The following is a 142,062-nucleotide window of genomic DNA, read 5'->3' on the forward strand; positions in this document are numbered from 1 at the left end:
CAGCTTTCATAACCCCACCTGGATGTTGGCCACGTTTCCCCTCCCAGCTCTGTCTTTGGCATCAAGCCACTCACTCTCTGATCCTCCCTTTTCTCACCCCTAACAAGGGGGAGAATGGAGTTTTGATGAAGAATAACAAAACCATCCATGTGTTAAGAGCAAAGACTTTGGAGCTGTAACATCAGGTGTTCCACGTTGGCTTTGCTAATTTGCTGCACAAGCATGACAAGTCATGTTCTCTGGGCTTCAGCTTTTTTTTTTTTTTAATTTTTAAAAAAAATTATTCATGAGAGACACAGAGAGAGAGAGAGAGAATGAGAGAGAGGCAGAGGGAGAAGCAGGCTCCATGCAGGGAGCCCGATATGGGACTTGATCCTGGGTCTCCAGGATCACGCCCTGGGCTGAAGGCGGCGCTAAACCGCTGAGCCACTGGGGCTGCCCTTTTCTTTTTTCTTTTTTTGCCCTTTTCTGATGAAGGGATTGAAGTAGCGAAGTCCCCTTCAAGTACTAAAATTATGATTCCTTAAGAAGTGAAAGTATGGGGCAACAGAACAGCTGTATAAGGATATGACTGTAGCTGCCTCCTTCCCATCATCCCCAGGGTTGCCCATTCAGCTAGGGGCCAAGGGCCTCCAGGAAGCCCTGTACTTCACACAGCCTCATCTCCTCCATCCAGCACGAGACCAACCCCAAAATGATTTTTTTAGGATCTTATTTTTTTAAGTAATCTGTAGAGAATACAGCTAATGTGGGGCTCAAACTCAACCCGGAGATCAAGAGTTATATGCTTTACTGAGCCAGTCAGGTGCCCCCAGCCCCATAGGATTTAATCTGAAGCATGTGACAGCAGCTATTCTCTTGGCCCTGCCTCTCCTCTCTTCTTTCCAGTCTGGGCCCAACTCTCAGGCACAGTCCCCTAGCCCCACCGGCTGACTCTATATAAGGATTTCTCCTGAGCTGTAAACCCTGTAGCAGAACTAACTTCTAAATGATGACCTCTCAGTGAAAACCAAACTTAATGAAGAATTAAACCAAAGTTGTGTTTTAAGTACCTTGTGAACCAGTTCAAACCTAAATACTCATTATCACACTATTGTATAGTGGATGTTCATGATTCTAAACTGTTAAAGATAGTTAAGTAATGCTGTTTTCTTCTACATTTCTGAAATTTCAAAATCTTCCTTAATGAATAGGTCTTATTATAAACCCCTTGATACTTCAATGTATATTTCCTAAGAAAAAGGATATTGTCTTACATAACTACAGTAATCAAATTCAGGAGATTAACACTCATATAGTACTTTTCATCTATAGTCCACATTCCAGTTCCTTTGTCTTGCTGATGATATATTAAGAGTAGGGGCAGATGCCCTGGTCTCTGAGAAATTCCACTATGTGTGCACATTCTTCTGAAGATGCTGAATCACTTATAGGGATCTTGTAGAGTCCAAGGGAGCTCTTTTATCCATCCTCAACTGTGGCTGTGCTGGGTTGACCAGTCAAAACTTGTATGTGTTGGGGGAAGGGTAGAATTGCTAGATGGGTGCCTTCCCGATGACTTTGAGCTGTTGGTTATCCCTGAAAGCACAAGGGTTGGTGGTCAATCCACCCGTCTTAGCAGTACCAGCAACTGTTCTCTCCTTTTTTTTTTCTCTCCCTTGAGTGAGGAATGACCTGCATTTACGTTGGCTTTGAACCAAAAAGACTTGTCTTTGAGTTCCAGATTTTGTCACTTAGTAGCTTATGAAGTTGGTTGGGCAGGTATAAAACAATATCTTATTGTTTTTCTAAGGATTTTTTTAAAAAGATTTTATTTATTCATGAGAGACACAGGTAGAGGGAGAAGCAGGCTCCATGCAGAGAGCCTGATGTGGGATTTGATCTCAGGACTTTAGGAACACGCCCTGGGCAGAAGGCAGGGGCTCAACCACTGAGCCACCCAGGGATCCCTTTTTCTAAGGATCAATGAGATTGATGCATGTGACAAGAGCTCTAGTGTCTGGCAACTATTCAACCAATGTTGGTGATTGTAGTTACTTTACAGATGGGTAGCTCAAAGTCCAGATTGAGACTCCTGCATTCTCCTTGTTCACTCCATCCTTTAGTAGTTTGCCCCCTCTGTTTCTCAAAACTTTAAGGGTAAGCAAGCTGTCCCAGGCACCTCTTACTGTTTGACAAAAATCTCCCCACCAGAAACAAGTTCTTCCACAGCCAGTATCCTTACCTCTAGCACCACCTCGTGGTTGCCAGTGCAAACACCCTGGCTACGTCCAGAGGACCGAGGTTGGTAGTGGCAGAACCATCAGAGCAGCTCTTATCTGACTGCTTGCAAAATGCCAGGCACTGTAACTATGCATTTCACGTACCTCACTGCATTTCATCCTTCACAATCCTTATGGAGTAGGCATTATTACAGGTAGGGAAATTGCTGTTCAGAGGCATTAAAATAAGTTGCCAAAGTATTACTAACAGAGCCAAGATTTCTACCCCAGACATCAGACTTGCTCGCCATGATGCTACCCTGATAGCATTAAGGCTGGAAAAGCTCTTAGGTTCAGACTTCCTTACCCTGACGTGGAAATTGAGGGATAGAAACTTATCTGAAATCACAAGGCCAACTCATATGGAGCCAGAACCAAGGGTGTTTGTCCTAACAGCTGAACTCTTTGACCTGGCTCTTAGCCCCAGAATGAGCCTGCCAGGCAATTTCAGATTATACCTGAAACAGCATTCCCAGACAGGGCTCAGTGTCGATTATCAGAGAACCCTGGAGGTGAAGTATTTACACATGCACCTCTGGTTCCTGTTGTTCAGCCATGTCCTCGGAAACTCTGGCATCCTGTGCTTCTGTACTCCTTGGCTGGTCATTTCCTATGTCCCTGGAGGCAGAGTCCCAACCAGGGTGGGACTTGGCAGGTGGGAGTCCCAGCAGGCGCTCACTCAAATTGGCAACAAGGGAGAAGCTGGCATGAGACTTAAATTCCACCTTGGCACTCAGCCCTGAATCCAGTGTGCCTGTCTGAGAGCGTCACCACATGAGAACTGGAGCCAGAGAACAAAAGATGGCAAGCGCTACGGGCCCAGACAGGCAAACACAACAGCCCACATAGCCAGCACCATTGTGCTGCCTTCCAACTTTTGACTTCAAACAGCACCTAGGGATGTATTAGGAAAAATTATATACCTCCACCAGGCACTGGCATGTCTTCCCCTTCTCAGAGGGTGACTGTGTTTCATCAAGCTCTCATCTAAATTGGGTGAGGAAATGGGCAAAAATATGCTGAAGCAGCATTACTGGTCAATTTTGTGAAATACATTTCCTTAAATATGGAGAGCAAAGCATGCATCACACCTTGCCCTTTTAAACCAGGCCCCCTAAAACACCAGATAGCTCTAAGCACCTTTCTTTAGGAAAAGCAAATGAATTCTCTTCTCTTGACCCAATCTGGAAGGCTTGGCTCTTGGATGAAGTCATTACTCTCCTACCCAGTATACCAAGTAAGGGAGAACAAGGAGGCTTAATTTCTGCTCTTCCATCTGGACCATCCACAGGTAACCAGATGTAGAAAAAGATCGACTGTGGAATTAGGCCTGGGGTAAATTTTGCTTCACTACTGCAGGGCTGCTACTTAAACTTTTTTGGCCTGTTTCATCACTTATAAAATGGGCACACCATCTACCTCCATGAAATCTTGAGTTACAGGGATAATGTAAATTGAAACAGCTTTTTAAAAAAGGGACAGGTTTCCCTTTGGTAGACATGTGGAATCAAGGAAACTACAGACTAGTTTCACCCCAGCAACGTGAACCTTCACCTTCTGATGTTAACTTTGGGATCATGACCTCAGGCATCTTTTGCATATATCCTTCCAAAGGCAAATGCAACGAAGACAACTAGAATCACACCTTGGAGAGCTCACTCATACTCTGTGGTTCAGACCTCGCCAGGGAACAATCCTAAAGAATCTCAAGCACACAAAGTATATTCTTAAATATGGTTTAATACTCTTCTCCATTTCTGTACATCACAACACCAAGATTTCGCTGCTTAGGATCTCTCTGTAGAGGCTATAGAGAATGCAAAGGCTACGGTTTTCACCCCCTCTTATTTATGTGTTTGTATGTGTAAGTGTAATACATATCAGTATATATTGATACACACATCAATATATAATGCAATATATATCACCAAAGAGAACACATTGATTAAAGAAATACAAAAATTTGGCATCATTTCCAAACTTAAATAGTAAAAATAAAAACTACAAAAGGAGCTGCATACCCTAAATGTATCATGTGAAACAACAAGCATATTCAAAAATGTAAATTTACATCCAATTTCTCTGGTCTTGTCATATCACATTAGACCCATTTACAATGGCAAAACCCTAAGGTACTGCTGTGAAGAGAGCATGTTTGCTCGCTCTTGGGTGTTCTGCAAACAAACAGCAGAGCCCAAAGCAAAAGCCTGTTCCGGTGAAGCCTCCCACGTTGGTGAATACCAAAGAATTGACTCTTCTCACTGGGGGTTGAGACATCAGGTTATACATTGAAAGACAGTCATTTGGACCTCAGAGTACAGTGTGAGAACCAGAAGCTTTACATTTAAGACATACTCCCTTCATTCAAGTGAAACAGGATTATTGGAACGATAGGCAGGTCTGCAACCTGGGAACAAGGAGCTGGTTCAGACCAATAAAGCTACGAGTGACTGAGTCAAGTCAGTGAAGAACAGCAGTCAGGCACTAAAGTGTTAAAAGTACCCAATTTGAAAACCAAATGCACCCCACTACCCTATCAGTGTGGGAATGATACCAATTGACTTTTAAAACCTTTGGTCCTTCAAAGTCCATTTGGTATACTTTTTTTCCATTGCTACCACTGGGCACATCCTATACACTTTATTCACTGTCACCACCTTGGGCATGCCATGACCTTGCATGCCAGCTGGGGTCAAGTCCCACTTAGAGCCCAGCTGTGAAGCATAAGCTTCAGGTTTTCAGGCCCACTTTTGGATCCACCATATAGTTAAGTCCTTGGTGCCAGAAGCTGTGTCCCATCCCTTCCCACCCCTGCCCTCCCCACCACCCCCCTCCCATAATTTCTCATATGAGAGGTGCTTGTAAGTCCCATATTTGAAACAGATGCTCCAACCCCACCAGGAGGCCAGGGGTTTATAATTACATGCACAGTCATACATGTCTTGTCAGTCGTTCCTGTGAAAAACCTTGCAGTTCATTTAAAAAAAAAAAATCAAAACATTCACATAATCTCATGCCATCCAACACAAGGAAAACACGACCACCTCCCTTTTACCAAGGACAGACCCAAGCAAAATAAAATATTCTTTAAATTTCTTTGCGTCCACTTAAATTGCATGTTTTATTTCTCCCAATCCCAGCAATAGCACAGAAGCCCCATCATATCCATCCCAAACTGGTTTCTAGTAGGCTAAGATTATGGGAACCCTTGTCAATGCAACTGCAAAACAGATGGAAGCAAACAGTGCACTTGGCCCAAATGCTTCATGTGTCAGTTTTGACTTTGCAATGCAGTTTGCATCCTTGAAACTGACAGTCTGGAGGGGGAGGAGTAGTGTGAGGGAGTGAAGTTGAAATTGCCTCCTATTAGCTCACCCTTTCAACATTAAACAGACCAAGAGAGAAACGGTTCCGACATTTCACCGCGTGTATTTCTTCTTATGCAGTCTAAGCTGAGAATGCCATGTAAATGGGTCACTGCGAAATGCAGCAATTTAATTTTTCTCCAATCAAAATAAGAAACAAACCAGTATGATCTCATTTCTATTAACTTTTGAAGGTTTACAGCAGTTAAAGTATTTTTGATTCTATGTATGAAGGTTAAAAAAATCATTTTTTTTTCATAAAATACAAGAGCAACCAATTTCACCATCGAGTAAAAGTAAAAACTGGGATTCTTTTTTAAATTAGTCCAAAGTGGGATTTTAGGAACTTAGTTGTAGGCTGCTGCGCTGACACCATGACAAACCAAAGTGTAGGGTTGGGTCTCGTTTTGTTTCGGTTTTCTTTTCAATATCCAATGCTCATGGATTAAGTTCTGGAAATGTTCCAATTGTAAGGCAGGGATCTGTTTGGATTCCACCACGGGTATGCTCCTTGGGTTGGATGCTGGAGGGTGAGGCACATTTTGCCGGACCCATGTCGACTACCTAGTAGTCATCAAGGTCAAAAAATTCATCATCTCCTCCTTGGTATTCCATTCCCTGGAAATCTACTCGGTACCGCAAGATACCTGGGGAAGCAAATCAAAGAGTCAATCATCTGTGTCTGTGTTCTTGCGATGGGGAGGGTTTGCTTCGATAAGGAAAGCCCAATTCCCTTGTAGAATTACAGGAAACAAAGAGATGGTAATAAAAAATAGTCCCAACCATAAGGCACCTGCATGGCACAGTCGGTTGGATGCCTGACCCTTGGTTTCGGCTTAGGTTGGGTAGTAATCTCAGGATGGTGGATTGCGCCCCATGTCAGGCTCCACACACTCAGCACAGAGAAGGCTTGAGTTTGTCTCTCCATCTGCCCCTCCGCACCCACCATGCATGCAGACTCCCCCTCCTCTCTAAAATAAATCAATCTTAAGAAAAGGGTCCCAACCAAGGAACCCACGACCATGCCAAGTGTTGCCTCCACCCACCTGCCTTGGTGGGTGATAAGGACACCTTGCCTGAAGTAACTTGATTTTGGGATAGACAGTAAAGCTTTGACCTGAGACCCTGGACTTTAACTTCCTTCCTTGCTACTCACCTCCAATTCCACCAAATCCTTTCACAAACTGGGATCCTTCTTGTGACTTATCTGTGACAATTTCCAATGTAGCTCCAAATTTTTTATAATTGTTAGCAAACCACTCCAGCAGGGGCATACTCTCAATCAGCTCATGTTCTTGTCCTGTCTACAAGGGTGACCATGAGATACAGAAAAAATGGGATCAAGATGTATCAAGACTTAGCGATCCTAGCTTCCCCATCCGCCATCATTCTCATTCTCCCTCTCATTGAGTGGGTATACAACTTTCTATATGAGTTCTGGTTTCTAGTGACATAATTCTGATAGGACAGTTCTTTTTCTTTCTTTTTTTTTTTTTTTTTAAATTTTTTATTTATTTATGATAGTCACAGAGAGAGAGAGAGAGGCAGAGACACAGGCAGAGGGGGAAGCAGGCTCCATGCACCGGGAGCCCGACGTGGGACTCGATCCTGGGTCTCCAGGATCGTGCCCTGGGCCAAAGGCAGGCGCCAAACCGCTGCGCCACCCAGGGATCCCCTTTCTTTTTTTTTTTTTTAAAGATTTTATTTTTTTATTCATAGACACAAAGAGAGAGGGGCACAGACACAGACAGAGGGAGAAGCAGGCTCCATGCAGGGAGCCCGATGTGGGACTCAATCTCGGGTCTCCAGGATCACACCCCAGGCTGCAGGCGGCTCCAAACCGCTGCGCCACTGGGGCTGCCCAGGACAGTTCTATTTCCAATAACATTCCTCCTAAGTCTCTGGTTTAGTGATGAAATGTCAACACACACTTAGTTTTTCAGCTTCTAGTTCCTGTTGTTTCAGAGTCAGACTGTAAAGTGTCTCTAGGCAGTACTCGTTTAACAACCCAGAAGAGACACAACAGAACTGCTTTGGGAATAGCCTTGTAAAAAATAAAGTCCTTCAAGACACAATTTGAGGAAGCTACTACCCCTAAGGGATCTGTGCTGGGCAGACGACACTTTAAGCTATGGTGATGGCATTTAGACCAAACCTATAGAAGCTGTTTCAGTGTAAGAGCTGATAAAGTCAGTGAAGCAAGCAGCAGATTCACAGTGCAAAAGAGATTTGACTAGTCAGTCAAATCTTCCTCTCTACTACTTCAAGAACGAGAATGCTTAACTAGGGATGCCTGGGTGGCTCAGCAGTTGGGAGTCTGCATTCAGTTCAGGGCGTGATCCTGGGGTTCTGGGATTGAGTCCCACATTGGGCTCCTTTGCAGGAAGCCTGCTTCTCCCTCTGCCTGTCTTTGTGTCTCTCAAGAATAAATAAATAAAATCTTAAAAAAAAAAATGCTTAACTACTTTAAAAATCCCAAGCAACAGTAACTATGGCATAGCCTCCTTTCTTAGAATCAGACTGGCATGTTGGAGAAAAAAGGTGACCACGTCCTGTTGCCCACCACTTCCCAAGTGCCAACAGTATGAAGTTCAGTTTCCTAAGGCAGATACTCTACACTGTCAGTGCTCTAACATGGATTTTTTTTTAAAGATTTTATTTATTTATTCATGAAAGACAGAGAGAGAGAGAGGCAGAGACATAGGCAGAGGGAGAGAAGCAGGCTCTCCACGAGAAGCCCGATGTGGGACTCGATCCCAGGACCCTAGGATCATGACCTGAGCCAAAGGCAGATGCTCAACCACTGAGTCACCCAGATGCCCCTCTAACATGGATTTATGTTTCCATGCATGTATCACCAAACTAGGAAAACAACCACATACCTCTTTGTCTGTGAAATGAGATTTATCCTTCTCTTGTTCTGGAGTTAGATAGAGAATTTTCTCTTCTGTAGTATTGGGGAAAAAAAGGTGTTAACCTGGTTCTCATATAGTAACAGATCTAAGTCTCATGAGAAAAGTCAGGTTAGGTGAAAGGGATTCTGAACTCCCATAAACCTTCTTTTCATAAACATTAGTCCACATGCACTGAATGGCTAACAGGTACGCTGCTCCTACTATAAGTAAACACCAAAGACATTCAAGATTCTTGTTCTCAGGAAACCTAAGTCTTAAGCAGACATTTATCACTTCAAGCAAAACAATTTATGAAAAATGAAGCCACCTCTTCCAAATCGCCACCCAAGGTTTCCAGAACACAGAGGTCACTAAGAAATAGCAGTCTTATTTTATTTTCTAATTCACATACCTTCTGTGCCTTGGCAATGAAGAACATATCTCATTATATCCAGATTTTCATAGACTATTAGAATCTCTACAGCTCCCATTTCTAAAGCCTTTAGTGTATCTTCAACTCCAAAACAGTACTTGCCCGTGTCCTGGCTGATTTCATCAAAGTATCGTCCTGTGATTAGGGAGAGGTAAGTACATATGTTAAGGTTTCCTTTGTAGATACAGACTTTCTTGCTCAAAATCCAAGAGAGAGAGAGAGAGGGGAAAAAAAAAAAAAAAAAAAAAAAAAAAAAACCTTAAAAAATGAGTTATGTGCCAAAAGTCAGTGAAAAATTATTACTACTCTAGTCAAGACTCTAGAATTTGACTCAAGAGGTTAAGAGCTGGACCAAAAACACAACTGTTTGTAAAAATATGTGTGCTGTTAAATCAGAAACGAGGCCAAATAATGGCCAGATTAATCTCTAATTAAGGGCCTCTATTTACCACTCTCTTACAAGGGATAATCTGCAAAATAAGACTGAAGTTTGGTTCCTGTTGCCAAAGGGTAGAAATAGTAGAAATGTGAACCCATTTATTAGAACCCATGACTAAAAAAGATGGGTTCCACTGAAGAATTTTTTTTTTTTAAAGATTTTATTTATTCATGAGAGAGAGAGAGGCAAAGACAAAGACAAAGACAAAGGCAGATGGAGAAGCAGGCTCCATGCAGGGAGACTGATATGGGACTCGATCCCGGGTCTCCAGGATCACACCCCAGGCTGAAGGAGGCACTAAACCACTGAGCCACCGGGGCTGCCCTGAAGAACTTTTTAATACAAATGCTAAATCTAACTTTTCCCTTTTCACCATCTTGTTACATACATAAAATCACGTACACACAAATATACAGATAAAAACATTTCAAAGAGGAAGTAAATAAATTGTATTTCACTGATACCTATTAATTTCTTCTCTTGAATGAATTTCACGTTGGAAAGGACTTCAGTAGATAACTCAATAGCTTGGTTGAATCCATTTTCGCCACCATAGGAAATATCAACTAATTTTAAAACTTTTGATTGCAACCTCTGACAAAGATATACATTAAAAAAAAAAAAAAAAAAACAGCATCATTAGTACTTCAAAACTCTTTTACCAAGATCCACCATTTTTTTTTTAAAGATTTTATTTACTTATTCATGAGAGAGAGAGAGGCAGAAACATAGGCAGAGGGAGAAGCAGGCTCCATGCAGGGAGCCTGATGTGGGGACTCGATCCCAGGTCTCTAGGATTACACCCTGGGCTGAAGACTAAGTTTCTTGGTAAGGAAAAAGGAGACTGTTCCTGCCATCTAAGTTGGTAGCGTACACCACCATTTTGGTTGAGACTTCTATCATAATGCTGCTCCCTCTCCAGTAGAGCAACTTGGAAATGTGATTATGTCCCAGCCCATGTCATAAACCAAAGATATTTCTGGATCAAGTCAGCTAATCAGCTCTGTCATATTGCTAAGAGTTTTAATGCTTTATTTACCTCAACAAATAAATCAGAAAAATCAGCCCTTAGTTTCTTTGAAATCATACTTCATTTGGAGGCCAATTATCCACTATACTAGGAGCTGCCATAGGACCAGAATGATTCTATCTAAAATGGCTGGTTTTAAAAGAGAAAAAATACCGAGAAAAGTACAGGAGAATGTTTCTTCACTCCCTGCTCAGGAACATGATGTGGGGCTCGATCCCAGGACCTCAGGATCATGACCTGAGCTAACGGCAGATGCTTAACCGACTAAGCCACCCAGATACCCCTGGGGGAATGTTTTTTTTTTTTTCTTTTAAAAAATATTTTATTATTTATTTTTTCATGAGAGACAGAGAGAGGCAGAGACACAGGCAGAGGGAGAAGCAGGCTCCCAGTGGGGAGCCCAATGTGGGACTCAATCCTATGACCCTGGAATCACGACCTGCGCCGGAGGCATACGCTTAACTACTGAGAGACACTCAGGCGTTCAGGGGGGCGGGGAGGGACGGGGGGTGTTTCTTAATAAACACCTTAATTCTGCCAATTAGAGCTAGGTTCTTTTTTCTTTGTTTTTTAGAGCTAGGTTTTTAAACACGAAATACATCATTTGAAAACCCAAAGAGATGCACGTGTTCCAGTACTCAAAAGACGCACTTACTACCGCCTAGCAATTAAAGCATCTACTTCTCACTTACCTGATCAAACATATCAGATTGACTTAGTTCAGTTTTAAAGTCCGCTGATCCAGCTAAAACAAGACCAGCCACATTCACTTTGTCCCCAGAAATAAACAGCTGTACAGCAGTCTCAGCTACTTTCCGAACATAGTTATGTCGCTTTTCCATTCTTAAACGAGCAAAACGCAAGGCTGATTGACCTCCTCTACCTTTGACACAAAAAGTGGGGGGAGAAAGGGCAATCATTAAAAAGCATAAAATAACTTGCTAAATAAAAACTAAGCAATCATGCTATTACCCAACAAAAGTACAAAGAGAAAAATTACTATTTCCTTAACTAAATGTTTGGCATAAACTGGTAATAGTTACCCGCTTAAAACGTTTAATTATCTTATCAAAAGAAGGAGCCAGAGGCACCAAGGAGTCATGAGTCCTTTCATGATGTTTATCCTATCACCTGGATTTATTAAAAAAATATATATTAAAGTAATCTCTACCCCCAATGTGGGGCTTGAACTCAAAACTTGGAGATCAAGAGTTGCAAACTCAACCAAATGAGCCAGTCAGGTGCCCCTACAGGCTGACCCTTAAATAATAAAGGTTTGAATTAAACTGTGTGGGTTCACTTATATGTGGATTTTTTCAATAAATACAATCTAGTTCTGTAAATATATTTTCTCTTCCATATGATTTTTAAAATATTTTTTCCTACTTTAAAAATATAGTAAAAAAAAAATAGTATAATATAACATTTATAATGTGTTAATTGATGGTTTATGTTAATGCTAAGGCTTCCCAGTAATAGTTTATTAGTAAAGTTTTTGGGTAGCCAAAAGTTACATGCCGATTTTCAACAAAAGCTATGTGTGTGTGGGGTCAGTGCCCCTCACTCCCATGTTGTTCAAGGGTCAACAGTACTATTTGTTTCTTTATTGCTAGACACAGATAAAATGGGCTTGTGTTCTCTTCTTGTGTTACCATGTTTCTTTGGGAGATCCACAGTGAACTTGTGCAAGACTTCTCTTGTGTTTCCTTGGAGTGTGCCAAAAAGTGCACCACTACCATCTATTACAATGAAGCCAAACTTGCTGTCATCTGAAAGTAGTGCTGTAAGAGCCTGAAAAGCAAACATAAGTACCACACAATAAATACCTAAGCTTTGCTAGGGTAAAGACAAAACCCAAAAGCAGGTATACTAGCCCTTTTACCCCACCCAGAATGGTATGAATACTTAGAGAAAAGCCATTTTATGGAATAATCTGGAATTCAGCTATAAATATGTAACCCATATGTACAATTCTGAACCAGCTGCAGGGGAAAAAAACCCAACAATATTGACGTGAAGCCTTTCAACAAACCTGACCTGGACACATGAATACAAACCCAAAAGAGATGGAGGATTCAGGTTCATTCTAGTCTTTGATTTAATTTAGAGTGATGGCAATTCATGAAACATAACAGTTAGAAGTCTAACCTAACAAAATAAGTCTAACCTCCAAAAGCTGACTTTCTGTAAAAGCCCAGCATCAACAGGCAGTATTCATCATAGCAAAGAGTATCTTGTAAATCAACTCTAGAGTAGGAGTATATGAGTAAAAAACCCGGAAACAAAGTCTATAAAAAGATCTAGTTTGGAAATTTTTCATTTAACTCCTATGTCTTGAGCCTCCTTAATGGTATCAGGATATAAAACTCAATCTTCTTTTAAAGGTATTATATAGCTAAATGATTTGGGTTTTATGGGGGAAAACCCTCCTTCTGGGTTAACATATAACTGTATCCCCATGGTTCTGCCTCCTGAAAGAGCAAATATTTAAATAGTCCTGGGCAAGAGTTTTCATGATGGGAGTCTACACCTGATAGATGACTAAATGCTAGATGCCAGGCTTTTCTGGAGCTAAGAAATATCCATTCCATTTTAACTAAGGAAGAAAATTTCTTTTAAGAATTGACCAGAAAGCAGATTAATCATTAAGGGTCAATCTTTATTTTTTTAAATTTAATTTTATTATTTTTTTAAATTTAATTTTATTTTTTTTTAATTTTATTTATGATAGGCACACAGTGAGAGAGAGAGAGAGGCAGAGACACAGGCAGAGGGAGAAGCAGGCTCCATGCACTGGGAGCCTGACGTGGGATTCGATCCTGGGTCTCCAGGATCACGCCCTGGGCCAAAGGCAGGCGCTAAACCGCTGCGCCACCCAGGGATAAGGGTCAATCTTTAACCAAACCATGTCTGATCATTAGCATTAAGACATGAATGTTATACACATTATGTCACAGTGTTTGGTAGCTTAATTTAGGTTTTCAGGAATTCTCATTGGGGAATACTTATCCCTCATAAGAATGTATAATCAGGGCAGCCCGGATGGCTCAGTGGTTTAGCGCCACTTTTCAGCCTAGGGCGTGCACCTGGAGACCCAGGATTGAATCCTACATCGGGCTCCCTGCATGAAGCCTGCTTCTCCCTCTGCCTGTGTCTCTTGTGAATAAATAAAATCTTAAAAAAAAAAATTGTATAATCATCCTGATTACACGGAACATAAATTGTGTTGTGCAGTAGGTCACATTCATATGTACTTATCAATATATCAATTAAAAGCCAAAATAAACAGAGCTAACAAGATTAAACAGTACCTTGTAAGAGTTAAGGTTTAGAAATACTAATGAAGCTAGCTTAATAAGTTAAAGCTAAATAATATGCATACCAGGTAGCATTTAAATTAACAAGACTTAAAATCTGCTTTCATGAAACTAGATACAGGTAAATGGGACTAGATAAGAGCCTTCCCAATGAAGCTTTTCCCAGAAGGAGACTGACAAGATAGCCAAGAGAACAATCTCAACCATCTATGCAACAAACCAAGATTCAACTGGAACTGGACTTCCTGTCAAGTTAGCAGAAATCATCCATTGTAAACTGTGTCGACAAATGTCAGTTCTAATTCCACTGTAGAGGTTTTTCCCTAGGTCGATGAAAAGCAAAAGACTGAACTAGGAGCCAGCTGTGAATTCCTGATTGTTCTACTGTTGACTGATTTAGGTCACTCTAATGAGGCTTCCTTTCCACCCTTAAAATTTTATCTTATGGCAGCTCTGTCACTCAAAAGTTTTATTGGGGTGGGGGGGAAGCTCTTATAGTCCTAAAGATTTTATCATTTGTGAGCTGATAACTAAGGGTGCTAGAAATACAACCAAGTTCATGTGTGTATGTATACATACATACATATATATAAATATAAATATATATATACATATATATATATATATAGAGAGAGAGAGAGAGAGAGAGAGATGGAGATCAGGTGGGCAGTTACATCTTTACCTCTAACTAGTTCTCCAAACCCAATTTAGCACTTTCCTCAAACATGCTAAATGCTTAGGTCATTAAGTGTGTCACAAAGTATTTTTATTTTTTGCTAATAGCCAGCCTTGTGGTACAATGACTTGGAATCAGTCTGACGATTCTCCAAAAGCTTAAACAATTACATTACCCAGAAACTCCATTCCTTTTTTTTTCTTTAAAGATTTTATTTAAAAAAAAAAAAAAAAAAGATTTTATTTATTTATTCATGAGACACACACAGAGAGGAGAGAAAGAGAGAGAGGCAGAGACACAGACAGAGGGAGAACAGGCTCCATGCGGGGAGCCTGCTGTGGGACTGGATCCCAGGTCTCCAGGATCACGCCCGGGGCTGAAGGCGGCGCTAAACTGCTGAGCCACCAGGGCCGCCCAGAAATTCCATTCCTAAGCATACACCTGCCCCTCCTCCATGAAAACACACTGTCATGCAAAAATGTGTACATGTTCAGAGCAGCATTATTCCTAATAGCCAAACAGTGGAAATGACACAAATGCCCATCAAATCATGAACAGATACATAAAATGCAACAAATATCATTTCATAACAAAAAGAGATGAAGTACTGATGCTAAGTTAAAGAAACCAGTCACAAAAAGCTACCCACTGTATGAAATGCCCAACATAAGCGAATCTAGAGACAGTAAAGATCAGTCATAGCCTAGAGGTGAGAGGTCTTGAGAGGGTGGGAAAGAAGTGAGGATTGGTAATGACTTCTAATGGGTATGTGGTTTCTTTCTAGAATGATGAAAATTTTGTTTGAACTTCTTACCTCTGTATGGAATTTGTTGTCACACAAATACAATGACGTATTAATTGGTTTAAAAGGTTCAAAGTCAATGTTGACTTTCTTTTCCTTTCCTTCTTCTGTTACAATTGTACCACAGTAAACAACCAGGCCATTTGGAGGTACTGCAAAAAAACACAATTTCTCTACTTAAACCTGCAGCTAATTTTCCTCAATTAACAGAAAATATTCCAACAGTCTACTGTCCCTGGTCCTTTATTTTCAAATATTTTTTAAAAAATTTATTTTTAGTAATCTCTACACTCAATGCGAGGCTCAAACTTACAACCTGGAGATGAAGAACTGCATGCTCTACTGACTGAGCCAGCCAGATGCCCTATGTCCCTGGCTCCTTTAAAGCTTAATTTATATAAGGCAGAAATATTTGTCATCTTTCCTGCAGAATCCTTTCCCTAATTTTGAAAAATTCTGAAATGTTTTAAAAAGGAGGATTTATGTCTTTAATTAACTACTAAAGAAAAGTAACTTAAAAAAAAAAAAAAAAGGTTAAATTCCAAGGCCGAAGGGACATTGCTGATAGATGTCTGAAAAAAACAAAAACATTAGTAACCAAAGGCATCATGGCAGGATCACAGTGGAAAATATAACCAAGATAAAGTAGAGGAGGAAAATGATTAAGCTCTAGATTACCTTTGTTATAAAGTTTGAGTCTTTGTTGTACAGATGTAATGGCTCCCAGGACTGAAAGGCGGTTTACTCGTGACTTAATGTTAGATGCAGTTCCAAACTCATCTGCTAACATTTTTGCCACTCGTGAAATCTGGTCTTTGGGAGGAATGATCAATGATATCATGCTTGTGCCATTGCTGTGGAAGAAAGAATAACATTAGAGGTTCAAGTACCACATTAGTGAAGAGTTTAAATTCATGTTTATCATTGTTCAGAATATGGTAGGCACTCAATTATTTGTTTTATTTTATTTAAAGATTTTATTTATTTATTCATGAGAGACACGCAGAGAGAGGCAGAAAGGCAGAGGGAGAAGCGGGCTCCATGCAGGAAGTCCGATGTGGGACTTGATCCCAAAGACTCCAGGATCATGCCCTAAGTCAAAGCCAGATGCCCAACCACTGAGCCACCCAGGTGTCCCATGTTTGTTTATTTTTATTTATTTACTTTTAAAGATTTTTAATTTATTTGAGAGAGAGAGAGAGAGAGAGAGAGAGAGGCAGGCAGAGACAAGCAGAGAGAGAAGCAGGCTCCATGCAGGGAGCCCGAAGTGGGACTAGATCCTGGATCTCCAGGATCAGGCCCTGGGCTGCAGCTGGTGTTAAACCGCTGAGCCACCCAGGCTGTCGCCGTTTATTTTTATTTTATTTATTTTTTTTTATTTTTATTTTTTAAAGATTTTATTTATTTATTCATGAGAGACACAGAGAGAGAGAGAGAGAGAGAGGCAGAGACACAGGCAGAGGGAGAAGCAGGCTCCATGCAGGGAGCCCGACGCAGGACTCGATCCCGGGTCTCCAGGATCACACCCTGGGCTGAAGGCGGCGCTAAACCGCTGAGCCACCAGGGCTGCCCCCTGTTTATTTTTAAATAAATATTTTATTTGCTAGAGAGAGAGTGTGTGTGTATACATGTGTGCGGACAAGCAGGGGGGAGGGGCAGAGGAGAAAGACAGGCAGACTCCCTGTTGAACCGGGAGCCTCATGCTGGGCTCAATCCTAGGACCCTGAGACCATGACCTGAACTGAAGTCAGTCGCTTAACCAACTGAGCTCCCCAGATGCCCCCGTACTCAAGTATATGAATGAATTTTAGCTATGTAAAGAAAAAGACAGCCCTCTAAGAGATGCTTGGGAAACACCTCATTCTTCAAGGGTCAAGAGAGAAACATTCATTAGGGGGTGACAACAGGCTGGAATTTGACAGAGTCCATGGCAGAGGCCTAGAATCTTGTGGTTCTTCAGTGGGAGAAGCTGTCACAGGATGATGTAACCAGTTTTTACCAAGCCCAGATGAAATAACAAATGAATATTATCCTGTCTGCCCTTACCCCCTTTAAATTCCAGGCTCACTATGAATTTATAATCACTAATTTAGCACCCTAAGTAATCTGATAATGGGAGTGTCTTGGAATTCACACATATTCCCAATTAAGAAATCACACACATCTATGTGTATCTCTAAATGTGCTTTACATATTAATCACTTAAAAAATATTTTATTTACTTATTCATGGGAGAGACAGAGACACAGGCAGAGGGAGAAGCAGGCCACACATAGGAAGCCCGATGTGGGACTCGATCCTGGGACCCCAGGATCACGCCCTGGGCCAAAGGCAAGTGCTAAACCGCTGAGCCACCTAGGGATCCCCGTATTAATCACTTTTGATTTTGAGAAGATACACGCGCGCGCGTGCACACACACACACCATACACTAAGAAGCTGGTCAATTCTGGGTGCTTAAACAAATTCAAGCTTTTTAAGCTTCCAGAATGAAAAATGAGGACCAAACTCTGAACTATGGAGGACAAACACTATTACCAAGGCCTTGCCACATGGACGGACCCTTAGGAGTAGCCACCCACTTCTAACTGATGCTGATGCCAATGACATCTTTTTTAGCTACGTTATCTGAAGGTACATTAAAAAAGTTTTTTTTAATTTTTTATTAATTCACGTGAGACAGAGAGGGAGGCAGAGACATAGGCAGAGGGAGAAGCAGGCTCCATGCAGGGAGCCAGATGGGAGACTCAATCCCAGGACCCCAGGATCACGCACCGAGCCAAAGGCAGACGCTCAACCACTGAGCCACCGAGACGTCCCTTTTTTAGTTCCACTTTATTTTTTTTTAAAGATTTTACTAAAATTAAAAACTTTTATGCTTTAAAGGACACCATCAGGAGTGCCTGGGTGGCTCAGTGGTTAAGCATCTGTCTTTGGCTTAGGTTGTGAACCCAGGGTCCTGGGATCAAGCTCCCAGGCTGAGCCTGCTTTCTCCTTCTCTCCCTTGCTCGAGCTCTCACTATCTCAATCTCTTGCAAATAAATAAAATCTTAAAAAAAAAAAAAAAAAAAAGATAAAGGACACCATCAAGAAAGTAAAAAGCCAACTCAGAATGGGAGACAATACTTGCTAATCATTTAAGGTTCAACAGTTAACCACATGATACAACCAATCCATCCATACCATCTGAGGTATATGCTCAAGAGAAATGAAAACAAATATGGGTATGGGGAACCTTCTTTCTGGGTTGATAAAAATGTTCTCAAATTAGATAGCGGTGATTGTTGCATAACTCTTAAGAAACCAGTATGCTGTGTCCTTTAAAAGGGGCCTAATTAAGAGGTTGACCAGCTGGCTCAGTCAGAAGAGAGTGCAACTCTTGATTTTGGGGTTGTGGGTTTGAGCCCTGCTGGGTACAGAGATTACTCAAATAAATAAATCTTTAAAACAACAAAAGCAGGAAAACCCCATCCTGCCCCTAAATGATGAGGGGAGTAATTAGAGGTGCCTGGCTGGCTCAGCTGGTGAAGCATGGGACTCTTGATCTCAGAGTTGTGAGTTTGGGCCCCATGTTGGGCACAGAGCTTATTTACTTTAAAAATAGATATTTAAAAAGGGAATAATTTTTACAGTATGTAAAACCGTGTATGAATAAGGCAGTTTATAAAAAAAAAAATCGGCAGCCCCAGTGGCTCAGCGGGGGTGTGATCCTGGAGACCCGGGATCCAGTCCCATGTCTGGCTACCTGCATGGAGCCTGCTTCTCCTTCTGCCTGTGTCTCTGCCTCTCTCTCTCTCATGAATAAATAAATAAAATCTTAAAAAAAAAAAAATCTATAGGAAAGACTCAGAACAGGTTACTCCTTTTAAAATCTCTTGGACTTTTAACCTGACAGCTTACTAGAAAAGCCAAGGTTTCTCTGAGAAATGTTAATTTGTGTTTACTAAATTAACAATAAATTGTTATTTTTGTTAAAAAAACTAGGTCATCAGTATTATTAGGAAGAGTGGCAATATGAACAGAATCAACTCTGTAATACATATATATAGGAAGTTATGAGCCCCATATCTAATAGCTGGCTTTCTTACAATAGCTACCTATAAACTGAACCAATTTATATTATATAATATACATAACTGTATTATATACAGTAAAACGAATTTCACAAATTTATTTTTCCTCAGTATTAGTGATAGAAAGGGACCTCATTTACAGAAGACCCTGCCCTTTCAAAGTTTCCTCCTAGTGGTAAATACCACAGGTTCTCTTGACAGGTTTTCTCTATAAGCAGACAGGCTGCCTATCTAGCCTTTCCAACTATCAAATAGTTACTCTCAGATTATCAGCTTTTTTTCTATCTCTGAAACTGGCACTGTTTCTGCTGAGGTTTCTATTCAAAACCCAGAAGGCATGTTCATAACTTCCGCAATACTTTCCTCAATGAACTACAAGTTGATCAATGACAGTACACAGTAAAGTATGCTATGTGCACTGCTGCCACCCCTCGGGTAGGGGAGCAAATATTCTAGCCAAACCAGACAATCAAGCCGTCTTACAGAAGAGCAGCTTCACTTGGCATTACAAACATAATCAAAATGACCACAAAGCAAAGATGCTTCAAAACAACCCTTTGTGGGCTCCTGGGTGGCCCAATTGCTTAAGCATCTGCATCTGGCTCAGGTTATGATCCCAAGGTCCTGGGATGGAGCCCCACATTGGGCTCCCTGCTTGTGGGGAGGGGCGGGGGGCTTGCTTCTCAGTCATCCCTCCCCCCCCCCGCTTGTGCTTCCCACTCTCAAATAAATAAATAAATAAATAAATAAATAAATAAATAAATAAATAAATAAATAAATATCTTAAGAAACCAAACCAAAACAATCCTTTGCTCATGTGCAAACACACATTAAGTCAGGTTTATCACTCTCTTAAATGTTTTTCATATCAATTTTCTCAGTACAACTACAAAAAGAAACTTTTAAAAAATATTTTATTTATTTAGGGACACCTGGGTGGCTCAGTGGTTTAGTGCCTGCCTTCGATTCAGGGCCTGATCCTGGGGTCCGGGGACTGAGTCTCACATTGGACTTCCTGCATGGAGCCTGCTTCTCCCTCTGCCTGGGTCTTTATTTATTCATGAGAGACAGAGAGAGAGAGAGAGAGGCAGAGACACAGGCATGGGAGCCTGATACGGGACTCGATCCCAGGACTCCAGGATCAGGCCCTGGGCCAAAGGCAGGCACTAAACCACTGAGCCATCCAGGTGTCTCAAGAAACTTTTTCTAAAGGAGGACAAAGTGTCTAGAAATAAAAATTTCTACGTACTGATCTACCTGTGGCCATGTTCCAGTTTCTGAACTAGATGGAAAAAGAATTCCCAAATGAAACAAAATTGGTATCTTGTATTAAAAAAAAAGAAAAAAAAAAGCTTTTACAGTGAATCTGTTGGATCCTATTTTTATTTTTAAAGCAACCAACTGTAACAAACTGCTATTCTTCCAATATTTATCTTGCTAGGTTTCCTTCCCTTTCCTTTCCTTTCTTTCTTTCAAGATTTTATTTATTTATTCATGAGAAACACACACAGAGAGAGAGAGAGAGAGAGAGAGAGAGGCAGAGACACAGGCAGAGGGAGAAACAGGTTGATGCGGGACTCAATCCCGGGTCTCCAGGATCACACTCTGGGCTGGAGGTGGCGCTAAACCGCTGAGCCACCTGGGCTGCCCTCTGGCTAGGTTTCTAAGAAGGAAATTTCCAAAGAGCCTTTCTGATAATTTCTTATGACGTTATGTCAAACTCTACAGATCAAGGAGGAGACGAGGTGTTTCCTCTGGGAGGACGTGGAAACATTAGGCAGGTAAATTTAACTTCAAATATGGCCTCTTATCGTAGCTACCACCTACCTGTCTCTACACAGGAGCCTGTCAATTTATGCACATGCACAATATGAAAATATAGAAGATGGGGAAAAAAGACATATATTTTAATACCGACTTTTACTAGCTTGTGCTAGTTTTTAGATTAATAATTCTCAAGAGAGCATATTTCTCTACCCTATAAGCTCTTGGAAATCTTTACAGACTAAGAGTTATTTCTCAAAAGGGCTCAGTTTTTAAAAGCTTACGTGCTCTGATTTACAGAGTAGTTTCCTAGGAGATGGAACTAGCAAAGAGGCAATCAGTAGGGAATGGAATGAGAAGGGGCTCCAAGGATAGCAGGGGTGAAGCTCACTCAGCTCAGGAAGCAAACAGGCACCAAACCCCAAAGGATGAAAAGTTTGACGCTAAAGAGGATGTTGGGACAAATTCACTGAGTGAACTCAAAATGCCTGAAGGAAATCCTTAAAGCAAGATAATCATGCAGAGGACAAAGCAATGACCTTAAGATAAGCAGCTATTTACTTTCCACTGCAGATAGGTTAAGCAGATAAGCATTCATTAAGCAACTTCACTGTATAGCACCAGAGCTGGACAACCAACTTTACACTTACATCCACGTAACATTCTAGAGAGTACAAAGTAGTGAAGATTCCTGAGGAATAGGTTTCTACTTAACTAATTCAGAAATGTAGCTTGCAAAAAAAAAATCGTCGTATTTCTGCCAAGTTGCTCAATCTCAAGCACCACCTGAAAGTTAGTTTTGGCTTCTTACTCCTTTGGATTTTGATTAACACTCAAAAAAGTACCTTTCACTAGTTTCCGTGAAACTATCCTATGTGGGATGGTGGTGGTGGAAACAAACACCTAAAGTTTTTATTTTATTAATTTTTTTAAAAATTTTATTTATTCATGAGAGACACACACACACTGAGAGAGAGAGAGAGAGAGAGAGAGAGAGAGAGAGAGGGGGGCGCAGAGACACAGGCCTGAGCCGAAGGCAGAGGCAGACGTTCAACCACTGGGGCACCCAGGTGACCCCACCTTTTAAAGTTCCTCTTTATTTAAAGGCTACTTTATAATACCTGGTTTTTTGTTGTTGTTGTTTTTTTTGTATATTGGCTTTAAGAGAAATAAAGTTTTTCCAGTAAAGCTTCCAAACAAAATAAGCACTCATTTACCCCCAAGGCAAGCCAATCAAAGCTGTTAGACCAGTTTGTGTAAACACCAAAATAAAATCAAGGAAGTTGAATATTTTATTTTAAAGCAACCCAAGCAACCCACAGGGAAGAAGGAGAAGTAAACCTTTCACCAAGGAGTTGCTGGACACATCTGCAACATATCCTTTTAAAATTTTAATAGGTTTTCATCTACTGTTCTGCTTTGTCACTATATCCTTTACCAAAAATCAAAAGGCTCTCATTCAAGAGTCAGTGAATTATGCAGCACAGCAATGATTCACATGCAGGTTGTAAAGACTGGGCAAAGCAAGACAAAGCATTTAACAATGTGGTACATAAGGCTTTCTGGGGCCTCTGCTCTTCGATTCCTTCTTGTTCTCACCATATTTGGGGCACTTTCCCTTATCAAAGAAGGGTTTATCAATGCTTCCAGAGGACTAACTTCTGAGCAACAAAATAGCTGGGAGACAGAAGGAAGAAGTAGTTGTAAATAGACTAAATGCAGACAGTAAATAAAGCCAGACAGAACTCCGGAAGGAAGAGAATTTAAATAAAGAGCTGACAGCTCTTCCTTCCTTCAGTCTCACACCGCTGAAGGAAAAGTTTCCCTTCCTGATGTGGGAAGTTACGATAGTGCCACCAGTTATTCATCCAAGGTTTCCTGAACCCTGAGCAATATGGACAGGGCAGCATTGATAAAGTCACTCTATGGGCCAGGTCTGAAATACCTGTAAGGTAGAAAAAGCAAGGTGAGCAGAGCAGAGCCTGTACTCCGGGGTGTGTAGAACTTCAGGTATCACAGAGTTGCAGACTTTGGATTCAAGGTACCTTCTGACAAGACAGGCAAAGACAATCTAGGCACTCTGACTTGTATAAGTTTTATCAAGTTCATCAATGATGCTCAACACTTTAGAAAGGTAGCTGGAAAAAAAAAAAAACTGTGGTTCATGCAAGGCTGTCTACTGAACTATTTGCACTTCAGTGCAAGTTTTCCTTGGGAAAACTTTCTAAAAGAGCAAAACAAAAAAATAATTCTCATACACAAAAAGATCTCCCCTTCCTGGGCAGCCCCAGTGGCGCAGCGGTTTAGTGCCGCCTGCAGCCCAGGGCGTGATCCTGGAGACCCTGGATCAAGTCCCACGTCGGGCTCTCTGCGTGGAGCCTGCTTCTCCCTCTGCCTGTGTCTCTGCCTCTCTCTCTCTCTGTGTCTCTATGAATAAATAAATAAAATCTTAAAAAAAAAAAAAAAGACTGATTCAAATACAATCATATCAATTCTGATGTGTAATAGGGCTGAGAATCACTGGGTCTGGCTTGCTTTCTGCAACTTGAAGCAGAATTTCTTGGCCAGCTGAAGCCAGGGATTCTAGGACTCTGTCCCCAACTAGAGAAGAGAAACTCAGAAAGCCACCAGCTGGAGGTAAGCAGATGTCATTTGGCCTAGCAGCAGTACAACCACAATGAACTGTCCAACTTTTCCCTGACAGAACACCCACTACCCCCAAATGCCCTGCCCACCCATCTCATCACCCCAACTTAACAGAATTACTTTCAGTTTAGGACCAGGTAGTAGACTGCCTAGTATACTCTGTAGTTGGGATTTAGAGTGTGTGTTCCCCAAGGAGCTATCATATCAATGTTTGATGACTGGGATTGTGCCTAGGAGATGAGTAGCCAAAGCTTCCCACCATCCTTTTTTAAGCTCAAAAAAGCTCAACTTAAATCTTATTCAAATCATTTTTGGGAATCGCTAAGCTAGCCACATTATATGGATCATCGGGTATAAAGCAACGAGTTCCTCTCTAATTTCTACTGCCTTTGTCCATATGTTGTTTTTTTAAGATTTTATTTATTTATATGAGAGAGAGCTAGAGCAAGCATGAGCAGGGGGAGGAGGAGAGGGAGAGGAGCAGACTCCTTACTGAGTGCAGAGACCGCAGGTCAGGAGCCAAAGTTAGATGCCTTTTTTTTTTTTTTTTTTTTAATTTTTTTTTTTTTAATTTTTATTTATTTATGATAGTCACAGAGAGAGAGAGAGAGGCAGAGACACAGGCAGAGGGAGAAGCAGGCTCCATGCACCGGGAGCCCGACGTGGGATTCGATCCCGGGTCTCCAGGATCATGCCCTGGGCCAAAGGCAGGCGCCAAACCGCTGCGCCACCCAGGGATCCCCCCTGTCCATATTCTTTATTCACCATGGGATTTCTATTTTTCTTTTACCAAACATGCAAAACTAAGTTTATTATTTATTTTTTTAAGATTTTATTTATTGATTGATGAGAGACACACAGAGAGAGAAAGAGGTAGAAGCAGGCTCCATGCAGGGAGCCTGATGTGGGACTCGATCCCAGGACTCCAGGATCACGCCCCTGGCTGAAGGTGGCGCTAAACCGCTGAACTACTGGGGCTGCCCGCAAAACTAAGTTTAACTTTGAAACTGTAGATATCTTTTTGATATGGGCCTAATACAGAAACAATGTGGGAGGTTGGTTAGGAGTATGGATTTTTGTTTTATTTTTTTATTTTTATTTTTTATTTTTAAAAAATTTTTATTTATGATAGTCACAGAGAGAGAGAGAGAGAGAGGCAGAGACAGGCAGAGGGAGGAGCAGGCTCCATGCACCGGGAGCCCAACGTGGGATTCGATCCCGGGTCTCCAGGATCGCGCCCTGGGCCAAAGGCAGGGGCTAAACCGCTGCGCCACTCAGGGATCCCGTGTTTTATTTTTTTTAGATTTTATTTATTTATTCATGAGAGATACAGAGATAGAGAGAGGCAGAGACACAGGTAGAGGCAGAAGCAGGCTCCATGCAGGGAGCCGACATGGGACTCAATCCCGGGACTCCAGGATCACGCTAAACCGCTGAACCATCCAGGCTGCCTGGATTTTTGTTTTTTTAAATAAGATTTAAAAAATTTTAAGTAATCTCTACACCCAACATGGAGTTCGAACCCATGATCATGACATCAAGAGTCACATGCTCTTCTGACTGAGCCAGCCAGGCACCCCAGGAGCACAGATTTATAAAATCAGATTTGGGTTCATGTCATGTATTATCTACATAACCTACAGCAACTTACATAAATCTCTTTGGGCCTGAGTTTCTACTTTCTTCACAAGGTCATGAGGATTCTGTAATATATGTCAAGTGCTTAGCGTGGATAACAAATATTAAGGGCTCACTAAAAGGTAACTACATGGAATTCTAGCTCCTTGTACCCTATCCCTCTGTTCTTTAATAGTATAGTCAGAAAGAATTAACATCACAGCAGAGGGAGGGGGGAAGCACGTTAGATGGTGTGGTAAGTCTTACTAGAGTCTGAGTAAGTCCAGAGATAAAAGGGGACTTGGTAGTAGGTGGTAATTACCTTTCTTGGATTACAGGTCTTACCAAATCTTCCAATAGAACAAATAACCAAACCAAAAATGCAGTTCAAGATAATATGGCAAGAACACTAGTTACAAAATGGTTTTGTAACTTATCATAAGAAATACAGAAATCCATTTCCCTCTGAAACTTTAAGTAACTTTATCGTACAGCTGTGGCATGGGTTTTCATTATTGTGACATAATCCAGAGTCAGTCACCACTTGTCTGGTTATCAGTCACTTCAAAGATCTGAACCCATTTTCTCTTCCACCAAGTATCAAAAAGTGAAATAACGTGTTGCTTACACTAGGTCTACATAACCTTAAGGGCACAAAAATTTTAGAACATGAATTTGATGAATACAGTTAATTCCTAACATCAGAAATAAGATCTTCTCTACATAGTCTCTTCTAAGCAAACACCAGAGATTTATTCTAAACTACCATACAAAATACCAATTAAAATTTTGCTAGTCTTTGGAGAGGAACTAACACTCCCCAAGAAATGACTGTCTCAGCTTTACCTTTGCCAAACCCCTCAAACCATTGTTAGTCCTTAATATAACAAAACTAATACTTCCAAAGTGTCTTCTTTTGTTCACCCTCAACTTGATGCCCTGCCCCATCATCTCTTATGCTGGTTGGAGGTGGATGGGGCCGTCTTTTATGAAGAGCTTGCAGAATATCAAACTAGGAGGGAGGATTCTGTTACTGTTCAAAAGGCTAGACAGTTACCTGAAATTGATTTATGCAATTGACCTTAGGGGTCAGATGCCATTACCAGATGGGACAAGGTCCAAGATCTGAACATACTGAGACATTAAAGCAGCCTCTGTCATAAAGAGTAACTCACATGTCCCAGCAAAAATTTCCAGCACAAAGTTTACAAAGGTTCATTTTCATACTTTACCTTCAACATTAGGATTAGTCATCCAAAACAAAAATGTATATATCTGGTGTATTACTTTTTCTACAATTTATAGGCATTTACTTGGTCTCAGAAAAACTATAGGGGCACCTGGGTGGCTCAGTCAGTTAAGCATCCAACTCTTGATTTCAGCTCAAGTCATGATCTAAGGGTTGTGAGATCAAGCTCCACATCTGAACTGGGTGTACAGCCTGCCTAAGATTCTTTTTCTCCCTCTGCCCTTTGCTCCAAAAAATTTTTAAAAATACATATAAAAAAATTATAACAACTTCACAAAGCTCACCTAGTGGAATGTTCCACCAGGAAGCAGCAGCTGGAAACTTTCTCTAGCATTCTTTCATCAAGGCAAAGCCTAGAGATATCAATCACAACCAGCATTAGTGATCAGCGTTCTACATGGGACCTTATAAATGAGACAATTTACCTGATATTTATCACAATGCAAGTACTTTTCAAATAAAACAAAAGCCACTGCCTTCCTGTTACTGTTCTTTCTAATACACAAAATGAGCTTCTGGAGAAGGATTTCAAAGCAAGTTATTTCCCTCACCAGTGATGCTCATTAAGAGTATGTTTGGTACCCACGTTCTTCCTTGGGTAGATTTGCAAAAAGCATGCCTGTTTTCCTTTTATCTTTGTTTCTGGGTCTCAGCACACCTGCTCCCTCTAGTAAATGCAAATCTCCTTGGATAAGAGTCCTTTCAGAAGGGAATGGGAGATGTTTTTACTTAGCAGAAAAAACACTAATCAAAGAGCAAGGCAGTATGGTATAACAGGATTACAGGCTCTGAAATCAGAAAAGTAGGAACAGAAAATCTAACATTGCCCCTTATGTAAGGTTATGATATCATGAAAGCTACTTAATCTCTATATTTCAATTTCTTCATCCATGAAATGGTCATAGTTTCCTCAAAAAGCTGTTATGAGTCAAAATGTATGCTATTCAACTCATCTTCAGAAAACTAGTTTTATAACTTCATTAAAACATATCCCAGTCCTGAACCTCTAACCTTGTCTTTCCTGAGGCTGCTCCTTGCTTAAGTGAAGTCATCAAGGCCAGAAGATGCCAGAGAATGGGGTAGCCAAAAAGGGAAGAAAACGCTTTTTCAGTAAAAAGCTAAAGATATCCAGAGGGTAATTGGGTGATGGGCATTAAGGAAGGCCCTTAATCACATCATGATGTGATGAGCATGGGTGTTATACTGCATGTTGGCAAACTGAAGTTAAAAAAAAAAAAAATCCAGAGGTATTAAGGAATTCATGTTTGGGAATCAGCACATTTTCATTACTTGCAAACTAAAGTTTATTTAGGTTGAAAGGCAAACTGTTGGGATTGTCTTCAGCTATGTCATGCCAACTTTATGAACAAGGCACACATGCACAAATGCTCTGCGCTATTTCAATACCCCGACAGCTCACCAACCATCAACCAACACAAAGCTCTTGGATCTAATTTTAGGCTAACTGGCTTTCAATCAAGAATGAATTTCAATTTCAATTTCAAAGCTGCAGATCAGTTACAGCTCCACTCCACCACTGTATCAAAGATACTGTATCAGCCAAATAACACTTCCCTAGGTAACATTCTAAAACGCTACTTGCCACCCCTAGGAAATCTGCCTGAATAGTTATACAATGTCTTGTTTTTTTGACAATGTCCAATACCTTGCTCAAGACCCTATTCATCTGCTTACACCATGTCCCACTTCAACATTTACTGTGTTGTTCTGTATTTACTAACATGGATCTGGAAATGATTCATATCAATCCAGGGTTGTGTGAGACCATGTTCTCATTGTATCACACGTTTCTTCCAAATGTCCTGTGTCCAACTTATGGAAGATATTTGATGAAGCTTCTAAGCTAACTGGTTAGTTGTTAAAATGCATTTATGGGCTTCTTTTTCATATACTTAGATGTGAGTTTGAGGAAAAATCTAATTTAAAGGCCCCAAATACAGCAGGGAAAAGACAATCTTTTGTTTTGACTGGGATCATTCTCCTAAAGGGGACCTTAGAGGATATCAAATAAAATGAGAAAACAAAGGAGCATATGCCCAATATTCCTGAGTTATCTGCATGACAAGAAGTTATCAGGCATCTGAAAATGGAAAGATAGTGACAAAAGACAAAGCATAAACTGGATGAAAACTTCATGTCTGAAAATTACTGTTAAGAGATACAGAACAGGGCAGCCTGGGTAGGTCAGCGGTTTAAGCGCCTGCCTTCCACCCAGGGCGTGATCCTGGAGTCCTGGGATTGAGTCCCACATCAGGCTCCCTGCATGGAGCCTGCTCCTCCCTCTGCCTGTGTCTCTGCCTCTCTCTCTGTGTCTACCATGAATGAATAAATAAAATCTTAAAAAAAAAAAAAAAAGATACAGAACTTGGAGGGTTTAAAAAAAAAAAGAACAATGCAAACTTATAAAGCATCCATTAACATACAAATTAAGTAGATAAAAGAGAAAGGGCTGGATCACAGAAAATGTGATCAGTGTATAATGTATAAGAATGAAATCTGTTTTCATCTTTGCATCTATGAGAATGATAATAAATAAAATCTTAAAAATAAAATAAAAGTTAACAGATAACATCCTCTAGGTGCCTGGGTGGCTCAGTTGGTTAAGTGTCTGCCTTTGGCTGGGGTTGTGGTCCTGAGGTCCTGCAATAGAGCCCCTCATGCTTCCTGCTCAGTGGCGGGGGGGCGGGGGGTCCTGCTTCTTCCTCCCCCTCTGCCCCTCCTCCCCACTTGTGTTCTCAAAAACAAACAAAACAAAACAAAACCTGTCTGTTCAGAAAGTGACAAAAATATGAAAAAATGGATGTTTCCATCTTAACAGACAGCAGACAGGGTTTAAAGTGTGTCCAGTGGTATAAGATAAAGCTGCTATCAAAGGGAACCTTCATGTTCTTTGAGGAAAGTACCCACAAGAAACCTTTTTTTTTTAAAGATTTTATTTATTCATCACACACACACACACACACACACACACACACACACAGGCAGAGGGAGAAGCAGGCTCCATGGAGGGAACCTGACGTGGGACTGGATCCTCTGTCTCCAGGATCACACCCCAGGCTGAAGGCGGGGCTAAACCACGGAGCCACCCGGGCTGCCCAAGAAACCTAATTTCCAACCTGTTGGAAAGGAGAGGAGAGCCTTGAACCCCTATAATCACTTCTCCTCCTCATTAAGAAAGAGACATCTATAGAATGTAGCCTATGAGAAGGTTTTATTCTGAGATTGCTAGAGAATTCATTGGACTCTGAAGAAATTTCTGCTCTTCACCTTCTCAGTTAGACAGTTCCAGCAGTGGGTCTAAGGAAAAGAGGCACATTTCTCCTGAATCTTCAAATACGATTTAAGGCCATTCAGCCCTGCTGCCAAACTTATTTAAGTTTTCTCACAACAGAGGCAGAGACAGGTAGAGGGAGAAGCAGGCTTCACGCAGGGAGCCCGACATGGGACTCGATCCCGGGTTTCCAGGATCACGCCCTGGGCTGAAAGTGGCGCAAAACCACTGAGCCACCTGGGCTGCCCAGGTGAATGTTCTATTAAACAATAATTTTGGGATCCCTGGGTGGCTCAGCGCCTGCCTTTGGCCTGGGGTGTGATCCTGGAGTCTCTGGATTGAGTCCCGTGTTGGGCTCCCTGCATGGAGCCTGCTTCTTCCTCTGCCTGTGTCTCTGCCTCTCTCTCTCTCTCTCTAATGAATAAATAAAAAAATCTTAAAAAAAAAAAAAAATCAACAATAATTTTCACTTGGAGTAGGTATTCAAACACATTTAATATAAAACCATATTAATAGCCTGTCCATCTTATTTGTCTCTATGGTTAAAATAAGCCCATTCATCTCACAAAATTACTTTTTTAAAAATTAGACTCAACACCAGGGCATGGAGCCTTATAAAAGGGCTTGAACTCATGACCCTTAGATTAAGAGTTGGATGCTTAACCAACTGAGCCACCCAGGAGCCTCTCACAAAATTACTTTTAATCCAACACAATGTGAAAAATTCTGTATAGATTTTAAAAAATGGCTATGTGCTATAAGAAATGTATTTGGTCTTTGTCCACAGCTTTTTTTTTTTTTAAGGTTTTATTTATTTATTCATGAGAGACACACACAGAGAGAGGAAGAGACAGGCAGAGGGGGAAGCAGGCCCCATGCAGGGAGCCTGATGTGGGACTTGATCACGGGTCCCAGGACCATGTCCTGGACTGAAGGCAGGCGCCAAACCGTTGAGCCACCCAGGGATCCCCTGTCCATAGCTTTTGACAAAGCTTCTAAAGCCCTTAAAATGTTCTGGGTGATGGGTTTTGCTATTCATAAGGAATATCTATGGAGTACACCTGAGTTTATGATAACAAAGTGACTTAAGGGTGGGGCCACTGGGATCACCAGGAAGACCACCTAACTGAGGGCTGGAACTTTCAGCTCCATCCACAGATCTCTGAGAAAGGTCTGGTGTGGAAGGAGAGTCTGCAGATTAAGTTTTACAAACTCGTAAGTAAGATTTAGTGAACTTCTAGGTTGGTAAACCCAGGCAGTATGCCCCAGTTCCACAGCAACAGAAGTTCTTGTACTCAGATGCTTCTGACCCTCACCCTATATAATCTTCATTTGTATTCTTTATAAAACCAGTCAATGTGGGGGCACCTGGATGGGTCAGTGATTGAGCCTCTGCCTTTGGCTCAAGTCGTGATCCCAGGGTCCTGGGATTGAGTCCTGCACCAGACTCCCCACAGGGAGCCTGCTTCTCCCTCTGCTTATGTCTCTGTCTCTCATGAATAAATAAAATCTTAAAACAAAACAAACAACCCTCCCCCCAGTCAACGTAATAAAGTGTTTCCCTAAGTTCTGTGAGCCACTCTAGCAAATTATTAAATCCCCAATTTAATGCCCATAGGTCAGAAATAGGGGAGGCCCAGACTTACCATAAAAGGGGGCAGTCTTGTGGGACTGAGCACTTAACGGGACAGATGCTAACTTTATGTAGTGCCAGAATTAAACTGGAGGACACCCAGCTGTTATCCGCTAAGAACTGGAAAAATGCTTAATGTGGGGGAACCCCCTTTGCCCCATCTGTTATCAGAACTACTTAGAGGAGAAAAGAAGCTATGTATTTCAGGAGAGGAAAAGCAGTCAGTAAGCTAGGTTGTTTCTATTTCCTTCAAAGTCAAAGTACCTACAAATTGCTTCTAACTAAACAGTAAGATTTTAAAATGCCCAAGACCACCACAGAAGACCCAAATAAAGTCTACAAACTGGGCAGATCTTAAAACATGGGTTATCTGACTAAGATTATTTCTGAAATATACAAGGTTCCTTGGTCAAGTTAAGTAAAAAAACATTCGAACACTCACAGATGCAACTTAGCCCAAATTATCCTTGTCTGTCACATTTACCACTGCTCTTAACTAGAACAGGCTCTGGCAATGATTTTATTACATGAAAATTATAAATCTCCCAGCCTTATATTTGGAGCTACTTCTTGCTGGTTCAGAAAACATTAGCAGGAAAAAAAACACCAAAATTTCCCACCCATCTTTCTTTTAAGATATATTCACCTGCTTTAGTTCCTTATCCAAAATATCCACAACCACAGTTCCATTCACGTGGCTCTAGTTCCAGTTCTGGCTTATGTACACATTTGTCCTCATTCAGCCAACGGTGAAGAATGTACCAGGAGCAATCACACACCAGGAAGAACTTCCACTAAACCTTAAGTGGGATTTATGTATACCAAAAGTAGTGGCAGGTTATTTTATTAACATACAACCTAACATTCTATTAGACTCACATGAGACTAAATAGGTATGTTCCACAAACTGAAATTTAAGTTATACGTGTAATACTTCTTTCAACTCAGAAAATTAAGTATGACGAGGGCTACAAAAGCCTCCACCAAGTTCCCTATTTTAGCCATTTTGGCTCTTACGAATGCTCTTCCAAAGACATGACAACATTACGATAGTCTGTTATACGCGCCTGGGTGGCTCAGTTGGCTGAGCACCAGACTTGTGGTTTCTGCTCAGGTCCTGATCTCAGGGTTGAGATCTAGCTGAGCCCATTGTGGACTCTGCTCAGTGGGGAGTTTGCTTCTCTCTCTCTCTGCCACCTCCTCCCCCAACCCATGCTCTCTTTCTAAATAAATACAATCTTTAAAATAAAATAGTCGGGATCCCTGGGTGGCGCAGCGGGTTAGCGCCTGCCTTTGGCCCAGGTCCTGATCCTGGAGACCCGGGATCGAATCCCACATCGGGCTCTCGGTGCATGGAGCCTGCTTCTCCCTCTGCCTGTGTCTCTGCCTCTCTCTCTCTGTGACTATCATAAATAAATAATAAAAAAAAAAAAAATAAAATAAAATAAAATAGTCTATTATAGCTTAGATTACAATTTGAGTGAACCCAGCCTTGTGTTTTTGGGAAAAAAAAAATATATTCAATGCATTGTGTAACACAATGCTTCAAGTCCTGAGCTCTGCTACACTTCAGACACCAAGTTATTTCCCTCTCAGCCTCAGTTGCCTTGGCTATCAAAAGGTGGCAATACTTCTTGTGAGGATTAAATGAAATAGTGTCTTAGCAGTGTCTATAATATACTACACACTTAATAATTATTGTGCTTAGCAACTTCATTCTGTTCAGATGTACTTAATTACTGGGTCCATTTTGCAGTGGTTCCCTTTCAAAGCTACATTTGGGTGATATTATCAAGAGATAGTCATAAACCGACTCTGAATTTCAAAATTACTCTTATCCCAGCATTTCTTATAGTTACTGTTAAAAACAAACCAATCTGGTTTTCGTGCCCAGAATTCTATACTGCTGGGAGAGTTAAAAAAGAAAACAACAAACAAAAACCCCACAAAACTTTATTTCAAAAACAATTCTATAAATCCAACACTAAGTTTTACTAGTGCTAATAACCATGCTTGAAGACCTCAGTTTTCTCCTTCAGCCCAAAGGCTACCTGCAAACACCAGCACACAGATTGTCATCCAGTTTTTTAAAGGTCATGACATTTCTCCTTAAAATATTTTAGCATTAGGTAAAGAAAACATTTCTCATCATACAGTATGATGATCTGAGTCTGATTTTAATACAATATAGCCATGAACATGCAATCTTCCTATTTCTGAAAAGAAACTGATATGTACTGGGAAACTTCAGAGCCAAACTGAATACAGTTGTGGCTCCTTACTGATACCCAGAGATGGCAAAGATTTAAAATTTTCATGGGATCAAAATGCAATCAAACCCTGAATAAAGGCAAAGCAGGACATGATTATCAACCACATTATTTGTTTAAATGAAGACTACTCCCAGATAGTTTAGACAGCTTAATCCTTATCTAAAATGTTCAAACTAACTCCATCACTTAGAAGAAAAGTTATGCATAAGAATTTCATTTTAAGTGTGCTTAAAACTTTACTAATCAAAGGGATAAAGCCTCTAAAAGCCTTGAAGAGGAGCTTAAAAGTTTCAGGTAGCTAGGTAACATGGCTAGGGACAAATATGAGAATGAGCTTCCTTAAGCAGAAGGGAATACTGTTACTACACAGTGTTATTTTTTAACGTCACTACACTCAGACAACCGGGAAACTACCGTCGTAAATGTACACTTTAGACTTCTGCAGAGAATATCAGGTATGCAGATTCTAATGCCCCCAAAGTAAAGTAATAAGAGAACAAATATACAGGTCATATCCAACTTTAAACACTGCAACAACAATCCATAAAAGCCATACTCAATTGAAAGTAACACAACAGAAGATCCTAGTGAAATAAAAGAATCTAATTCTTGGTAGTGCATCATACATAATGGGTCATGACCTGTACTACCTACCCCCCCTTGTAAAATATGCTCACACTTGGGGACTAATTATTCAATCTAACATATATGGCAGAGAACCACTTGTGTTCAAGTTCCTGTAAGATTATTAAATAGGTCTGAGTATTTTATTAAATTCAAAGAAACAAACTTAAGAAGTAAAAAATAAGCTGCTACTTTCAATTTGTACTAGGGAAAGGGTTAGCAAAAGCCCAAGTCGCTAAACTGAGAGCCAAACTTTCAGGAGCTTCATCTCAAGCAGGACTGTCACTAATTTAGTAAGTACAAAACACAAGGCAAAACCAATCTATTAGCTCAGGGCCGTCCATGTAACTAAGTACACCTTATTTCATATAGTAACAATTAAAAGCTTGATTAATTCTATCACTGCAAACCAACCAATCAAGAACAGCCCTGGGATGGAAACCAGAATGTCCAATTCCTGCCTTGAAAACAAACTTTCAACATAGCCTGGAGCAAGGCACTCTGCTATTCTAAGAATGCTCACACATACAAATATGTAATGTTCCAAACGCCTTTTTTTTTTTTTTTTTTTTTTGGGCCACTTCCTGTAAGCAAAAAGTTCCTATAACCAGGAAAGGAACAAAATAAGTAAACTAAAAAAATGGGAATACCTCTGACATACATTCCCAAAACAAGTAATTCTTTTTTAATCTAAAAAAAAAAAAGCACATACAGCCAGTTTCAATGTAATCTTCCCCTGGGCCCACCCAGAAAACTTACAAAAGGAGACCAAAAGCCCACCTAATTCAGTTCTAAATTTCAACAAGCATTAGTACATCAGGCACCTCTATCCCTGGAAGTTCCAGAGAAAGGCCGAAGAGGACCCTGTAGTTAACAGTTCACTTCAACGGCCTCACAATCCAATTTCTCCTGAATATACAGATACGCATTCGTCAACCAAAATCTTCTCTCTATCCCCCCCTTCCCCCCGCACACGTTGGCATTTTCATTTCATAGGTGGATACTGTAACAGCTAACACCAGGAAACTCCGGGATAATTAGAGGATTTGGGGGAAGTCATCTTGGGAGTGTTGGAAGACCCAGAGATATCAGGAAGAGTCATAAAGAGGTTGTCCCTCACCACCTCTCCTTCCTGTCCCATCCAAACTTCACCCATACCGGTATTAGAAGACCGGGAGGGGGAGGCCATTTTAATGAGACCTGGCTAAGAAACGTGAAGGAAGAGAGGAGGAAATCAGGGAAGGGCGTTCGGAAAGGAAGGCCGAGCCCTTTTCCCCAACAGCACCCGGGCAGGGTGGCAGCACCTGGAGCTAGAAGAGAGAGGTGCTGGATTCAAGGGTCTGGGAGAGATTCAAAAGTATCAATGGCCTTCCACGAGGGGGTCAAGTGGTCCGAGCCCCGGGAGCGGGGCCCCTTACCCCGAAGCAGGGGAAGGACCCCCTTCTCCCGCCAACCGCGCAGACCCTCGCCCCTGGGTTGGGGGCTACTACCCAGAGATCCAGAAGGCGGGAGTTGACTAGTGCCTGGTTCTCATCCGGCCATGCGGCGCGGGGGCGGCCATCCTGAGGGGTCCGGGAACCAAGAGGGCACGGGGGGGCCGGACGCGGCGCTCACCCGCGGGCCGCCTCCAAGCTCTTGATGAGCTTCTTGATCTTCCAGATCTCCACGTTCCTGTCGGCAGCACTGGGGTCGTCCGCCATCTTCTCGCCTCCTCCTCCCTAGAGCGGCCCGGCGGGGCCCGGAGACACCAAGACCACAGAGTTAGCGCCGCCGCTGGGGCAGAGCGGCCCCCTTCCTTGCCACCCCCAAGAGGCCCTCTTCTTCCCGCCCTGCGCGGTCCGCCGCGGCGGTCGCTGGCCTTTCCCTCCCTCGGCTTACCTAAGGGCCCAGTCCTGGGCGGCAGCGGCTGCTCCTCCCCGGCGGCGGCTCCGCGGCGGCGGCTCTGACGTAGGACACCGGCTCCCTCTCTCCAGGCAGCTGCATGTGTTGCAATCCGCTCACATGGGGCCTGTGACATCACTTCCTCCGCCAGAGGCTGAGTGGAAGTCAGCGGGCGGAAGGGAGGGGGCCGGTGCGGAAGAGAGGAAGCTCTGAGCGCGCCGCGACTTGCCATTGGCTCTCTGCGCCGCGGCCTACAATAAGCTCTCTGATTGGCCTCAGTGGGGCCGCGCTGCCTTGTGAGGTAGGGCCCGGGGCGGGGAAGTACCGCCTTCCTTCCGGTCCGGCGAGCCGAGCGGAGGCAGCGGGCGGAAGCCGGTGGCTCTCGCGAGGATTCATTCAGCTACCCGCCAGCCTCCAATGGGGGTGTTTTTTTAAAGGGCGAGGCGCCGGCGTCGTCGTCTTTTCGGTCTGTTTTTGGTGAATGGAATGGGCATCTGGAAGTCTACGACGCACGGCGAGGCGCTCGGGCCGGGACGCACGGTTTGAGTTGCGCCTACGAAGTCTCGAAGAAACGCCTCAAGCTTCGTGGGTTGATAGCTGACGACGTGCTCCGGCCGACGTGCGTCAGTCAGTGTTCGCGGACTTGTGCCAGGCTCCCAGCATGGGTGTCTGGGTCAGGAAACTTTCCCCGGGTGGTCTGGGACCCCGCCACCCGCAGGGGCAAAGGAGGCGCGTTTCGTCTCTCCTCAGGGCTAGGATTGTTCAGTTTGGACCTGGAACCTTGTGGGGGCGGGAGGGGAGAGTGGGGGCTGCGGGAGGTTGGAAACCTTGAGGTACCTGAATAGGTCACCAAGGGTTTAGGTTTAGTCTGAGCTTTTGAGAGTGAAGGTGGGACGGTGTTGAAGCAATATGGGCAGCTGTATAAATTAGAACTTTATCTTTTTGAGTTAGGGTTTTTAGTTGACTGTGTGTGAATTTGTTCAAATATTTGGGCCCAAACTGTATGGCAGACCCGGTTTCTCTGAGGATGCTGAGGTGAACTGTCTATAACGGTGCTTACCTCCGTGGAACTTTCAGTTTCGTTGCGACGGCACTTGTGATTGTATACTTTTGTATAATAAATTAGCTGCATAAAAGCGTAGTTACTGTAGTAAAAGAGGGCCTAATTTTGGAATGAGACCCAAAGAATGAGTAGGGGTTTATCAGGAAGGAGCATAACACGTTTTTAAAAAAAAAAAAAAAAAGTGTGCATAAAAAGCCAGTGTGTTGAACAAGAGCAGGAATGGGTAAAGTGGCTTGAGGAGCAGAGGACAGTCATTTAGGGCCTTGAAAGCCAGGTTTAGGAGTTTGGCCTCTTACTCTTGACCTTGGACAGCTTAAAGGATTTAAGAAGTAGGGAGATGACATGAAGATATGGTTATGTTTTTAAGGAGATGGTTCCGTTTGGATTGGAAAGAGCAAAAGTGGAAGCCTAGGGATCATTTTGGCGGCTGCAGTCATTCATGTGAGATAATTGTAGCTTAGACTAGAGTGAGGATAGTGCAGACAGAGGTCAGTGATACACAGAGGGTTAGAATGGATAGGACTGGATGATGGATTGGGTGTGGAGAAAGCAAGACTGGGGGCAGCCCGGGTGGCTCAGCGGTTTAGCGCTGCCTTCAGCCCAGGATGTGATCCTGGAGACGCGGGATCGAGTCCCACGTCAGGCTCCCTGCATGGAGCCTGCTTCTCCTTCTGCCTGTGTCTCTGCCTCTCTCTCTCTCTCTCTCTGTCTTTCATGAATAAATAAATAAACCATCTTTAAAAAAATTAAAAAAAAAAAAAGAGAGAAAGCAAGACTGTTTCCAGAGTATGAAATGGTTACATTTACTGAGAGGGGAAAGATGAAGAGCAGGTTTTGGGGGATGGTCGAAAGTTTTTTCTTGGGCCTGTCAAGTTTGAGATTGGTGATGTCAGGCAGTTGGATTTGTGTGGACTTTGACTCCTTTTTCCATCTTACCTCTACTTTGCTCACACCTTGGAGATGGGGGTATCCCCATTTAATCGATTGGGAAACTGAGGCAAAGAAAGGTGAAAGGGATTTACTCAGAGTCACACAGCTAGTTTATGGCTTCTAGACTCCACGTTCATTGTCCAGTGCATTTTATCATGCAGCAGCCCCATTACCTCTTTTGCCATAAGGTGAGGATGCATTTTCTACATGGGTAAGTCTCTTCCCCAGCAAATTAATTCCCAGGGTGGAATCTTTTCTTTAGGAACCATTTTGTAATTCATGGCATATGTTCATTTATTACATAATAGTTACTGTACTTCTGTGTGCCATTTTCTGTGCTTAGTAGTGGACTTTCTTAAGGTAAATCATCATAAACACTGTTACTGACTGGGTGTGTACTATGTCCCAAGCTTTTCCCTGCTTTGTTTCCCTTGCCCGAATTCCTACTTTCTTCAGTTGGTTGCCTTGATCTACCTCTCTTCGTTTTTATGTTTATAGGATTTCTTCAGGTCCATGTCTCATGCTTTATAGGCTTTCTAGACCAACTCACAGGCTTGCTTTTATATGTGATTCACCCTGAAGTAAGATGGTGACATCTCAGAATTGCTGTTGGTCAGCCTTTAAATCCTTCAAACTTGGTAATCACTGAGATATGTAGCTTGTTTCTTGGAAACTTTAGTCCCAGGTAGTTTAACTGTAGCTCCGGAAGCTTACTTGCCTAGTTGCTGTAAATTCACCATCTCTGCATTTAGAATTGGAAACCAGTGTCTTAGAGGCAAATCCTGGCATTGAGCTCTAGCAGAAGGGTTTGGAGGATAATAGAATAGGGATGCTGTTTCCTTCATCAAAGAAGAGGGTTTGAAAATGCAACCATGACCATCTGTGTTCAGGAAGAACCTCCTGTGACATAAGAGTGATACAGATTTTATCAAAATGTCATATGATGAGAATAGAGTATATAACCTCTCTAGACAAAGGTGGTCCTTTTCTGAAAAGTGAAGGATTTGTACTTGACCTCAGAACTTCTTCTCCAGGTTTAATGTTAGATAATAAAGTTAAATATTGAGATATAGATAATATTCCTAGTTAGTGGTGCAGGTCAGGGAGGGAAGGAGAAATGGATTGTTTTGATGATGTTGAAAATATCAATAGCAGCTTGAGAACACAATGCCATTAAGTACAGAATGAGATAATTGGTTGCCAGTGTGCAGACCAGTTTTAAGAGTAGCCAAGGTGAAGAAAGCAGAGGAGGAATGGTTGTGGAAAGACTTACTAAAGGCTGTACCCTTTGACTCTTCTGGAAGTCAGTGGGGTTGTTAAAGGAAAGATCTCTGGAGCTAGGAAGCCTTAGGATTGAACCCTGACTTTGCTCCTTACGTTGGGCAAGTCACTTAAATCTTGCAGAATCTGTGTTTTTAAAGATGGGGATGCTGTCTGTTGTGTGCAGTACCTATGTCAATAGTGGATGTTAGTTCTCTTTTTAGTTTCTCCTAATATGTTCTGTCCTGTTCCACTGTTTTCAGTATCCATCTGTTGACCTGTTACACTACTTCTAGCAAAAATTGAAGTTGAGAGCCTAAAGGTAGAGCAGGTCCAAATTACAATTCCTAGGGATTTTTTTCTCCTGGTGAAAAGAGGAACCCAATAAAATGGTCTGTGGGATCTTTTTCCCTGTTTCAGTGGCTGGTGTGTTAATAAGTGTTAGAAATTTGGAACTTTTCACAGCTAGAGGGTAAAATATTGGGGATTTATGTGGGGAGGGTTGTGTGGGTGCCAAGGAACAATTGTGGTGGTTTAGGGCCTAGAAATTGGGCCTTAGGCTGGTCAGCATCTGATAGTTCTTGGATAATGCCTCCTTTATACTTACTGTGGCCATGATATCAATCACAAGTGTCTTGTTGCTTTGTGGCAGGATTTTTATGTGATTTGGAAACTATTCTTGGGCTGCAGCAAACTTTTTGAAGCCTCAACATTGTGTTTGTCTTAGCTATCACAAGGGTCTCTAACTAGATATACTTGTCCCTGTTTGTTCCTTCTCTGTTACTGTTAAACATTGTCAATTTGCCCAGCTTGGAGTTGTCTGTTATATACAAGGGTCCCATGGTTATAGATAGAAAAGCAGGAATTTCCTGATGATGTTTAATATTTAATAGCTTAGGGCAGCCCCGGTGGCTTGGCGGTTTGGCACCGCCTTCAGTCCGGGGCGTGATCCTGGAGACCTGGGATCGAGTCCCATGTTGGGCTCCCTGCATGGAGCCTGCTTCTCCAACTCTGTCTGTGACTCTGTGTCTCTCAATAAATAAATAAAATCTTTAAAAAAATATTTAATAACTTAAGGAGAGAAGGTCTTTTTTTTTTGCTATTGCCTAGGTGAGTAGTCTGAGGAGGGCACAGGTATCATCCAACCCAGGTAAGGTTGGGACTTAGGGAAGATTCCCCTTGGAATATCCTTAATGTTTATTGGCTTCTAACTACTGTGGTGGGTACAATATTAAAATTTGGAGATCTCAAGTTCTATGTTCATGGCTTTTTATTTACCCTAACTAATAAACATCCTGATAACTATTTATAGTATAATGAATTATTTTTTCCTGGGTATCTTCTTAGTTATGTGTTTTCCCTGTCTTTGATCGATCAGAGTTCCATGTAAGATTTATTTAGGGGCTCCTGGGTGCCTCAGTCAGTTAAGTATCTGCTTCAGTTCAGGTTGTGATCCTGGAGTCCTGGGATCCAGCTGCATGTCAGGCTCCCTGCTCAGTGGGGAGCCTGCTTCTCCCTCTGCTGTTCCCCCTACTTGTGCTCTCTTGCACTCTCTCTGTCAAATACTTAAATAAATATCTTTTTTTTTAAATAGGATTTTATTTCAAAAGAAAAAAAATTGCCTAAAAATAGTTAAAAATAATTTCTGAGTTAGGCTATCTGTGAAGTGGGATGTCTGGATGGCTCAGTTGGGATTAAATGTCTGACTCTTGATTTTGGCTCAGGTCATGATCTCAGAGTTGTGAGGTTGAGTGGGGCTCCTCAATTAGTGGAGGGTCTGCTTGTCCCTCTCTCCCTCTGCCCTCCCCCACCTCGTCTTGTGCGTGCACTCTCTCAAATAAGTAAATCTTAAAAAAAAAAAAAAAAGTGTGTAAGTGCTTACCACTTCATGAAGTAGGTGAAGATCAATAAAGAACATGTCTAATCTGCCCTCAAGGGATCCCTGGGTGGCGCAGCGGTTTGGCGCCTGCCTTTGGCCCAGGGCGCGATCCTGGAGACCCTGGATCGAATCCCACGTCAGGCTCCCGGTGCATGGAGCCTGCTTCTCCCTCTGCCTGTGTCTCTGCCTCTCTCTCTCTCTCTGTGACTATCATAAATAAATAAATAAAATTAAAAAAAAAAAATCTGCCCTCAAGTTCTTGGATGTACTTAAGCATGATGAATTTGAAGAATGCAGTTCCATCCCATAGATTCCATCCTTAAATAAATGAAATCTTACAGTAAGTAAAAGCCAATGAAGAAGACATACTGGTGTAATTTAAAGCTCAAAGGTTTGTGTAAATTGGCGTAAGATCCAGTTGCTTAACTGGATTACAGTGTATGAAAGTGACTTGAAATGGTCAAGTATAAAGTACCATTTATACTTGAACACAGGAGGTATAATATAACCCTTTAGTGGGATGGGTGCTACAACTAAGGAAGAACAGTAGTTTCTTTTCTAAATGATCAAACATCTGTATGTGAATTTGTAATCTTGTTTTTGTTTTTTCTTTTTTTTTAAAGATTTTATTTATTTATTTATTCATAGACACAGAGAGAGAGGCAGAGACACAGACAGAGGGAGAAGCAGGCTCCACGCAGGGAGCCCAATGCGGGACTCGATCCCGGGTCTCCAGGATCACACCCCAACTCTAGGAAAAAAATGCACATAGAAAATACTCATTCTTTCTGTTCTGGAATTTTTTTGAGTTCCTGTTGAGGGGCGCCTGGGTGGCTCAGTGGTTGAGCATCCGCCTTTGGCTTGGGTCCTGATCCTGGGGTCCTGGGATTGAGTTCCACCTCGGGCTCCCCGCAGGGAAGCCTGCTTCTCCCTCTGATTGTGTCTCTGCCTCTGTCTCTGTGTGTCTCTTGTGAATAAATAAAATCTTAAAAGAGTCCTGTTGAAAGGAGCACTCACTAGCTGATACACTATCTTCCTATAGCATCAAAGAAAAATTAGCAAGGTGAGATTGAGTCCTGCCCTTTGGATCATCTGGGGAGGAGATAAGTAAGTGTTTAATGTTTCCAGTGGTGCCTTTCTTGACTCAGTAGACATTGGTAGAATAGTGAGACAGATGATAATTTTTAAAAATATTTTATTTACTTGTTCATGAGAGACAGAGAAAGGCAGAGACAAGAGAAGCACGGGCTCCCTATGCAGGGAGCCCAATATGGAACTCAATCCTGGGACCTTGAGCCGAAGGCAGACATACTCAACCACTGAGCCCCCCAGGTGTCCCCAAATGATAATCCTTTAGTTCAATTCCATAAATACTTAGTGGATACCAGTTTTCTCTATAATGTGGTGAAAAACTAGATGTAGCGCAGTCCTTATGGTCTCTTTTAAGGGGAAAAAGAACAAAGGAATATTAAATAGGTAACTGTATGAAAAGAGAAGTAGCTGTTTACAAGACTGAGGCAGAAATGATCAAGATGAGCCCGAAATACCTTTTTATATGTTTAAGAAAAGAAATTATCAAAGACTACTGGGGCCTTTTTATTTTTTCTTCTTTTTTTTTTAGATTTTTATTTATTCATGAAAGACACAGACACAGGCAGAGGAAGAAGCAGACTCTGCGGGGAGCCTGACGTGGGACTCGATCCCGGGTCTCCAGGATCAGGCCCTGGGCTGAAGGCGGCGCTAAACCACTGAGCCACCCTGGCTGCCCCCCTTTTTTTTTTCCTTCTATGTAAGTATTTGTAACATCTTAATAGACTTTGACATATAATTGACATAAAACATTGTATTATTTTAAGATGTACAATATAAAGATTGAATATATATATTGTGAAGATGATCACCATAGTAAGTCTAGTTAACATATATCACTGTACATTGTTTCCATTTTTTTTTCTTGTGGTGAGAACTTTAAGATTTACTCTCAGCAAGTTTATTTTTTATTTTCTAAAAGATTTTATTTATTTGACAGAGAGCATAAGCAGGGGGATGGCAGGCAGACAGAGGGAGAGGGAGAAGCAGGCTTCTTATGGAGTAGGGAGCCAGATGTGGAGCTCAATCCCAAGACCCTGGGATCATGAACTGAGCCAAAGGCAGACTCTGAGCCATCCAGGTGCCCCTCAGCAACTTGCAAATACGCAAAAATTATTTTAACTATAGTCACCATGCTTTTCATCCCTAATATGTAGTTATTTTATAATAGGAAGCTTGTAACCTTTTTCATCCACCCCCACCATGCCCCCCTTTTCCACCCCTGCCTCTGGCAACCAGCAATCTGTCCTCTGTATGTATGAGCTTGTGATTTTTTTTTTTTTTTTTAAAGATTCCACATGTAAGTGAGATCATATATTTGACTTTCTCTTATTTCATTTAGCCTAATGCCTTCAAGGTCTATCCTTATTATTACAAATGGGAAGATTTCATTCTTTTATGACCATAGAGTGTTTTATTATTTATATATATAGTATAGGTGTGTTCTTGCTCATGCATCACAGATCTTCTATATTCACCACCAGTGGATGCCTAGACTTTTTTTCATATTTTGGCTGTTGTCAGTAATGCTGCAGTGAACATGGGATGCACCCCCCCCCCACCACCTTTTTTCAAGAGTGCACATGTGGCACATATGCCAGGCAGGGTGGAGAGGGGCAGAGGGCGAGAGAGAATCTTTTTTTTTTTTTTTAAGGTTTTATTTATTCATTCATGAGGGGCACAGAGAGAGACAGAGACACAGGCAGAGGGAGAAGCAGGCCCCATGCAGGGAGCCCGATGCTGGACTCGATCCTGGTTCTCCAGGATCACGCCCTGGGCCAAAGGCAGGTCCTAAACCGCTAAGCCACCCGGGCTGCCCGGCGAGAGAGAATCTTAAGCAGGTTCCGTGCCAGTGCAGAGCCTGACCCCAGTGCGGCGTTGACTCGGCTCCATCTCATGACCCTGCAATCATAATCTGAGCAAAATCAGAGTTGGACACTTAATTGAGCCACCCAGGTGCTCCTGCAAGTTTTTTGAATTAGTGTTTTCATTTTCTTTGGGTAAATAACCCAAAGTGGAATTCCATGGATTATATGGTATTTTTGTTTTTAACTTGTTGAGGAACCTCCACACTTTTCCATGGTGGCTGCACCAATTTACATTCCCATCAGCAGTGCACAATGTTCCCATTTCTCCATATCCTTGCCAACACTTGATATATCTTGTCCTTTTTTTTTTTTTTCCAAGAAGGGGAGAGAATCTTTTTTTTTTTTTTTTTTTTAAGATTTTATTATTCGGGACACCTGGGTGGCTCAGTGGTTGAGCATCTGCCTTCAGCTCAGGGCATGATCCCAGGGGTCCTGGGATCGAGTCCCACATCAGGCTTCCTGCATGGAATCTGCTTCTCCCTCTGCCTATGTCTCTGCCTCTCTTTCTCTGTGTCTCTCGTGAGTAAATATATAAAATCTTTTAAAAAAAGAAAAACCCTTTTCAGATATTTTACTTATTTTATATTCATTAGATTGCCTTTTTATTTTCTTTGCTGTGCATAAGCTTTTCAGTTTAATGTGGTCCCACTTTTTTCCTGTTGTATTTTTGTTGTTAAATCCAAAAATCACCAAGACAGATGTCAAGGAGCTTAAGGCCTTTATTTTCTTTTGGGAGTTTTATGGTTTCAGCTCTTAGAAGTTTTTAATCCGTTTTGTGTATGGTGTAAGATAGTGGTACAGTTTCATTTTTTTTTTCTTAAAGATTTTATTTACGTATTTATGAGAATACACAGAGAGGAGAGAGAGAGAGGCAGAGACACAGGCAGAGGGAGAAGCAGGCTCCATGCAGGGAGCCCAACCTGGGACTCAATCCTGGGACTCGATCCTGGGGCTCCAGGATCACCCCTGGGCTGAAGGCGGCGCTAAACTGCTGAGCCACCCAGGCTGCCCAGTTTCTTCATTCTTTTGCATGTGGCTATCCAATTTTCCCAACACCATGTTTTTTTTTTTTTTTTTTTAAGATTTATTCAGAGAGAGAGAGAGAGAGAGGCAGAGACACAGGGAGAAGTAGGCTCCATGCAGGGAGCCTGACATGGGACTCGATTCTGGGACTCCAGGATCACACCCTGGGTTGCAGGCGGTGCTAAACAGCTGCGCCACCGGGGCTGCCCTCCCAACATCATTTATTGAAGAGACTTGTTCTTGACTACTGAGGTCCTATCAAAAGAACTTAAGAGTCAACATGAAGAGCTTCCACAGGCCAAAAATAGAACAATTTCAGCATCATTATGAACTACAGTGAATTGAAACACATAAAATCTGTGAGCTCACACTGACACCTAAGAAACCTCATTGGTCTCACCTTTGAATAATACAAAACCAACTCATTCTTAAAACCAATACATAAAGAATCCTGTATGAACTGTACCTCAGGGTAACTAAGTACTTCTTATGAGGGCAAGTTTCTCACTACAGACGTATCCCAACTAAAAAGTGAAGATAGGATAGTCCTACTTTTTAAGATTTTATTTAGAGAGCACGCCCACGAGAGCTGGGAGAGAGGGAAAGGGAGAGATCAAGATCATAACCTGAGGCAAAACGAAGAGTCAGACACTTAAACAACTGAGACACTCTTGTGCTCCAGGCTACATTACTTTTAATGAAATTAGAGATCTAGGTTAATAGTCATCAGTGGCTAACATCACGTAAGAACCAACCAGAATTATGTACCCTCTGATGGAAATATGCAGCACCTATTCTTGTCAGGAAGCTTGAATCAGTTCACAGTTGGGGATGGAAGAACATGTTAAATGTCATCACAGGGATGCAATCAGTAAAATGTACTATGTGGGATATTATAGGACAGGTGGGCCAGTTTCTTAACTAAATTGCGGGTCATGAGATTGAGCCCTGTGTCTGGCTCTTTGCTCAATGGGGAGGCTGTTTGAGATGCTCTCCGTCTCTAGAATATTATAGAGTAATCCCTCCCTCTTTAGAATATTATTTTAAAACAATAAATTTTTATAAATAAATAGCAAAGTTGCGGGGGGAAAGGAAGCAAGGAAACGTATAGTCTGAAAGTCTTCAGGAACCTATCAACCAATATAGGATGTAGCCTTTATTTGGTTTCTGGTTTAACATTTCAAAAAGCTGTGAACCAGGCGTCCAGCTGGTTTAGTAGGTACAGCATGTGAATCTTGATCTCAGGGTTTGAGCCCCACATTGGGTGTAGAAATTACTTAAAATAAGCTCTTAAAGTTGTGAAATGGGTAAATTTGGACATTTGGTTGCTATTAAAGAGTTGCTCACGTTTTTTTATGTGATCATGATTTTTTTTTATAATAATCCTTTTAGAAATATTAGAGTAAAATTATGAGTACACAGCCAGTGTGGTTAAGGCTTAATGAAGATGGATAAGGATGCTTAAGAAATACAAAAGCAAAATTGATGAACTGGCAAATGCAAGGGGGACATGGACCAGAGGAGTAGGTCTCGAATTTATTAAGCTAGACCAGTAAAGGTGGAATGAGTTCCCATCGAGGAAAGCAATGGTCTTAACCCATTTTGGTCAGGTTCCCAAGAAATCAGTAAAAGCAACAGACCATTTCTTCAGAAATATATTGAATTCTAGAATTAGTGTTTTATGGACTCCCAGAAGTCACTCATGTGGACTCCCTGTTTCCCTATTACTTCAAACCTCCACCTGTTGGGTCAGGAGTACAAGAACGAACCTGTTTAAGAACCTGTGATTTAAAAAAAAAAAAAAAAAGAACCTGTGATTTAGGTTGAACTTTTTCTCATTTTTAACTAGGCTCCACACCCAGTGTGGGGCTCAAACTCATGACCCCTAGATCATGGTTGTATGCTTTGCCACTGAGCCAGCCCATTTGTCCTAGGTAGCAATGTTCCTTTCCTGTTGCCTGATCTCAAACTTGAAGCTCATAATTATTAAAGGCTGATTCAGCTGCCAGTTCTCTTTAGAGTCAAAATTTCTGCTTCTTGGAGCACCTGGGTGGCCATCAGTCAAGCATCCAACTCTGATTTCAGCTAAGATCCCAGGGTCATGAGCTCAAGGCCAGCATTGGGTTCTGTGTTTGAGCCTGCTTAAGACTCTTCTCCACCCTTCCCCCCAAATTTCAGCTTCCTGACTGTGCTGCAGCAGAAATGGGTTTGAGGATGGTACATTGTATTAGGCTTAACCATATCAAATTGTTGATATTCAGTGTTTTTTAACCTATGGAAATGGCTGTTTCAGTGGTTCTGTAATTGCTAAATTACCTCCATGCTGTACAGATTAATGTAGGTCACCCTATAGTTCCTCTATCTAAAGCTTTCACCCGTTTCGTTGTTCTGATACTAGAGGAGACATAGCTCTTACAAAGCAGTCACGGTGGTATCTGAGTTTCCAAAATCTGGCTCGTCCCTTCATTCTATCTCATGTGCCATCTATAAGAATTCACTTTTATTCTTAAAGTTTCTTCTTGCTATGGAATCTCTAGTGTAAATGTTATACTGAAAATCAAGCCACCGTAAAAACTTATTAAAAGTAGTTTCATAACGAACAGGCGTGGAGCATAGCAGTTTATCCTCCCTGGTAATGAATATATCGATACACCTAACGCCTATGTGGTATTTCTACCAATACTACGTACAGGACTCCGAACTCAAGGAAATCATCAGGTGAATACAAAGGGCCATTCTATAAATGAAATGGCCTATACTCAAAAATCAGTGTCCTAAAAAAGTAAAGAAACTATTATTACCTAAAAGGACAGATGCCACATGGTTTTTAAAAGATTTGACAGGGGGCGGCCCCGGTGGCACAGCGGTTTAGCGCCGCCTGCAGCCCAGGGTGTGATCCTGGAGACCCTGAATCGAGTCCCACATCAGGCTCCTTGCATGGAGCCTGCTTCTCCATCTGCCTGTCTCTCTCTCTCTGTGTCTCTCATGGATAAATGAATAAAATTAAAAAAAAAAATAAAATATTTGACAGGGTGTGCATGTGTGTAAGGGGAGATGGTAGGCAGAGGTAGGGGATCTCATGCAGACTTCCCACTGAGCAGAGCCTACTGGGCTTAGGGTTTGATCCTACAACCCTGAAATCATGACCTGAGCCTTAAGTGACACTCAGGCACCTGGAAATGCCACGTATTACTTTTGATTTGAGGACTACAGTGGGAAATCACCAGTGGCAAGGGTGTGACTTTATTTTTTAAAAAGACTTTATTTATTCATGAGAGACAGAGAGGCAGAAGCAGGCTCCATGCAGGGAGCCTGACATGGGACCAGATCCCGGGTGTCCAGGATCATGCCATGGGCCAAAGGCGGTGCTAAACTGAGCCACCCAGGCTGCCCCAAGGGTGTGATTTTAAATGGGGAAAACTACTAACCAGTAAATTACACTCAGTGGTAGGAGGATGGTTCTGGGTGTACTTGGGGCAATGACTAAGATTTGACGACTTTGTTTAGGCATCTATAAGCAGCTTATTTAACTGGGAAGACCTCTTAGCAAGGTAAAGAAGTCCTTTGGTGCCCAAGCAAGCAGTTGTCACTACAGAAGGGACAATGGATCTGAAAAATAAAAAAACTTTGTCTTTCAAGGTTGTCTGGACCACTATCATTTTTACTGGTAGGTAACTGAAATACTGTCCCATGTGTTCACTACACATGGGGTAGCTTGAGATGTTATTTGAGTACCTTTCCAAGCAGCAGTTTTACCTGATAGCAAGGATGAATCTGTAATAAAAAGGCACTGGTTTATAACTGGGGTGCTTTAGAAGTCCTTGGAGGCGGGGGTGCTTATTATCACAATGATTAGGATACTCTAGAGGCATTCAGTGGGGAAAGGCTGACAAAAGATGCTACAATATGTCAAAAAATAATCTTTTACAAAGAGTTACTGTGCATCCCACAAGGTTCCCAAGTATTCATGTAGCTGAAAATTTGAGCCTAGGATTTATTTTTCATAGGAATCTCCACAAGTGTTTACATGGGTGTTAAGGAACACTTAAAGTTTCCAGGAATGTAATTACTGTGTAAACAATCTCCTTCACATTAAAGCACTAACTATACTGACTTAATTGTACAGCAATTTCTAGATATCACAAAATAAAAGGAGGCATTACATCTAACAGGATCTAAGCCCATGTTCTTGAACAGTAGATTCCTTTGAGCACAGTATATGGCAGTAATCCATGAAAAGGGGGGGGGGGATCTGCTGGAAAACTTTTGGAAAGAATTCTTCACATTTAAATAAATAGGAAAGATATTCACCCTTCTTCTGAAGGTGTCCGCATGTAATTGCAACTACATGACAGGATATGGGACAAGGCAACTCACTCAAGATTAAACAGGAGAAATGTTGGAAGCATCAGTTCCTGATGGACTTGTTCTTGGTAATTAATGCATATTATTTCATCAACCAGCCCTTCCAAATCCTGAATTTGTATTTTCAGCTGATGTTAGAAAATCCTGTATTCCACTCGAATGGCTTTAGGTCAGAGAACTTGGGGAAGTATTCATGTCCTATTCCTGAAGCTAAATCTCAGAGCCTCACTTCTCACAAACAAGAGATCAAGATACTTTTTCAGATTTATTAAAAAAAAAAAAAAAAAAAAAAAAAAAAAACAAAATGATCAAAAAAAGCCATCAACAAGGAAGCCAGACACAGGCCAGAAGGCAGCTAGAAAAATATGCCTTAGGAAAGTCAGGGAGCCCTATTACCTTTAAAAATACAAAGCTGTACGTAACAGCTATTTTTCTGTTGATCTAGCTACTCCTGCCCTACCCTCCAACATGGCACTGCTGGCTTGCCTTGTAAGGCCTCAGTTTCATGAAGAATCCCATGTACACATAGGCTGGTGTAGTAGTTCTTAATTCACTAGAAGATCTCATCCCCATATGGTCTCATTCCAGGTGTGTGGCCGACTACCTTCAGCGTTCTCAGAAATGGTATGGTTTCACCTCTTGAAAATACAGCTACTAAAGCACAAAACATTGTTTTTATAATGATCAACAAATCTTCCCCTCCCTTTACATGCAGATGATAAATGACTACAGAGTACTCTGAATTTTGTACGGTTGAAATTCTCATTAAATGATCATTAGCTTATGGTCACTAAATTTACATATTAAGGAAATTATATATAGAATACTGCAAAAACACAGTAAAAGATTGAAGTTTGCCCATTTCTGCTCAGAAGTCCCTTCACTCCCAAGCATCATATTTCGACTCCAAAGTTTGGCATTACTGTTTTTCCTCCTTTTGATCTTCCTTTTGTTCCCCACTGCCAGAATTTCCAGAGCCTTCTCGCTCAGATGCCATCTGTTAAAATATTTGAGAGCAACTCATTTAATGTTAAGGCTGACAGTTTGCACTTTGATAAACTAAAAAATGGAGGCATATCCTGCCTCTTCCACTCCCTCCCTCCTTGTACACACACTACTTTTGGCTTCTGTGTGTCCTTCCCTTTGGCTGCTATTACCCTCCCTTCCAAAGCAGAGTCAAGAAGGCAGGAAAAGTATTTCCAACTCCAATACTGTTTCATAAATGGCCATATACAGTGCCATCAATGATAATAATCAACAGCAGTTCTGTTGAAATCAAGTTAGGGGCAAATTCATTGCGCAAAATGCCCTTCAGCCCACATACCTTTTTGTATGCCATTTCAAAGAGCTTCAGTGATGCTTGCTGAAGGGAAGATGCTGCCTGCCTTATGTTTTCTCCTGTTTCACTGTCTTTTCGAGCCAAAAGTTCCCTCATTTTGGAAATCTCTTCTTTCAGCTTGTTGCACTTAAAAAAAAAAAAATTTTTTTTTCCCTGGGTTTCTTATCCCATTTTATGTAGCAGTAATACTCAGAAACATTAAAAAACAAATTCCTAGGGCAGCCCAGGTGCCTCAGCGGTTTAGCGCCGCCTTCAGCCCAGGTTGTGATCCTGGAAACCCGGGATGGAGTCCCATGTCTGGCTCCCTGCATGGAGCTGCTTCTCCCTCTGCCTCTCTCTCTCATGCTCTGTGTCTTTCATGAATAAATAAAATCTAAAAAACAAAACAAAAAAAACCAAAAAAACCCCCAAATTCCTATCACTGACAGAACTTGTCCTTAGAATTCTATCTACATTTTCTTATTTTTAAAAAAAGATTTGGGAGTGAGAGCAGGCATGCACGTATGCGCCCACGTCCATGCATGAACAGGGGGGAGGAGCATAGGGAGAAGCAGACTCCCCGCTGAGCAGAGATCCTGATGTGGAGCTCAATCCCAGGACCCTGGGATCATGACCTGAGCTGAATACAGACACTTACCCAACTAAGCCACCCCAGCGCCCCTCCATTTATTTGTGAAATGGCCCCAAATGAATAAACATTCATGAAATGTGAAAATATGAAAAAGAAATATAAAGCCTCTCAGAAACAAAAACTACTGCCAAATGCCTATCAAGACCCACACAGAAAAACAAACTTCATTGACACTGGTGACACTACCTCTTAACTTCATTTACTATTTTAAAAGAAGACTCACTTCCTCAGCAGGCAATTGGTCCTTGAATTCTTCCATTTTTGTTTCTGTGTCATGAATGATTCCTTCAGCCATATTAACTGCTTCAACCCGTTCCTAAGAGAAATTAGAAATTTAGTATAAAGACTTCCCAAACAACCAGTTGGCTGAATGTCCCCATTGAGCAAGACCACATGCTAAATGATGCATACAGTTACAGAATAAAAACAAATTACTGTGGTCTGAAGTAGTCTAGGATGTCGATAAGGGATTTTAGCTGAGATAGTAGAACATAAGAATTCTGATACGGAAAGACTGAGAGAAGCATTCCACACAAAAGCTTCCAGCAAAGAGGGAAGGAGGATAGATTCCAAGAAAGATTACAAAGATGATCAAGGATACATCTCCAAACTCCCACTTTCACCTCCCAGCTGCAGAGGCAGAAAGTAGTTACCTTCTTTCGCCGGTCTTCCTCAGCATACTTTTCTGCATTTTTAACCATATTTTCAATATCATCTTTGCTTAACCCACCGGAAGACTGAATCACAACTACAGTGAGGGAAAAAAAAGGCATCCTGTTATTTTCCAAGTAAAATCTTCTGCTTCTTACTCTATCGTATTAAGAAAAATGAGTATTTCTGTTCAGAGTAGCCGATTTTGAGGTGTATTATAAAAGACAGGAAAACTTTGTACTCCTACAATAAAAAGAAAATGAAGGGTCTGAAATACACAGACCAAACTGACCTGCCTGCTTACCAAAACTTCAATAATCCAGAAGCCCAGTGTTTGCTTATCTGGGGTAATAAACATCACACTTGTTAATTTGAACCTGCCAATCCAAGAGAAAAGAGGCAAAAAGGACTGACTCCTCTCCCCTAAGGCTGGGGGTAAAGATATGTACAACCTATTAGGTGTAGTTCTCAACCAGAGGAACTCCAAGGTCCCTCGCCTCACTCTAACACTCTGATAAATAAGAGTACTTACTCTGCTGCTCGCGTCCTGTACCCTTATCTTTGGCTGAAACATGTACAATCCCATTGGCATCAATGTCAAATGTAACTTCAATCTGAGGGACTCCACGAGGGGCTGGGGGAATTCCAATCTAAAATAAATACACAGTATTAAGTTTCCCCCCTAAGAGGTCCCGTGTTCTTTTCCATATCTGTACAGTTTTCTGGGTAAACAAGTAACTTGTTCCTGGGAGGAACAAACAACAGTTAAAATAAAATGTACAAAACCACAAGTTTCTAATAAGGGTAGAAGTTTCATTGCTACCTGAAATAAACAGGGCTCAGTAAAAGATTCACCACAGCAAGTAACCATAATGGCTTTATGTACCCAAGGACCTAGTGAATGAAAGGAAAAGTCTCCTAGACTTTTCATCTCCCAAGAACTAATAAACAATGCTGACAAAAGCCAATAGCATATATCTTAAATTAGCAATCAGGAATTTTTCCTGATTAATATTGTTTATGAATATTTTCCTGGCTCTTGTATTTATCATCTTCTTGATGAAGTTCCTAAGACACAGAGAACAAACAAGACTTTCAGGTAAAAATTGAAGCCATGGGTATCCAGCTGCAGAATTCATCTGTACATTGAACTAAGGTAACAGACTAGGTCCTTGTGTTTTAGTGTTTTGGTTATCATTAAGGGTTAAAATATAGTTTAATTGTATAGTAAAAGGAATGAGCAATATATTATCCATGATTCCTCATACCCACCAAAGTAAATTGTCCAAGAAGTTTGTTGTCTCCAGCCATCTCTCTTTCACCCTGACACACTTTAATCTCCACTTGAGTTTGACCATCAGCAGCTGTAGAAAACACCTAGGGAGAAAGAAATTCTCTGGATTGGCAGTCTGATCAGGCTAATTCCCTTATATGAAGTGCAAGCCAAAGAAAGAAATTCACATCTCAACACTTTAGAGTCCAAGGCGCAGGATGTTCCGAACAAAGGCTTATTAAATCTTTGCAGGGAACAGGAGTAGGATTAATTAGCATAGTCAAAGGGTATACAATAGCTACTGTTTCAACTAAGTAAATGCACTATACAAAGCAGGAGCATTCACAAAAAAGGCTTCAAGAGGAGGAGCTAAAAAGATGAAATGTTGAAACATGCTCATCTGAAGAGATAGATCAGAGACCATGTCATTTATTTTATACTCAGTCACAGAAGTCACCACAGTTTTCTTCAGAATGATGTGTTGGCAATATATCACTGAACAAATAGCAATATCCGTTAGATATTAACAGCTTTTCAGAAAAACTTCAAAATTGGGAAAGGCAAGAAATAGTTCTTAATCTAAGACAGAAAAAAAAAAAAGTGAGCCACTGTCCAACTAGCCCTGCTTGGTATCTAAGGAACCCCCGCCATCACTCACCCATAAAACAAGTACACTCCCCTAATCTTGGCCAGTTCCTTCTCTTTACTGCCTTTCAGAACAGTACAGAAGAACACAGGGAATTTAGTCCCAAATGATGAAGTTCCTTCTGTAAAGTTATTTTAATCTGGTGAAGGAGACTACTGATACCCTCCCTACAATCATCACTATTGACAGGTAATAACTTTTTCAGGAACAAAAAAAAAAACCTCCCAAAAAACAAGATTCTTAGCACCCACTCAACTATTATGGGCTCTCAATACAGAACGCAAAGTATTCTAGGAAAAGCTCCACAAGAGGGGGTGCAATCACATCTATCAGAGACCCTAGTATCTCCATGACAATGTAGGAGTAGGTGACTCTTACCTGGCTTTTCTTGGTTGGAATAGTGGTGTTTCTGTTGATAAGTTTGGTAAAAACACCTCCCAGAGTCTCAATACCCAGAGACAGAGGAGTGACATCCAGGAGCAGCACATCTGTGACATCACCAGCTAACACACCTCCCTGAATGGCAGCTCCGATGGCCACAGCCTCATCAGGATTGACAGCTTTGCTTGGGGCTCGGCCAAAGAGATCCTGTACAGTCTGCTGAACCTGAGCCATCAAGAAAAAAGAACCTGTCATTCATTACTAAGTGGCAACTACTCAAGAAAGGAAGAGTACACGTGTCCCAAAAATCACAGCAAAATCTCAGGACAAGCTGCTACAGATCCAAGAATATTCACTCAAGTTACTATTTCATATTTTAGTTTTTCTTAAATGACCTAAATGTGCCAAGTGGGTAACACTCAAATATTTGACTATCATTCATAGCCCTTTTAAGATTTGAAAAGAATTTTTGTTACTAGGTTTCCCACAGAACACATTAAATTAGAAACAGAGGTGAAGGGATGCCTCGGTGGCATAGTACACCAAATGCTGGACTGTTGATTTCAGGTCAGGTCATGACCTCAGGGTCCTGGGATAGGCCATGGAGTCTGACTGTCCCTCTCCCTTCGCTCTTCCCCCAGCTCATGTGCTCACTCTCTCAAATAAAATCTTAAAACCAACTCCTGATCTCAGCTCACTCAGGTCTTGAGCTTCACTCTGGACAGGGAGTCTACTTAACAAACACCAAGAAAAAAGAAACAGGATACAAGACACTAGAATTCAGATATACTCCAACTCCTCTTTGTACAGTTCAACTAAAAACTAACTTAGGGATCCCTGGGTGGCGCAGTGGTTTGGCGCCTGCCTTTGGCCCAGGGCGCGATCCTGGAGATCCGGGATCGAATCCCACGTCGGGCTCCCTGCATGGAGCCTGCTTCTCCCTCTGCCTATGTCTCTGCCTCTCTCTCTCTCACTGTGTGCCTATCATAAATGAATAAAAATTAAAAAAAAAAAAAAAAAAAAAACTAACTTAAAAGCACCAGCGGGGATCCCTGGGTGGCGCAGCGGTTTGGCGCCTGCCTTTGGCCCAGGGCGCGATCCTGGAGACCCGGGATCGAATCCCACATCGGGCTCCCGGTGCATGGAGCCTGCTTCTCCCTCTGCCTGTGTCTCTGCCTCTCTCTCTCTCACTGTGTGCCTATCATAAATAAAAAACAAAAAACAAAATACAAAAAACAAAAAACACCAGTGGTTGGGGCAGCCCGGGTGGCTCAGTGGTTTAGTGCCACCTTCGGCTTGGGGTGGGATCCTGGAGTCCTAGGATGGAGTCCTGCCTCAGGCTCCCTGCGTGGAGCCTGCTTCTCCCTCTGCCTGTGTGTCTCTGCCTCTCTCTGTCTCACATGAATAAATAAAATAATTTTTTAAATTTATTTATTTATTTATTTGAGAGAGACAGACAGACACACGCGCACAGAGACAGGCAGAGGGAGAAGTAGGCTCCATGCAGGGAGCCCATCGGGAGACTCAATCCCGGGACTCCAGGATCACGCCCTGGGCCGAAGGCAGGCGCTTAAACCGCTGAGCCATCCAGGCTGCCCTAAATAAATAAAATTAAAAAAAAAAAAAAAAAAAAAAAAAAAAAAAAAAAAAAAAGCACCAGTGATTAATTTAATAATTCAACACTGGTGCTAATGTGAGGTTTGTTCTTCCCTCCTGCTTATTTTACTAATGCTAGAAAAAAGTGCTATTTAAATAGCTTCTGGGATAATTTGTTAACCCAAAGATATCTTACTGGTCCAAAGCCTCTTATTCTTAGTGTTTATTCTTTGCATATTTTCCTAAGCCCAGAAACCCCAAGAGAAAAACTACTACCAAGGCCCAAGATAATTCTATTCAAGCTATACAAGAATTACATCTTCAACAGGTTCTGTGCTCAGTCATTAGTTTTCCACACACCTATCTTATCAGAATGATGTGTTGATAAATAAAATCCATCATTGCACAAGTTTCTGTTGAAGAGATAGTTAGAAACCCCAAACACCATAGTGCAAAGACACTCATGCCCATAATCGCCTCTACAGGCTAGATAACTACCAGTTTTAAGCTATGTCTGATCTCAAACTTTGTTTCATTCCTAAAAATACTCCAAGAATGAAGGCCAGGATCCTCCATGCTACCACCTCAAAGACATCCTTGCCCTTCCCAATCCTTTTTCTGACACCTTTTAATTAAAGAGAAAAAGAAAAAAAGGCTAAAAAAGAACTGTAGTGAGGGCACAAATTCATCCTTTCAGCTCACTGTGGCAGGAACACCACATACTCATGTCCCTACACAAACCATTTGTCTAGAAAAAACATGTGCTTGCCCTCTCTGCTTTTCCATGCCAAGGATTTTATGGGTCCATACCTTGGGCATCCTAGTCATGCCACCAACAAGAATCACTTCTCCAATGTCACTCTTGCTGACTTCTGCATCTTGCATGGCTTTTTGGCATGGAGCAATGGTTCTCCTGATTAGATCAGTGACAATGCCTTCAAACTGAGCCCGTGTCAGCTTCATATTCAAATGCTTGGGTCCAGAAGCATCCATAGTTAGATATGGCAAATTAATGTCGGTCTGCAAAGGAAGCAGAGAGAGCATGCGTAGTGGTGACGTTTCTATATTACTTCAAATAAAGCAAGACCACAGTCCCACATTAGGAAGACTTTCAAAGTTACTGGGAGAGTGATACCCATTTTGCATGAATGGCCACCAAAGACAATGACTCTTTAAGAGTCATTAAGATTCGAGGTCTTCTATTCCCAAAGGCAAAAATTCTAGAATCTGTTACCAACAATGAAGATTTTGATAGCAAGGAAAATCCCCCTTCAGGACACAAAGAACAGTTCCACTAAACATACTTTAAGAGTCATACCACTGTTTTCTGTAACCATGTTTTCAAAAACTCTGTACACGCACACAATAAAGTCAAAGGCATACTTTGAACCAAATATTCTCCCCACGCCAAGGCTTTTTAGTTTCAAGAATATGGGAAGAAAGCTGTAACTGAAATGCTAAAGGTAACTCCAAGGACTGACTTTACCACCATCGCATTCATGGTAAGCAGTATACCTTGCCACAACCATACCAGGTAACAGCCATTATTTAATAAAACCCAAATCCTAAAAAGGCCTGGATTCAGAATATTTAGACTAAATAAAACTCATCACTAAACATGCCAAAACCTGTCTCAAGGTAGACCCTCAAACAAAATTACTTTCTACCTCCCCTCCAATTTCACATCAAAGCATGGCCAGGGAGAAAGAGAGAGGAACAAATCCTTAACCATCTCTCATCAGGTGAACTACCCTAGCTATTTAAATGCTTAATAAATAGCAAGACTTAAAACACAACCTTCTGTAGAACACTGGTACTGAGTACTGCTTTAAAGAACACCACGGACAATTTCCTTCTTTCTCTTGCAAAATGTTAATAAACCAAATAAACAATTTAATGATCTAAACCAATGCAATCTGGGACTCCTGGGTGGCTCAGTGGTTGAGCGTATGCCTTTTGGCTCAGGGCTTGCCCCAGAGTCCCGGGATCAAGTCCGACATCCCTGAATGGAGCCTACTTTTCCCTCTGCCTGTGTCTCTTATGAATAAATAAAATCTTAAAAAATCAAAAAACCCCACAATGCAACCTAATACAACTTTCTACAATGGTAATTTGTGCTGTTCAATTCAGCAACCACTAGCCACATATAGCTCAGCACTTAAAATATAGGCTGTACAAATGACAAACAGCATTCTAAAACTTAATTTTAAAACCCTCACATGGACACTATTAACGACAGTTCAAACGCTGTACATTAATGACAACCTGAACTCCAGGACTTTCACCTCTTTAAAACCAGTTTGTCACGAACTTTTGTCCCCCCCTCTCAAATTCAACACATTCTATCACACTCTAGTCCCAGTCCTTCCTCTCACCACCAGCTGATCGTGTACCACAACAGCGTCTCAACCTTGTACCACCTCCACCAAGGCTGCCTGTGCCACAGGACCCCTCCCAGAACAAACCTCTATTCCACTTCTAACAGAGCACTGCTCATAATCTCTTATCTGACCATATTACTGCCCCTAAATTAAGTTTTCACCAGGGTGCCTGGCTGGCTAGGTGGCTATGAGTCTTGAACTTGGGGTCAGGAGTTTGAGCCCCATGTGGGGTGTAGGGATTACTAAAAAAAATTTTTCCCCGCTGGTTTATACTCATTCTTCTCAGGATAGACCTAAATCCCATCTATAAAGCATCTAGTCTCATGATGTTCCATTTTCCCTGCCCTTCTGCTCTTCACACACTAGCCCTTTCTCAGGTCACTGCAGGGCCTCATACTTCCTTGACCCTTTTTTTATCTTTTTCTGATCAACTCATCTCTCAGCATCTGTCAATTACAAATCTAACTTTGCTCTTTTACCATATTAATGACACTTTACAGTACTAGTTAAGATACGTCTTAACCACATATCAATTCAGGAATCCTTACAACTCTAAGAGAGAAAGCAGCACCATTATCCTCATTTTAAAAATAAGAAAAAACAAATGCTAAATAATTTATCACAGGCCACACAGCTATTAAGTGATAAAATATGACTTTAATCCCAGCACTCTGTCTACAGGGCCACTCTTTTTTTTTTTTAATTTTTTATTTATTTATGATAGTCAGAGAGAGAGAGAGAGAGAGAGGCAGAGACACAGGCAGAGGGAGAAGCAGGCTCCATGCACCGGGAGCCCGACGTGGGACTCGATCCCGGGTCTCCAGGATCGCGCCCCAGGCCAAAGGCAGGCGCCAAACCGCTGCGCCACCCAGGGATCCCTACAGGGGATCTTAACTTACTGCATTACCTTTGGCTTGACAGTTATTAATATAATGTCCTAATTAGTATCTACCTCTTTGGGGTGCCTGAGTGGCTCAGTTGATTGAACATTCAACTCTTGATTTCAGCTCACAATCTCACAATTGTGGTGGACTTCCACATTGGGCTCTGCACTCAGCAGGGAGTCTGTTTGAGATTCTCTCTTCCCCTCTCTCCTCCCCCACATCCTCTCTAAAGTAAATAAATCTTAAAAAAAAAAAAAAAATCTATCTTTCCAAACCACTCTGTAAACCCCACGAAGGTGAACACTTCTAGGAATTTATTCTATAGATTTATAATCACACATGCACAAACATTAATATTCAAGAATGCTCAACATATTTTGCTTCAACAGCAAAATGGCAGGAAACAATTCAAATGCCCATTAATAAGAATCACGCTAAAAACCACCAACCTCTCCCTTCCAAAGTGTCAAACTCGTGGGAAGAATTTTAAGCGCTCTTGCAGCACTATGAACTATGAACTACGTCACATAGTTCACCTCTAACCCTAACCATCACATGTTGCAGTTCTGCCACTCTGTGTGACAGCAGGGATAAAGTAACACCATCATCCTGGAGGACTATATGACTTTGTTACTCCTCACAGCTACTTTAAAAAACTTTTTTAAATCCAAGTCTCCCCACACTGGATAATCCATGGTCAAAGTAAGAACTAAAGAAGTCACAGGTTCTGCTTTCCTGCTGCTGTGGCCTAAGAACCAAGAAACAAATCTACCTTCCATCTTGTTGCATCTCTGACCCAGACCCAGCAAGCTTTATACAGTTCTATTCCTAGTGGTTAAAGCAAAGTGAAGCTTCACCTCTCAGACTGGAACAACACAGGCTGATACCTTCAACAGATGCCAACAGAGAGAAATGTATGTAAGTGTATACACCCCAGCCTTCAGCCAGGTTTCATAGCCCACTTTCTGGATTGGTGATCCAAATAATCATGAGACAATTAGAGATTCCCACAAAGAGGGATCTTAAGACAGTAGCAGTTCCTAGAAGCTCCTATTATTTCTAGGCTAATGATTCTAATTTTGCACAACACCAGTATAGATCTTAAAAATCAGTATGTTAATTTAAGGCAAATAAAACATATTCAGTGTCATTCAAATCCTAATTATTTTTTGGCTCTGGTATATAGAATCTTACTTGGGTGGTTAACAAATTCTAGCTCATCCTTAAAGAAATACTACTTTGTTTCTGGAAAGCCTTTTACTACTTTATGAAGGTTTTTATACTTTTACCAGAAAAGTCTAAAAAGATTAGATGGACATTACACTAATCAGAACATGCTTTTCAAATAAACTAAGGCTAAAAACATCAAGACTATTAGGATTTGTCCACATCCCACCTGCACAGATGAGGAGAGTTCACACTTAGCCTTCTCAGCAGCTTCTCGAACCCTCTGAAGTGCCATGTTGTCTTTGGTTAAATCAACCCCTGTCTACAAAATAAAAACACACAATACTAATATTAGCAAGGTGATAAATACTATTTCAAGTATAGTGATAACATATAACAACATAAAACAGAACTGTACCTTTATAAACAAGCATGAATCATTTACTACCCTTAAAAATCAGTAAGGAAAAGAAATCTTATTTTGCAAAGCCTATCTGTGCCTGGAGTCAGAAGGCTGAACTAATCATATTTCTTCCCAACCACCGGGTTCTGGCTCAAAAGAGGAGTTCCCAGAATTCCTTTGCGAACATTATACAGAGTACCATATCCTTTTTAATTTGTTTATTCCCAAACTGAAACTACAACAACCACATGTTTCAGTACACCCATGAAAGTGAAAAGCAATTATTTCAGCATTCTAGTCAATGTTCTATTAAGAGCAAAACATAAAGCAAAGATCCATCTGAATAAAGAAATTCTCAACATCCCAATGTCTACATATTAACTATACTGGTAACTAACCTCTCTTTTGAACTCCTTCACAATGTGTCGTAGCAAGGCCTGGTCAAAGTCCTCACCACCTAAGAATGTATCTCCATTGGTGGACTTCACCTCAAACACTCCTTTCTGAATCTCCAGAATAGAAATATCAAAAGTCCCACCACCTAAATCATATACAGCAATGCTAGAAAGAAAAAAGACCGAAAGGAATTAACACCTGCTGCAAGGGTATAAATTTTAATAACCAAATGAACATAAACTTGATGGTTTCCCTGAAGTATAATAATGAAATCCAAGTTTTCTTAGGCAGTAACAAGTATGTTAAAATGTGGGCCTAAGAGCTATTGGTAAATACACAGTTAAAATACATTTTTAAGGGAATCCCTGGGTGGCTCAGCGGTTTAGCGCCTGCCTTTGGCCCAGGGCGTGGTCCAGGAGTCCTGGGATCGAGTCCCGCATCAGGCTCCCTGCATGGAGCCTGCTTCTCCCTCTGCCTGTGTCTCTGCCCCGCCCCCATGAATAAATAAAATTAAAAAAAAAAAAAAAAAAAGCTTTTAAAATATTTTTTTAAAAGCAAAATTGACAGTACTTTTTTTTTTTTTTTAAAGCAGTCTCCACGCCCAACTTAGGTTTGATCTCACCATCCTGAATTAAGAGTCACATACTCAGGGCAGCCCTGGTGGCTTGGCGGTTTAGCGCTGCCTTCCGCCCAGGGCGTGATCCTGGAGACCTGGAATCGAGACCTAAATCAGGCTCCCTACATGGAGCCTGCTTCTCCCTCTGCCTAATAAATAAACTAAAAAAAAAAAAAAAAAAAAAGTCACATACTGTACCGAATGGGCCAGACAAGTTCCATTGACGGAGTCTCACAAACCTAGGTGGAGTTTACTACACAAACTTACATCTTGTCTTCTGATTTATCTAGACCATAGGCCAGCGCAGCAGCTGTGGGTTCATTAATTACTCGAAGCACATTTAGTCCAGATATCTGGCCAGCATCCTTAGTGGCCTAAAGGAAAAGAAAAAAGCATTTTCCACCCTGTGTCCTAAGTACCATTACCTTCCTGAATAAGAACACCAACTGAACTCACCTGTCTCTGAGAGTCATTGAAATAAGCTGGAACAGTGATCACAGCATTTTTTGCTGTATGCCCAAGGTAATTTTCTGGAAAAGAATTAAAAAATGAAATACAATCATGAGACTCTGTCAGATGAAACAGCTAATACAATTACTAATGCAAGCTAACAATCTGTCATCCTCTTGGAGCCACAGACAATACTCATGAGTTTCTTTGTATGTGACCTAATACAGAGAGACCTTTTAGGAAAACACTCAAATTAGATAGTAGTTGAAGACCCAAGATCTCACCTTTAACATTAAGTGAAGGTTCACCAGCTACAATGACCTACTCTTAAGACTTAAAACAGCCACTGGTTTCTCCAAATGAGAAGTTTTATCTAACAGAGCCCAAAGACTATTATGTAGTCTTTCAGCCTTCAATACAGAATACCACCCCTCTATAGTGGAAAAGATAGACAAATCACCATCAGGAAACTCTGAAGATAAACTCAATATGTACGGTAATGTGTAAGCAATAATAGTTTCCCCATTTCTAGGTTTTCTGTACAACACCCACCATAGTCATCAAAGGGACATAGGGTATTTGAGGAACCATCCAGTTCTTTAAACTTTCCCAGATGGGATCTAAACCTTCTCACCTGCAGTCTCTTTCATCTTCATCAACACAAATGCTCCAATCTGACTTGGAGAATAGAGTTTTCCATGAGCTTCAACCCAGGCATCTCCATTGGAGGCACGGACAATTTTAAAGGGCACATTTTTACTGAAAGATATAAAAATTGTATTTGAAAAAATGTGCCCGCACAACCTACCATGACAAGGTGACCATACACCATGAACGTCCATCCTCTATCCCAAGAGATTCATGGCCAACAAATGAAAATTTCAAGAATCCATTTAATGAAAACCTTTAGAAAGCAGTCATTAACACGTAGAAACACCCTGATGAAACCTGAACATTCTTTACTTCCTGCCAAACACAAGATTTGTGCCCCTGCTCTGGAAGTGATTAGAGAATTACCAATGGACCCAGCAAGTCCATTACTAGATATCTAGCAGAGAGAAACAGAGATCCTTACAAAAACTACATAAATGTTTATGCAGTATGCTTTCGAATTTATTTAAGATTTTACTTATTCATGGGGGGGGGGGGGGGCAGAGACACAGAGAAACAGGCTCCATGTGAGGAGCCTGATGCGGGAATCGATCCTGGGACTCCAGGATCACACCCCAGCCATGAAGGCAGGTGCTCAACTGCTGAGCCACCCAGGCGTCCCTCGAGTTTATTTTTAGTAATCTTTACACCCAAAATGGAGTTTGAACACCCACAACCCTGAGAGATCAAGAGTCACAAGTTCTTTTGACTGAGACTGCCAGGCACCTCTGTAGCAGTATTCTTAATAGCTCCCAGATGCCCATTAACTTACAAACCAATAAATAAAATGTAGTATACAGCTAACCCTTACACCATGGGTTCTAAATGCACTGGTCCACTTATATGTGAATATTTTTGGGTAAATACAATACTGTAAAAAGATTTCCTCCTCCTCATGGCTTAACATTTTTTTTTAAATCCTAAGGTAGTTTACTAAAACATGATAAACAATACACAATAAACATTCGAAATGTGGTATCAACTGCCTATGTTATCAGCAAGGTTTCTGTTCAACAGTAGGCTATCAGTACTTTTTGGGTAGTCAAAAAATTATACACAGGTGTTCAAATGCATGAATGGTCAGCCCCACAATGCCCTGTGTGTTTAAGGGTCAAATGTATATGCATACGATGTAAATGTAATCTGGCCATAAAAAAGATACGAAGTACTGATACATATTACAGCACAGACAAATGCTGAAAACATCGCTGAACAGCACATGATGGGGCCTAGGCCTTATATGCCATCAATTTATGTGGTCCCTAAATGACTAGCCAAATCTTCACGTCATGCCAATACATAGTGAAGACCTATTATCTGAAGGCAGGAAAAACGTTTTTGAAGGAGACACCCTTTTGGTAGGGGCAGGACATGCCCGCATGGACAGTATGTAAAACTCCAAAATTCTTAGATGCTCCAAGAATCTTGGTGAAAAGATTCTCCTCATAGCCTCTAGAAGTAACTATGCTTTTCCTATTACTCACATGTCTTTCTGTACTTCAGGGTCATCATATCGCCGGCCAATGAGACGCTTGGTGGCATAGAATGTGTTGTTTGGGTTGGTGACAGCCTGTCTCTTGGCTGGCATGCCAACAAGTCGCTCACCATCTGATGTAAAGGCCACAACTGAAGGGGTGGTTCTTGCACCTTCAGCATTCTCTAGCACCTAAAACTCCCAGAGACAGACAGAAAATGAGGTTCCAGTCACCACTAGTCTTGCTATTGTTTTAAGACACAAAACATCTGTCAAATCACAAAACAAATGTTCAACAATAGTACTAATGGGCATGCTTTTATGCTGTGAAAGCTCCTAAATACCTCCTCTTTGAGGTACATGTTTTAAGTACTTTTCTTTACTTTTTAAAAACAGACTTTATTCATTTAATGTATTTAAGAGAGAGACATACACATGCACACACAGCTGAGTACAGAGCCTGATGGGCTCCATTTCACATCCCTGACACCATGACCTGAGCTGAAATCAATATTTGGGACACCTAACCAACAGAGTTACCCAGGTGCCCCTAAAAGTATTTTTAATTCTTTACTTTTTATAACTAAAAACAAAAACACGAATAAATATCAAATCTTTCACACTAAGATAATGGAACAAGGTACTCTTTCCTTTTGTAGGGAAAATTAAATCTACTTCAATTTTTTTTCATGCTGCTACAAGTTTCAGGCATTTAAAAAAGAAATTGCCAAATAACAATTCAGGAATACCAGGTGCTCTGCATCTTATAAAGAAACCAGTGGGAATAAAGGTTTTATGAACAAACCAAGGAGGTCCTTCAGGAGGAACAGCCTCTATCACAGTAAAAGCTCCTAAGATGCAGCCTACATGTTATGTGGAGATTCACTTGCTTCTAGACTCTTCTTGCACCTTCAGCCATGGTTCATCTGACTTACAAAATGCATGATTCTGATGATAGAAATAATCCACAGAGCAAGTCATCCCAATTGGTCCTAAATGGGAACAGTCCTATCTCTATGCTAGGACACCCTTAAATCCTGGTGTCAAATCCATGCACTTTACAGCATCTTGCAATTAAGTACATAGGTTAGCCTCAAAAGAAACTTAGGAACTTAGAATCAGCTTTTAGAATGTCCCTTATCTAAGCCAAAAGGCACAGAATCCCAGATTGGATACTAACTCCTATTTGAGATCCAGAGCTTCCAAACATGCTCACCTTTGCTTGTTTACCTTCCATAACTGCCACACAGGAGTTGGTAGTACCCAAATCAATACCGACAACTGCTCCCTTGATTGCTTCTGATCTGTAAGACATTTAAAAAAATACTATGGTTATTGTTATCTTAAGTGGTCTCCAGAATGGTTGCAAGAATACACACACACAAAAAAAAGACTACTTGATACCATGGAAATAGTTGTGCCTTAAATAATGTACAAATTAAAACCAATATGTCACTTTTTCCTTGGTGGAAGAGTTAATCACAAGTTTAGAGACCACTACTCTAGAGTTTAGTATTTTATTATTTCTCAAAGAAAGTAAGTTACACTTACGCATAGTCCCGCCTTGAAACAATTCTAAAAGCCTCATGACTAAGGCCATTCCATCCATCCTAAAAAACATCAACAAAGACATGAAAATTTGAGCTGCTTCTCATTATTTTCCTGAAGAACAAAAAAGTGTTAACTTTCATTCTGGTAACCACATATTGAAAAGAAAATCTTATATGAGTTATTGTGGAGACAAACTTATTTGAATAGAATTCCCCAAATAATGAGGGATAAAAATATAAAATTGTGTCGAATGACATTATTACAGAGCTTCTCAACCTTAGCACTACAGATTTTTTTAACCAAATCTTCGTTGTGGGGGGCTGCTCTGTGCATTGTAGGATGTTTAACAGCATCCCCGGCCTCTACTGCTAGAAGCCAGTAGGCCCCCCAAGTTTTTACAAGTTATCTCCAGATATCCCCTTGGAAGGCAGAGCTGTTCTCCCTCGAAAATCACTGCTTACAAAATACTATTCAGATACTTCTCAATTTCATAATCAGCAGCAGGGTACAGTTATCTAAACCCGACTAGGTGTGTTCCAGCTGCAGATCTCAATCATCCAAATGTATTTCCCGATCTAGTCAAGCTAACACCGCAAGGGAACTAGGATCGGCAACAGAGGGGAGTCACTTTATAAAAACACTTTATGAATGGCTTCAAAGCAGGATCAAACCTAATTTCAGAAAACTTTCAAGCCTTCTTTTTTTTTTTAATATCTTATTTATTCACGAGAGAGAGAGAGAGAGAGAGAGAGAGAAGCAGGCTCCATGCAGGGAGCCCGATGCGGGACTCGATCCCGGGTCTCCAGGATCACGCCCTGGGTCGAAGGCAGGCGCTAAACCGCTGAGCCACCCAAAGATCCCTTCTTTTTTTAACCCCACGTTGAGTGCGAAGAGACAGTTCCCGTTCTCCAAAGATATGTTCGGTCTTACACGATAATGACGAAAACTACTACTTGGCCATTTCCCGATCTTATTTTTTCTTTAAAAAAAAAAAAATCTTACACCAAAGATTCTTTTAGAACTACAGGCAAATGTTCCTAAGTAAGAAAATCTGTGCTTGACTTTCACTTTACTAAGATGCTTTTCTTCTTTCTTTCCACAATAACGGGATCTTTGCACAGTATTTTAGAGAAAAGTAGCAGTCACCCTTCGTCTTGTAGACGTAAACGAAACCTACAATATCGGTTCCCTCCCAACTAAAATCGCGTCCCTCGCCCGCACGGCCCAAACCGTACAATCAGCCGCTGAACGTCCGCTATCCGCTACTCCCCAAAGTAAAACTACATGCTCGTAAGGGGTGTGACTCAGCAGAGCCCGAGACACGGAAGCCGAACCCTGAGGTAGGCCCTGCAACGGTAGCACTAGTTACTGAAGGCTGCGTATCTCCTTCCACATCCCACCACTGCCGGCTAATTCTGTCTCTGAAGGGCGAGACCTGCCGCGGGAGGTCAAGGCCGGGAGCTCCTCGGAGAAGGCCCGACAGTTCCTTACCTTGTGGCGGGCGGCTGTGGGGCCCCGGGAGGCTGCCGCGCCGACAAGACGAGCTGCCGCGGCTCGGCTGGCACTTATCATGGCGGCTGGACGGTGGAAGTATCGAGGGCAACACGCGACCGGACGGACAGGAGCTGCGCAGCGAGACGGCGGTAGCGCTTCTGGAAACCTCCAACCACGTGGGGTGGGGGGCGGGGGCTAGTCGCTGAGGCCCGGAGGACCGCTCTTCCGCTGAGACGCCGCCCGCGCTGCCTGACCGGAGACTACCTGACAGCCACTCCCGGAGTTAGGGTACATGGCTGATACACATCGCGGCATGACGGCTGGAAAAAGCGTATCTTTTCGTTCCGGCTACCACAAGCCTGGGCTCGGGGAGTGGCGAGGGGGCTAAGAGAGGTGTACAGGCAGTACGCTGGACAGCCCCGGGCCTCGGCGGCAGGAAAGACTCAAGGTCACACGACTAAATTACGGCCCCGATTACAGTGTCCTTGCGTCAGTTGCGTGAAAGGAGGAGCATGCTGCGCCTGCGCAGCTGGCATCCTGCTGCGTGCCTAAGGCGCATGTGCGCAGGGAGCGGCGGAAACCGGGATGGAGCCTAATCGCATCGCTCATTGGCCGTTCCAGCGCACGTGAGCTGGCCCGCGCGTAGCCCCGGGGAGCCCTAGCCCGTGCGTCACCCGCTCGCCTTGGCGTTCTCCTCGCCCGGGCTTTTGGAGGAGGGCGCGGTCGAGTCCTGGGCCTTCGTCCAATGAAAATCTCTGGCTCAGAACGTTGGTTGCCTGGTGTGTGCTCGTCTTCTGGTGGCCTGTTGCGGGGGTTTGAATTGCGCCTGTTTACCGCAGGGCTCTCTGGTTTCGAACTATGAAAGACGCCTTTCGTTCCTGCGGAGTGTTAGGTTGAGTTAGGCTAATTATCGTGCAGACTCTCGAGAGAAGAAAATACTTGAGGCTCTTAGGCATCCAAGCTCCTCCCCTGCATCTCAAACCGTGTGCTGGTTCCCAGGGGCAGAGCTGGGGGGGGGGGGGGGGGGGGGCTCTACAAAGAGATGGTAGTGGCCCACTGAACTGTGACCACTTCTGTTTGTTTGTTTGTTTTTTAAGATTTTATTTATTCATGAGAAACACAGAGGCAGAGACATAGGCAGAGGGAGAAGCAGGCAGGCTCTGCGGGGAGCGTGATGCAGGACTGGATCCCAGGACCCCCCGCAGGTCAGGACCTGAACTGAAGGCAGGCAGGTACTCAACCACTGAGCCATCCAGGTGCCCCTGGTTTTTTAAAGAGATGTGATTTGCTGATTGAAAAAATATGTACTGGAGTGTCTACCATGTGTCGGACATGATTTTAAGTGGTGGGAATACAGTGGAAGCAAAACGTGAATTCACTGATAAGGTGACAGTGAGATTGTGCTTGATTTTAAAGGTGAAGCAACTTGTCCGTTAAGTCCTATTTCGAAAGAGAAGGATGCTCCCCCCTTAAGTGATCACGACTGTGTGAGGAATTCTGGAGGGACTGTCAAGGCAAATTTGGGAGGGAAAGTAAGTACCCAAAGACTTTTCATTGTAAGGGGATGGGAATAAGAAACAGAAAAGCCAAACACAACATTGTAGGTGAAACCGTCTTTAGAAAAAAGTTACCCCACATTCTTACTTAAGTCTTATCTATTATGTTATTATTCTTACTAGCCTGCTTAATATCTTTTTATTTCTCTTATATTTTAATTCCCTCGGAGGTAGGCATTTATGGGGCCTTCAAACTTACAAGCTAATGACCCCTATTTGTAGACATTTATATGTCTACAATATACCAGGGGTGTCTGGGTGGCTCAGCCCTTTAAGCATCTGCCTTTGGCTGGGGTCTTGATCTCCAGGTCCTGGGATAGAGCCCCGCGTGGGGCTCCCTGCTCCTGGCGAAACCTGCTTCTCCCCCTCCCTCTGCCTGCTGCTTCCCCTGCTTGTACACTCTCTCCCTGCCAAGTGAAAGCAATCTTAAAAAAATTTTTAATTTTCTTTAATTAAAGTAAGACAATATTCTGTTGGAAAATAATGTAGAGAAGAGGGCAGCCCGGGTTGCTCAGTGTTTTAGCACCACCTTCAGCCCAGGGCCTGATCCTGGAGATCCGAAATCGAGTCCGGCGTCGGGCTCCCTGCATGGAGCCTGCTTCTCCCTCTGCCCCACTCCCTGTCCCTCATGAATGAATAAATAAAATCTTTAAAAAAAAATATAGAGTGGGCCGACATATAGTATTAAACATTGAAGAAAAATAGAAATGGGTAACTTTACAACCTTGTGTTGTTTATGACAGGGAGGGAGGAGTTCAAGTGGAATAATTGGAGTACCAAATTCTCAGTTCCTTCTTTTTTTCAACCGGTTCACTTAAGAGTTATTTTTCCCCCCTGTTCCGTATACCTGAAATCCACAAAGTATTAATTAAAAGAGTCCTGGAATCAAATGATGTCGGCTGTGGAGTGTCTGAGATGATTGATTCTGTGGGTACTAGAGGTTCCTGGTTTTCGCTAAGAGCCTGGCGAATACTCTCCATGACCACCAGGGGGATGTGGTGAGCTCTAGATGATTCAAAGCTACAGCTTGAGAAAGGGACTGTGTAGTCTTTGCCAGTGTGAAGGACAGGTTTCTGGACTGCTTTGCAAATTAACATGGCCTACAGCCTGAAGGCTTGAAGAAATGAGCCTGAGTCTAGAAGGAAATAGGGTGCAAATGAATAAGAATGGACAGTTAGATCCACAGCCAGGTGGTGTAATTCTTCACCATACGGCGCAACACTGTATTTCATTTCTCTGTTGTCATCTCAGTGTCACACTGGAAAGTGAAAGGAGCCAGAATATAACTTGCATGTGGGTGAATGTTTACCAGACAGAATAGGCAGCTGTCCAATACCTGTGTGTACTATATTTCAAATTATGTTCTAATTGGTATGTTATTTTAGAATATTTGAAGACTGGAAACTAGTTACAATTTTTAAGTGTTTGACTCCCAGCAATTAATAGGAATTGTTACTAGAGAGTAATCATTAATACTTGTTAAATGTTCACTTAAATGCTGCATACTGTCCTAACGCTTGATATACATTGTGTAATGAGCCCTTACCACAGTGGTTTCAAGTAAAATTCTATCACTATTGCCATTTTGCAGATGGCAAAACTGAGTTTTATTTTATTTTAAGATTTTATTTATTCATGAGAGAGACACAGAGAGAAAGAGAGGCAGAGACACAGGCAGAGGGAGAAGCAGGCTCCATGTAGGGAGCCCGACGTGGGACTCGATCCCAGGCCTCCAGGGATTGACCCCGGGTTGAAGGTGGAGCTAAATCGTTGAGGTACCCAGAGATCCCGAAATTGAGTTTTAGAGTCATTGATGTGTTATATGACTCAGATAAAATTTCTGGTAAAGCCAGAATTTGGAACCACATTGTCTGACTCCAGAACCTATGCTGTGAACCACTAGGCCCAGCTGACAAAATGGGTCTCATCTTTTATCTCCACTTAGGTAGAGAAGTTGAGTTTCATAATACTGGCCTAATCTATTATTAACAGCAGTTATTTTAGGCAGTGGAATAACAGAGTTAGAAATACTTAAAGAAATTTTTATGTAGTTTAGGTTGCAGAACAACTATAAAATTCAATCTGTAATAACACTCATAGAATTAAGTTTATATTTTTATTTGTTATTTTAACTCAATTTGCCAACATAATGAGCCTTCCTTAATGCCTGTCACCCAGTCACCCCATCCAACTCCCCCAAGTTTCTATTTTTAAAACAAAGTGTCTTTAACCTGGTGACTCAGATGACGTTTTATTCACTTTTCCCATAGATGAATATCTTGCTGTGGCACCTTCCATCTTCATGAAATAAAAATGTGACATACTTTTGTCACTTTTGTTCTTCTTGTCACTTTTGTTCTGGGAATTTTTTGTTCACTTTTGTTCTCCTTGGAATTTTTCATGTGCCTGCAGCAGATTTCAGGAGCCAGTTCCCATTTCTCCATGTTGGCATTAGCTACGCTGTATTGCAGTATACTGCGCGGTGTCACTCCACTTAAGTTTGATTCAACAGAGATTGCCCCACTGAAGCGTAGGAAGTGTTATGTCAGGTAATGTCTCTGTCCCCATGGGTGGTGACGATTCACAGGTTTTACTTTATTTCAAATACCTGGGTAGCCACCAACCTGCCCACCTTCCAAAAAGAGAAAAGAGAAATAGAGGATGACCCTGAAAGTGAAGTAAGGCAGCAATAAATAAAAAAAAAAAAGATTAAATAGGACATTTACATTCCATTGATACTGAGGTCTCATTGCACAGGGTAAAAATCAGTCACCTTCACTCTGGATTTTCATTCAGGTTTGGGAGACAATTGGCTTTAGATAGATCAAGGACCAATGTTTGAAGTTCCCTATTTGGAGAGGGAGGAGAGATGACAAAAGCAGAGATTTGCTCTTCGTGAAGATCAATTTAATAGTTAATTTTTAAGGATATAGGAGCATTTTCTGAATTTTCTAGTTGAAAGGGCCAGAATTTTAGTTTATTCTTAATCAGCATGGTATAGTGGAGGGAACCCTGAGCTAGAGGTTGAATCTGAACTTGGGTTCTAGAAACACAGAAAAGACCTTAAGATGCCATTTAAAATCTAACCTTTCATTTAATAGACAAAGAATAGAAAGAATAAATGAGTTGTCTGAGGTCACAGGGACAATGTTAGCTTCTGCTCTAGGGCCTCCATTTTTACTTTTTAAAAATCACCCACATAAGGGGCCCCTGGATGGCTCAGTAGGTTAAACATCCAGCTCTTGATTTCCACTCAGGTCATGATCTCAAGGTGGTGAGATCAGGCTCTGTGCTGGGCATGGAGTCTGCTTAAAATTCTCTCTCTCCCTCTGCTCCCCGTCCCACGCCAGTTACCCACATGATTTCAAATTAAATGTTCAATCAATACAAGCCCCCTTTCAAATGCTCACAGGTAACTCTTACTTGTACATTCTCCTATCTCATCCTATTCCTTGAAGTACGTAATTAGTGAAATTATCTTCCCTATCTTTTTGTTTCGCCTGGATTGACAAGCTACGTGAGGGGCTGTTGGTTTCTAAGGTTTCCAACCCCTGCTCAACAGCCATCACGAGAGGAAGTGCTTAGATTTCCTTAGGTGATGAAGGTTTCACTGAAGCCTAGTTGGGGGAAGTACAGGCATTGTTTCAGCATTCGCAGAGCCAGGGTTCTGAAAGAACAGGGAGGATGACTCTCTTCCTTGGTCAGGCCCCAGTAGGACCTGACCTATAGTGACGACCATTTATTGGTCTTTCCTTCAGGAATAGGCTTCTGATGTTCCGATCTGCACTGATTCTGCCCTTTCCGCAGCTTGGCTTCTTTATCCCTGCTTCTCTAACTCTTTCTTTCTTTCTTTCTTTCTTTCTTTCTTTCTTTCTTTTCTTTCTTTTCTTTCTTTTCTTTCTTTTCTTTCTTTTCTTTCTTTTCTTTCTTTTCTTGATTTTATTTGACAGAGAGAGCAGGCATGTGAGCACAAGCACAGGGAGCAGGAGGCAGAGGGAGAGAGAGAAGCAGGCTCCCTGCATGAGACTCAATCCTTGGGGTCATGACCCAAGCCGAAGGTAGACGCCCAAATGACTGAGCCACCCAAATGCCCCTCCCTAATTTTTCTATTGTGCTAGTTCCCAAACTTCAGTAGGCATCAAACTGGGAAACTTTAAGCATTCCACTCCTAGAGATTCAGGTCCTGTAGGTCTGGGGTGGCTCTGGGAATCTGTGTGTTCAGGTTCCACAGGGAATTCTGATAGGGGTAGGGGGGAGTTTAAGGACCACACCCCAAGCACCATGGTGTCCTCTGGTCTACAAACTTTTTTGTCACACATCCCTATTAAAAGAATATTTGGGGGGTACCTGGGTTACTCAGTGGCTGAAAGTCTGCCTTCAGCTCGGGGTGAGATCTCAGGATCCTGAGTTCGAGTCCCACATCGGGCTCCCTGCATGGAACCTGCTTCTCCCTCTGCCTGTGTCTCTGCCTTGCTCTCTCTGTCTCTCATGAGTAAATACATACATAAATCTTAAAAAAATATTTGAGCACACACCTCCATTATGTATTTATGTCTTTATAACCTGTATCAGTACATAGATATGATACTATTATTGAACATATATTGAATAGAAAATAAAAGTGGAAAAGAAAAAAATACATTTGAATATTTTCTTTCTGTGCCCCAATGTATCCCTGGGGCTGCTTGTACTACCCTGGCTACCTTTCCATGTGGCTGGAACTACACCATTCATAGGGAGGATCTTTATTGTGCAGAGGCACAGAAAAGTGCCAAACTGTCTCAAGGGGCACTGGATGAGTTTGTAGACCTTTGGTTTAGCTGTCAATACCTTGTTTTATTTAACCAGCAGTTGAAGTGGGGTGGAGATGGTGACTGTGCATGTGACACGGTGGGAAACAAGCAGGTTTACCTGAGAGGAGCCCTGAGACTGTTTCTTTAGGGGCAAGGGGGAATCTGTGAGCATGGTAGCTTCTGTGGGTCCCATGAACACCTGTCTTCCACCATGGAGTGAGGAACTCTTTCTGAGCCTGGCAAAGTACAAAGCTAACTCTCAGCTGTGGATGAGGCCACCGTGTGTGTGTGGTGCTTGCCCACTTCTCTCTTATTCCATTTATTGCATGACTCCCTGGCTTGAGCTTGGGAGGCAGCCCTCAGGATTAGAGGTAGTCAGTGGAAGCCCAGTGCCCCGAACCCTGGAGAACAGCACCTGTGTCTGAGTGGTTGCATGTCTACAGGCAGCTTATTTTTTTTTAAAAAGATTGATTGATTGATTGATTGATTGATTGATGATAGAGAGAGAGAGGCAGACACAGGAGGAGGGAGAAGCTCCATGACGGGAGCCCAACGTGGGACTCGATCCCGGGACTCCAGGATCACGCCCTGGGCCAAAGGCAGGTGCCAAACCACTGAGCCACCCAGGGATCCCTACAGGCAGCTTAATGAGAAGTGTTAACTGAGTCTCTGAGCTCCAATGCCGTATTTTGGTGTGCATCTACTCTGCTCTTGGATACACTCCCAATAGCCAAAGAGGCTTCACTTCACCTGATGCATTTGTGGTTCTTTGATACAGGTCTCTCATCCTAGGGCACCATTTTGTGTGAAGAGCATCATTTCCCTGAGTTAGAGCAGCTGCATTGGGACAAGCAGACATAAGTTGTGATTAGAACTGGACAAATCCAGGATCCCTGAGTGGCTCAGCGGTTTAGTACCTGCATTTGGCCCAGGACACGATCCTGGAGTCCTGGGATCAAGTCCCATGTTGGGCTCCTGGAATGGAGCCTGCTTCTCCCTCCTCCTGTGTCTCTGCCTCTCTCTCTCTATGTCTATCATAAATAAATAAATAAATCTTAAAAAAAAAAAGAACTGGACAAATCCCAGATGCATCTCAAAAATTAAGTGACTTAACTATTAAAGTTGGAAATGGGTTCCCCACATTCCTTTTTTTCCAAGTAATTTTCTTACACCTCCTTGGAGACTCTTCACATTTTCAGCTTTCTTCTGTTGCCTTAAGTATTTGATTGCTGGGTGTTTTATACTCTCAGAGGCCTGGAAGTGTGGAACTGTTTAGAGCTCTACGGAGAGAAGAGGGATGGAGTACTTCTTGCATTCAGGGCAGTTAGCAGCATGTATATGTCTCCATTTCCTGATTGATGGGGTTATTTGAAAATACGCTATTTAGAATTTCATTATTTTTCATTTCACTTTATACTATTGAAAATCTCTAGGCTGGAAACACTGTTTTCCCTGTCGCTTTGCCTTTTTCCTGTCAGCAGGTATGCTTACCATTTTTGTATTCTGTTTTTTTTTTTTTTTATGCTTATCTTGTCTAAAGATGTTTGCTTGTCAACCTGGTCCCATATACCTGTCATCTTTAATGGCTGTCTATATAATCTGATTCTTTCTTGAGATTCATAAGTTTATTCCACTGAATCCTCTCTGCTCCCACTTTTTTTGCAGAGTTTGGGGAGAGATCTGCTACATTTCTAAAATATCTCTGAAAACAGGCTGCGTTTCAGAACCTGCACCAACATTGGCTTTTCTTCCCTTTGAGGGTGTTGGCAGGAAGCCACTGGGCACACCGGGGTGTTGAACTGCCTTCTCTGAAGTCCATGTCTGTAGGTCTGGCTAGGCTACTTGATAAGAAATCTAGGAAGAGATCTCAGACACCAAACCGGGGAAGAATTAAGCTAACAGACTACCAGATATTTCCGAAGAGTCATTTAGGCTCCGTCTATTACTACAGTGTTCACAATGTAGACATAGTTCAGTGCTGTGATTAAAGTGACTTTTGGGATCCCTGGGTGGCGCAGCGGTTTGGCGCCTGCCTTTGGCCCAGGGCGCGATCCTGGAGACCCCGGATCGAGTCCCACGTCGGGCTCCCGGTGCATGGAGCCTGCTTCTCCCTCTGCCTGTGTCTCTGCCTCTCTCTCTCTCTCTCTCTCTCTCTCTCTCTCACTATCATAAATAAATAAAAAAATAAAAAAAAGTGACTTTCACCGTTAGCCTCTTTGTTCCTGTACGACAAAGTGGTGAGCTATGGCCGGTTCATCATATGAGGGTGTAATGGTTAGCTAAAGCTATTTTTCTCCAAAGGGCCGGTTATTTTTTTTTAGTTTTTCTTCAAAACTTCAGCTTTAGCAGGAAGGAGCCATAAATTCTGTGACATAGCTGCCTCCTTATCTGTGTCAGGAGTTATAGACGGCACACATAAGACAATTCATGTACCTCTGCATAATGAAGTAAGTTTTATAAATCATAAATCTTCACTTAACATGCAGGTGGTGTTGGGTGCCAGGTTTAGAAAAACTGATGTAGTTGCCAAGTTCATGAATGTCATAAATCATTCATGCTAAGGTAGCCCAGAATCGTGCTGTCCTCTGAGGGAGACTAATTTCAAGGTGGTTGTTAAACACAAAAATGTGAGGATCGGTGATTGTTCTTCAAAATCAAATGCACTTTTTATTTGAAGGGTAAAACCAGATTACCTTTCTTTTTTTGTAGAAGTCAGTTTTCTAAAATCCTACCTTTACTCTAAAAAAAAAAAAAGAAAAAAAAATCTGTCAATAATAATACCCTGTCTTCCGGGATTCCTGAAATCTATCAGAAATACATCGCAATATATTACCTGTTCCTTTGCAATCCAGATCTTTAATGTGCTGAAAATGAGATTCAGATGTTTCAATAAATCTTCAGACGCATTTAAGAAAAAACTCTCTGAAGTTCCTTGGCAGGGGTGGGGGGTGTTCTTGTGCCATGTTTCACATGAAGTTACTGTGGATAGGAGGGAAGCATAGCCTCTTTCACACTGGCTTTGTCTTCAGGGCCAAAGATGGGGAAAGAGTGGGGCCTTAAGCGAACTGACCCTCAATACAGAAGCTTGAAGCTATGTGGTGGGGTGTGCCCCTCTAAGTTCTCAGGCTTTATCCAGACTCTTGGAATATGGGTATTAAACTGTTTTCTTTATAAGTTGTTCATGTGATAGATGAAGAAGGCTATGAGGTTGGGTATTATTGAGGAAGGAAAACATGCTAGCAATTTTGGGGAGAAGTCTTCAGAGAGGGGCACCTGAGTGGCTCAGTTGGTTAAGCATCTGCCTTTGGCTCCAGTCATGATCCCAGGCTCCTGGGATGGAGTTCCACATCGGGATTCCTGCTAAGTGGGAAGCCTGCTTCTCCCTCTCCCTGTGCTGCTCCCCCTGCTTGTGCTATCTCTCTGTCAAATAAATAAATGGACTCTTAAAAACAAAAAACAAAACAAAACAAACAAAAAAAAAAAAAACAGCCTTCAGAGACAAAAATGGAGTTTGGTCTCAGGGTATTAGGTTCTCTACAGGTAGTTAAGTGTCTGTATCCCCTAGTATCCACATGAGGCCATACACCAGATGACATGTAATTCTCTTTGGTATATTTCAGAAGTCCTTTTGGGATGAATATGTTAATGACTACCCCTCCTGAGTTCATCATGTGAGTAGCCTGCCCTTGGTTAAAGATCATAGGGTCCGGTTCTAGGCAGAACAACTTTTTCACAGAATACAATTGAATTTTCTTCTTTGATGTGATAACCCCACTAACTCTGTGAGTCTCCACTCTGAGGCTTAGAAATAGGTCCTAATCTCCTAATGAATTTGCCGAATCATTTATGTGATCTTTGTAATTGAATTAATCTTGTGAGAATACTGGGGGGCTCATTCTTAGGAGTTCTTTTTCATCCCTTCTCATCTGCCCCTACTGCAAGCTCCCTATTTCTTTACGCCTCCATGCCTTGTGTATACTTTTCGGCTTACCTGGAGTGCTTTTCTTTTCCTAATCAAAATGTTGAACTCCGGGCAGCCCAGGTGGCTCAGCAGTTTAAGCGCCTGCCTTTGGCCCAGGGTGTGATCCTGAAGTCCTGGGATCGAGTCCCATGTATGGAGCCTGCTTCTCCCTCTGCCTGTGTCTCTGCCTCTCTCTCTCTCTCTCTCTCTCTCTCTGTCTATCATGAATAAATAAATAAAATCTTAAAAAAAAATGTTGAACTCCTACTCATCCTGTAAAACCCACTTAAATCTCACCTTTGTAAAACCTTCTCTGGCTTCCTGAAACAGAGCTTGTTACTCGATTCCTCTACAGCATTTATCCAGTTCTGCTATGACATGCACAAGGGGCAGTATGCCCATCCTTTCTGCTAGATCATATTGCTGGTACCTACCATATCTACCATTTGACATGAAGTGGAAACTCAGTGACTAAATCTCATATTATTTTTATTACCCAAGCACTAACATACAGCCTTGGGAGAGCACAAAGCTTTTTTTAAGTTGCATTTCATCATAACTTACGGATGCTAAGACTAACTCGTAAAGCATTTGCTTGAGTCCCCTATAGGAATGCCTAAGGGTAGAGAGTGACAGGGGCAAAGAGAAACTTCCTGCATTCTCAATGTGCCCTGGGATTTTCTGGAGATTCTGGGCAGATCAAGTCCTGTTCTTTATTCCTGCATATAATATCTCTAGGACTTTTATGTCTGCCTTTTCATTGCAGTCATTCTAATCTAGGTGTCATCCCTTCACACTTGAGCTATTACGCTTAAACAGGTATGACTCTTAGTTGATAAATTCATGTGTGTGGGGAAGTATCACATTTATTTATAATCTTAAATAAAAATACACTCCAATTATATGCTTCTATCCTATCTGACTGGTGGGAAGTTTAACCTCACCTATTTCTCATCTTCACGTTTGAATTGTAGTTCCAGGGTCTTATATTTTGCCATGAGATTAGAGAGAACTTTGAGTTACTGGTTATCTCTAGACACCCACTGTCCAGTCATTTGGACAGTCCCTTCCGGTCCAGGTACTGAGTGTCCACTCTTCATGCTTGACTCACAAGATTCTTGTGAGGCTCTGAATCCTGCAGCCTAGGGTCCTGTCTCCTAGTTGTGTTACGTTGGCCAGTCTTCTTTAGGATCATATTCCCACCTCAGGTGCTTGCAGGGAGCAAGGCTTAGGCCCCCCTTTTCCAGGTCCTACAAACCCATCTTCATCTGCAACCCAGGGGACTCTAATTCTAGTCTGCTTGGAGCGCTTCCCTGCATCATGCTGCTTTGAGGCCAGTTTCTTCAAGCTCTAGCTTCTAACTTACTCATTTACAGAAATCTCAATGGTCTTATAAATCCCAAATCCCTATCACTGCAACCAAAACTTTTTTTTTTTTTTTTTTTTTAAGATTTTATTTGTTGTGACGCCTGGGTGGCTCAGCGGTTGAGCGTCTGCCTTCAGCTCAGGGCATGATCCTGGAGTTCCTGGATGGAGTCAAACATCGGGCTCCCTGCAGGGAGCCTGCTTTTCCCTCTGCCTGTGTCTCTGCCTCTCTCTCTGTGTCTCTCATAAATAAATAAGTAAAATCTAATAAATAAATAAGTAAAAACAAGATTTTTATTTATTCAAGAGAGAGGGAGCATGAGGGGTTGCGGAGGGGGCAGCGAGTCTGAGAAGCAGACTCCCCACTGAGCAGGGAGCCTGATGTGGGGCCCCCGACTCCAGGATCCTGAGATCATGACCAAAGGCAGATGCTTAGCTGACTGAGCCACCCAGGCACCCTACAATCAAAACTTTTATCTTTTTCTTTAAATTTCAATGGGAGGTTAAGGGAAATGTCTGTAATCCAGTTCTCTTAGGGAAAAAAAAAAAAGAAGAGAAGCTAAAAGTTATCAAATCCTGCCATATGCTGATCTGAAACTGGCTTCCTTGCCTTTTTTCCTCTTCTCCATTCAAATTATTTTGCACATTCCAATCACAAGAGTTATTCTAAAACTCTTGCCTAAAAACTCAGTGGCTTCTCACTATCTGCAGAATAAAATCAAAGCTTTAAGCTCTTTATTCTACCATTAGGGCTTTTCATGATTTTCTTCACCTTTCAAATCTGACTTCCCATTACTCCTTTGTCAGAAGTCCCTGGTCTAACCCTGTCCTTCTACCCCCATGCCTCCCTTCCCTCCCTCAACATACACACCTTTCCCATCTCCTCACCACACCTGACTTTGATGCGACACCCAGATCAGTACCAGCTCCTTCAGAGAGCTTGGGGCTCTCTAGTGATCTGGTTCCACAGTGACCCTACAGTGATCTAGTTTTCCATAATGCCTGGGTTTTTCCTTATGTACCTATGTAGTACTATGTAGAGGTTATGGTTTATCTTCTGGTGCATATTTCTACCTTCCTCCTCTAGGTTTATGAGCCTCTCATGTATAGAGACCTCTGCTTTCCTATACTCTGAGCCACTATGGAGGTCTTCATAGTGTGGAGTGCTTACTAATTGCTGATTAGTGATGATGATGGCAAGGACTTGGGACCCTTCCTGAGCACACCAAGCCATGCCATATAATGAGAAGCAGGAAAATGAAGGAGAAAGGGGGGCCAGGTTTCCCTTCTGCCATAGAAACATGAAGGTTCTGTTGCTTTGTAGCACCCAGGAGTAGCCTCCATGTCCTGTGTCTGGTACAAGAAGAATCATTTGCCCTAACAGTGATGAACAAAGTCCAGAATTAGAGTGATGGGCAGTCTGCCCAGGTGGTGGGCACTCTGGCTTTGCTGTTCTCTGGCTTCTCTCCAGGTTGCTTTGCCTGGCCCTCCTCAATGGATTTCTCTGTCCTGAATGTAAACTAGCCAAACTCTCTTGAACAAACTGCATTCCTGAACCTGCTCAAAGTAATTCTCCACCCACCAAGCTGTGGTTAATAAACGTGAATTGCGGCTTTCCGCTTCACCTTGGCTGATGCTGTGAGGGTGTCTGCACAAAAACAGGCAGGCTGATGAACCTGGCAGCCTGCATACAGAGAAATGGAGCCAAGAACTTTCTTACCTCAGCCCTCAGGGCTCCATGGGTGTTTCACTTGCTCCCTTATACCAGTCGCCTGCAACCCCGTGGTAAGCCCTTTCTGGCCTCCATTGATACTGATCCAGGAGGAGGGAATGGGCAGACAGGATTCTAGCCTCATCTGTTTGGTTGCACTAGATAACCTTTAAATTTCCTTCCAATCCTCCAGATCTTTGATCCTATAATTCTCACTTGCTTTGTTCTGAATCAACATTTAAAATTCCGAGCTTGGTGCTGATTCCTCCAACCTCCTCACCCTGGCCCCATTCCTGCTGCTTCGTAGATGGAGTCCTTCTAGCCACACAGGCCTTCTTTCAGTTCCCTGGATGTGTTGTTTCTGCCTTCCCATTTGCCCTTTCTTCTCACTAGTTCCCTTTTCTCCCCACCAGCCATCTCTCTAATGCTACTTAGCTTTCAGGCCCCCACTTGACATGTTACTGGTATAGGCAAGCCTCTCAAACCCCCACTAGATTAAGTTCCCCAGAGCAGTCCTGTGTATTATCTTCTACTGCATCTCTCACATTTATATTCATTAACCTACTTTTTAGTAAGTATTTGTTTAGCATTTATTTTCTCTGGCATTTTGAAAGCTGCGTGTGTGTGCAAGCCACGTGTCTTTTGTTAAAAATTTTGTTACCAGAACCTAGCCCAATGCCTGACATCTAGTAGCTCTTCAGTAATCACACACTGACTGCCTGTTTTTGCTTCCCATCTCAATCATGCATCTCCCCTGCTGTTCATTCATGGATTCATTTCTGTTATTTACATATTTATGCTTGTCTGTTGAATGTTATCTGTCTCAAGTTGTACTTTCCTGGAGGGCAGAGAATCCATGTATACATTCTCTTTGTATGTGGGTGTATGAGTATGCATCTCGTCCACCCCAGACTGCAGGGGGAGATTGAGAAGATAAATGTTACCATGGAAGAGACTGTGAAACTGTCGAGATGGCTTCTAACCCCGTGTTGTCCCCGAGGATAAGCAGGCTATGGGACGGACTGCAACAGCACAGGGAATTTTAGGACACTGTTAAAAGTATTTTCTCTCAGGAGTGCATGGCTAGCTCAGTCGGTAGGGCATGTGGCTCTTTATCTAAGGGTTGTGAGTTCAAGATCTCAGTTAAAAACAAAAAACAGGGCAGCCCGGTGGCTCAGCGGTTTAGCGCCTGCCTTCGGCCCAGGGCCTGATCTTGGAGACCTGGGATCGTGTCCCATGTCGGGCTCCCTGCATGGAGCCTGTTTCTCCCTCTGCCTGGTTCTCTGCCTCTCTCTCTCTCTCTCTCTCTCTCTCTCTGTCTCTCATGAATAAATAAATAAAACCTTTAAAAAAATAAAAAATAAAAAAAATAAAAACAAAAAACAAAGGAAAGTAGCTTCCCTCAGAACCGTGGTATATAGCGCAGGGTGACAGGAGGGAGTAAGGGATGCTTTGGGAAATCAAGAGGAAATGGACAAGTCGGCAGAGCTTGAATCCACAGGCCTCATTTTCCACAAGGACATTAGTGTGCTGTTAAGCCAAGGAGAACTATTAGGCCTGAGAATAGCTCCTCTTGTTATGATCCCCTTGGTGGTATTTTTATTACCTTTAAAAATAGAGATTGAAGAATAACTTTTACAGTTGTGACTGGAACAATGACAAGCAGGACTCATGATGTGTAACCATAAAAGAAACTTTGTTTTTGGCTCCCACTATTACTTTAAATTGGCTCAGTAGTGGGGCGCCTGGGTGGCTCAGTGGCTGAGCATCTGCTTCGGCTTAGGTCATGATCCTGGGTCCTGGGATTGAGTCCCACATTGGGCTCCCTGCATGAAGCCTGCTTCTCCCTCTGCTTGTATCTCTCTATGTGTCTCATGAATAAATAAATAAAATCCTAAAAAAAACAAAACAAAACAAAAAAAAAAACCTCTGTTCAGTAGTGATGGTTCTAACTGCTCCTGGACAAATGCTTTTCTTGCAGGTTAACCAGGAAGCCCCACAGTGACTATATAGTAAAACATGATCTCAATTAGGTACTTAACATGTTCAGCCCAGGTATTATCAGTGTTTCCAAATTTCTTGAAGATTAGCTATTTGTCCTCCCTGATCTTGGGCTTACAGCAAGTGAAGGGAGGGAGTGTGGTCCTTGTTTCTTTCCTGAAGTTTCTGACCCACCAGGACTAAAGCAAGGAAGTAAGAGGTGGTAGGAAATACTGTACTTGTCTCATGTTGTTGAACCAGGCCTTTTTAGATTTTCAATTTTTAAAAAAAGATTTTATTTATTTATTAGAGAGCACAAGCAGGGGGAACAGCAGAGTGAGAAGCATGCTCCTCTCTGAGCAGGGAACCCTGGCCTAAGCTGAAGGTAGATGTTTAACCAACTGAGCCACCAGGGGCCCCAAAGCTGGCCTTTTTTTGAAACTAGGAGAGGCCAATATTTAAATCTGGCTTTTTCCTGGGGCACTCTTGTGGATTCTTCAGAGATGTAAACTCTCCACACACATGCACCCATACTTGACCTGGGCGAATACATTCTTCTTTGTCAGCTGCTTCCTTCCTCTAGAGCCCCAGGTAATTCAACAGTCCATTTCCAGTTTCTCCATGAGAAATAAGTTCTTTGCTCACAGAAGCCCTAAGACTACGGGCAGATCCCAACACTGCCAAGCAGCTGCCAGCCTATACAGTGTTTTTTCTTGGGCTGGAGTCAGAAATTGGTCCACTTTGTCCTTCTAACTGCAGAAGACACATATCCTGTCCTCTGAGGGATCCCCTCCTTTAAAAAAAAAAAAAAAGATTTTATTCATTTATTTATTTGACATACACAGAGAGAGAGAATATAAGGGGGGGGCAGCAAAGGGAGAGGGAGAGGCAGACTCCCCACTGAGCAGGAACTCTAGAGGGACCACAGGCTTCAGGGAATAGTTAAATAATCTGTAGAAGCAGCATTGTTCATACACAAGGCAAGTAGAGATGAACAGTTTGATAGAAAGAAGAAAAGAAAATGCCCATTTTCATCAGCATTTTACTAAACTCCATTCTAACTCCTCCCCTCCTGCCTCCGTTCAGAGCTGTCTTCTTGCTATATGCAGGTCCCTGTTACAGCCCCAAAGCAATGCTTGCTCACAGCAGGGCCAGCTCCTGTTAGATCAATAATCCTTGACTCTGTGTTTTCCAGCTGTATTTGTGTCTCTGTCTGTGGGTTTAAGTTTGGAAGGGTAGATGTCATCACTTTTGACAAAATGGCTGAATATCTTTACTCTATCATGATGAAAAGACATCTTGGTCTCCTGGTTTAGAGCCAGAGCCTGCCTTGCAGGAAATTCAAAGGCTGGACCCCAGAGCTGCTGTCAAGCCAGCAGATGGAGTTGCAATCCTTTTCTGTTTATCTCTGGGCCTACACGGGCTGGTGAGCTCAGTGATACTGGACCCCGCTCTGTGGCCAGGGGGGACAGGGAAATAAATACAAATGATGGCACCCTATTGCCATAACTGTTTGTCTGCAGAGGAGTTTGGTAACATATGATCCTGGGAAAGTTGTTTTCATGTGTGTCTCTGGAGCTGCTGCAGAAGCAGTTGTCAGGAGTGAGTGCTTGTGTGCCCGAGACAACTGTAGGGCATAAGGGAAGGGAAGATGTAGATATCAGAATGAAGTTCTGGGCAGTGGGGGAATATGGCACAGTCCTCTCATTCTGGGACACCTTGGGGAGAATCCAGGAATACAACCAGTGATTCTTGGTGGGAAAGGGCAGCCTTCAAAGGAGAATTTAAACAATGAAGCTGAGTTATTATCTGCCAAACTCTTCTGGCTGAACTGTGAGCACTGAGGTCCCTCTTACTGAAACCTGGAAATTGCTACAGGTTTTTACTTTGGGGCCAGTAGTGGAATTTGAGTTTCCCTGAGATTAGTTCTTTATATTTTTCTAAGAATCCACCCCACAGCTGTATGTATGGCTGCACTTAATAAATAATGGAGGCATGAATGGTGCTTTCATTGGGAACTCTTTTCTGTGCCCTAGGGCCCCTTCTGTGAAATGGAGAGTCCTCCCCACCTCCTGCCACGGGGCTCCAGAATGGAGGATGGGGCGAGGGTGGATGCCTACTCTCAGGGGCAGGGCCTGTGACCCTCCCTGCTGACTATCTCTATAAAATAATCCAAATTTGGAAGTAGGGGTGGATTGGGGGAACTAAGCAGAATAGCCTCCATAACCCAAGGCTTAATCCTTGCAGACTGCCCAAAAGGAAATCGACTTCCTAGCTGGTTTTTTGCTCAGTCTTAAAGTGACCAGAGTCAGAGGTGCTTGGGTTCTTGGCCACAGAGCAGGTGGCAGTCTGTTCTTCATTGGGAATCCAGAGGTGTCTGGCAAGTGTCTTGGCCACATGCTTCCCTGGAGCCCAGAGCTCTTTAAAGAGAAGAAAAGGTTCTAGGAACAAGAAAACTGCTGCTCTTGATGAGGAAGTCAGAAGGGAAGAAAATGAGACTAACAAGGGCTGAAGAGAACGTTCTGTGACTGAAGAGAATGTAAATGGCTCTGCTTGGGAACTTCAAAGCCTTAGCTGGATAGTGTGGCACACAGATGCCTCTGCTGTCACCTACAAAATACTTAACCAAGGACTGAGGCTTGCAAGCAATCACAGACTGACTTTCCCAGGGCAGGAAGCAGTGCCTGTTGAGACCTGGAAAAGAAGCTGTTGGGAGATCCCAGGCCTGGCTCAGCCCATCAAGGTATAACTTTTTTCTTCTGCATCAGTCCATAGATGGATTTCTGGAAGATCTAAGGTGCAAGTGAAATGGCCCTTCTAGAACAAATCTGGCTTACAGTTGTCTCTTTTCCCTGTTTACAAAATGGTTGTGCTATGGACTGAATTGTGTCCTGTCAAATTCAGATGATAAAAGCCCTAACCCCAATGTGATGGTATTTGGAAGAGGGCCTGTGGGAGGTATTTAGGTTTAGATGAGGTTAGAGGGAAGGCCCCTCATGATGGAATTAGTGCCCTTATAAGACGAGACATCAGAAGACTTACCTTGTGAGCCTTGTGAGCACACAGCAAGAAGGTGGCCATCTGCAAGACAGGAAGAGAGCCTTTATAAGAACTCAGCTACTCTTGTACCCTGACCTCCAGCCTCCAAAACAGTGAGAAAATAAACTTAAGCCCCCCAGTCCATGGTAATTTGTTATATCAGGCAGAGCTGATTAATACAGTAGCCCAAATTCTCTTTACCACATCAGTGTGTCCATGTCTCCGGCTGCTGCATTGGGTTCCAGTAGGTCACAGAAAATTGCTCTTGGTGGATGGGAGACCCCCTCTTGCAACCCACTCTATCTTTCAGCCAAGGGATTATGAAGTCCAGCCCCTTTTACCCCAAAGAAGGACCAATTCCTTGGTGCTCTTCATGCTCCTGAGCTCCCCCATGGGGTCAGGCTGAGGCCAAACACAAAGCTGCAACCACATTCTTCTTTCCTGCCATCTCCTGTTTTCTTCATTCTCTTTCTCCTGAAGGCACACCTCAATAATTAATATGACCTGAATCCTGTCTCAGACTCTGCTTCCAACTTAAGACAGCACCTCTCCCAAGTGGTAGAGTATTGAGTATACAAATGGGTTTGTGAGTATAGTGATGATGATTAATGCCCCATGATTATGGAAACTGGGAACAACACCCCATATTCCTGTGTCCAAAAAGTATAGATGAATAAAGGTCTACCGAGAGAAGATGAGGATGTGTTCTAGCAATCAATAGATGGCTTCTTCAACAGGCATCTGGCAGACAGCATTGTTCTCCTTGCCAACAGGGTTTAAATAGCCTTGTTAGCATAGAACCACAGGCTGAGGTTCCATGGGTTTAACCAATTATGAAAGCATCTTGACTACAGGAACCCTTGAGCCATGAATAGACAGCATAGTGAATTGGGCAGGTCTGTGCTCTTTTTGGGAGTTAGCCAGGCTCCACCTCCCCTGGGCTGCATCCAAAGTTGTCTGAAAGGAGAAAGTCAGCACCTGCCCAGGGAACTGCCAGCTGTAATGGGGGGCTTCAGATGCTCAGGTCCTGGTATGTTTTGCTCAGTCTGTTGCCTTCTTCATGTTGCTATTTTGTGCTTGGGAGATTATTTTTCACTCATTTTGTAATAGTTCCCCTTGGTTTCCCTCTTTCTTCCTTTTCTACTCCCTGCTTTCTTCTCTGAGATCAGGCTTCATCATTAGAACCTATGAGATTTGGAACTGGCTCCATCTTGGGAGGATGAGGGTGGATTCTTACATTCTTGCAAAGAAACTTCTAAAAGACAATTCCTTAACTGTTTCCAGTTACCTCTTGGAGCTTAATTTCCTTTACATTAACAGTGAGGGTAGGGAGGGATGGAGTAGGCAAAAGAGCAGAGAACTCTCTGTCAAATGTCACTGGGTCCTGGCATGCCACTGCCATGTCTTAGCCCATCTATTTTGATAGTGGATGCAGGAAAACATGAGAACACAGTAATTTCTTTTCCAATATTCCCTGCCTCAATGTTGACTCACTATTTTTAGAATGAGAGTGGTTCCTGATTCTTGTTCTCAAGAGATCTGGGATCTTTTAGGTCTGGAGGTGAAAGGGGAATTTTCTCCCAATATATTTTGTGGGAGGTAATAAAACTGAGTTAGTTTAAGGACCTTATATCAGACCAATGAAAGGCAGCTGTTTTATTTCCAGACATCTCCAGTGAAGAGTAGACTTGCTTCAGGAAGAGTAAGTCCATGAGATCAAATGATTCGTCAAGGTGTAGACTACTTCCATCATTTAGCTTTGCTTGCTGCTGCATTGCTTTATTCTTAGGTAGGCTCTCTACATGTGGCAACCAGATGACCCCCAGAAGCCCCAAAACAGTACTATGCTTAGAACTCACCATTCTGGAGGGAGAAAGCATGTATCTTTTCCCACAGCTCCTACAAAAACACAGAGAAGACTGTGACTGGTATGGTTTGAGTCCTGTGTCCTCTGAACCAGTTGCTGCAGAGTAATCTAATGAACTAAGCTTGGGTCGTGTCCTTACTCCTGAGATTGTAGGAAGCATCTTGTGCCTCCAGAACCATGTGGTCTTAGAATAACTAGGGAATGGGAGAAATTGATTCCCTAAGGAAGTGATGTTTGAGGAGGAACCTGTGTCCCTTATATTGTGTTGTCTATTCTCCTCTTTAACTGTAGAGTACATGTAGCTCATACAAATGAAATTTCTTACAAAACAGATGATAGGTTCAGCAGCTAATTGTGAATGGCACTTTCTACACTCAGGTGTGAAGAAAGGCAAGCTCAGCTCAAGAAAGGCTCAAATCAGTCTAGCTCCTTGGAGGAGCCTCTGGTTACAGTGTCTAGGGAATCAGGTGGCGATGTCCGAGAACCACCAGGAAGAGGCAGTCTTGGCATGAATCCAAGGGCTATGCCAGGAGGAGCAGCCTGGCACATGGTGGCACTGAGTTAATACTTGTGGAATGGATGCTCTGAGAATTGTAGGTCAAAGAAAAACCTGGGAGAACCGAGAGCTGAAACAGACTCCTGTGGTAAACCAGAGTTCCACCCTTGACCGTGTTGTGTTCCCATAATTTGCTGGATTGTTTATAGTGGATATTCTAGGATTTTCCCCTACTATGATTAAAGTTGTTTTGTTGTCTTTATTCTAAACAACTGGCAAAGTGTATGACTTAACTCAAGTTGATGGACAAGGCAGGTACCAGGTAGCAATGATAGGTGGATGCTGGTCTCAGGTCCAAAGTCTTCAGAAACAGGCAGTGTTTTCTTAAGAGTGGCTTTTAGGCTTTTTGACATTGTCAGAAGTTGTCACAATTATAGACAAATACCAAAGAAAGATTCCATAATGGGGGCCTTATAAGCAACATTTTCTTGGATATCAGTGGACTTTGGGAGATGTGTGCTGACTTACCCTTCCTTCTGTCTTCCCTCCCGCATCTCCATGCACTATTTTTGTGGCTGGTAGACAGGCAGGCATCTGTGTGTAGCCCAGGGAAACATGTGGGCTCTCAGACCGAGAGTTGGCATTCAGTGACCTGGCTGAGGCACAATGTGGAAATTAAAAGATAAAAACCTGAGATATGTGATGGGGGCTATAGTTTGGAATAAATTGGTTCAGGCCCTCTGCTAAGTCAGCCTAACATTCTGGCAGCTGCTGCATTTAATAGACGACTCCATTAACACCTCCTAGTATGGAGGGAAGGAAAGGGAGGGAATGAGAGAGACTTGAGTGTGTATGTGTTTTGGGAGAAATAGAAGAAGCTTGGGGCTTTCCTCCGAGTCCTTGGGGGAACTTTGTGTGGTCCCCTTAGTCTGTATGCCATCACAGGCTTTGACAGCTGGGGTGGAGCTGGCAAGGGTAGTCATTTGGGTCGGGTAGGATGAGGGCTCACACCACTTGCCTTCATGTCCTCACAGCACAGGGAGGATGAGAAGGAATCTATCCTGCCCACCTGCCTCCACTACAGTGAAGACTTTGTAAGTCCTGGAATTCAGAGGTGAAAAGCATGAGGGGAGTGCCTAGGTGGCTCAGTTAGTTAAGCATCTGCCTTGCCGCTCTCCCTGCTTGTGCTAGTTCTTTCTCTCTCTGTCAAATAAATAAATAAAATTAAAAAAAAAAAAAACACTTAAAAAAACATGAGGGATGTAGGGGTGCCTTCTGAAAGATCCTGTGATAAAGCTGGTAGATGAGGTGAGGGCAAGGATGAGGGCAAAGATGAGGGCAAAGATGAAGTGAGTCCCAGGATTCAGAAGCTGGTACCTGAGTGAGAAGAAAGTGGTTCTTACTGTAGGAGGAGAGGATCTAGAAGGGAAGATCAAGGAGGCAGACAGCCATCTTCTCCCTGAGGGTGCCTAGGCTGGCCTCCAGAAGCTAGAGAACACTAGAAATGCCTTTGACCATGGCTGAGGAGTGAGACTCAGAACCTGTTAGGTATCGAGGTGTCTGAGACTTCCTGAGTCCCTGGCACACAGAACACGGAGATGCGTAATAAGAAACCACTTTTCCACGGAGGGATTTTCAGCCTTGATATCTTCCCACTCCAGCCTTTTAGCTGCTGTCAGACCACATCAGGGCAGAGTATTGAAACCAACCAGATCACCGCTGCTGGAGATCTCCCCAGAGGAGAGCATGCAATAAGAGGGAGCAGAACAGCTCTGATCCAACACTCTGCTTCTGGCACCCGAGTGCCTTCACCCGCTTACCTCATCTCAGAAGTCATTTCCAGGGCCAGAGCTAGGTATTTCAGGGTTCTGCCTACCCACAGACTCACAGAACTGAGTGTGACCCTCAGAGACGACTTCTTGGTCAGATAGAGGCCCTGCTTCTCAAGTATATGAGCCTGACCCAGAGTGCTAGACTGGGATGGAGGCCAGACTGGAGGGTGTAATGAACAGGCCGCTAGCTCAGAGGTCAGAAGTGCTAGGGTCAGGGCCTAATGCTATGTAGCTGTGTGAGCATGGGCTGTTATTTTAGTTCTTCATTATTTTTTGAAGATTTTATTTATGTATTTGAGAGAGAAAGAGAGCACAAGGAGGGGAAGCAGCAGGCTGAGGGAGAGGGAGAAGCAGGCTCCCTGCTGAGCACAGAGCCCAATGGGGATCTTGATCCCAGGACCCTGATCACAACCTGAGCTGAAGATGTTTAACTGACTGAGCCACCCAGGTGCCCCTATTTCAGTTCTTTAGACTTTAGGGTTTTTTGATCTCTAAAAAATGAGAATACCTTCCTCAAAAGGCTATTATCAGAATCAGGTAATATGCATTTTAAAAGCAGCTTGTAAAATTCTGGACTGTTTCCCCATCCCTTCATCTTGCCTTCCAAATCCAATGGCCTCTCCTTGGAATGTGAGATAGCTATTGGGTTCAGGGTAAGCACTGGAGAGGTATATGTGTCCTGGGGGCAAGGAGAAGAATGGGGAGAGGAAAGGGTGCAGTGAAATGGTGTCCCCTGAGTTGTGGAGGATGTGACATGAGCTTCTTACCCATACAGTAAGAGTTTAGAAACACCTATTGAGTTAGTACCTGTGGTATAATAAGAAATACATATTTGATCATTGTCCCTGGTTTCTGACAAAAGCTCCTAAAACCCCTGTAATTTCCTGACTGGTAGGGGATATAGCAGCATCTTTTGTTTCTGACACACAGCTCCTGAATCCTTTGAATTTTCAGGGGGACAGGGGCCTCTTTTGTTCTAATGAGACAACTCTTGGTGGGATTTTAGATAGCTTCAGAATGGGGCTGGTCACCAGAACAACTAAACTTTCACTAGGGGCCTAGAACTTTCATACCCACTCCACTGGAGATTGAGTAAACGATTGATTGTGCCTCTGTGCTGAAACCTCCATAAAATCTCCTAAATGACAATGTTCGGAGAGCTTCCAGTTTGGTAAATACATCCTTGTGCCAGGAGGGTGAGGTACCCGAAATCCAGGGGGCCAGAAGCTCCTGTGCTTGGGACCCTTTTTGACCCTTTATAATGTTCTTTATAAATAAACTAGTGAATGTAAATAAAGTGTTTCCTTCAGTTCTGTGAGCTATTCCAGCAAATTCCTGCATCTGGAGGGGGGAGTTGTAATAGCCTCTAATTTATAACTGGTTGGTCAGAAGTAGAGGTGGCCAGGGATTTGTGATTGGCGTTTGAAGTGGAGGCAGTCTTATGAGACTGGGCCCTTAGCCTGTGAGACCTGAGGCTAACTCCAGGTAGTGTCAAAATTGAATGATGTTGTAGGACACCCCTCTGGGGTCCAGAGAGTTGGAGAATTGGTTGTTGGTGTAAGGAAAAACGCTGCCCATTTGATGTTTGGAATGTTCCATAGGTAGAAACAGATCTTAGTAATAGTACTCCAGCCAGGAAGCCACTGGCTTGAAATACCTGAGGGCCTAATGCTTCTCTGATAAAGGAAGGTCACAGATAGGGACCCAAGAAGATGAGAATCTTGGCCCTCAGAGGGAGGGGCCGATTGTAGACTGGGTCCTTGCTGTGACCCTTCAGGCCCAGCTATCCATCCTGGTTCTTCTGTCTACTGTCCTGTCAGCCTTCATTCCCCTGTTAATTATATAGCCCCACGTTCCATTCCTACTTTCCCAGAGAGAGAATTGGCCCTCCTTACTTCTGTGTACCAGGCCTTGCGAGGTTGCCTCACTTCAGAGCTATGGTTGAAGGGCTTGGGCTCTCATCATAGAATACTTGGTTGCGTTAGATTAAAAAAAAAAAAAAAAAGGCACTGCACACTGAGGGATTACCATGCACTAGCCACAGTGCTATATGCTCTTCAGGGCTTATCTCACTAATATAGTCTTCCAAACAACCCCACTGAAGTCGGTTCTATTTTCCCCATTGTGTAGATAAGGAAACTGAAGCACAGAGAGATTGGATAACTATTAAGTGCTAGTATTTGAATCCAGGCCTACTGGCTTCAGAGCCACAGTTTATAAGCAGCTTCTATGCTGCTTCTGGGGTGGGGCAGGTGAAGTTACTTCTCTAAGCAAGGGTGGTGGGCAGGCAGGCAGTGTGCTCCACACATGCATTCCAGAAACATCACGCTGGAGGCAAGGCAAACAAATTTGACTGTAGCGTCTTCTAGCTATTTTGTGAGTGCTCCATTAGGAGCTGCAAATGGCTATGACATGAAAAGGGTCTACTGCTAATTAAGTTGACAAACACGGGTGGGAGGAGAGGCATGTGGCCCCCTTGAGATACTACAGTAAAGGAACAGCTCTGTCCTTGTTGAATCTGGAGTCTCCCGACATTATCTGAGCAGAGAACTCAGTTGTTTTCTTTGCAAGATGCCTGTAACAAACAGTGGACCACTGTTCTAGGGCTGCTAGTTTACAAAATGCTCTCCTAGACTTTCTCTCTCCCCCCAACCACTGAGCCTCCTGGAAGTAACAGTAGCACTTAGGATGGGGGCTAGGATTTCTGCAGAGAATGAAGTACTCCATGGCCAGTCTGTTCAGACGGCAACCACACGATGCTACCGAACCAAGGCCAGGCAGCTGCTGATGTTCCTAGGCCACACGAGGAAGCCATCCAACAGGGCTAGGTGTTTTATTTCTTGGTTTCATGTCCCCTGTCATGGCCCTGGTCTAGACTCTTTACATGTGAAGTCTGGACTGTCAAAACAGCCTCCTGGCTGGCCTCCTGGCCAGCTGGCTCTCCCCTAAGGTCCATCCTGTACAACTGGCCACATGTGTCTTCCTAAAACTAGCTGCTTTGAGTTTGCCACTCTCCTTTACCAAATGTTTATTTTTTATTTTATTTATTTTTTTAAAAAATATTTTATTTATTTATTCATGAGAGACACAGAGAGAGAGAGGCAGAGAGAGAGCAGGCTCCTCTCAGGGAGCCCGATGTGGGACTCGATCCCAGATTCGGGGATCATGCCCTGAGCTGAAGGCAGACGCTCAACTGCTGAACCACCCAAGTGTCCCTTTCCCAAATGTTTAATTCAGTTTTCAAGACTGTCCTGCATGGCCCCAGCCTACCTTCCTTATTCTTTCCTTATGCCCTACATTCTAAATGAAGCTGAATCAGTCTGGAGCCCCTCTGTGCTCTGTATGTGCTGCTTCCTCCAGCCAGTGCTTAAGAAGCATCCACCTGGCGCCTCGGTAGCTCAGTCGGTTAAGTGTCTGCCTTGGGCTTGGGTCATGATCCCAGGGTCCTAGGGTTGAGTCCTGACTCAGGATCCCTGCTCCCTAGAGTCTGCTTCTCCTTCTGCTCCTCCCTTCATTTATTCTATCTCTATCTCTATCTATCTCTTTTTTTTTTTTTTTTTATGATAGGCACGCAGTGAGAGAGAGAGAGAGAGAGGCAGAGACACAGGCAGAGGGAGAAGCAGGCTCCATGCACCGGGAGCCTGACGTGGGATTCGATCCCGGGTCTCCAGGATCGCGCCCTGGGCCAAAGGCAGGCACCAAACCTCTGCGCCACCCAGGGATCCCTCTCTATCTATCTCTATCTCTTTCTCTCTCTCTCAAATAAATAAATAAAATCTTAGGACACCTGGGTGGCTCAGTTGATTAAGCGTCTGCCTTCAGCACAGGTCATGATCCTAGGATCCTGGGATCAAGTCCCTCATCGGGCTCTGTGCTCAGTTGGGATCCTACTCCTTTTTCTCCCTCTGCCCACCCCCCTGGCTTGTGGTCTCTCAGATAAATAAAATCTTTAAAAATAATAATAAATAATTTTTAAACCTTAAAAAAGCATTTGCCCACCTCCTCTGTTCCCTTCTGTCAGAATCTTGTGTTCTCATTCATTCATTTTTCCATTCAAAAAGCATTTATTTTGTGCCTCCTTTATGCCAGCCCCTATGCTAGTGTAAGACACAGTCCTTGATCTCAGCTAATACAAACAGGTAAATACATGCAGGGTGATATGTGCTGTGGTAGGGTGATGCTCTGGCTTTCATGGGCAGGCCCACCTATTCCTGCCTGGGGCACCTGAGGCAAGTCAAAGTAGGCTTTCTGGAGAAAAGGTGAAGCAATGAAAAGGCGTTGGTCATGTGAGGACATGTGGGTGGCAAGAACTGGCCAAGAATGTGTTGGGTACTGGGCTCTCTGTTCCAGGGCAAACTAGACATGTTCTCCTGAACCTCCCTACCCTCAGGGAGAATCTCAGGCTGATCCTGTTGACCTGGGGAAGACAGGTGATGGGAAGCACTTGTACTCATGTGAGAGTGGGATCTGGGCCTGGAAGGAGGAAAAGAGGACAAAGAAGGTTCTCTGCGCCCTGTGGGTTAGTGACCTCCTCCAGCTCCCGAGTCTCCTCTAAGACACGAATGCCACTGGAGCAGTTGGGTTGCCAGGGACAGCCCCGAAGGCAGCCTCATCCCACTGGCAGTCACTGAAGCCCCTGCCCCAGGCCTCATAGGCTGACTCTGATAGACAGCAGGTGGGTAGCTCCTCTCAGCCATTGCCCTCTGGGAGTGGCGGGAATAGGCTAATACACTCAGGTGGGGGGGGGGGAGGGAAGGGCGGGGAAGGTAGCCCTCGCAGCCCCTCTTCAGGATCCTGAGAGAAGACTCACAAAACCATACGTGGCATTTAATCCCCACAGATACTTAATATGAGTAACATAACCTGTTTTTCTGAGACATGGCCTAATTTATTTGGGGCCTCGGGCTTAGTAACTTGACCTTGCCAACCCGCAGTTCTGATGCGCCTGCATACAGCGCTGAGATTGTGGGAGGGGTGGATTTCTCTTGCTTGGTGTTCCTCCTCTGCTCCCACAAGTCTCTCCTGTTCCTGAGCTAGGACTGGTGACCCGGAAATACATGGCCAATCTAGGGGAGAAGGCAGAGCACAGAGGCTCCTCTGAAGACAGAGAGTGAGAGGCCTGGTGCAACCAACAGTGATTCAGTGTAGCTCGGCCTGGCTGCTTTCCCTGCATCCTGGTGTCCTTCCTGCTTGAATTTCTCCACAGTAAAGCAAGCTGGGACTACTAAACTCAAAGCACCTGGGTTTCAGATTCTGTTCTGTGACTTGGGTAATCATCCTGAGCCTCAGTTTCTTCACCTGTAAAACGGAAATGGTAACACCTGCCCTACCCAGTCACAGGGTTCTTATGTTCAATGAAGTGACTTATTAGAAAGTGTTTTGTAAACTGTAAATAGCAATGGTAAGAATAAGAAGAGGAAGAGAAGGCAGCACCTGCTAGTTATTGAGCATTACTGTACTAATTGCTGGCTCTTTATTCAAATTATCTCCTTTTATTTTTTAAAAGACTTTTCTTTTCCTTCCTTTTTCTTTTTTTTTCTTTTTCTTTTTCTTTTTCTTTCTTTCTCAGAGACAGGGAGAGGGAAAAAGAGAGCACAAGTAGGCAGATCAGCAGGCAGAGGGAGAGGGAGAAGCAGGCTTTGAGCAGAGAGCCCCATGTGGGGCTCCATCCTAGGATCCCGAGATCATGACCTGAGCTGAAGGCAGATGCTTAACTGACTGAGCTATACAGGTGCCCCTTTATCTCCTTTTAATCAAGATACCATTATTTTTATTCATATCTTCTCTCTCTTTTATTTTAAGATTTTATTTAAGATTTTATTTATTTATTCATGAGAGAGAGAGAGGCAGAGACACAGGCAGAGGGAGAAGCAGGCTCCATGCAGGGAGCCCTATGTGGGACTCGATCCAGGACCCCTTGGTCTCCATACCCAATGTGGGGCTCAAAACTCATGACCCCAAGATCAAGAGTCACATGCTCTTCCAACTGAGCCAGCCAGGCACCCCATATTCTCTCTGTCCTTCACTCTCCCATGAGAACTTCCTTGTCAGCTCTTGCTCACGTTGGTTTCTGGCTTCTTTAAACTAGTAAGCACCATCTATGTTAACCTCCCATTATTTCTTATGTTTAAGTTCTCTTTTCCCAGCTGGATTATAAACTCCTTCAGCATAGGTACTACAGACTCTACCTCATTTGCTTTTCCTAAGATATCAAACGAATGGCAGGTACTCTAGAAAACCTGAGATTGAAACTTTATGGCCATGTAACTATTGCATAAGTCGAGAATTCCATACATTTTGCAAAGCAAAGCTTTGGATGGAAAGTTATTCATCTCTGTCTTTGTCACCAGGAAAGGACCCATCTGCTCAATTCAGATTGATAATCATCGTCTTTACAAAGCCTTCCAAACTCCTAGACTGAGAACTCTGATACATGAACTGCTTCTAGAGACACTAATCATGTTAGCCCCCACATCTCCTTCCATACTTTGGTCCTGCTCCACACCTTTCTCCATGCTTATACAAATGTATGCAGCAGATGCAGATGAATTCTATTAATAAAAGAGTAGCCCCCTTGTAAGACTCAGGAGGATGCAAAGAAGACTAGAGTGAGATATCAGGATGGACTTCCCTCTCACCCCCCATGGTGGAAACTCAGGAGCAGGGATATAAGGACACTAAAGAGTCCTTAAAAGGAGACTCTTCCTGCTTCTTAATTCTCTCCAACTTCTCTCCAGTCACTGCCCTCTTGCCCAGTGGGCCCCAAACACATTAGCCTCCTTTCTCAGCATTGGACCCACCAGGTTTATTCTAGCATCGGGGCCTTTGTATTAGCTATTCCAAAATCTTGGAAGCTGCTGCTCTGAGATCTTCGCCTGGCTGCCACCTTTATATCGTTTGAGTCTTAGCCTAAATTATAAGTCTTTCCTGATCTCCCAATTTAAAATCGCTTCCTTGGGGTGAAAATATAGACTATACACATGTATTTGCTTTTTATACGATAAATTTCTCTGGAAGGGTGCACAAGAAATTAACATTTGTTGTTTATAGGGAAAGAAACTGGAGAGCTAGGAACCAGAGCTGGTAGGGAGGCTTCTCTGCATATCCTTTTCTATTTTTTCGTTTAAATTTAGACTCATTGAATATATTATCTATTCAAAAATTAATTTAAAAATACAAAGAGAAAATAAAGTAGGCCCCTGCTGAGTGTTCTTTATTTACTTTATAAATTTTATTTACCAAACTGGAAGTGGGCGATAGTTTGCTGATCCAATCCCTGCTCTATAATATCTTCTTATTTGATATTCATCCTAGCCTGATTATTGGTTGCTTGTGTCTTATCTGCCTTCTCCCACTAGAATGAAAGCACAATGCTTTTCTGTCTTTTACCAGCATATTCCTGCACTGGGAATGGTTTCTGGCTCATAGTAGGTACTCAATAAATACTTGCCAAATAACTGAGTAGTTAATGAATTATGTTTGTCAGGCTGAAGGGAGAAGCACCCCTCCTGGGATGACTTTTAGTAACTTGACCTTGCCAACCCATTTACTGATGGCTCAGTTGGTTAGGTGTTCCATTCTTGATTTCTGCTCAGGTCATGATCTCAGTCATGAGATCTCAGATCCAGTCCTGTATGGGGCTCTGTGCTGGGCACGAAGCCTGCTTAAGATTCTCTCTTTCTTTCCCTCTGCCCCTCTCCGTCCTTAAAAAAAAGAGAGAGAGATAAACTTTTTGGGTACCTGGCTGGCTTAGTCCGTGGGGTGCATAACTCTCAATCTTGAGATTGTGAGTTCAAGCCCCATGTTGAGTGTAGAAATTACCTTTTTTTTTTTTAAGGGTTTTATTTATTTGACAGAGCAAGAGTGCAAGCACAAGCATGGGGAGCAGCAGGCAGAGGGAGAGGGAGAAGCAGACTCCCCATTGGGCAGGTCGCCTGTCGCTGCTGCAGTTGCTGCTGCAGGGCTCAATCCCAGGACCCCAGGTCATGACCTGTGCTGAAGGCAGACACTTAACCAACTGAGCCACCCAGGCACTAGGAAGGAAGGAAGGAAGGGAGGGAGGGAGGGAGGGAGGGAGGAGGAAGGAAGGAAGGAAGGAAGGAAGGAAGGAAGGAAGGAAGGAAGGAAGGAAGGAAGGAAGGAAGGAAGGAAGGTAGGAAGGAAGATAGATAAGGCTGCATCTCCAGGAGGAATAATCTCTAGTTTGGTCATCCTCAACAAAGCCAAATCTGTCGTTCTTGCCTCAAGGATTGCTGCTCATGCCTGCTTCCTGAAAGCAGATGGAAGCTGAGTACCTCTGAGGACCTGTTCCGTAGCTTGTGAAACAAATGGATTCACCACTTGACGGTTCAGGAAGAAGAAACTTTCTCAATCTCTCTCTCTCAGTCTCTCTCTCTCTCTCTCAATCTCTCTCTCTCTCATGCACACACCCCTCCACCTCTGCCCCTGAGGGAGTTGAGGGAACAGGACTCCCACTGCCAGAACCTGGGTCACAGCCAGGACCTGGGGAGGAGGAGGAGCTGGGGAAAGAGGAAGGGGCGGAGGGAGTTTGGCACATTGTAACTTAGGCGGTGCATTGCCCTGAACAAACAGCCTGCATCACCATGTGCTGATTAATTTTTTAAATGTTTCTGAATCAACACATTCCTTGCATGTGCGGAGCTGGGCTTTTTGCAGCCATGCAGCACACTGGCCAAGAAAGTGTGGGGTCCGGAAGAAGAAATAGCTCTAGATGAATCACCCATGCCACAGGATACTACTGCCTACCAGGGTAGCACCCTGATCCAGAGGAGCTGGGCCCATCCTACAATGCTTAGAGGTCAAGTAGAGGGGCAGTAGATCCAGGCTGTACTACTTTTTTTCTTCCTTGGAAAAAGGTCCACAGGCAGGTTCATCTTTTACCTCTCCCAACACTATCTTCACCACCAGACATGGCTTCATGCTTACTCAGAGGCAGATGAGAAGGCTCCCAGTAGAGTACTCTGGAGAAGCAATAAAAAGGGTGAAGGGGGATCCCTGGGTGGCGCAGCGTTTTGGCGCCTGCCTTTGGCCCAGGACGCGATCCTGGAGACCCGGGATCGAATCCCACGTCGGGCTCCCGGTGCATGGAGCCTGCTTCTCCCTCTGCCTGTGTCTCTGCCTCTCTCTCTCTCTCTCTGTGACTATCATAAATAAATTTAAAAAAAAAAAAAAGGGTTAAGGTTTTGGAGTTGCCCAGGTGTGGGGGTAAATACTGGCTCCTTCACTTGCTAGTCATTGAATCTCCAGTGAGTCGTGTAAAATCCCTGAGCCATAAGCTTTCTTTTTTTCTTTTTTTTTTCTTTTCTTTTTTTTAGCCATAGGCTTTCTCACCTTTCTCTACAATAGTACTTTGTAGAGTTATTTAAATTAAAATAAAATAATAGGGTGCCAGGCTGGCTGAGTCAGTAGAGCATCCCGGCTCTTGATCTCAGGTTATGAGTTCAGGCCCCACATTGGGCATAGAAATTACTTAAAAGAATAATAAGCATAAAGTACAAGGAATTGCATAGATGCCTATTAAAGAGGTTTTAGGGAGGCAGAAAGGCAGTGTGCTTGCCCAGCAGTGTCTAGGAAGGAGGACTGACCGTTTTAGACTGACTACTAGCAGCAGAGCTCATAAAGCCTCATTTCAAACAGTTGAGAACGTCCTTTGGACTTTCCTGATCAGGATCTAGCCTGGTAGTGTCGGATCCTCTTTGTTTCAGCCTCAAGTTCAGATGTATCCGCTGGCTTTCATTGTCTGGTTCTTCTGCAGCTTTGAGAGGTACTTAAATCCTCTGTCCTTTGTTCATATAGAGGGGCCTCTCCCTCAGACAGGCTCTGGACTGGAGCTGAACCTGAGGGAAGGTGAGGAGGCCCAGCATGTGGGCTGTAGCTCACACTTCATCCCTCCCCACCTGGGATGTGTGTCTGTGTTTCCAGGGTGTCCTTCTAGAGCCCTGGGAAGGAGCCCATGGGTGCCCTGAGTGGAGACTCCGGAGGAGAAGGTTGAGCAAGTGTTACTGAATGCGTGGCCGTGCTGGCTGAGTTCTAGTCCTGTGGGGGGTGGGAGTGGGCTTGGGGGGCTGGCTCACAGCATTGTGTATGTGCAGATGCTCTGGGTATGTATGAGGTTCTATGTGGGGCTTCTAGGATTTGTCTGTAGCTTATCCCACCCCTCATTCCTGGAGGGGGAGCTGTAACTCAGTCCTCAGGCTACCTACTGCGTTCCCCTTCCCCCAACCCACCAGCCTCTCATTCTGTCACAACAAGGAGGTTTGGCAGAAAGAGAGGCAGCGTGGGTGCTGCAGAGAGAAAAACACCCCAAAGTTTCAGTAAAATGACAAGAGAGATGCCAGCACACAGGGAGAAGGAGCCTTCTGTTTCTCACAGCCTGCACTGCTGGGCTGGGGTACATATACCATGATTTCCTTTCCTTCCTTCCTCTTGCTTTCTCTTCCTTCCCATGTCATATTCAGGAAATGGAGAACTGCGGAGAAGGGAAAAAAGGAACATAGATGCTTTTCCCTGGGATCAACATCTTCTCTAACCATCAGAATAGGCAGTTCTGTGCTTCGCTTGCTCTAGGCCAAGTGGGTTTGTGTGCATGTGTGTGTGTGTGTGTGTGTGAGAGAGAGAGAGAGAGAGAGGGAGGGAAAGAGAATTTGAGTGTGTGAGTATATTAGTACGTGAGTATGTGTGAATGTATGTGTGTATGAGTGTGTGTGAGAGAGTAGTATATCAGTATGCAAGTGTGTGAGTGTGTGTGTGTGTGTGTGTGTGTGTGTGTGTGTGTGTGTTGGGGCAGGGCAGTAAAGATAAAGAGCAGATAAAACAAAAGCAAATATAGGTTGGTGAGATGTTGACCTTGGATAACCTACACATGAATAAATGAAAATTTACTGCATTTGTGCAATAGTTGGGCCATTATCCAATATTTTGCAAGATTACAATAAAGATATATAAAAGGAAAAACCTCAAGTTAGATATTTTTCCTTGTGCTTTTGAAATCAGGGCATTTCATGTGAGCAATAATGGCTCCTTGTTTATAGGGTAAAACCCTCATTTAGTCAAAAGTTTTGGAATATAATTTTGTGATCATTTCACCTAAATAAGAGCTGGAGTTCATCTTAGTGCTATTTGCTTACAAAATATTTGAGTTTGAGGGCAACCTGGGTGGCTCAGTGTTTTAGTGTCACCTTCAGCCCGGGGCGTGATCCTGGAGTCCTGGAATCGAGTCCCATGTCAGGCTCCCCACATGGAGCCTGCTTCTCCCTCTGCCTGTGGCTCTGCCTCTCTCTGTCCCTCTCTGTGTCTCTCATGAATAAATAAATAAATAAAATCTTTACAAAATATATATTTGAGTTTGTAAACAAGATCCCAAGGGGAATGTTTGTCCCACTCAAGAAAACAAGTTACTTTTCGCCTCTTTGAAGTATCTATTTGCATTCCAACAATACCATACTTATAAATCACTTCTTTCCAGCAATTCATTAAAGCAACTCCTAGAGACCCGGGATTGAATCCCACCTCGGGCTCCCGGTGCATGGAGCCTGCTTCTCCCTCTGCCTGTTTCTCTGCCTCTCTCTCTCTCTCTCTCTGTGTGACTATCATAAATAAATAAAAATAAATAAAAAATAAATAAATAAAGCAACTCCTAGAGACAATAGTTAAAGAAGAAAGTAAGGCTGTGTTTGTTTGTTTCTTTCTTTCTTATTATTTTTTTTAAATTTTATTTATTTATTTGCCCTGTTTCTTTATTTAAAAGCCTGTGATGCAGGGTAGGCCCGGTGGCTCAGCGGTTTAGTGCCTCCTTCAGCTCAGGGCCTGATCCTAGAGACCCAGGATCTAGTCCCACGTCAGGCTCCCTGCATGGAGCCTGCTTCTCCCTCTGCCTGTGTCTCAGCCCCCCTCCCTTTTATGCATAAATGAAAGTCTTAAAAAAAAAATAAATAAATAAAAAAATAAAAGGCCTGTGATGGGTTTGAACAGTTTATCTGACCTAGGTCCATTCATGTATGATCACAATAATTTCTAACATTTATTGAATGGTCATCATGTACCAGGCACTATTTGGTACACAACCAAATAGGGTGGTATTACACTTTATAACAAGGCATAGAGAACTTGAGTAGCTTAACCAAGTTCATACATGTAATAAATGTCAGGGCAGAACTTAAATTTGGGTTTTGGCCCCAAAGTACCATGCCTTACCCCACATGCTGAATTGTATTTCTTTATATTTACTGCCCAAGGGTGTCAAGCATTGCTGGCAAAAGAAGTGATTACACAGGTGCCTACACAAGATCTGTCCTCACAGAATTCTTGGTTTTTGATCCAGACCCAGTCTGTAGGGTCAGTGCCTTGGCATTTGGGGTTAGCCCAGCTCAGAAATAACAATTCCTTTTGTTGGAATAGGGGAGGATAAACTCAGCTAGGTTGTAGCCCATGAATCTCCTTGGAGAATTTTTCAATTCTCCCTGGGAGACCAAGTTTTGTAGTGTCCATAGATTTTTGGCCTGAGACATTGGCATGAGGAAATCGGTAAATGCAAAGCATATGATAAAGAACATATTTAGCACTGTGATCACCAACCTAGCTGAGAAGGCTGTCAGAAGGCCCTGGGAAGAGTGTAGAATATTGAGGAAGGCCAACAGCCCTGAATTCCCTCTGGAAGGGATGAGGGAGAGGATACAGAGGGAGAGTGATGGCAGAAGTGGAAGAGAGGGCAGGACGTGAGGGCATGAGTGACAGAGAGGAAGCCTGCAACCCTTTCAATAATGGAGAAGAGCTGTATTACTCTAACTATATGGAATAAGAACTGGCCTGTGAAGGTGGGGTGGGAGTAGCCTGGGAATAAATGGAATGAGAAAAGAAATTGAAGCCATCGTTTCTGGCTTGCTGATGGCCAGATATCAGCATGTCCAGGGTCTCATGCTGAATTCAGTGCTTTTCCAGAGATAAATGGTATAGCTCCAGAAGGTTACAGTGGGGACTACATTGAAAACTCAGAGGCTGGGATCCCTGGGTGGCGCAGCGGTTTGGCGCCTGCCTTTGGCCCAGGGCGCGATCCTGGAGATCCGGGATCGAGTCCCACGTCAGGCTCCCGGTGCATGGAGCCTGCTTCTCCCTCTGCCTGTGTCTCTGCCTCTCTCTCTCACTGTGTGCCTATCATGAATAAATAAAAAAATTAAAAAAAAAAAAAAAAAAAAAAAAAAAAACTCAGAGGCTCAGGGATCCCTGGGTGGCGCAGTGGTTTAGCGCCTGCCTTTGGCCCAGGGCGCGATCCTGGAGACCCAGGATCGAATCCCACGTCGGGCTCCCGGTGCATGGAGCCTGCTTCTCCCTCTGCCTGTGTCTCTGCCTCTCTCTTTCTCTCTGTGTGACTATCATAAATAAATAAAAATTAAAAAAAAAAAAGAAGAAAACTCAGAGGCTCTAGAATATTTTAGTATGAGAAAAGAGGACTAGTCATTTAGACTCCAAAGGATTTTTTGTTGTTGTTGTTATTTCAATGTGTTATTTCACTATTAGCACTGGATTTAACTATAAAACTTAAGAGAGATCAAGTAAGAATTTATGAAAAAGGAAGTTATAACATGGCAAGTTCTCTACCAAGATGGCTCTAGGGGTAGATTGGGGAGGGGGGAGAATCTAGAAAGGAAAGAATTGGAAACTTCACCAAGCCATTGAGAAGCCTAGCAGAGCAGAGAATATTTGGAGCAGTCCTTGCCTGCAGGCCTTCCCTTAGAAGACGCTAGGCCAAGGGTCACTCAGTCAGGTCATAATCCTGGGGTCCTGGGATTGAGCCCCACATCGGGCTCCCTGCTCAGTGGGGAATCTGCTTATCTCTCTCCCCTGCTCATGTACCCTCTCTCTCAAGTAAAAAAAAAAAAAAAAAAAAAAAATCAAATCTTTAAAAAAAAAAAAAAGAAAGAAAGAAAGAGGTATGCCAGAGTAGAAGGGAGAGACCATTAAGCCAATAGCTACTTAAAGGGGATAGATGTGAAGCTGGTGCAAGGACTGTAAGGGATATAGCTCTTGTGCTGAAATTAATGAGTTCTAGGGAAGACTCATTCCCTGCAAAGGGAGACGGGCAGAGTGTGCACTAAAGACCAGGCATCCTCATCAAAAATTCTTCATTTGAATCTCTTCTGAATCCAGCCACTTGATTTATTTTCAGTTAGGAGAAGTGGGCATATATCACAACTTGATGAGTGTTAACCATGGTCTGTGACCTCCTTTGGGATGACTGGGCCCAGCACAGGGAATGGCTTTGCCCCTGTGTAGATCCTGCTAACTCAAAATCTACCAGAGCCTGAAATCCTGCTCTAATAGACGAGATTGAGAGCCTAGGATGGAAAAAAATTAAAGGGTGCCATGAATGCCAGAACCCCAGTCCCAGGATCATGCCCAGCTAGACCCTTAGATTCTAATATTGAAAGGTTTGTCTGTACACAGTGCTGGAGTCAATAAATACTTATTGAACACTTTGGGGGTGATATAGGGGATGAGGCTGCCCCTCCTCTTGAGGAAATGAGCAGATGGCCATTTCTCCTTCAGCCCTTCCCCTCTTCATTATTTTCACCCTTGTGATCCTTCTACCTCTATAACCTCCCTTCTCTTTGTTTTTTGGCCCTTTCCTGCCCTCTTTGGTCATTTTCCTCTCTGAATATCTCCTTCTCCCACTTGGTCATTCCTAACCCCCTAAGCTCATCTCCTGGTCTTCTGCACTCCCCTCCTGCCCTGGAGTGCTGCAAATCAGATCGCTCTGTTGGCTTCAGATCACTCTATGGCTCTAGGGGAGGTTAAAATTCTGTCATCTTGCAAGTGTATCTGCACCTGTACCTGCACAGGCACAGGTATCCCTGATTTCCCCAAATTTAGAAATTGTATGAATGAACTAATCTGTTAGAGGCAGATGGAGCCTGGGCCAGAGGAGTCTGAGCTGTGCCCAGGTTATATTAAATATACGAGTCAAGGGGCTCCTAGGTGGCTCAGTCAGTTAAGATCTCCTTTCAGCTCACATCATGATCCCAGGGTTCTGGGATTGAACCCCATAGGGCTCCCTGCTCAGTGGGGAGTCTCCTCCTCCCCTTCCCTGTGCGACTCCCCACTACTCATTCTCTTTCTCTCAAATAAATAAATAAAATCTTTAAAAAAAGAATGAGTCAAGAAGCACATCCTGACCCCATGTTTTGAGTATAATGGCTAAAAGACCTGGAGCAAATTATTGTGAATTATTGTGTGAATCATTAAATTTATATTAGGAACAAGCAAGAAAGACCATAGGAAAGGATAGTGTTGTGGGTGAGATGTTTCTCACATTTTATCTTTTGACAAGCGTATTTGAGAGTAATCACATACTGAGACTTTATTCACTCTCTGTCTATAACTCCAATTTCAACAAAACCTAAATTTGAAGCCCTCAACCCAGACTTTGTTCCATCACGGAGCACCAAATCCCATGATGGTTGCTCTTGGTACTGGTAACTTCAGGGGAGAGTTGAATGTGTATGCTTAAGTGACTTTATGGGGAAATTATACCTAAATTTCTCTTGCACTGCATTTTCTCAGGGAAAGATGCTTTGGGGTTTTGGTCAGGGAATGGCTTCAGAATGGCTCAAGTGGCTTTTCATTCTCTATGGAAAAAGGGACCTGAATTTACTCCCCTAATCCACAGTTGCCTGAACTCTGAACTGCCCAGCAAAAAAAGGTTAGCTGGTTAGTTCACTGTTTTTTTTCCCCCCATTCACTCATTTATTCACAAAGAGTGTGAAACACAGGAGATGTAAGAATGGAAAAATCATGGTCCTTGTCCTCCAAGAGGCAGTCTTGTGGGGGAGATGAGCATAGAAATAATCATATTCCAGGTTGCTAATTGCTATTCCACAGGACCTGGGAGGAGGGAACAGAGAACTTGAAAGAGGAAGGGAAAGAGGCACTTAAACCACATTTTTTCAAAGAATGAAGTAGGAGTTGGCTAAACTGAAAGGAAGGAGAAAGCAGATTCCAGGCGAGGGAACAGGGATTACAGAGGCACAAAGGAACACAGGGGAGAATGGGGAGTTTAGTATTGGGTGGAGATAAGGGATGTTCTGTGGGAGTGTCTGAAAAGAAGACTAGAAAGAGAAGTCAGCGACCAATTAGGAAGTGACTCGTGTACTCTGCTTGGCTTGGACTTGATCACACAGCAGTGGGGAACCACCAAAGACGGTTAAGGGAGCAGGATAATCAGCTGTTCGCTCTATAAAGAGGTCCCAGAGTAGAGGCCGGTACAGACAGTTTGCCCCAGGGCCCTATGGGCAATAGCTCCTGACTGCCATCTCCTGTCAGGATGTGCCAGCAGGGGAATTTTTTCCTCCCACTGTTCCTCTCATCTGTGTGGTGAGCACTTAACAGAAGCCAGGCTCTGAGTCAGGTCCTGGGGAAACACAAACGAAGAAGAACCACTCCTTACTCAGACGAGCTCACAGTCTGGTTTAGTTTTTCCCAAATCCCATACTAGAGTATTCACTAGCGCATTTCACTACCATGGTGAATTGGGGGAAAAAAATGAGGACAATGTAGTGAGTCTTCAAAGAAATCTAAATATATTCTGTACAAAATCTTCTATAATGGGAGGTTATATTTGTATGTGCGTATTTCCTTGAAAAGAGATAGTAGATGGAAGGCTTTGTTGTGTTTTGTTTTATGTTTACTTGACAAAATGAAAAGTCAGCAATATTTTGTCAGATCTCAAAAACTGTACGTGTGAGAGAAATTTGCTGGTTAAAGCTTAATTTCCTCATTACAATGGTGGGAGAGGAGGCCTTTTTCATGCAAAAGAATGGACCTGTGCAGGGAACATTGATTTACCAGACATGACTGAGGTAAAAAAAAAAGCAGGCTCTCACGGCATTTCCCACCCTCTTTAGAGTCAGATATGGGGGAAGGGGAGAGTCCCTGGTTTGGAGAGTCAGGATTTAGGAATTTCCTCTCTAGAGAGCAGTCGCTCTTCCTGAGAGCATAGAGAGGATGGCTGATGTTCTAGGAGCTTACAGGCCCGGGAGCTTTGAAGTCATCAAATCTGGCTGGGGAAAGGATAGCACTTATGCAGACAGGTCCAACAGGAAAAGCTGTTGAAATCGAAATGGGATGCTGCGAAGTGAGGAGCCTCTGGCCTTGCCTTACAGTGTAGTGGAAAGTGGTTACCAGCTTTTATCACAATTAGCTGGGCGTTCGGGGTTTCCATGGCCAAGGCATAAATAACCCACACATCAGTCCCTGCAGTCAAATCGCCGAGCCAATCACACTCCTGCTAGCAATAAAGCATTAGCCCCTAAGCTCAGCTCACATGTCCTGCAGCAAAGCTGCAATCATCCTGTTTATGACTTAAGGCTTGTAGGTTTAGACTAATTTAGGAATCAGTGGAGAAAGTTTTGTTATGAAGTGGCAGTTGGTCTAGTAAATAGGATGCAATGCGTGCTTGAAATCCAGAGGTTGGGAGCTGCTGCTCTCATGGTAAAGTCAGACATGTAAGCAATGATTTCCATACAGGTAGTAAATACAAATCCAAAGGCACAGAGAAGCATGGTGTCGGGGGAGAACGGTGAGTATAGTAGATATAGAAGTAAGGTGCATCTTGGGATCCCTGGGTGGCGCAGCGGTTTGGCGCCTGCCTTTGGCCCAGGGCGTGATCCTGGAGACCCGGGATCGAATCCCACATCAGGCTCCTGGTGCATGGAGCCTGCTTCTCCCTCTGCCTGTGTCTCTGCCTCTCTCTCTCTCTCTGTGTGTGACTATCATAAATAAATAAAAAAAAAATTAAAAAAAAAAAAAAAAGAAGTAAGGTGCATCTGGTTGGCATGTCTGAAAGGTGGGCTAGAAAGGGAGGCTGGAGGCTGATTGAGCCCGGCCAGACCAGGAGTAGATCCTGTGGAGCAGAGCTATGGAAAGAGCTGCTGAGCCAGAGAGAGGGAGGATGGGGGAGGCTTTCCTGAGGAGCTAGCTCCCAGGGTGGTTCTGTTGCCTAGCCCCCTGCCATAAGGCCCTCTTCCCTCCTTCATCTTCTTCTGCCCCACATTTCCTGTGTGTGCCGGGCCCAGAACATCCTCTCAGTCTGCCGCTCTAATTACTTCATTCCATTTTAATTCTGCTGAGTTAGGAGCCTGTGAACTCAAGAGGAAATTCACACAAAATACCCCACAAATTGAATGTGCTGGCACTTCAGAGACACATCTGACCTGATCTGCCCCTTCACATTCCCTTCCTCTGACATCCACACACCTCGGACTGAAAAATCAAGGGTAAGATGTGCTGACCCAGAGAGGTGGTGAACTTACAGAGTAAGGTGTTAGATTTGACTGCCTCAGCCATTATTTTCTGGGGGAGGGGACAGGGACAGGATGGGGGCTTCCTGATGGGGGCTTTTCCTGGTCCCTTTTGAGAACTGGGGCCCATGTCTTCAGCTCCAGAACATCGTGTCTATATATGAGTTGTAGTGTTTCCTCTTCTCTAGAGATCTTTATGAATTAGGAGAGATACCTTATTCCCAGTTGTTTGTTTATGGAGTTGTGTAGAATGACCTCTTAAAATGAGGGGATTGCAGTTTGTAAGTTAGCAGGTCTCAATCTTTTTGGTCTTAATGTTCCTTTATACTCTTAAAAATTATTGAGGGTCTCCTAGAGCTTTTAGGTAGATTAGATTTATTGACTTTACTGTATTAAAAATTAAAACCCAGAAATTAAAATAATATTTATTAATCCATTTAAAAACAATATCCATTATATGTTAACATAAATAACAAATTTTGCTGAAAAGGGAGCTATATACTTTCTGAAAACAGAACTATAGAGATCCCTGGGTGGCGCAGCGTTTTAGCACCTGCCTTTAGCCCAGGGCACGATCCTGGAGACCCGAGATCGAATCCCATGTTGGGCTCTCAGTGCATGGAGCCTGTTTCTCCCTCTGCCTATGTCTCTGCCTCTCTCTCTCTCTCTCTCTGTGTGACTATCATAAATAAAAAAACAAACAAACAAAAACAGAACTATATTTTTAATTTTTTTAAAGATTTTGTTTGTTTGTGGGCAGCCCTGGTGGCTTAGCGGTTTAGCGCTGCCTTTAGCCCAGGGTGTGATCCTGGAGACCCAGGATCGAGTTCCATGTCGGGCTCCCTGCATGGAGCCTGCTTCTCCCTCTGCCTGTGTCTCTGCCTCTCTCTGTGTGTGTGTCTCTCATGAATAAATACATAAAATATTTTTTAAGAAAAGATTTTGTTTATTTATTTGAGAGAGTGCACAAGCAGAGAGAGGGAGAGGATCTCAAGCCAATCCTGCAGTGAGTGGGGAGCCCCATGCAGGGCTCAATCTCACCCTGAGATCATGACCTCAGCTGAAATCAAGAGGCAGGCACTCAACTGACTGAGCAACCCAGGTGCCCTGAGAACCATATTTTTTAAAACAAAATATGTGTGGGATGCCTGGGTTGCTCAGTAGTTGAGCATCTGCCTTTGGCTCAGGGTGTGATCCTGGGGTCCTGGGATTGAGTCCCACATTGGGATCCCTGCCGGGAGCCTGCTTCTTTCTCTGCCTATGTCTCTGCCTCTCTCTGTGTGTCTCTCATGAATAAATAAATAAAATCTTAAAAAAAAAAAACAGAACATTGGTGATAGATTGGCATGTTTTGCGTTTTTGCAAATCTCTTTAATATCTGGCTTAGTAGAAGACACCTAGATTCTTATTTCTGCTGCTGCACGCGTTCAGTTTCAATCTGTTGTTTTGGTTGAAGTATATGAAGAGTTGAAAACTCATATAGTTGAAAAAGAATATTTTAGCTTTTAAATAACTGTAGATCTTTTCCTTTGATACTACACTAAAACTCAACATATGGTAATTTCTTAAAGGTTAATTACAATGTGGAATCTGAGACCATATCAAATAATTCCTACTGTATTATATTACATCCATTGGCTTCTCTTGCACTTTAAGCAGATTTTTTAACATCACATATTGGTCATTTGGAAAATATAGATCCTTTGAGTTACGTAGATCTTCCAAATGTTGATACATTTCATTATATAATATTTTAAAAATCATATTCATTCTAGTACCATCAAATCTCATCAGAAAAATCTTTAAGCATTGGGAAGCTGTCAAGCTCATTGTGGCAGATACAAGTGTTCCAAAATTCTAATTTTTGCTTGAAAGCTTACATTTTATCATTGGCAACAAATGCTGTCAGTTGTTTTCCGTGGAGTGACAGGCTTACTTTGTTCATTTTGGGGAAGTGGTCTGCCAAACACCAAATCTGAATAATCTTAATTTGTCTTTCAATCATTCTTTCAAGTGAAAATATGTCCCATGGGGCAGCCCTGATGGCCCAGCGGCTTGGTGCCACCTTCAGCCTGGGGTATGATCCTGGAGACCCGGGCCTACGTCAGGCTCCCTGCATGGAGCCTGCTTCTCCCTCTGCCTGTGTCTCTACCTCTCTCTCTCTGTGTCTGTCATGAATAAATAAATAAAATCTTAAAAAAAAAAAAAAAGTCCCATAGAAAAAGAGGCTAACTCAGCTTGAAACTCAAACAGTTGCAGAAGTGCTTCCCCTGGGAACAACCATTATATTTGGGATATAGCAGAAGTGCTTTACGTGTATTTTGTATTTCCTCAGACATAATATTAAAAAGATGTACTCAAGGGATCCCTGGGTGGCGCAGCGGTTTGGCGCCTGCCTTTGGCCCAGGGCGCGATCCTGGAGACCCGGGATCGAATCCCATGTCGGGCTCCCTGCATGGAGCCTGCTTCTCCCTCTGCCTGTGTCTCTGCGCCTCTCTCTCTCTCTCTGTGACTATCATAAATAAATAAAAATTAAAAAAAAAAAAAGATGTACTCAAGAGTTCAGATAGATAGATAGATTGATTGATTGATTTAAAGATTTTATTTATTCATGAGAGACACACAGAGAGAAAAGCAGAGATACAAGCAGAGGGAGAAGCAGGCTCCATGCAGGGAGCCCGATGCAGGACTCGATCCCGGAACTCCAGGATCATGACCTGAGCTGAAAGCAGGCACTGAACTGTTCAGCCACCCAGGGATCCCAAGAGTTGAGATTTAGAGGCACATGGCTGGCTCAGTCTGTAGAGATATGACTCTTGATCTCAAGGTCATGAGTTCAAGCCCCGTGTTGGCCATGGAGCCTACTTAAAAAAAAGAAAAAAAAAAGTTGATATTTAGTAAAAATTAATAATATTTACTGTTTTATCAAGGACATTCCTAAGTGAAAGTGATTTTGTTTTTTGACTGCATGTGTGTGACAGTGAACAATACAAGGACTGCTAGCACATTTTTGTTCTACGCTTTGATTTCTGCTTGGGTGCAAAACTATTTTACCACCCATTGCTTTTGTACTATCAGTACAAATGTTAACACAATGAAAAAGGTGAATAAATGTCTTAATGGTATTATGAAAATAGTTTTGACCTCGTGGACCCCTAGGGTCTTGGAAAACTCCCAAGGGTCCTTGGATCACACTCTTGAGAAATACTGCCCTAAAAGACTGAGTTCCTTAGTGTTTGACCCTAGTCCTCTTTTCTTCTCACTCTTTACTCTCTTCTTATGTGAACTGCTCTAGTGCCTTTGAACTACCTCTGAGCAAATGACCCATATACTTGTTTTTCTAGCTCTAACCTCTCCTTGGAGCTCCAGACCCACGTATCCAGCTGCCAATTCAACATTGATATTGGATGTCTCAAAAGTTCCCCCAGGGCAGCCTCTCTAAGACTGCACTTGTGGTCTTCTCCCATGTTGTCTTCCACACAGTTATACAAGCTGGAATCCTTGTCCTAACCATATTCCCTTTCCCCGCCACATCTAGTCAATCATCAGGTTCTATTAGTTTTACCTCCTAAGTATCTTTTTATTTATTTTTATTTATTTTTTAATTTTTATTTTTTCTAAGTATCTTTTTAGTCATAACTTCTCTCTGTCTCCACCATTGCCACCATTACCAAAGTCAAAGACATCATTATCTCTTGCTGGAATTACCACAGCAGTCTCCTTTATTGTAGTGGAGTGATCTTTTTAAAACACAAATCTAACCATGCAAAACTGCTTAAATCCTTCAGTGACCTCCCACCGCTCTCCAGTTGAAGATTAACATCTCACACATGTCTGACTCCTCAATTTACATCAGGTTCTTTGGTGTATGCCCTCCTAGAAAATGTTCCTTTCTTTCAAAAGGCTCACTATGGTTTGGTTTGTAATTTTTTTTTTCAAGATTTTATTTATTTATTTTAGAGAGTGTGCATGAGCATAAGGTGGGGGAGGGGCAGAGGCAGAGGGAGAAGCAGACTCCCTATTGAGCATGGAGCCTGATGTGGGGCTCAATCCCAGGACTCTAGTATTATGAACTGAGCCGAAGACAGATGCTTAACCAACTGAGCCACCCGGCTGCCCCTGGTTTGTACTTACATATTCATGTGGGATTGTTTGATTAGTGTCTCTCCCTGATGAGATTGTAAGTTCCATGAGAGCAGACATTTTGTGAATATTTTCTGAGTCAATGAGCACATGAGGCCTAGGACAATTTCTCTGAATATAGATTAACCACTGAAAAATCAAGTATTTTCCCCTGCATTGGGGGAAGACCTGTTTTTATTTTTATTGTTTCATAGCATTTCGAAGAAAAATGTTGCCTTGTCCCAGGCTTTCCATCAAAATGTCCTTCTAATCACAGGGGCACATTTATCTTCCTTCTGACATAGGAGCCCTTTTTGCTCTCCATCACTCATGCTGCCCAATGGTTCTTAGAGAGGGTTAGCTAGCAATGCTGGCCCTTCAGGGATACAAAGGAAGGTGCCTCATCTCTCTCTCCCACTAGGTGATTGGCTGGGAGGCCCATTTCAGCAAGAGAGAATAAAATATATCAAGTGGAGGTGTCAAGAGGAAAACAAAAAGAGAATGAGTCATGATGTTTGTCCTCAGGGAGAATTCAGTCAGCCGCAGGAGACAGAACCCGCTTTTGGAATTTTTTTTTCAGCGGAGGTCAATATAGCACTGGAAGTGACCCTTCCTGCACAGCACGTGCCAGGCACTTTGACTTTTGTCCTCCTACTTAGCCTTTATAACAACAATATGAAGTAGGAATTATTGTTCCATTTGTATAGATGAGAAAATAACTGAGACCCAGAGAGTTTAAGTAACTTATATACTTAACATACCATATTAGACCTGTTTACCTATGCTGTAGACAGCCCCTTTAAGAGACTGGCCACAACTTGGCTGCATGCCATTATTATGTATACAGGACCTCTCTGCCCCCAAGTTTTTTTTTTTGTTTGTTTTTTAAGATTTTATTTATTTTTAAGACTCTATTTATTTAATCATGAGAGAGACAGAGAGAAGCAGCAACATAGGACACAGGGAACCTGATGTGGGACTCTATCTGGAATCCTGGGATCACACCCTGAGTTGAAGGCAGACGGTCAACCACTGAGTCACCCAGGCATCCCTTAGTTATCTATTTATTTGAGAGAGAGAGAGAGCACAAGCAGGGGGAGCAGCAGAGGGAGAGGAAGAAGCAGGCTCCCAGCTGAGCAGAGAGCCCAATATGGAGCTTGATCCCATGCTGGGATTATGAGCTGAGCCTAAGGCAGATGCTTAACCAACTGATCCACCCAGGCGCCCCTAGGGGGTTTGGAATTTTAGTTGGGTAAGATGGAAAAGTTCTGGAGAGGGATGGTAGTGATGATTGTACGGATGCACTTAGTGCCATAGAACTGCACACTTAAGAATGGTAAATTCTATGTATATTTTACATTGAAAAAAAAAAGACTTTACATTGATTTCCCATGTAGCAGGGCCCTATAAATGCTGGTTTCTGTCTTCATCCCAGCGCCCTTACCTCAAGGCAACTACCTGGCTCTCCTTCCAGACCCTGAGGCACCACAGCTCCCTGCTCTAGAGAGCCGGAGAACCACAGGGCAATGAAGTAAAGTCTCCAGGCCTGGGAGATAGGACCGTTATGTGCTGGGCACTTTGCAAGGCAAGAGGCCAGGACTTGAGGTTGCTGGGTCTGAGATTTGACCAGGTCCCCAGGGTCTGGGGATGCCAGTACATGGGGCAGTATCCAGAGTCCTGTGGGTGGAGTCTCTCTCCCCGAGAGAGAAGAGCACCAGGAAGACTCCTTGTCGGGAAAGAGTGGATAGTTGAGTTGTATCTCTGTGGGAAATTCCAGAGCTCTCCTGGGAGGTCTTCTTTCTCCTAGCCACCAGTTTTCTGATCACATCACTACAATGTTCATTGTGTGCTCTCTGGAGCTGGGCTGCCACCCCCCCTTCCTTACAGCACCCCTGCTACCTGCCCCGAAGTCAGTGCCTGTGTTAATATGATGATGCTGTCATAATGGCCAGGAGATGACTTCAGCTAACTGAGTAGGCCCTCTGGAATGGTACCCAGGGCACTGTCTTAATTCTCCCTGGTGAGCAGGCATCCAGGGCCCAGGGCTGGAGTACAGGTGCTGGCTGGGAAATTGCATCCAGGAAAGCACTGAGGGGGAAAATTGGAAGTATCAGGATTTCCCAGGTTGCTATTTCATAGGGGCCAAACATCTTTAGCAGCAACACTAATTAGGATCCAGGAGAGTCAGGCCTGGCTGCCTAGCCTGCCCCGGCAGTCCTTGAGAATGGCCTTGGGAGGCAGCAGGGCATAGGCACAGCTGCAGGGAGGTATAGGCTCCAGGGCTTGGGGACTCTGGGAGATGAGATGTGTGAGGAGGGGGAGCTGGATAAGGTTCAGTTGCTGGGGCCCCATGTCCTTCAGCATCCTTGCAACTGCCATAAGAAGAGTGGAAGTTAGGTCACTAGGATGATTTCTGCCTGCCAGGTATTCAGAGGTGTCTTCACTTCAGCTCTTCTTCTGTCTCATCTTTGGTGCTTCCCCGAAAATTCTCTTGTCTGTGCCACCCATGACTTCCTCGTTGCTGATTTCAGCAGCCATGAACATGTCTTAGTCATTCTGGAGCCACATCCACACGGATGGTTGCTTGTTCTTTGCTAAAACATCCTTTTCACTTGGCTTCCAAGACACCCCTTTCTGTGTTCTCCCACCTCCATAGTCTCTGATCCTGGCTCCGCCTCATTGTCTTCATCTCTGGGATGGCCTGGGGCGTCATCATACTCCTGCTTCTTTAGTCACTTCCCTAAGTAATCACATCTATCTCCAGCCGTTAAAGCTAGCGCCATGTTTATGAATCCCACATGGACATCCTCAGCCCCTACAACTTTCCTGAACTTCACACGTATATCTGGCTACTATTTGACCTCTCCATATAAATGTCACCGATGTGCCTCTCAAACTCACTGGACCCCCCAGTCTTCTCTCTTGTGATAAATGCAAATCTATTCCAGCAGTCCCCAGACTTCAGTCATTCCTGGCTCTTCTCTTTCCTTAGCACCTCCTTATCCAATTCCTCAGGAGTTGCTGTAAGTTCTACATTTAAATTATCTCCAAAATCTGGTCACTAATATCTAGTTATACCACTACTGCCCTCATCAGAGCCACCAGCATTATTTGCCTAGGCCATTTCGATTACCTCTGAATTGGTTACAATCTGGATTAGGCTGCTGTATCAGATTCTCCAAAACACAGGGTTTTATACAAGACAGAAGATTGCGTCTTCTTGAATGTGAACCTGTGCATGAGTAGTCGGGCTGATAACAGTCATTCCACATTGTCAGGGACCCTAGCTTCTCAGGGCTTGGGGCTCTGTCATCTTCATGTGACTTCTGCCTTATGGCCTAAGGTAGCCACACTTAGCTTCATGAGGGGTTGGGAAATGAAGTCCTCTTCTCTTCTCTTCTCTTCTCTTCTCTTCTCTTCTCTTCTCTTCTCTTCTCTTCTCTCTTTTCTTTCTTTCTTTCTTTCTTTCTTTCTTTCTTTCTTTCTTTCTTTCTTTCTTTCTTTCTTTCTTTCTTTCTTCCTTCCTTCCTTCCTTCCTTCCTTCCTTCCTTCCTTCCTTCCTTCCTTCTTTTTTTTTTTTTGGAGTCCTCTTTCTGAGCAGCCTTATGCTCAGCTAAGATGCGGAAAGAGTGAATGAATTTGGGGGGAAAATGAATCGACTCTGCCATAGGTTCCTAAGTGGTTTCCCTGTTTCTGCTCTACCCCCTGGGAGGTTGTTCTCAAAATGGCAGCCAAGGGGCCCCAGGTGGCTCAGTTGGTAAAGTATCCAACTCTTGATTTAGGGTCAGGTCATGACCTCCAGGTTGTGAGATGAATCCCTGTGTTGGGCTCTGCACTGGGCCTGGAGCCTGCTTAGGATTCTCTCTCAGAGACGCCTGGGTGGCTCAGCGGTTGAGCTTCTGCCTTTGGCTCAGGGCGTGACCCCAGGGTCTTGGGATCGAGTCCCACATCGGGCTCTCTCATAGAGCCTGCTTCTCCTCCCTCTGCCTGTGTCTCTGCCTCTCTGTGTCTCTCATGAATAAATAAATAATTTTTAAAAATCTAAAATCTTATGGTCTACAAGGCCCTATGTATCTTAAGCATGAATTTTTTTCTTTTAAGTATTTTTTTTAATTTTTAAAATATTTTATTTATTCATGAGAGAGACACAGAGAGAGGCAGAGACACAGGCAGAGGGAGAAGCAGGCTCAATGCAGGGATCCCGATGTAGAACTCAATCCCAGACCCTGGGATCACACCTTGTGCCAAAGGCAGACGCTCAACCACTGAGCCAGCCAGGCATCCCAAGTTTGGTTTTTTTTTCTGTTTTTTTTTTTTTTTTTTTTTAATTTATTTATTCATGAGAGATACAGAGAGAGAGACAGAGACACAGGCAGAGGGAGGAGAAGCAGGTTCTATGCAGGGAGCCTGAAATGGGACTCAATCCCAGGACTCCAGGGTCATGCCCTGAGCCAAAGGCAGAAGCTCAACCGCTGAGCCACCCAGGTGCCCCTTGAGCACCAATTTCTTTCTGATCTCATCTTCTGCCTCTCCCTGCCTTGCTCACTCCATTCCAGCCATGCTGACTCCTTGCCAAATGCCCCCACCTCAGGGCTTTGCAGTTGGTGTTCCCTCTGCCTGGAGCACTCTTCCCTCAGATAGCTGCCAGTCCAGTTCCTTCACTCCCTTCAGGTATCTCTGCTCAAATACCACCTCCTCACAGTGGCTTCTCTTGACCCCTATTCTCACTGTCTGTAGCCCCCTAACACTACTTTGTTTTTCCCAAGGTAGTTAATACCACCTGAAATACTATAGGTTTACTTACTTTATATTTGTTTCTCCCCATTAGACAATAAGATCTAAGGTTCACATATAGCAGGTATAGCAGGTATGCTATATGTGCTTGTCTAAGGATGAATGGATGAAGCTGGCAGTGCCTGGGTGCAAAGGTGCCAGGCCAGAGCTTCTTTCCTAATCATTTCAGAGAGGACCCTTTTTTTTTTTTTAAAGATTTTATTTATTTATTCATGAGACACACACATACAAAGATAGAGAGGCAGAGACCTAGGCAGAAGGAGAAGCAGACTCCATGTAGGGAGCCTCCCAAGAGGACCCATTTCTTTCTTTCTTTTTCTCCTTTCTTTCTTTCTTTCTTTCTTTCTTTCTTTCTTTCTTTCTTTCTTTCTTTCTTTCTTTCTTTAGTACCCATTTTTTTTTTTTTCCTTGAGTACCCATTTCTTGATCTCTGTTGTGTTTCCAGTTTAGAAGCAGAGATTCAGGGATCTCTGGGTGGCGCAGTGGTTTGGCGCCTGCCTTTGGCCCAGGACGCGATCCTGGAGACCCGGGATCGAATCCCACGTCGGACTCCCGGTGCATGGAGCCTGCTTCTCCCTCTGCCTATGTCTCTACCTCTCTCTCTCTCCCTCCGTGACTATCATAAATAAAATTAAAAAAAAAAAAAAGAAGCAGAGATTCATTAGTGTCTTGCTTCCAGGCACTTCTCCAGTTCACTTATCAAATATTCACTAGGCATCTAGTGTGTTGGATATCTAGTATGGAAGATATAAAAGGAGAATAACCTATATACCATAACTGGCCCTCAGGAAACTTACAGGTTAGTTAGGAGCCTGAATTTTGCCTTCTTTCTTTTCTTTGCAAGTATTACCATTCAGGTATGGTGTAAAAGGTCATGGAAAGAGCTCCTCTTTCTCCTTATGGTGTGGCCTGGATGTAGACAGAGGGGAGGGTATGAAGAAAGGCTGCCCCATTTTTTTTAAAAGGTTTTATTTATTTATTCATGAGAGACACACACACACAACGAGAAAGAGAGAGGCAGAGACACAGGCAGAGGGAGAAACAGGCTCCACACAGGGAGCCCAACGTGGGACACGATCCCGGGTCTCCTGGATCACACACTGAGCCAAAGGTGGTGCTAAACCACTGAGCCACCCGGGCTGCCCGAAAGGCTGCCCCATTATGGGTGAAGTTACAGTGGGCTTCTTCATCTTACTCCCTGGTGGTAGGGTCTAACTCCTAGTATGCTTAAGAAACTGAACCAGTTCTCATTCACTGGATGACAGGAAAAGATACAAGATGAATGGGGTGGCCAGAGGGTTAGGGAGATGGTAGGGAGGGACAGAGCCTCAAGGGGGCCAGCTGGACAGAAAGGTAGCTCACAGAAGTTGAGTAGGAGATATTTTACCTGAAATAATTGTTCCATTATCCTTTCCTGTCCTCAGCAAAATATAAAGGGTCAAGGTTAGTTATTTTCCCCAGACTCCTCTGTGCAGGGCCGCTTAGGCATTGTTGTGACATTTACAGGCTGAGAAGGTCAGAGGAGGCCTGGCTTTGGATTTCCACATGGGGAAAGTTAGTTATTTTTTTTTTTCCCTTGAATGAGGCTGCTTATTGCATCCTTTCCTAATCCTACTTTGTCTTGACATTCCCCTCTTATCTGAGATAGAGCCAAGAGCAGTGGTTCTCAAATTTAAACACGGGGCCACTTGGAGGGCTTGTTAAAACAAGATTGTAAGTTCTCACATCCAGAGTTTACTAATTCAGTAGATTGAGGGTAGAGCCTGAGAATATACATTTGTTTATTTTTTTAAAGTATTTATTTATTCATTTGTTCATTCATTCATTCATGAGAGACGCAGGCTGAGAGAGAAGCAGGCTCCCTGTAGGGACTCCTGGGACTCCAGGATCACTCCCTGAGCTGAAGGCAGACGCTCATTCACTGAGCTACCGAGGTATCCAGAGTATTTACATTTATAGCTAGTTCTCAGATGATGTCGATGCTGCTGGTCCTAACCACTTTGGGAGAACCACTGGCCTAGAGCAGCTAATTTGGTTGCTAATTTCCCACTCCAGTCATTTTCCCTCATTCTCCAACCACAGAGAAATTGGCCTTCACTTATCACAAGATTAACTTAAGGATTTCCTGACCATTAGGGTTATGGTAGAGTCAGACCCAGGATCTCCCTCCCTGTAAATCTTTGAGAATCTCTTCCACTGCCATGTGTCTGGGTGAGTGAAGATCTGTTCTCCCCCTGCCACAGGTCTTCCCTCCTCAGACAGGGAATCCCTAGACCTGAGCATTGCAGAAAGGGTTGCAGGTGGAGGCTGGGAGAGCAATAGAGGCCGAGTAAGCAGAGGGAACTCCCTTCCCTCCTATATTTCTGTTTCTTAGAGATTAAAATATTTGTTTCTTCCTGAGTTCTGCTTATGCCAATGTCTGGGAAACCATTTATGCTTAATGTCTCCAACCCATTAGCTGCCCGGCATGAGGTTCTGCTAATCAGGCTCCTTAATGGCAGTGCTCTGAAGAGTGAGGTAGTGAGTGTCTGCACCAGCCTCCCAGCCTCAGCTGGAGAGGAAGTGTCTAGACAAAGATCAGGGCCCAGATAGGCTCAGAGGTGTCCTGAGAATGATTCATGCCAGTGCAGGAAGCCCATCTGATAGTAACCTGTCCTCCCACATCCATTTTGGTAGACATGCCATAGTAGGCCCTCTGATCACCTTGGCTGAGATGGCAAGACCCTCCAATCCTACTCTAGCCTTCTTTCTCTTCACATTAGAGGACAGTGGGCTCCTTCAGAAACATATTCCTATTCCAGTGGCCCTCATCCAACATTCACTGAGTACCCCTATGCATGAATGTCTCTTTTCTATATCACCTGCTTCCCTGCTTCCCCCTTCAAAATCCAAAAAGCCTGTACTTTGTTCTACCATCAAATAGGTGGTAAGGGCCTTTGGCCAGGAATCTAGGTGATCCCTGAGGATTGTTTAGCTAAGACTGTGGTTCTGTGTTGCTGTTCCTTCTGCAGCCACTCTTGAAAAGTTTGGGTTCTGTGGCTTTGATCTACAGAAGAAATATTTGGAGTACTTTCTTTCTTTCTTTAAAAGATTTTATTTATTTATTTATTTATTTATTTATTTATTTATTTATTTATTAAGATTTTATTTATTTATTCATGAGAGACAATGAGAGAGAGACAGAGACACAGGCAGAGGGAGTAGCAGGCTCCATGCAAGGAGCCCGATGCGGGACCCGATCCCGGATCCCAGGATCATGCCCTGAGCCGAAGGCAGACGCTCAACCGCTGAGCTACCCAGGTGTCCCAGATTTTATTTATTTATTCATGAGAGACACAGAGAGAGAGGCAGAGACATAGGCAGAGGGAGAAACAGACTCCATACAGGGAGCCCAATGTGGGACTCAATCCCGGGACTCCAGGATCACACCCTGGGCCAAAAGCAGGTACTAAACCACTGAGCCACCCAGGCATCCCTGGAGTACTTTCATTTAAGGGTGACTAGATGATATTGCCAGACAGGAGGCATGCCTTAAATCCAATGTCAAAGTATTTTTCTCTTGCTCCTCTTGACATCACATGATGCTTTTGGTCCTACTAGATAACTCAAACTCTTGGCAGCTCCACAAGATGCTAGGAGATGAAGATATCCTCCCCCCACCTACACCTCCTTCAGTGAAACACTTGAGAGAGGAGGTGAGTCTCTGTTATTAAGAGGCATGAAGGAGGGATCCCTGGGTGGTGCAGCGGTTTGGCGCCTGCCTTTGGCCCAGGGCGCGATCCTGGAGACCCGGGATCGAATCCCACGTCGGGCTCCCGGTGCATGGAGCCTGCTTCTCCCTCTGCCTGTGTCTCTGCCTCTCTCTCTCTCTCCGTGTGACTATCATGAATAAATAAATTAAAAAAAAAAAAAAAGAAATTAAAGAGGCATGAAGGAAGCCAGCATGTGCCAATGACTGGTTCATGCTTACCCTCTCCTCATTTCTTGGAACTTCAGGGGCTGGGACAGATTGAACATCTTTAATGGGAATCCCAACATTGAGTGAACCCTAAGAGCCATCAGAATCCCAGGGCTAGCTGAGTGAAGTAAGTCAATCGAAGAAGGACAAACATTATATGTTCTCATTCATTTGGGGAATATAAATAATAGTGAAAGGGAATATAAGGGAAGGGAGAAGAAATGTGTGGGAAATATCAGAAAGGGAGACAGAACGTAAAGACTGCTAACTCTGGGAAACGAACTAGGGGTGGTAGAGGGGGAGGAGGGCGGGGGGTGGGAGTGAATGGGTGACGGGCACTGGGGTTTATTCTGTATGTTGGTAAATTGAACACCAAAAAAAAATAAATTAAAAAAAAAAAAAAAAGAATCCCAGGGCTAGATAATGCTGACTTTATTCCTTCCAGGCAGGGAGAGCTCATATAGGTACCTATATTCTGTGCAGCTGATTGGCCAAGAGCTTGGGGGCCTTCTCTTTCTTGCGTTTCTCATCCTGGCTCCTCAGCCTCAGGTCTGAGGCATGGGAAACTCTCTCCAATCTGCTGGAACAGAACACCACAAGCTGCTCCTGTTATGATCTGGGCTGCCAGGTCCCCAGCCTGCTGCTGCTGGAAGGAGACTATGATGTTAGTAATCAGTCCACAACATCCCTCCACATGTCAGTCCCTTCGTTTGGGGAGAGGGGAGCCCATTTGGAAAGAATCACATCGGAAGCAGGCAATTTGGGGAGCAATGGGGACAATGGATGAAGGGAAAGTGCTCCAGTAACCAACTGGGCAGAGCCATGTTTCCATCAGGCCACATGTCCACATTCTTTCCCCATAGCCCAGCCCCTCCACATGGCCTCTCCAGGCCCATCTGCCCAACTCTCATCCTCTTTCCTGCTCCCAGGCCCTGGAGAAATGACAGCATTCCCTCTGCCTTTGAGGCCCTACTCGACCCATGCCCAAGATATGAACCTCCCAGGTGGAGGCTGGCTTACAGGCAGAGGGTATAAGCAGGGCAGAGGCTAGAACTAGGTCTGGGCTGATGATCCTGTGTTCTAGGGCCAAGGGTAGACAGGCATACTTAGCAACTGAAATGTTACCTCCTTCTGGGCCCCCTTCTCTACCAGGACGTAATCTGCCAGAAGCAGGCCGAAGAGGTGGAATACTTATGCTTGACTCAGATCTGTTCCTTTCCTAGCTGCTAGCATTGGCAGATTGACCCCTCTGGGTCTCCGCTTCCTCATCTGTAAGATAAGGGCATTAGGTAGGTAATTAGAGAAGGAATGAGTAAACCGGGAACTGCAGTACAGATCTTAGTTATCCTTTTCATGCCCTGACCCTTTGGGCCCTCTAGGATGCCAGTCACACAGCAGATGCTGTCTGGTTTCCCTGAAGGGTCAGGATGCTCCCAGGAGGCAGCCCCATCCTGCCCAGGAGCAGCCAGAGGCCTGACATTTCTAGGAAAGGTTACTGTGAGCCTGTGTTGTTTTTCCAAGGGCCCAAGGTTGAGGGTGAGTGTGAAGCACTGAGGTCAGAGGAGCCACTGGGGGGGGGCTGGGGGTAGGGAGGGGAGGTAAGGTCTCATTTCCATTGCTTTGCCCTGGAAGGCCAGAGAGTGTGGGGTGTGTGCGTGAACACGCACAAAACTGCTCTCCTGCTTGGCTCTGGTTGGGTTTGAAGGAGGAATCCCCACTGGAGATTGATGTCACAGACTTGCCTTCCCCTCCCCCAGCCTCATCCTTGGTGATTTAAGGAAATTATTTGGACATAAGAGTTAATGAAAGTAGGTTGCTGTGTGTGGGCGAATTCATCACTGTCTTCCTGCATTCCAGGAGCAGATCTGTCTTTCAGGGTGAAATAGCCTGGAGTGACTTTCCAAGGTCTGGGGAATAAAGGCTACCTTGGAAGGACAGGGTTGGTGGCAGCCTGGGTAGGGACTTGGGGAAGCTGGGGTGACTGCGAAGTGCCAAGTGCCTGTAGGGCTTTACTGGGAGGGCTTTCTTTCCCTTTTGTTCTGTAATTCTGGGGGAAAGGGAGGCAGAGGGTATGGGCATTGCTGAAAATGCTGCTGCCCAGACCCCTCAGCTCCTGCTGTGTCCTGCCCTGGGAAGTAGGTGAACCCTTACAGCCCCACTGCTCAGGACCAGGAGGGCTGTGTCTGCAGCTATTGTTGGCAGTGATGAAAGAGGTGGGGTGAAGGAGAAGTAAAGGAAGACTGATTGATGGGGTAAAGCTCTGGGGGGAACACAACTAGTTCTCTTCCCTTATTACCCCCCTATGCCCCCCTCCCCCATTTAAGCAGCTCAGCACTTCCAGGAGGTGTTTTGAAAGCACAAAGACCTAGTACTGCAAGGCTTGGAGGCTAGGAAAGTAGAGGCAATCAATGAAGGGAAGATAATTATGCAGGTGGGGGCAGAACTCCCTGGGCCAAGAGAGCACTGCTGCCCCTTCCAGCCTCACACAGCCAGGCCTTCCCCACAATCTAGGGGTGTGTGTATGAGGGGTGCATGCGCTCACACCTCCATTCTGCATGTGCACACCCGTGAGATGTTGGGAGGGAGGATGACTGGAGGAATGCTGGGGCTTGCTCCCCACCTCTCCAGCCCATCAGATGGTTTCTTTCAAATATTTGCTGAGCCTTACTTGGTCATGTCCACTCCTTAATCTTGCTTCTCTCTCTTCCACCAATTTCTCCAAGTCCTTCCTCTTTCCCCTACCTTTTTTTTTTAAGATTTTATTTTATTTATTCATGAGAGGCACAGAGAGAGGGAGAGAGGCAGAGACACAGGCAGAGGGAGAAGCAGGCTCCATGCAGGGAGCCCAACATGGGACTCGACCCCAGGTCTCCAGGATCAGGCCCTGGGCCAAAGGTGGCACTAAACCGCTGAGCCACCCGGGCAGCCCTCCCCTACCTTTCTATCTCTGATCTTAAATATGGGAAGCCTTGAAAGAGTCCCTTCCCCCCCACACCTAGCTGCCACTATTTAGGATGCAGGAAGAGAAGTTGAAATCAAATTAGAGGAAGACCTGGGAGTAGGGAGTGGTGTGTGGTTGGGAGAAGACAGCCTCTAGAGATGGGCTGTAGAATCCTATAGGCTCATGGAATGTTGGAGCTCAAGAGGCCTGAGGAATCTTCAAGTCTGTCCTGAGCCTGCACACAAGGAGCCAGACGTCCCTTTGGAAACAGCTATTGTCATCTGTAAATTCAATGGTGAATTTAAGGGGTCCCCCTGGCACCTGGAGGAGTTGCTGGGGAGAAGTGGGCTGTGTCTGTGCTCCTCAAGGCTGGCAGGGACCCCCATACCACATTCACTGAGATGATTCGCTGAGTGTGGTGCAGCCTCATCTGTCTTGAGGCCCAGAGGAGCCAAATGATTTTGCTACAGAATGTGACTTTCTCCTGAAGCCAGGATACCTGCAAACTGGACGGCATCCTCAGAGCTCGGGGCAGGTGCCCAGAGGCCAGGCTGCAGGATCCCCATGCGGCCGTGTCCTCAATCAGCAGTTGTCTGTTAATCCCCCTGCTCAGAGGCCCCTAAGGACACTGCCGGGCTGTGACTCAGATGTTGGCAGGGTGTAGACAGGGCGACATGCAGTGCGGGCAGGAGCTGGGGCCTGCGTTACCCCTCCCTCCCTCAGCCCTTGGCAGGCTGCAGTCCAACCAGGCAGCAGGGGGCGCCCCTGGGCCGTCCTGGGGACAGGACTTGGCTGCCGTCTAGCCTGGACTTTGAGGACTGGGCAGATTTTGTCTGTGCCCCTGTCAAATCTGAAGATGAGCTGGGCAGTCCCTCTGGGAACTGAAAGCTGTCATTCTCTGGCAGGCAAAGACAGGGATGAGAAAGAGGCTCTTCCGGCTGGTCTGAGACTCCTTGGGCTGAAAGAACAAGCTAGTAGGGCAGGTCTCCACCCAGGAACCACAGCCACGGTCAGTGAGTCCTAGTTTGGGGGCAGTATAGCTCCCACCTCTTACCAGTCCCCAGCAGCTGACCCTGGTTTGGCTGTCCTTGGAGAGCTGAATGTTCTTCAGAATGACTTCCCAGTTAATCTGTGTGGCTATTGTCCATGTCCTGGTTCTCCATCATGGGGCAGAAACCAAAAACAACTTCAGATCTATCCATCTTCCATGACTGTTCCCAGACCTACCTAGGAGGCAAGCAGAGATGGGGGTGAGTCAGAGACTGCCCAGCAGGGGTGTGCACACTCCTAACTTGAGCTTCCCTCAGGGAAACCTGGAAAGGGGGCGGCTTCCAAAGGCCCAGCTCCTGCTTTTTTTCCAGATGCATCCTTCAAATCTCCTCATCCCAAAGCCACCAATGGTCAGAAGTTCCTGGTTTCCAGTACCAGGGCCTGGGCGGTCAGATTGATGGGTACAAGGAGGGTGAGCCCTGTACTAGGTTATGCCACCCCAAGAGAAAAGCCTGATCGTTGGCTTCTAGCACCTCCGTGTTTTTCTGTCTAAACAATGAGAGGAGAGTCCAGGGCGTGATGGCTGGTGTGGAAGACAGGATCTTGGGGCTGCAGACAAAGATTGCTGCCAGCAGAGTTGAGGACACAGGCTGGAGTCTGTGAATGTATTGCAGGGGAGGACGTGACTGAGTCATACTCAGACCTGGTTTCTAACATCAGAACCCAGCATCACTGGTCCTCCCCAGAGTCTGGCTCTGCAGGAGCCCCATCTCATCCCACAAGGCCTCGGAGTTTCTGTGAACATTGAAGTAAGAGGTCTTCCAGAATTCTGAGGAAGGGGAGGAGAAAGACAAACACAGCATTGGGGGCCACAGCTGGGTGTTGCAGGAGAACTGCTATACCTTCCTTAGTGTCCTAGGGGTCCTGATGGCCCCAGCCCCAGCCACCCCTCATTGGGGCTTTCACGCTCAAGCTCCCCAGTGCAGTAGAGCTGAGGGGTGCAAATTCTGCAGTTTGTAGGTAGCCCTTTCCCTGTGTCCCCCAGCTCTGCCATCCAGGGTGCCTCCTGAGGTTTCCCCTTAAGTTCTTCCTGCTGCCGTGTTAGCCAACCCTCAGCTTGGGACACACCCTGCAGGCCCCTGGGACACCTGGCTGTGCATGCCACACTGTTGGACCAGTGGGCTTGCCTGTGAGGAAGGGGCCCCTATGATGAAGGCTGCATCACAAATTGGCCTGTTCACAGGTCCCAAAAGTCAGAGTGTTACTGGCCCCTGGAGGCCTGTTGGTGTTTTCAGGCAGGAAGGTGCTGAGGGTTTGGGAGCAATGTGTAGTTGTTCAGCCATCTCTGAGGACTCTTCACAGACATGAGACTTCAGGGGCCCTGGGTGGCTCAGTCCGTTAAGTGTCTGCCTTCAGCTCAGGTCATAATCTCAGGGTCCTGGGATCGGGTCCCACATGGGGCTTCCTGCTCAGAGGGTAGCCTGCTCCTCCCTCTCTCTCTCTGCTGCTCCCCCTGCTTGTGTGCTGCTCTCTTTCTCTCTCTCAAATAAATAAAACTATAAAAAGAAAAAGAAACAAAACCTCAGGTGGACCAGAGAAACAGAAGCCTCTAAGAGGCATTGTAGCTCCACCCATCCATGGATCCATGGATGTGGCTCTCTCACCCATTCTCTGGTGTCCCCTCCCTCAGCCTGGCAATCTGGCCTTCTGTATAGGGACAAAACCTTCTTCTATCCTTTTTTTCTTTTTCCCCTTCTTCCATCCTAAATGACCCTTTCCCCCTTTTCTCCAGGATACCAGCCATTTGCTAGACATCAGCCTGCTTGCAGAAGCTCAGGCTCCTAAGACAGAAATGAGAGAGGGCAGAAGTCAAAGTCATTCCTGGTCTAGCAGCAAGTTGAGAGTCCACAGTAGAGCCATTGGGAATGACACCCCCCACCCCCCACCCCAGGATTCCAGAAGCTTCTCATTTCCATGGTCTCTACTGCTGGGGGAACTAAGAGTTTGGGCCAGCTCAGTAATGGCTCCTCCATACATAATCTGAGGCCCTGGGGGAAGAGGGATGTAGGAATCAAAATAACAGCTCCTATTCACTGAGCACTTTCTATGGGTAAAATATTGGTCTAAGCATTTCATATGCTTTGCCTTATGTGATCTCCAAACAACTCATTGAATTGTGATCCTTATTTTACAGATGAGTAAGCTAGGCATGCACTTAATGGTAATAAAAATTAAAATAGTGATATTAATGAGAAGATTTTAACAGCTTTCATTTTTTTTAATACTGATCCAGTGCCAGGCTCTGTGCAAGCAGATTCTACGTATGATATTTCTAAATCCTGACAATTCTGTTATATTATCCCCAATCTCAGCTAAGGAAACTGAGATTGAGAGAGAAGTGACTCGTCCAAGGTCACAGGGTTTGCGAGAGTGACCAAGCCAAGAGCCACACTCACTTCTGATTCTGAAGCAGCTTGAGGTCATGATGCCTTAGCCATATGTCTCCCAAGTGGGTCATTATGGAAAGTGCAGGGGTCTGGCCTTTAAAAGCAGGGGTGTGCCGGGCTCAGAGGTGGGCTCCTGGCAAACCTGCTGTTGTGGGGAGCTGTGGGAGAGACTAGTCCCTTCCCACCTGACAGTGGGGGGCCTGAATGTTCTCTTGTCTCCCACCTGGGACTGGGCTGTGTCAACTCATGAGCCGCAGGAAAGCACTTTCTTGAACAGGGACGCAGGGGATGTTTGCTCTAGTTTGAAGCCTCTGCCTCCCTGCTCTCTGGTTTCTCTTCACTGTTGCTGTGAATCCTGCTGGGCTGCGGTTGCCTTGGTAACTTGGTGGGAAGCTCCTGAGGTTTTCTGGAACCAGAGAGGGCTGTGGAGGGGGAACCAGGTTCTGCTGGGCTGCCCATCACGGAGGAGGAGAAGAAACCATCCCAGTGTTTACTGCCCTTCCCACAACCAGATAGCCGGTCCTTCCCTAGGTTTAACCTAAACCTCTTCTGCAGCCTCTGCAGGAGCTTTGTAGCCTTTGGGGTGGGGCTTGAAGGGAGGGAGCCGCCTGGCTGCTCTGCCCTTTGGGTACGCTCCTGTGGTTGCCACAGCCATCTTGGACTGCTGCTTACACCTGTACCCTGGCCCCAAAATCATAATTGGTTTTATGAAGCTCACTGCTTCGGATATGAGAGACGGATAATTATGGTAAGGGGAAGTCAGGCCCTCCTTTGCTAGACTTGGCGGGGCCTCCAGAATGGCTGACTCCCAGGTGGGATCAGGGTGGGTGGGAGGGCTCCGAGCTGGGGCTGGGGCTGGAGGAGGGGCCAGGTCTTCAAGCTTGTGCTCCCCAGGATGGGATCAGGAATCTGAAGGAGCCCTCATATCTGAGGTGGACACCTGCAGCCGCCGTCTTAGGAGGGGTGGGCTCCTCTTCTGGAGACCTCAGGCTGCTCTCTTGGGCTTCCGGGCGGGGCGGTTCCTACATGGGGCTGCCCGGGCTGTGCCAAGAAACCCTTCCTCTTGACACGCTTTTACCCATGGACCCTTCCTTCCTCCCTGGCTCCTTCAGCCTTCTGTCTTCTCTCCCGCACTCCCGCACTCCCGCACTCCCGCACTCCCGCACTCCTGGGCTGAAACGTGATCTCTTCCTCCCTCAGACTAGTCCTCTATAACTGGCTTCTACTGCCCTCAGTCCCAGTCTAGCATCGGTGTCTCCATCTGTCTCTGTCCCCCTCTGCCTACCTTTCTGTCCTCCCCAGGTGGCAGCTGACCCCCTGCCCACTGGCCGGCAGCTCCCTCACTGGGCCGGACACACTGCTACCAAAGGCAGGGGCTGAGGTGGGGGCAGGCCCTGCAAGGCATTCCCCTGACCCTGGATGGCCCCCTCCAGCTTTGCGGCCAAGAGGAGCCTGGAGGGCAGTGGGGGGACACAGGTGGATGTGCTTCCCCGTCGGCTAGGAGCTGGGGTCCAGTGTTGTGACTTCCAGGGAATCTCCATTGCCAACTCTGCCCCTGGACCAGGCCAAATGTCCATGCCCTATGTCCCTTAGCCCCTGGGAAGGATCTTTGACAGCTACTCCGGCTCTCGTTATGGTGCCTTATGCCCTCCTCCAAACAGGGAGAAGGTGGCCGACCCATCCATGGCAGATGCATAAGCACGCTCTCAGACCCAGCTGGTCACTGGATGTGCCTGCCAGTGGAACACAGTGACCTCGGGAAGACGCTAACCTGCTCCATGTCTTGCCAGACTCCTCCCTTGCTTGTTGCCTCAGTGGCTAGCTCCCCAAGGAGTTGCATCCCCCCGCCCCCCCCCCCCCCCCCCCCCCCCCCCCCCCCCCCCCCCCGCATTGCTTCCTCTTTAAAGTAAGTCCAGCCCTAAAGGGAAAGAAGGAGGGAGCAATGAAACTAGAGCTGCCCAGGTCAGAAGGGCAGAGTCCCAACTGCAGAGGCCAAGCCCTCCTCCTTCTGCTCCTCTTCCATTTAATTAGCTAATGTCTGTAAAGGGCTGGGCCGCAGAAAAGCCCTGTACAAATGTTGAGCACAATTTCATTTCCAAGACTCGCCAAGAATATATTTGCAGACTTGAGCGAAAGGTCACTGGGCCTGCCCAGGACATAGGGAAGCCTCCCTGTGGGGCTCAGACAGAGGACCCGGGGAAGCCAGGGCAGGGGAACTAGAGGCCACCATGGAGGCCAGGGTCCCAGCTCCTTGGTGTTCTAGCAAGGCACCGTGCCTGCCTCCCCCTGCCCTCCACCCTCCGTGACAGCCCGGGTCCTCCAGGCTCAGCCCTCTGTAGGGACCAGCCCCGGGGCTGACCTACCAGGAGATGACGTGAATATCCACAGTAGCTAATATCTACTGAACACTTATTGTGTGCCAGGCTGTGCTAAGGGGGCTCTCTCTCTCCAGCCTGGGGAGACGTGGCTGCTCTCAGGGGTAGTGGGGTACAGGAACTTTCCAGGGGGAGGACTGTCTTTGTGCCGCAAGCTCAGGTCTGCCAGAGGTCTTTAGGAAACATTTAAGGCGGGGGGGTGGGGGGGGGGATCATTTATGTTTTCTGACCATCAAGAAGAGTTCCTACTTCTGTAATCCAGGTCCCTGTAATGTAGATGCTCTGCGAGCTTCTGGACTCTCTGCTCCTTGCCCCAGATGGCAACTCACCTGGGCCTACATCCTTATTAAAGATCCCTGAAGCCAATTAGCCTTGACAAGGAACAGCCTTCCAATGTTTGGTGCTCCCAGGCCTGTTTATGGGAACCTACCCAACTCAGGACTCTACACATATGATGCTGAGGAGTAGCTGCCTCCCTTCAGTTCTGGGCAGGATTGGTGGCAGGGGCAGGAAGGCAGAGGCAGGACAGGGAAATAACCAGCCTCACCTTTCATGGCTCCATTATCAGGGTGAGTGCTTCAGGAGGGGGAGGGGGAGAAAGAGAGAGAGAAAAAAAAAATGGAGGGTTCAGGAAGAGCAGGCAGGCCAAGCTGGGAATGCTGCTGTTTCTCACGTCTCCTGGGCCTCCTTTGTCTCCATCCCCTCACCCTCTTACAATCTGAACAGAGCTGGAATGAGCTTCCTGGGTCCTTGGGCCCCCAACCCCCACGGATCTCAACTGTGTCCCTACTTGCTCTTCTCTGGCTTCCCTCCAGAGTCCAGGGGCCTCCATGTGTCATCAGTTCTTTATCATTCTGATAAAAGTCATTAGTCCTTGAAAAAGTATGACTCCCCAGCTGAGGCTGGCTGCCCCTCCCCCGCAACCTGGGAAGGATCGCGAATACTGGGAGACACTGTTGGGAACGGAGTAGGGAGGGATGCAGTTGCACAGACACAGATGCAGTGATGCTGGTTCCTGGGGCTGTGTGTTGATGGGCACAGACCGACTGGTGCACACAGCGTACACCTTTCCACACAGGCTCGGGGGCGGTTCCCATTACACCAGGGGCCCAGGGGACTGTATTACTGCAGCCACACTGGCCACACTTGCTCGCTTCCCACACTGCCCTCGTCCTCCAGGCCCGAGGCGCGGCTTCCCGAGCCTCCACCACTGCAAACCCAGAAGCTGGGCTCCCAGGACTTGGCTGGGGGCGGGGAGGGAGTGCAGGAGCCAAGGTTAGAGACCTGCAGGTCCCGTTAGCCGTGGGAAGCATAGCCGGAATATCCAAGCCCCAGGCCAAAGGCACCGGTCCTGATGCATCACATCCCCATCCCTCCCTGCTGGGAAGCTCCTCTGGGCGGTAGAGCCATTTAGGGATTAGAGCCACTTCCTCCAGAAAGCTGCTTATTCAGAAGGTGCTTTCAGTTAATTTGCATTTACTTTATGGATGTTATAATGTGTGGAAGAGAAGCCTCAGCCTGTCCACGTCCCTATCCCAAGCCTCCACCTCTCCTCCAGCCAGGCCTCTGTCCTCTGTCCCCACTGAGGGCACTGTGGGGCTAAGCTGTGCCTGGAACCCCTGGGGGCCCTGAGGGGGGGGGGGCTGAGCTGTGCCTGGAACCCCCAGGGGCCCAGAGGGGAGTTGGGGTGGGGGGACACGGGCAGTGGACCCTGTTCCCTGGGGGCAGCTCTAGGGACGGCCTGAGGGGCCTGGCTGAGAGCTTTCCCCAAAGAGAGGAAAGCAGCCTAAGGCCCTGCGAGGAGGAGAATGAGGGGGGCGTCCCACTCCAGGACAGGTACAGACCTGTACTAGGGAAGAAGTGATGTGACTGTTTGGAGGCGGGAGGCCACAGGGTTGGATGGAGTCACCTTCGGCCTCTGAGACTTCCTCTGGCAGCACCTCCCATACATGCCGTTTATTCAGAGAATATATAATTAGTGCCTACTGTGTGCCACACCCTGTGCTGCACATCCCAAACGCCTCTATGTGAGCAAGACCCTGTGGCCCCTGCCCCACAGAAATTCCTGTCTCATTTCCCACAGGAAACGAGGGAACAAGCCAATGAATATAGAATTACAAGTTATATAAAATGTCATTAGTACTATAAAGTGACCAGCTAGGGCGCTGAGAAAGGAAGGGGGCCTACTTTGGGTGAAGCCATCAGGGAGTGTGTGACATAGGAACAGCTGGAACAGAAGCCACAGGAAAAGCATTTCAGATTGTAGGAACTATGCTGCCAGCAAAGGGCCTGTGGCAGGACTGATGGAGAAACACAGCAATGAGAGGAGGAACGGTTAGATCGGCTAGGTTGGGCAGGGGCCAGTCCTGTGAGCCACAGCAAGGGACTTAGCATTCTCCTGGGGAGGAGGGAAACTGATCCAGGCCTCATCAGGGACACAAAGGGCATGATTTGACCTCCAGTCAGCAGGAGCCTGTGAGACAGGTGGTGGTGGCTGTAGGCAGGCCACTGAGGAAGCTGTGGCCCTCATCCTAGCAGAGGGGTGAGAAGGGGAGAAGGGACCCTCCCAAATTCCAAATTCCAAGGGGAGAATCAGGGACACCTGGGGGCTCAGTGGTTGAGCGTCTGTCTTCGGGCCAGGTAGTGATCCTGGAGTCCTGCATCGGGCTTCCCTGCAAGGATCCTGCTTCTCCCTCTGCCTGTGTCTCTGCCTCTCTCTGTGTCTCTCATGAATAAATAAGATCCTTAAAAAAATAAAGGGAGAATCAGAGTCCTCAAGGTACCTGCTAGATATGAATCAAAAAGTCCTCTATTTTTTTTTAAGATTTTATTTATTTATTTGAGAGCAAGCGTGTGAAGAGGGAGGGGAGAGGGAGAAAGAGAAGCAGCCTCCCCACTGAGCTGGGAGCCCAATGTGAGGATCAGTTCCAGGACCCTGGGATCACACCCTGAACCAAAGGCAGCTGTTTAGTGGACTGAGCCCCCCAGATGCCCCATCTCTCTGTCCTTTCTTTTTTTTTTTTTTTTTAATAAATTTTTATTTATTTATTATAGTCACACAGAGAGAGAGAGAAGCAGAGACATAGGCAGAGGGAGAAGCAGGCTCCATGCACCGGGAGCCCGACGTGGGATTCGATCCCGGGTCTCCAGGATCACGCCCCGGGCCAAAGGCAGGCGCTAAACCGCTGCGCCACCCAGGGATCCCTCTCTGTCCTTTCTTGATTTGTCCTTTTATCACCCCTGAGGTCCTTTGATGTAACACCCAAGGTACACCATGAGATTTCCCATCCCAGTTTAGGGCAAGGCCATGGCTGGTACCTCCTCAACCCTGTGTCAGCCCATAATATGGGCTCTGTGTTTTCTTTTAAAAAATAATGTATTTTTTTTTTATTTTTTAAAAGATTTATTAATTCATTCATTCATTCATTCATGAGAGAGACACACAGAGAGAGAGGTAGAGACATAGGCAGAGGGAGAAGCAGGCTCCATGCAGGGAGCCCGACGTGGGACTCGATTCCGGGTCTCCAGGATGAGGCCCTGGGCTGAAGGTGGTGCTAAACCGCTGAGCCACCCAGGCTGCCCTATTTATTTATTTTTAGAGAGAGAGCAAGACTGTGCAAGCAGGGGGAGGGGGCAGAGAGAGGGAGAGAATCTCGTTTTTTTAAGATTTTATTTATTTAAAACAGAAGAGAGAGCAGGGGGAGGGGCAGAGGGAGAGGATCTTAAGTGGCCTCTGTACTGAGAGGCCTATCTCATGACCCTAAGATCACAACCTGAGCTGAAATCAAGAGTTGGACGCTTAACCAACTGAACCACGCATGCGGCCCTGGGCACTGTGTTTTTGAGACTGTCCAGGGAAGGGGCCCACCTGCCTCCGGGCACATCCCGCAGGACAGGAAGAAAATCATCATCCAGGGAGGAGGGGTCAGCTTCAATGCCTTTGGGCCCAGTTGCTCCACGGCATGTTCACAGAACTGCACAGGGTAGGGCCTTGTCCAGATGGAGCCTGGCTGAATCAAGACACAGCTGCCCACCTCCATTCCCCAAGCCAGGGCCTCAGAGACCCCAGAGCCAGTTCTAGTTCTCCCAGTTACCCTCCTACTGTCAGTTAGGGGATACGATGGATGTTGGAATGATAACTGGAGGAGGGGACAGCAGAGAGCCTGAGTCACCCTCCCAGGGATGTAGGAATATGAGGCCAGGATCCTGTGCTTGAACATTTACAGGTAGGTAGCACTCAGGATTGAAAACTGATTTATAGTCCGCAGGCAGGCAGGAGGGATTGGGAGCAGGTGGGGAGCTCTGTGCACAGTGCAGCCGCGTTGGGCAGCGGTAATTATATATTACATTGAACTGTCCTTGCAGCACAGTGAAGGGCAGTGGGAATGAGCCTCTAAATCACGCTTCCCTGATGCTCCCATAGCTCACCTCCCTGTGATGTGGCCCCAGAGCCCTGGACTGACACTTCTCAACACATGCGCACACACACAGCCTGGGGGGACTCAGAGCAGGAAGATGGGATGCTACCTCTGGCAGCTTCCAGGGGCTACTCCTGCTACATGCCTCATGGTTTATTGCCCCCCCCCCCCATACAGCTCCTACATTCTTTATCCCTCCTCTTCCACTGGGGCCCGAATGTGGGCTGTGTCATTTGGAGAAGATATCCCTGCCCACCCTTCATTGGTTTGCTCCTGCAGCATCTCTCTTCTGCACACCACAGTAACTACCTTAGTTCGTTTGGGACCTCCTCACTTCTCTTTTGGATTTCTGCAGCTGACTCCTAACTCACCATTACCCCTAATCCATCATCCTTTGCTTTGTTGCTATGGTGATCTCCCTGCGTGCGCGCGCACGCGCACGCGCACACACTCTGGCCATAATCTTGATCTCACTTGTCAGGTAGGGAGAGATGGCCAAAAGTTTTGGGTTCTTGAGGGCCCAAGAGGGAAGAAGCTTCTCCAGGCTCTTCTGAGGTTGGAGATTTTTGGCATATCTCTCACCCTGAGCTATGAGCCCGGAATAACTCTGGTACTCATCCTTCCTTCCCTGACTAGATCCTGGTCCCTGGCCCAATCACCTGGACTTCCCACCAGTCCCCTTGTCTCTCTCCAGGCCCAGGCCCCTGGCCACAGATGGCTGGTGTTTCCTGGTTCGTTAGGGAGGTGGTAGTGCCTGATGGTGCTGAGAACAGGCTCTGAGGTCGAACATAGAGATTTGAATTCTGGTACAGGACCGTGCACGCATTATCCTAAGCAGCCAAGTGATTGAGATCATGAACTCTGCAGGCAGACTGCCTGCATTTGAATCTTGCCTCTGCTACTTACTCGTTAGTCTTGCTAAGGAAACATTTTTAACCTTCCTGTGCATTTCCCCCATTTCTAAAACAAGGATGAGACTACTGCCTGGCTCTGAGGGTTGTGGTACGGATTAAATGAACAGGATAATAGCAGCTTGCTGGTACAATAGTGTTGTGAATCTAAGCTCTTGTTTGTAGCTTCACCTCCCTGAACCTCAGTTTCCTTGTCTGCAACAAATCTCCATAACACGTCTCCTCCTTGCCTCAAGGTTGTTGTGAAGATCCAAAGACAGATTCTCTTTAGAAACTCTCAAAGGCTTTATAAATGTAAGGTATTATTATTTATTATCAGGTACTTGCTCCCTGAGATTTCTCAGGCAGGAGGGCCACATTCCCTTTAATAACAAGCAGCCACCTTTATCCTCCTCCTCCACCAGCCTGTGGAGTCCTGGAACCCTGAGTGGTCCTGGGAGGTCATCTGGTCCTCTCATACCCAGAGGAAGGGGCACACAAGGTCACGTGGACAGACTGGCATCTCTAATAGAGGAGGCTTCAAAGGAGGCTGTAAATTCAACTAAGAACAGAGTCTAGGCTCTTCATGGCAGAGATAGACCAGATTTTTGAGTCCCAAGGCTTATACAATTTGGGAATGCCCTCTTTCAGAAAAATAATACAAAATTATGAACATGAAATTAAATGCAGGCTTTGGGAGAAGCCTGTGCAAATAGGAGCTTAAACTTCATTAGCTTCATGGAAAATCCACCTCTGCCACCGTGTCAGGGGGGCAGTTTGACAAATACTTGTCATTTGGTTGCTCGTGGCTCAAACAAACCACTTCCACATGTTACAAATCCGGAGGACTGTGGTGGGCTCTATCTCCATCCAGACCCCGAAAGTCCTTACATTACATGAGCTGTAGATCCTCTTCTGCCTCTACTTTGGGCTAATTGTTTTTGTTTTTGTTTTTTAAAGATTGTGTTTATTTATTCATGAGAGACAGAGAGGGAGAGAGGCAGAGACACAGGCAGAGGGAGAAGCAGGCTCCACTCAGGGAGCCCAACGTGGGACTCCTTCCCAGGTCTCCAGGGTCACACCCTGGGCCAAAGGCAGGTGACAAACCACTGAGCCACCCAGGGATCCCTAGGGCTAATTGTTCTTTTGCAAGACCTGCAAGCTATTTTTTTTTTTTGCTTTCAATATATTTGCATGTGATTTGTATCATATTAATATTCACATTCTTCCATGGACAGCTTCCTCTGCCTCAGATTAGCTAGATTTTTGGGACTTAGGTAACAAGTGAGATTCAATTTTGTTTTTTCCCAGGATGGAGGAGGAAAGATATATTCAGTGTAGGAGCGGGTTGGAGAGGGGGGTGATGACAACCCTCGCCTTGGAGTCAGGGTCTACAGTCTTTGGCCCTACTCAGACCATCTTCCTCCACATATTCCTGTTCCCTGCCAACTTCATCCACCCCCAACTTCCCTGCAATTATGATGTTGAAGATGCACATATTCCGGGAGCCACACATGCTAGGCTTACTTTGGTTCGATTTTGAAGTCAAGAAGCACGTGGTGTTTAGGTGCCGGAGATAAAACCACATCGGGGTTCTTCGGGTCACCGGCAGAGAGAATCAGCTCCTAGAATGCCTCAGCTCAGTCCCCCCACTGGCAGAAGCAGATGGCAGGTGGGAGTGTGCGCGCATGTGCATATGTGCACACACATGCACGTAAGCTGTGTACACATGTGTCAGACAGTGAATACTTATGGCACACTAGTATCTCTACTAAGGCAAGCAGAGGAAGTAGAGGTGAGGGTGTGGGAAGAAGACCTCCGTCTAAGAAAACCGCATGCTAAATGCATTAAACGCGTGGTTCTAAATGTGGTGAGGGTGCAACCTGCTTCCCCAGCGGGCCTGTGATGGGGAGGCAAGAAGAAGCTAGCGAGTCAAGAAAAGGTCTTAGGGCAGGGGTGGGGATCAGCTGCCTGTGTCACCAGCAGCTCCAGCCATGACGTCACCCCTGCTCCCTCCTCCCCAGCGGTGAGTCACCAGGGCCCAATCAATGCCGAGGTGCATCTGTCTGCACTCTTTATGCTCCGGTGAGCGGTTCATGCTTCTTCCACGCAGGCCAGCCTCTACTCCCCGGTGCCCAGGGGACCCTGAGCACCCCCACCCTGGGCTTATCTGTCCTTGAAGCCCCGTCATAGAAGGCAGGAACCCTTGTTTGTGGGAGAGGCAGTCTGAGGGAGAGGGAGCAGAATGGGAAGACTTGCAGAGCCAGCCTGTGGTGAAGGAGGGGAGAAAGAGGAAGGGCCAGAGGAGGGGCACGGAGAGGGGAAGGCCAGAAAAGAAAGGGGAAACAGGGAACTGGGATTGGGGATGGGGGATGGGCCGAGGTACAGCTACCTGCTCAGGACCTTAGGGCCATTTGGATCCCTGGCCCTCCCCTCCAGCAGTATTCAGGTACCCAGACCTAGTGGTGTAGGGGTGGCGCCAGCCTCAAACCACCTTCCCCAGGAGGGGATCCCAGTATCTGCTATCACCCACCTCCCCACTGAGGCCTCAGCCTGGTCCCACCCTCCTCATCGGAGTCGAGGCTGGAGACACTGGGAACAAGAGAGGCTGGTCACAGGGAGTCAGTGGCACAGAGCGGAAGTCAGTCCCCACTGGGGCAGCTCTGGTGTCTCTTTTGGGACTGTGGCTTTTCCCTAAAGCCTTGGCATTTGTCCCACAACTGTTCCTTCTAGCCTCACCCTCGTGCTCAGTGGCAGCCCGAACGTCATCACTTGTCACTGACGAGATCAGAACAGGGGCCCCTTTATCCAACAGTGACAAGGACCGGGTTGCCCAGTTCCTGTGACTCTAAGCTCCCAAGATGCAGTTTGTTCCTGCTGTAAGGTGAGCTGCTGCAAGGCCACAGAAACCTTTGGGTCTCTGAGTCCCCAACGTGGCACCAGAGGGTAGGGCTGGGGTTTACAAGACCACAGGGTGCTTCTCCCCTCAGCCTGCTGTGGGTGAGTGTCTCTACAGGAAGGAAGCCTGTCTCCAGGCCTCATTTCTAAGTCTATCAACAACAATCACACAGATCCTAATAATAATAATAACAACAACAACAACAGCAGCAGCCGTTTCCTGAGTTACATGCCAAAGGCCTTGTTAGCGTCTTAAGTACCTTATTTCATCAAATTCTACAACATCGCTGTGGGATAATCAGCTCCTGGAAAGCAAAGGAGGGCACTTGGGATTCCAGAGGTTGCCCGAGGTTTCACAGCCCAGGGTAGAGCTGGAATTTGATCCCAGACCTGTCAGATTTCTCCTCCCTCAACAGTACAGCCTCCTTCTTGGTTTTTAGTTGCAAATCCAAAGCCTTTGTCCATTAGCCCTCTGTCCTGCACCAGCTGTGAGAGACCCCATTGGCTAGGACGTCCCTCCTGCTGGCTCAGGTTAGGTCTGGAGTTCCTCTCTGGACCTTGGGGTTGAGGTGGTGACAGGAGAGCAGTCCTGACCTTGTCTCGGTCGCCTGCCCCGAGGGAAAGCAGTGGCATCTCCAAATTGACTTAAATAAGAAATGTACAGTGGCGGCAGCCATCCCTCACTTGGCCTTCACTTGCCCAAGGCAGAGAGATTTTAATTTTCGAGCCATAATGAGAAAAAGAAACTCAGAATTCAAGAATATTCCAGTGAAGCAGTCAAAATAGCTGTCCAGACTCTGAATGGGGTTTATGTAAATCAAAACTTCCCTCTCCCTCTCCAGTACCAAGTGGGCTTGAAGAAACAGGTCTGGGCCACGACCCAGTTGGTCACGGTCCCCATGACCCTGCTCTGAGGTCAGACGGCAGGCCCACCTCCACCCTGGGGTGCTGAGCCGACAGCAAGGGATAGAAGCCCTCCACTCCCTCCCAGGACAGACTGGCCTCCATCAGGGTGGTCATGCATGTTGAGCAAGGCCCTTCACGTGAAGCTGGGAGGAGGTGTGGGGAGCTCCGCAGCCCCCAAGGCTAGCTCCCTGAGGCACAGTTGGTGCAGTCTACCGCTGCTTCCCCTTCTCCCAAATGCTGGTCACTCACCACGAAGCCCTGTGTCCCCGAGGACTCAGGCCAGGCGTCCTGGGTGGGCACAGGCTGCCTCGGAGGGGGAGTGGCTGAGACCTGGCTCAGTTCCTCTGATCTTCAGTCTGTCCTCAAGGGAACATCCTTTCAAACGTGGCTGGAAACTGGGCTGGTAGGGGTGGCAAGGGCCCCGAAGGGGTGTGCGCACCTGGTGCTGGCATGCAGCCCTTGGCTCTCTGCCATCCCCTCGGTTCTGGACTTGCTCCTTCCCCCTCTCCTCGCCTCTCCTCTCACTTATCTGAGAGACGTTGGTTGAGGAGCCAACTATGTGCCAGGATCTGTGCGGGGTTCAGAGGCTAAGTAAGTAAACGAGTCCAGTTCCAGTTGCTGGGAGCAGGGAATTGTGATCCAGCATAGAGCGTGCTCAGCAATCAGGGGCGGAGTTGCTCCAGAACTCTGGGGCACACTGACTGGGCCCAAACACTGCCTCCGTCTCAGTCCTTGCATTGTGACCGCAGGCGGATCGTCCTCCCCCAGTGAGCTTCAGGTTCCTCACCTGTGAAATGGGGATGACCCTTACCATCCAGGGTTGGTGTAAGACTGGAATAATCCTGGTACATTGCTTGGAACAGCGCCTGGCACACTGCAAACCCTTACCAAAGGCCAACGAGTCTTATTTTAAGTATTCCTCTGATAATGCTGACGTTTAACACCTCGTACTGGAGGTTAACCTTGAGCTAGCCATGGCTCTGGGGATACAGCAGTGGACTTAACCGTGACCCTGCTCCCTAAGGGTTCCCCAGCCTATTGGGGTGACAGATGTCCTAACGACCCCTGAAAAAGTGTGATCCCTACCATCGTCACACTGGAGCTGTCACTTCCTGAGCTGTGACCATGTATTAGGCACAACACTGGGTTTTTTTTATTTATTTGTTTATTTATTTATTTATTTATTTATTTATTTATTTATTTATTTTTTTTTTTAGTCTTCTATTTAAAATATTTTATTTATTATATGTAGAGAGACCACAAGCAGGGGGAACAGCAGGTGGAGGGAGAGGGAGAAGCAGGCTCCCCACCGAGCAGGGAGCCCCACATGGGGCTCAACCCCAGGACCCTGGGATCATCATCTGAGCTGAAGGCAGATGCTTAACCAACTGAGCCACTAGGCACCCCCACAATACTAGGCTTAAAGATACGTTTATCCCTAGTTCCTCCCTAATCCTGAAAGGGCAATAGCATCTCCATTTTGCAGAGGTTCTCTACTACTTAGTAGCTTGCTCATGGTCAGGCTATTTGCAGAGTCAAGCACGGAGTTGAAGGAGTGTATCAGCTCTGCCTAAAAAGAAATGAGGAAAGCTTGTAGAGAGAGGTGATCTTTGATCAGGATCTTGAAGAGTGAGTAGGAGTTTTCCAGGAGTTAAGGTGGAGGAGGAGTGAAATGCTGTAGCAGTGCTGTGGGTCTGTTGCAGAATGATCTGCGGGTCCCCAGGCTGGAGCCCTTGTGTCCCACCTCAGGGAGTGCTACACGGGACCATGGTTCCCTGAACCCACCTGACAGCCGTCGCCCTGTGTCCCTCAAGACCATATCAGAACCTACATGAAGGGTGATTTTTTTTGTTTTAGAAAGATTTGTTTATTAGAGAAAGAGAGCAAGCATGAGCAGGGGCAGGGGGTGGGGCAGAGGGAGAAGCAGGCTGCCCACTGAGCAGGGAGCCCAACACCGGGCTCATCCCAGGACCCCGGGATCACGACTCCACCCAAAGGCAGATGCTTAACTGACTGAGCTACCCAGATGCCCAGGGTGATATTTTCTTAAAGATTTTTTTTTTTAAGTAATTTCTACCCTCAATGTGGTACTCAAATTCACAAATCCAAGGTCAAGAGGCCCATGTTTCCCTGAGCCAGCCAGGGGCCCCTGAGGGTGATTATCTTAAAGAGCATGCGGTCAGCAGACCTGTGATGTCAGAGAATTTCAGCACAGGCCCAGGGATGAAATAACTGTGTGGGACAGAGCCCCTCTCCCCATGTCCATCAACCTCACCAGGGGTGTAACAGGTGGGAGGTGTTGGTTGAGATCCCCAGGGAGTCAGGGAGATGGTCTCAGTGACCTCGAGAAAGCCCCACCAGATTTGGGGCAGATCAATGAAACGTCCTCGTCCCTTCCAGTCACTTCCCCTCCAGTCCCTGTCCACCTGTTCACTCCTCTCGCACCCACAGAGGCTGGAGAGGAGCCAGCCTGGTGCAGTAGCTGGTGTGCCGTCTGAGCCAGGGTGCGGCGTGAGGCTGCAGCTGGCTGGTCACCCCTGGGGCAATGTGGGCCTCATCCTCAGTCACGTGTGACTGCTACTAGTGGATGCTTGTCATGCCTCCTCTTGAACCCCTCCCAGCATGACTTTTAGGTCTCTATGCTCAGGTCATAGCCTGAAATAGCCACGCTTATCTATCTTGA

At 44.6% G+C, this 142,062-nt stretch overlaps 2 protein-coding genes, 2 long non-coding RNA genes and 2 other non-coding genes across 7 annotated transcripts; 1 reads left to right on the forward strand and 5 right to left on the reverse strand.

Annotated features, from left to right (window-relative positions):
• Nucleotides 1–5,850: 5,850 nt before the first annotated feature.
• Nucleotides 5,851–36,087, reverse strand: ETF1 (eukaryotic translation termination factor 1). The gene is given in 10 exon segments (NM_001252146.1): nucleotides 5,851–6,273; nucleotides 6,783–6,930; nucleotides 8,509–8,573; nucleotides 8,933–9,088; nucleotides 9,857–9,986; nucleotides 11,115–11,305; nucleotides 12,075–12,213; nucleotides 15,230–15,369; nucleotides 15,896–16,071; nucleotides 36,002–36,087. Coding segments are annotated over 10 exon segments (1,314 nt in total). The 3' UTR covers nucleotides 5,851–6,190.
• On the forward strand, nucleotides 36,042–38,138 carry LOC119873902. Its single transcript, XR_005366727.1, has 2 exons — nucleotides 36,042–36,569; nucleotides 36,706–38,138. It is a non-coding gene; the product is annotated as an uncharacterized LOC119873902 (long non-coding RNA).
• Nucleotides 38,139–46,526: 8,388 nt separating this feature from the next.
• On the reverse strand, nucleotides 46,527–67,921 carry HSPA9 (heat shock protein family A (Hsp70) member 9). Its single transcript, XM_038552315.1, has 17 exons — nucleotides 67,727–67,921; nucleotides 66,236–66,294; nucleotides 65,901–65,988; nucleotides 64,695–64,876; nucleotides 63,194–63,318; nucleotides 62,566–62,639; nucleotides 62,377–62,483; nucleotides 61,496–61,658; nucleotides 60,924–61,016; nucleotides 57,073–57,282; nucleotides 54,664–54,891; nucleotides 53,639–53,743; nucleotides 52,899–53,016; nucleotides 52,369–52,463; nucleotides 51,939–52,031; nucleotides 51,070–51,210; nucleotides 46,527–50,742 (listed from the first exon to the last, which is right to left on the reverse strand). The coding sequence occupies exons 1-17, from the start codon at nucleotides 67,805–67,807 to the stop codon at nucleotides 50,665–50,667; spliced, it is 2,040 nt and encodes a 679-aa protein (XP_038408243.1). The 5' UTR covers nucleotides 67,808–67,921; the 3' UTR covers nucleotides 46,527–50,664.
• LOC119874081 lies at nucleotides 54,075–54,140 on the reverse strand. The gene has a single exon (XR_005367304.1). It is a non-coding gene; the product is annotated as a small nucleolar RNA SNORD63 (small nucleolar RNA).
• On the reverse strand, nucleotides 56,595–56,669 carry LOC119874080. Its single transcript, XR_005367303.1, has one exon. It is a non-coding gene; the product is annotated as a small nucleolar RNA SNORD63 (small nucleolar RNA).
• A 54,008-nt stretch (nucleotides 67,922–121,929) lies between the features above and the next one.
• Nucleotides 121,930–139,812, reverse strand: LOC102156696. Of its 2 annotated transcripts, none has more exons than XR_005366729.1 (4): nucleotides 139,629–139,812; nucleotides 125,510–125,682; nucleotides 122,640–122,783; nucleotides 121,930–122,157 (listed from the first exon to the last, which is right to left on the reverse strand). It is a non-coding gene; the product is annotated as an uncharacterized LOC102156696 (long non-coding RNA). The 2 variants fall into 2 exon arrangements; XR_005366728.1 differs by having other exon boundaries at nucleotides 121,930–122,160.
• Between the last annotated feature and the right edge of the window lie 2,250 nt (nucleotides 139,813–142,062).

This window comes from Canis lupus, chromosome 11 (genome assembly GCF_011100685.1).
Source record: "Canis lupus familiaris isolate Mischka breed German Shepherd chromosome 11, alternate assembly UU_Cfam_GSD_1.0, whole genome shotgun sequence".
NCBI classification, from domain to species: Eukaryota; Metazoa; Chordata; class Mammalia; order Carnivora; family Canidae; genus Canis; species Canis lupus.

What these genes read in the sequence shown, in the direction of transcription:
- HSPA9 (XM_038552315.1), bottom strand. Translation starts at nt 67,807, where the DNA reads ATGATAAGTGCCAGCCGAGCCGCGGCAGCTCGTCTTGTCGGCGCGGCA. An exon ending in TCAATGACTCTCAGAGACAG is followed by an intron (nt 62,484 to 62,565) that starts GTGAGTTCAGTT and finishes CTTTTCCTTTAG; the next exon opens with GCCACTAAGGATGCTGGCCA. An exon ending in AGGAAGACCGGCGAAAGAAG is followed by an intron (nt 52,032 to 52,368) that starts GTAACTACTTTC and finishes AATTTCTCTTAG; the next exon opens with GAACGGGTTGAAGCAGTTAA.